Source organism: Myxocyprinus asiaticus, chromosome 33 (assembly GCF_019703515.2).
Source record: "Myxocyprinus asiaticus isolate MX2 ecotype Aquarium Trade chromosome 33, UBuf_Myxa_2, whole genome shotgun sequence".
In the NCBI taxonomy this organism is placed as follows: Eukaryota; Metazoa; Chordata; class Actinopteri; order Cypriniformes; family Catostomidae; genus Myxocyprinus; species Myxocyprinus asiaticus.
Window position 1 is genome coordinate 25,112,064 of NC_059376.1, and position 144,179 is coordinate 25,256,242.

At 38.5% G+C, this 144,179-nt stretch overlaps 4 protein-coding genes and 1 long non-coding RNA gene across 17 annotated transcripts; 2 read left to right on the plus strand and 3 right to left on the minus strand.

Moving 5' to 3' along the window:
• Nucleotides 1-2,354: 2,354 nt before the first annotated feature.
• Nucleotides 2,355-9,690, minus strand: LOC127424417 (PR domain zinc finger protein 2-like). 3 transcript variants are annotated; one of them, XM_051669608.1, is made up of 3 exons: nt 9,629-9,690; nt 8,168-8,245; nt 2,355-7,964 (listed from the first exon to the last, which is right to left on the minus strand). In XM_051669608.1, exons 2-3 carry the CDS (start codon nt 8,184-8,186, stop codon nt 3,469-3,471), a joined length of 4,515 nt encoding a protein of 1,504 aa, XP_051525568.1. In that variant the 5' UTR covers nt 8,187-8,245; nt 9,629-9,690; the 3' UTR covers nt 2,355-3,468. The 3 variants fall into 3 exon arrangements, with proteins under 3 accessions (XP_051525568.1, XP_051525566.1, XP_051525567.1); XM_051669606.1 differs by having other exon boundaries at nt 2,355-7,983; nt 9,629-9,689; XM_051669607.1 differs by having other exon boundaries at nt 2,355-7,983; nt 9,614-9,664.
• A 7,810-nt stretch (nt 9,691-17,500) lies between these two features.
• LOC127424418 (prophage side tail fiber protein homolog StfR-like) lies at nt 17,501-30,874 on the minus strand. Of its 2 annotated transcripts, XM_051669609.1 has the most exons (5): nt 30,621-30,874; nt 23,249-23,668; nt 20,495-20,600; nt 20,263-20,311; nt 17,501-18,989 (listed from the first exon to the last, which is right to left on the minus strand). In XM_051669609.1, exons 1-5 carry the CDS (start codon nt 30,685-30,687, stop codon nt 18,930-18,932), a joined length of 702 nt encoding a protein of 233 aa, XP_051525569.1. In that variant the 5' UTR covers nt 30,688-30,874; the 3' UTR covers nt 17,501-18,929. The 2 variants fall into 2 exon arrangements, with proteins under 2 accessions (XP_051525569.1, XP_051525570.1); XM_051669610.1 differs by lacking the exon at nt 20,263-20,311.
• Nucleotides 30,875-49,965: 19,091 nt separating this feature from the next.
• LOC127424404 (kazrin-A) lies at nt 49,966-97,582 on the plus strand. Of its 10 annotated transcripts, none has more exons than XM_051669581.1 (16): nt 49,966-50,451; nt 64,439-64,522; nt 80,192-80,383; nt 83,942-84,078; nt 84,196-84,366; nt 84,455-84,538; nt 85,590-85,764; nt 85,944-86,128; nt 86,729-86,852; nt 89,443-89,648; nt 89,900-90,018; nt 94,040-94,271; nt 94,717-94,818; nt 95,736-95,902; nt 96,068-96,206; nt 96,689-97,582. In XM_051669581.1, exons 1-16 carry the CDS (start codon nt 50,262-50,264, stop codon nt 96,842-96,844), a joined length of 2,463 nt encoding a protein of 820 aa, XP_051525541.1. In that variant the 5' UTR covers nt 49,966-50,261; the 3' UTR covers nt 96,845-97,582. The 10 variants fall into 10 exon arrangements, 9 of the variants coding, with proteins under 9 accessions (XP_051525541.1, XP_051525542.1, XP_051525543.1 ...); XM_051669582.1 differs by having other exon boundaries at nt 96,068-96,200; nt 96,686-97,582; XM_051669583.1 differs by having other exon boundaries at nt 96,068-96,200.
• Nucleotides 97,583-101,641: 4,059 nt separating this feature from the next.
• On the plus strand, nt 101,642-108,349 carry LOC127424405 (transmembrane protein 51-like). Its single transcript, XM_051669590.1, has 3 exons — nt 101,642-101,816; nt 104,029-104,502; nt 106,320-108,349. Exons 2-3 carry the CDS (start codon nt 104,165-104,167, stop codon nt 106,720-106,722), a joined length of 741 nt encoding a protein of 246 aa, XP_051525550.1. The 5' UTR covers nt 101,642-101,816; nt 104,029-104,164; the 3' UTR covers nt 106,723-108,349.
• A 3,016-nt stretch (nt 108,350-111,365) lies between these two features.
• Nucleotides 111,366-119,379, minus strand: LOC127424493 (uncharacterized). The gene is made up of 2 exons (XR_007894482.1): nt 119,154-119,379; nt 111,366-118,386 (listed from the first exon to the last, which is right to left on the minus strand). It is a non-coding gene; the product is annotated as an uncharacterized LOC127424493 (long non-coding RNA).
• Nucleotides 119,380-144,179: the final 24,800 nt, after the last annotated feature.

Below are 144,179 nucleotides of genomic sequence, written 5' to 3' on the forward strand. Positions count from 1 at the left end.
AACGTGTTCATGTTAAGTTTAATTCACGTTCATGTTTGTTTCATTCATGTTTATAGTTAGGGTTTATTGGATTTCACTTTTGTAAATAAATTGCACTTGTGATCTTCACTCCATCATCTCTTCGTTTACCTCATTGCCAGCCTCGTTACAGCATTGTGTTCATGGAGACCTTCTTTCAATTAAACTTACATTTTCAATAAACTAGGTATAGGGGTTCATTTAATTGTCTTTGTTTTGTAATTTTACTGATTTCATTAACTGGACCTGTGCTGTACCAAACTTTGCAAAGCTCTTGTGCAGGCAGTAGAAGCAGAGATGGGATGAGGTGGACAGAAAGAAGTATAGCATGGGAACTGTTTGGAAAAAGTTAGCCTACATGCTATTGCAATTTTTTTATTTTTTATTGAGAGGGGTGGGCGGAATTGAGCTGGTGTTATTCTGTAAAAACTGCTGTGAATATGCAAAAGAGAAGAGGAACATATATGAGTGCTGTGTTCAGTGAAGCATCTCATGCTGCCCTTGAGACTGTTGTTTATGTCTGCCCTTAAATGGACTGGCCTGACGATGTCAGAAATTTCTGTCCCTTTAAAATCTTTTAATCTTTAAAGGGGTCATAACATGAGGAATAACATTTTCCTTGATCTTTTGACATATAAGAGGTCATTGTACTATAAAAACATACTGTAAGTTTCAGAACTCGTATCTTCCTCACTGCGAAAAGAGCATTTGTTGAAACCAAACTGCAAAAATGACTCGTTCTCTACTTCCTCCACATTGTGATGTCACACTGTGGAAGACATTTGCATCTGACCACCACATCAAAGAACAACAACACATCAAAGCCTACTTTACCTTGTCACTTCCGTAGCCCGCCCAGTAGTGGTAAGCAGTGAGATGGCAAGGAGAGAGCAGGTCAGTCAAGAGTAGAGAGCCAATCATAACAGTGGGCGTTTACTGTCAAGTCTTAAAGAAGAAGCAGATTGAAACTGAGCATTTCTGACAGGGTCAGAATGAGTGTGGAAAATGATTGTTTTATAAAAAAAAAACAACAACAAAAAAAAAAAACATTATATATAATAGTAATGAGCTATATGATTGTTTTTTGTGGAAAAAAAAAACCTTTACTACTATTATAATAGAACCTCAACCATGTTTCGATAGCTGTCCTATAATTCAGCCTACTCACCGGGAAAAGATCCGGTGCTCCATGTGGCCTGCCATCTGTCAATATGACACAAACACTTACGTTAGAAAATTAAACTAGTGCCTGTTGCATTTTTGTCATGCAGTGGTCTCTAGCCTTGACCTTAAAAATCTGAAATTCTGATAGCGGACTGAATCAGTAACTGAGAGATTTCTGAGGTCACAGTTCTGCTTTACCCCCATTTTGCATTTCAGCATGACACCAGTATCCACATCAGGCCATTATGAGTAAAATGGTCACAATATTCAGTTTGCATGTTTTGTACATGTTCAGTTTGTGGGCTTGTGTGTGGTGCTCTGCAAGCATCTGAATGTGCCACTGACATCCTTGACTCTTGGAATGCATGATTATTTGGGTACAATATAAATACTGACTTGGATCTTTACTTTCATACAAATATTTGTAAATATTTATGATACATTTTATGTAGTTTAGCTGATTTGGCATGTACTGTCATGCAGCTTCATGCAACAATGCAATTAGGCAGAAAAGTACAAACTGTTCCAATGAACTTTCAAACTATTTATTCAGTCGTTCATGAGGAAACTCTTATTGTACCATTTACAAGGCCATACACATTTCACATTAAAGAAGGCCCTTCTGAAGCCCCTTTAAGGAAACCTGTAAACCAAGCTTATCCAGGTCTAGAATATGAATGCCCCTAAAGCAACCTCTTTGGCAGGAGATAATCATACGAATAAATATGTGAACATTGTGACAGTTTTGGTAATTTCAAAATTTAAGAAAAAAGATTTGACAGTAAGCCTATAATCATTTAAAGATTAACTCTTTATCTGTTCAAAGAATGTGACAAGTATTACATAACACATTTATAAAGGTATATTGAAACTGCAATGTAGCTGTTATAGAGCAGCAGGTCAGACAAGTATTACTAACTCATCATGATAGAAGCTCTATGAGTGTGACGTTTAATGTCTACATAGTGTCCAGATTTCTCTCCATTAGCATTAGCATTTTTTGCTAATATGAAAAATAACTTTGGTAACATTTTAATTTAGATAATAACAATCAATCATATTGTAAACATTTCACTGTGTTTCTATTATTCCTCAAGCCTTAATAAACCTTAATATACATTGTATTACCAGTTCTAAACCCTGATTCTGAATGTAATCATAGAACACATGTCTCGTGGTGACAAAATATAACTATAATTACATTTGTCACAAACAAGGCATTTCTGCATTTTAAGGCTTTAGTCTGATACCATGTTTACCATCAACAGAGCTCAACAGAACACTCATTTGTGCAAACAATTGTCTTAAGCACCATAAAATGTAAAATCCCAGACCTGGTGGCTCATGGTTTCTGTCTTTTCATTTCACAAATAAATATACTCCCAGTACTAAACATGTCTATCAACTTTCTTTGAAAATAAATCAGACTCATGAAATGATATGACTCATTTGAACATGAACCAAATATTTCTACATTTAGGAGGATAGCACAAAAAGAAAGAGAAGGGAGAGAGACACGGAGAGAAACTTTGGACACTGAACATATATTCAGAAATGTTCTTTGTGACCACAATATAAATGTCTTCTACCACTTGAGCATAGTTGTTTTCAAGTATACAATATATTCTAATCCTTCTCTTAACTCCTGCTGCATGTCTGCTGCAGTGCTGAGTTTGATACATTAACACTCACACTATCACTCATACATTAAATCTCTGGCATGCATGAAGAGTCCAAACTGCACATATACAACAATTAAACACTAACTAACACAATCTACAAAAATGGAAGCCAGCTACATCACAATAATAACAGCTCAAATTAACCTCATTAAATAGGACATACCTCAGTCTTCACTTTAACACTGAATAATTACATTAATAAATAATTAGCAGTAATTGTTTCATTGTATTGCAATGCATTTCACACAAATGAATATGATATACAGTGTAAAGTGCATGAGACCCCAACTCTCCCAGCTATTATAACAACACAGTGTGGTATCTCAACAGTATTTCATAATGCTTAGAAATTAGATGCTATAGCCTGCTGTATTTGAGCCAGTAATAATGAAAAATAAAATTAAAAAAGATCAGAAAAATGATTGGCTTATTTCAGCCTGTCAATATTTTACTTAAAAAGTATGGTGTCCAAAAAAAAGTGTTTTGGCTACAAGCAATCTAATATCTGCAGTCACTTGACTATGTATGAATCATAATTACATATAAATTATGCACTAAGGAGACATTTAAGAAAACAGATCTGACATCGATATTCATTTTCTGTTCATTTCTTGACTTGAAGCAGGACAGGACGCATGATGATGTTGTGACTGTCTGGCTGTTTAAGGGGTGTTATTGTGGTGCTGGCCTGCTGCACACTGCGAGTAATGGGCCCTCCTTCTCTTTCTCTCAACCTCAGAGAGTTAACCTGAGCAACAGAGGAGAGGACTATCTGCTTTGAGGCCAGCTGCGGCATAAAGATACCTTTTGAAATAGGCTTGCCTTTTTTACTAGATTGAACCACAGATGTTGACAGAATGGTAGATCTTTTAAGCCTAATATCCTGAGTTGTATCAGCTGCTGTGTTTGGCTTGTTGATCTGACTCTTTATTATTGTTTTTGCCCCTTGGTTTGAGCCTTGCGATGTTGGACTAATATTTGCTATTTGTCTGCGAAGGCTCTCGTTGTTCTCTTGGGCTAAAACAATGTCACGTTTTCTGTTCATGGATTTCCTACTGGCAGGCCTCATTGGGCAGCTAAAAGCTACATGCTTCTTTAAGCTGGCATTGTATGTAAACTTCCTGCTACAGTGAGGACATGCATAAATCCCCAGGTTATCCTGAGCAAAGGCCTTTCTCACCCCAGCAGATCTGCCCTTTTGCACCAGCTGAGATTTCTTCTTATTCATGATACTCATTTTTATCTTAACTGGTGATTCATGAAAGTTCAGTTTTTTCAGGTGTCCGGGCTTTTGAGAGAGATTCTGCCTACTATTAACAATCATTGCAGGTGATAATACTCCATTTTGCGCTTTAGCAAACTGCTTAAGTGGTATAGGGTTCTTTTTAGGAGTGTAGCGCTTTTTGTCGCTAGCACTAGCACAGGATAGGATGTGCTTGTGCAGTTCGGGCATGTTGTCAAAGCTCTTACCGCACTTGGTGCAACGAATAGCTGTGCTGAAGGTTTGAGGGATATTGGGGGTGGTAAAGTTGGTGGCTGATGCCGCTGTTGTCCCAGTTGGCGTCCGATTGTGGTATGGGAAAGGAGGTGGTTTAAAACTAGGGTAATGCTGGTTAATGCCTAGACGTACATCTGGGCCTTTTGGTTTGACCCCTTCAGATGCCATGATTTTTATTGTTGTATACAGTTCTTCAGTAGTGTTTTCTGAGTCATCCTCCTCTGCTTTTAAGGTTGTGTTGTCAGATTCTTTCTTAAATTCTGTGATGGGAATGTCTGGTTGGATCAGATCAGTTTTGGGACTGTTATGATTTTCAGGTCTTAATTTGCCATGCACCACTTCTGTGTGTGAGCATTCTTGACTGGGATGGAGATCTCGCTGATGCTGCTCTAAGTTGCAGAGGAAAGCAAATTCTTTAGAACATGTTTTGCAGACATAGATTTTACCAATGCCATGATAACTGGAACGGTGTTCCAGCAAACCCGTGTCACTCTCAAACAACTGCACACAGAATTCACATTTATAGGGCCACTCTTTGGAGTGTTCACCTACATGTTGACTGAGACTTTTCATGGATTGGAAGGGCTGGTCACAAACATTGCACATGAAATTCTTGCAAAAGGAGTGCAGGGGAGATGATTCATCTTCAACTTTGTTGTCATGTTTAGAGTTATCATAGGTCTGGACATTAGCACTGGCAGGGCAGACCAAGTTGTCCTGTCCCCCTTCATTGCTCTCTGCTTTCAAAGCATTGGTGGAAGCAGTGAGGGTTGGCATAACATCTGTAGAGCCTGATGACTGCTCTGTAGGTGATGACTGTGTGAAGATTTCAGGAGTTGGGGTGGTGTCAGGGCTAACAGGCTGTGGTTGAGCTGGGACATGAGGTTCTTGCTGTAGTGTTGTATCTAAAGAAGCTTTGTCAGGGAGACAATGAACAGAATTAGCTTGGAGAGCTGGGAGAATATTTTCAGTAGACTGCAGTGCAACTGTGTATTCAATAACAACTGTGTTTGGTGGAAAAGTCAAGGATGTGATGTTTGGCTGGTTAACAGGCAGAGAGGGAGAAAATATCTGCTCATCAGAGGCTAATACAGAGTCTACAACCAATGTTCTTTGGGCTAGTTCACATACAGTGTGATCTGCGACCCAATGAGAGCTTTGTAAACTCAATAAAGGGGCTGTGGGTATAAGGGTGTGGGCCACACCTTCAGTAGCAGAGGTCATCCTGTCAGGGATTGTCAGCTTCAAATCACCCTGTAAGGGATATACAGGATTATCAATGTAGTCTTCTACAGTGCTAGGGGGTGGCACATTGTCCGATACCAGGAGAGTGGAATGGAGAGTTTGAATTTCCTGACTGGGCTCCATTGCGGGAGTGGATAAATAGGATACATAAGATTCAGTTGAAGAAGGTGAACCTTGAGATGAAGGGATTAGGGCAGCAGGATGGACACTGAAAGGAGCAAGTACAGGAGGCATTGGATGGTGTGAGGCAGGAGGAACAGAAATTTCAAACAAAAGCTTTTCAGGGTTTTGTGGGCCTGAATCAGACAGCGCCACAACTGCAAGTTTTGTTATTTCAGGAGCGCTGAAGATGCCTGCAGCCATTTGAACTTCATCAGATGGAATATCTACACCACCATACTCATTCATAAGAACCTTCTGAAGCATACTGGAGTTGGGTTTACTCTTCTTAACTGCAGGCTGAGTGAGGTAACCTCCTGCTGAGTCAGAGTCCAAGTTCTTTCCACCAATACTTAAGTCCAAAATGGACTCTTCTAAAGCTTCACTGCTGTCTTGCTTACTCACAGAGTTAGAGAGGTCTAATGGTTGTTGGTTACAGGAGTTTCCACCAGTCCTCGATACAGAGCAGTCTAATGGCAAAATCTGTTGCTGCATCTGAGCTGCATCAGAGGTGGGTGGATTCAAATGTTCAATTTCATCATTGCCTGAGAGGCTCAACTCAGGAGATGTACCGCGGCTCTCCAAATCTAACACCTTAACTTTTACGGAATCATCATCATGCAGTACAGTTTCAACACTTAGATCGGGGCTTTGCTGCAGAGAGCTGGGAGGAGATGTTGTTCTCCTCTTAAACCTTGTGGTTGTTGCAGGTAATGCAGTCAGAGACAAAGGAGAGCCAAGTTTTTGGCCATCAGCAATGAATGCAAATGCTGATTTACTGCCATCCTGATTGTGCAGGAGCTGCTTGAGTTTTGGAGACAGATAGACTATTTTTTCCCCGTGGAAGGCAACTGTCTCAATAGACTGGGGCGGATGAGCGGTGACCAGTCCAGTTCCTGAAGTAGGGGACAGCGACAAAGAAGAAAGGGAAGATGAAGAGGTGGTTAAGATGGATTCAGATTCCAATTGTGTTTTTATTTGTGGAAGTAAAGGTGGGGTAGAAGTCCTTCGTCTGATGGAGGATTGCTCAGACAGGTCAGGGGTCAAATTGCAAGTATTGGTTTCTAATTTAAGAGCTTGTGTAATTTGAGCTGGACTGATGATAACAGCATTCAGCCCAATAAAAGCAGAGCCCCCAGAGTTCATCTCAATCAACTCACAGTTGCTTACAGCACTTGTTGAGACAATTTTTCCGTCTATGTAGAAGCTGAGGTTCTCTGAAATGTTACTAGAGATGTCAACCATGAACTCCCTTTCCTGATCGATGTCCTCCATACACTGTGGGATAACAGTCTGAGAGTCCTGTGCCATCTCAATAAGCTGCTGTCCTTCAGATGCTCGTGTGACTGTGGCCTTCTTACAAACACCTCTAGGAAAGAGTTGGCGCTCATGGATACTGCGCTGATGTCTCTTTAGACTGGTACAAGTTCTAAATGCTTTTTTGCAGTACTTGCAGATGTGTAAGGCTTTGACATAACTGATTTTATCAGAGCCATCCTTTTGTTCACTGTCAGCTGCATTAAAGTACTTAATTGGGTCTGGGTTTTGTGATGCCTTGTCTCCTTTAAGCAAACTGACAGCATTCAGAGGTTTACCACTGCCTGGCACATTCTGACTGGCAGTGCAGGTTTCTGTGCGATAACCTGGCTTTCTGTTTCTGTTATCATGTCTTCTCTCATGCCGCCGCTGACTAAATTGTGTACTGAAGGTCCTTCTGCAGCAACTGCATTTAAATTGCTTTGTGTGGCTGGCAGCTAAAGCATGTGCTTTTATGTGACGTTCCAGGCCTTGTCTACTTGTAAACCGTCTCTCGCAATGAGGACAGGGCAATTCACTAAAACATTGGAGATTACTATCAGGGTTATGGTCAGGGTCAACATTAGTGTCATTTAAAGGCATATCAGTCCTGTAATCTTGTTTTATTGTTTCAGGATTCTCAGTCTCACAGGCTTGACTTTGATTAGCTAGAATTTGAGACATTATGGATACAGGGTGGCTGGCGTTCTGCAACAATGGGATGTTCTGTTTGTCTTTGCAATCCATCTTCTCATTTGTTCCACCCTCTATCCCTTCTTCTATCTTTTCCCCCTCTTTCTCCAAGATGCTTGATGTTGCTGCTTCGTAAGAGGTATTATGTTGAACTGCGGGTTGCTGGAGAAAATATTCTGATGACACCCTAGGTCTCTCCTCCTCCACAGCTGAAACATATGAACATGCCTGTAACACAATGAAGAATTTTTACATTCAATGTTTAAATGTAATAAATATGTGTATCAAAGGCAGATATGTTATTAAGCCATTGAACAGGAGCTGCTTGATATATATTGGGCAGTCTTGTGCAAAATGTTTCATCTACATTTCTAACAATACATAAAATCAAGAAGAAAAAAGTTTAACTCACTGTCATTTGATCTCAACATCTCTGTTTAACTGTCCTCTAATGTTTCTTGTTGTGTTTTTAGGAGAGGCTACCCATTGGCTGAGGGAAAATGAATACATTAATAGCTCTTTGCAATCTCTTTGATGTAATTTGAGAATGAAGTAATCAGAGACAATACTTTCAAATATAACATAAATAACATAAAACAGCATACACTTTATTCATCTGAGTTTCTGTTTGTGAGTGTGACAGATACATACTGTATACTCTAAGGAAATTTTCAGCATGTCTTAAAATGTGTAAACAAAAGCCATGTATATGTATTATTATTTACTTTTATAATAATATTAATGATAACAATACTTATAATTGCACTAACAATTATTATCCAAATGTAGCAAAAATGGGCAGTTGATATAGTTAATAAATTGCTATTTAAAAGCATCTACAGATTTGACATTTGCAGAATATCCATAGATCAAAATAACAAAGAAACCAGATGCATCAACAGAGACAACCTAACTCCCAACAGCTCAGACAGGGCTAAGAGCTAAAACATTAATTTTCCCATTCTGCCAATGAAAAGGCCAATAAAAGACTAACGCAAAAGAGAACAATTTACATTACATAGTGAATGATACACTTGTTGTTCTAGCTGTTACAAAATCTATATGTGGAAAAACGACCTGAGGTTAATATTTTGTACAGCAGTAGTCTACCTGTAAGACTGTAGAGGTGTGGGTGGGGTCATATAACCTAGTATGAAATAATCTCATTTTACAGACGCGTCACTAGGTCACAGGGCATCCTAATGCAATAAACAGGGAAATTATTTACACCATGGAACACACACCAGACAAACTGACTGCTCTGTGCTATGAGTCATTGTCTGCGATACTGAAGAAATAACGTAATGCCGCATTCTCTTTGTATGCGGTGTATCGATTTACTGTACAGTGGATGTTTTTAATTTCATACTGGCCTATTCTTATTAATGTATGTGAGCAAAGATCAACGCAATTCACAATGTACAACACAAATATATGGTACCAGAAAATGGCTTAAACAAGTATTAGTGTTTAAACAGAAGTGCTCATGTCATCATCATATTGTGTACTCAGGCCGCACATGTTGCGGACGTCTGACAGCCTCTTTAAATTTGACAAGCACCATTTGGCACTGCCGCTGGGTGCAATCCAGAAGGTCACGGTCAGAGAGACACACTTTACGTTAAAGTTAATCGACAGTCATGTGCTGCGTAACGGTAGTTAGTTCATATATACATTGCTGTGATTTTTAAGGCGTAATTGCGTGCATATATTAGAAACATGCACACAAAACGTTAGTCTCAGCATTAACTCTTAGACAAAAGAAACAATATTTCGGTCATAAACGGTTCGGAAAGCTTTTATATGCCAAATATTTTTATTAGTTAAGCCGTTTGGTGTTGTATTAAATTGGCTTTACCTGTGTATTTCTTACCAGCTTTGTTGTGACGCCTCGCGGACTGACTGTGGTGGGCACGCGCAGGTCTGTCGGTGCGCGCGACTCGATGGCCTCACGAGCTTTCGCCGCAGACTGCACTAATGAGAGGGCGCATGTGCGAGATTTCATGCACATGTATATTTACATCTGCACGATGAAAAATCCTTTATGTGCACATTCATAAAATTAGACAACGCCCACGGTTTGCTGTTGTATTTTCGCCATTCAGTGGCAGATGACAATTAACCCTGTCGTACACATTGGAGAGTAGCAGACAACAGATTAATACACAAACAAAGCAAAATTATATCTACAAACTAAAACCTACAGTGCGTTATCATTACAACTGTATAATGTTTTTATAATAATACAATTATTACAAATATAAATTTTACTGAATGCTTTCACTAAAATAATTTTATTTAAAAAAGAACAAGACTAAAGGCACAGGGTGTTTTATTCCAAGCATGTTTATTTACGTGTGGATATGTGCTAAAATATTGAAGACATAAAAAATTCATATGTATACCAAACATTAATCAAATAAAATATTAAAATATAAGGATATTTAAGGTTATGTATATTCAGTGTTCGTTAAATATTAGACTGGTATTGCTGTAGTTATTATGAGTGACCACTAGAGGCCTCTGTGCTCCAGTGTGTACGGATATGATGTGTCCTGCTCGTAAATGAGAGCTTGTCGTAGTTGTCTCCACAATAAGGGATGCTCTCGAACATGTCTGAGAAGTCATGGGGGGGGGGTTCAAAACAGTGTTACTATGAATGCAAATTTTAATACAGTGAAAAAGACACTCTATTAGCATAACATAAATATATAAATAAATACAAACATCCAACATTCTTTTGAATGTCCATGTACTAAAATAAAATATCTGATGCCATGAGTGTACCTTCATTTACTATTACTATTATTTTGAATGGCCATGGAAAATGAAGCAATGTGATAATTTTACCTGGTCGCAAAAAGTAGTCCGTTAATTTACCTGATGAACTTTCACCATTTGCTGACCCTTTATGCTTCGCAGAGCTAATGTGTGCTTCTAAATCACTTGCACCTTTATTAGCAACTGACACATAAGTGCCAGCTTTACATTTTCTGCTACCCACGGATCTCGACCTGAACGAAAGCACGGGAATTGTTTGTGCAAATCTTCTGTAAATTTGCACTTTCGTTTGGGCATTGTTTCCACTCAGCTGTTGTTTGCTGCTACTGTCAAGCAACTGTTTGATGCTGAACATGACAGCGCTTCGCACATTCACGGAGAGATTGACAGGCAGGAATTTGGCCAACAGTTGCTGCAAGCCTCTTATAACCGACCAATTGGTGTGCGAGAAGGCGGGACTTACAAAGAGGGGTTAAAGCGATGCAAATATGCGCGCACACACAGTGAAGTATTAGACCAGATGCACATCATAATCCAACTAAAGCTGAATCCCGAACATTTTCGCAAATTTAGAAATCCTGGCCGGACGCTTTTTTAAGGTCTTAAAAAGAGGACAAGTCCGAGAAAAAGAGGACGTATGGTCACCCTAAGTTACTCTGTGACCTTGCGTGATGCATCTGATCTGTGTGTGTTGGTGTTAGTCTGCGCATGCGCATCTGTGTATGCGTTTCTGTGGCTACATGTAGTGAAAAGGTCGGGGTCGCATTTTTGTCTGAAGAGGAGTGGGTACCGTCGCTGCGCAATAGCCTGTTTATTCTGAAATCACAGGTCTGAAGGAAGCATATGGATTGTTAGAGGAATGTATACATTGCTGTTTCTGGTTAGCAGGCTTCTGTTCTGTCCAACAATCACCCATTATAGAACTGTCACATTATTCTGTATTAATCTTCACCTACTCTCCCTTCATTTGCGGGTCCTCCCACTCTCATTCAGTCATCTGCTCTTCCGCCTTCACACTCTCACCATCATACTGAACATTCTTTCAGATTAGAATGTGAATGTTTATGTGAGCGTGAGACACCAGCATGTGCTAAGCGTGTTCCTCACGTATGTTAATGAGTGAGATCATGCATTGCCACAGTGTCCTGGATCTGCAGATTATATGGCTACTCTCGTATCTTCGGTCTTTTGAATTTATCCTATTTTTTTTTATTTATTTTTTTATTTTTTTTACTGATGTGTGAACTTAATCCCAAACCTAATCACCCAAATTCAGTTTTAATACCCTTAACCTATTTTTTAATCTCATCTAAATAAAGATGTTTCAAAGAATAATAATAAAAAAAAGCACCATAAAAGTACTCCATACAGATTCATGAACTATATTCCAAGTCTTCTGAAGCCATGCAGATTTATGTGAGGAACATACTGAAATATTAGTAGTTATTTGCTAAAAATCTTTCTTTACACTAAGTTATTGTAGCCTATGTCTTTAGAAGAGATTACTTGAAATATACTGCACAAGCTTTATGGACTATTTTTAAGGTACTTTTATGATGCTTTTTTTCTCATATTCATAGCTCGACTGTGTCCGTCCTCATTCACTGTCACTATATATAGAAAAGAGCAGCATGAACATTCTGCCTAACATCTTCTTTTGTGTTCCGTAGAAGCAAAGTCATACTTGTTTGGAACAACATAAGCATAAGTGAATTTTGACAGAATTTAGATTTTTGAGTGAACTATTCCTTTTACTTAACTTCAGAGTGCACAATCCTCTCTTGATCATTCATAAGCCTATGCTTTGTATGTGTTTTTTTAAACTTAGTAGACAGAAGTCCTTGGGACCACATAAAAGGGCCAAGGCTTTTAGATCATCTTCACATAAACTAAACAGAGTTTCTTAATTTAGAATAGAGTTATTTGGAGTAAAATGGATTTTAATCTTGATTCTGCTCATTTAAATACAATTTAAGAATTGCTTCAAAGTCACACTCTGTGTGTGTGTGTGTGTGTGTGTGTCACACATGCAAACACAATAAAAGTTCAATTATTTATACTTCAGTCAAATAACAGGAAAATGTTCAAAACAATTTCACAAGGGAGAGCATCTGAGAACTGAGTTCTCACCATTTCACTGTAGCCCATAAAGCCACAATTTACTCAGTGAAAGGGTGTCTCAATCTGATCCTTGGTTCAGTACTAAGTAAAGTACACTGTCCAAGGAGTTTCTAGAGCTGTCCAATTGTCAAAGTCATTCAAGTGCACTGAAACATTTGTTCCATTGAAATTGCCAGAATTCATAATCAAAACCAGTGAGGAATGACTGTTCACTATATTCACTTACCAGAAATATTGTCATGTCTTCTTTAGTCTCTCAAGGTGTCAGAAATGGAGGTTGAGCAGCTACAATAAACATGCACAAAAAAAAAAAAAAAAAGAAAAAAGATTCCAGAAGGGTATCATTCATGGTATGTTGTACAGCAACTTTGTTGACCTCATAATCCTGTCACAGGTAATTGTGTCATCAGTGTCCAAATGTTAGAGAATGAAGGCCCTTGTGAGTGTCCAAATTTATATTCACAGTATACTGATACACATCGTAGGGAACTAGGGAGTGGAATAATTGCAATAAACTGAAGGCTTCATGAAACCTCATAATAATTCATCAATCCTCAACATGATCACATGCGAAATGGACGTTACTCCAAAAGATCATGTACCCAGAAATCGACCCCATTCAGCCGAATTACTGACAGGCACCATCCCCCATCAGACATTTTTGCATCAATTTATGTGTGAAAATGTTACCTTTGAGCAGTACTGATTGCATGTTGTACAAGCAACATGCAGCAGGTTCTATTCCAGGTTCTAAACGATGGTGAGTGTGATACAGAAAAGAGGTTGCATTTTTGCTTTTAATACACATTACTATACTTCATCATTTACCACTAAATATACAATTTGCTTTTGGGGCCACTCTGTGGACATTTCACTTGGAAACTGGAGCTCACACATGCCCATCTGTTCAACAATACTTCTAGCTTCAGCCACAGGGGGCAGTAATTAGAATTTCTGTAAGCAATTTCAAAAGCAAAACTTTCAACCCTAATGTTACCGAATTCACAGTAGCTGGAAATGTTTCACATTCTTTATGTGCATTTCAAACCACGTCATGTGCATTATCTTGAGGGAGCTGCCTTGACAAGATGGAGCAGATGAATGACCTCTTTGATTCGGGTATAGTATTATTTGCAGGAATGGAGCAATTGTACCTCATTTTACAAAATGCTGCCAGGAGAAAGCTTCATATCTGATATAATGCGGGCTGTAATGGTTCCGATGCTCATACACCACCAGCCTTCGTATACAAGCGTCCGCGCACAAAACTGTTCTGGTGGAGTCCATTCAAGATTCAAAATGCATATAAAAATAATTAGATGGAAACCCAGATAGTGGGATCAGTCTGCAATCCTTACGGGTACCGATTAAAAGCTTGATCTTTTAATGATCTTTAAAGTCTCAAACCCCCATCATTACTCATAGCCACCCTCAAAGTCACCGATATAATTTATTCTCATGCTGAGAGTGAACATCACAGCACAGGACTTCAATTTACATGACACAGAATGTGGCAGATGCATGTTTGTGCCAACAACTCAAGGATGTATGGAAGGGAACTGACCATTACCACACACATACATACAACCTTCCAGAACAATAGGCCCTTATGAGCTGCAATTAGTGTCACACATACACAATGCATGTTCCATCCGCATGGCACAAAGGACTGCTTAACAAAACAGAGAGATAAAGAAAAACACATACATATCACAGAACACCAGATGTGAACTCAACAGGCTCCACCCTGATCACCCCCCACCTCCCACCCACACACATGCACACAATACTCAGCTGTCTCATATGTCAGCCTGACTTATGACATAATTATCTCATGTACTATATGCTTAGGTGACTTTTAACATGAATATATAACAAGCAAAATCTTTGAAAGTGACATTTATTTTATGCATGTAACTTACATGCACATACAGTATTCAAACATGTAGATCATTGTTCCTTGTGCCTTAGGATACATTTACAGCTTCCAAAGCTTCCATATTCGCTCATTTATTTTGCATTAACACATGGCTGTATATATGTGAGAGATGACATTTTGACCCTAGTGTGTGAGTGTGAGCTGTGAATTGTTTGTGTGCAAAAAACGGACAGGTGTAAAATAGATGTTCATCAAAATTTTGACCATTGGTAAAGATATGTGTAACTGAGATTTTGACTATATCCAGTTTTATCACTTGCATTTGTTTTGTAATCTTTATTAAAAAGAACTTATGAGAGTCTCATAATAACCATCAAACAAATATTTACACCACAACTGTAAACTCAATTTAAAAATCTAATACACCTGATAAATGAATAAAATACATGACTGTCATTGAGTGTTAAGTGAAATGCAGGCAGAGTGTTTAAAGCTCAGCAGATCAAATCAGTCTTGTCTCTGGTACTATGTAGGCCTGCACACCCTCCCCTGAACTGTATTTCATACTGAGTGGGCAGCACTGAGAGTGAGTGTTTCTCTAGGCTCTGCTGTCTGGCTATATCAGCCCTCCTCCTCTTAAAACACACTCTCCAACACTCATGTTCCTCTATCTATGGTACATGTATGGTTCACATGGTGCCTGTACAGAGGGAAGGGTGACAGCTTATATGGTAACACTTTATAATGATGTTCCATAGTTAATACATAACTATGTAGGAACTAATGCAGGACAAATGAAGAGTACAGCATTAACTGTTCAGTCACTACTACTAACTAATATGGAAGAGTAATTAATTAGTTTGTAGTTAATGGCAAATTAATGACTGCATTACTGAATATTTTATACATACTGAAGAATGACTATACATACTAAATTGTTACCTATCGCAAAATTAATACTTCAAAAATGTTGTTTTGTTGGTAGCATACTACAAGCTAACTGGCAAAGACAAATCTATGCCTAATGAGACATGCCCTCTTGAGGTCTTTTTCTTTAAAGAAGAAGAAAAAAAACAAGTCAGCACTTGGATTTGATGCAGCCGAAGCAGAACCTACTGTAGCCTAATGGCCCAAAGAACTCACAACACAACTGCTATAATCTCCTTAGAAGTTGTACAGTTATTTATTTTGATTATTCTTTAACCTAAGGGACTTGATATGACTCTTTATGATACAAATATAAACAAAATTATTCTGCTAAAGAAAGTGGTAACACTTGAGTTATTACTGATGGGTTAACAACATTTTCATTTTATAATAATGGTCCTGATACTAAGTAATTCCCTGAGAAGAAAGTGGTAACACTTGAATTATTACTGATGGGTTAACAACCTTTTCACTAGTAATGATTAAAGTACATTTTCCACTAAGAAGATTCATTAGTCATGATTAGAAGAGAAATCCTGAAGTCAGAGGACACATACTGTAATATCATTCTGTGAGGTAAGCTGACACTTGAAGATATTCTACCAGGTAATGTTGTGATTTAGAGGGAAAATCTTTCTATAAATTGTTTTTGTGGTTGAAGAACACAGTAGACGGGATGTATATAACTGATTATTGTACAGTAGGCTGCATCAAATCCAAGTGCTGACTTAGTCTGTATGACCTTTTTTTTTTTCAAGAAAAAGTCCTCAAGAGGGCATGACTCATTAGGCATTGATTTGTCTATGCCAGTTGGCGTGTAGTACGCTACCAACACAACAAAATTCTGAGGTGTTCATTTTGTGATAGGTAAAAATTTTGTAGTTATTTTAAGTGATCAGTTGGTTGTTCTTCAGTATGTATAAAACATTCAGTAATTATTGATTATCTAATAATGAACTACCCCAGTCATCAATTTGCCATTAATTACAAACTAATTAATTACTCTTCCATATTAGTTAGTAGTAGTGACTGAACAGTTAATGCTGTACTCTTCATTTGTCCTGCATTAGTTCCTACATAGTTATGTATTAACTATGGAACATTATTATAAAGTGTTAAAACAGCATAAATGTGTGCTATGTGAGCAATAATTTGTAGGAAATTGTATATATATATATATATATATATTTGTATTTCTGTGTATGCCAAGTCCAAACATTGATTTGAGATTTTTTGGTGCTTATGGCATGTTCCTCTATTCATGTGAGTGTACGTGTGAGTGTACATGTAGGCTTTTTCTGGTCAGAAAATATGCCTCTCACTAGGAATGTACAGGATTCATTGTATCACAAACACAAACATAAACACACTCACACACAATAGTGTTATAGAGCTCAGACTGTGAACAGGATGTCAGAGTGGGTCTCCCACTAAAAGAGTCCATTGTTCACAGCTAGAGAGAGAGAAAGAGAGAGAGTGGCTGGGCTACTGCCTAAAACCACATTCAACCACACACACACACACACACACACACACACACACACACACACACACACACACACACACACACACACACACACACACACACACACACACACACACAAGAGCTAGCACTAAGTGTCTTTCATTATTTACCTGCTTTTTGCTCTCTTCCCAGTTTAATATGGAAAGAAATTGATGAAAGAAGATTTATCTTTTAATTCAGTAAAAAAAGATTTTTTGGGGTGGTTTACGAGGACATTTTTTTAGTTTACAAACTGATAATTACAAGGGTATTATGCTATAAATGTGGTTTATAAGGGAATTTCTAGTGTCCCCATAATTAAAATAGCTTAAAAAACATATTAAATGATAGTTTGTACAGTACACAAATGTTGGTGCGGATATCCGCACCAACATGTGTATGTGCGTGTGTGTGTGTGTGTGTGTGTGTGTGTGTGTGTGAAGAGCTGGAATGCCGAGTGAAAAGGGTTGAAAAGTAAACACAGATAAGCATAAACAATGTTATCTGAAATCCACTGTAACAATACAGCAATACTTCATACATTTTAACTTTATTATTGAGAAACAGAATGAACAATCATCACCAAAATTACCCTAACACAGACAAACACTCTGTTTTAAGAGGACTCTGACATTGAATGGAAAAGTGAAAACATGGAGTGATGTATTATAAAGAGAAAACAATGAAAATAAAGTTGCAGTGTCCAAAGCCTCTTCTCAATATTAAAATGTGTTTTTCATCATTCAGTGCATTTATTGCCAATCTCTTAAAGCAAAGCCCAGGGTAGCCATGCTCTAGAACGTCAGAAAGAAACACAATAAACTTCAGTGTGAAGAGGATGTGAAACCACATCACTGACACAAAGAAATGCAAATAACTATACCATGCAAGATGTATAAGGCTTATTGATACAGAATGTCTGTATGCTGTTAAAATAATGTACTCCAGGGTGAAAAACAACAGGATTTTATTGATACATGCCAATAGCAGCTGTGTGCTGGAGCAAAGCTGATTGGAACACTCAGTGATGTGTCCCTGAGGAAGTGATGTCACTTTTGGAATTGGTGACAGATAAGAATAACGCAGTCAAGTCACTTCATATTAATGCACTTCAATTAAAAACCTATATGAGAGCCCTTATTGTGTTGCTCCACTTAACTATATTTAAAAACTATGTATTAGATTTTAGGCATCAGTTTTAAGGCTGCTCAACTAGCAAATTAGACATTTTTAGAAAGGACTGAGTCTCTAGAGCGTGTCCTGAGCACGTTTCCTGAGCATCTGGAGTGGGCTAAAGCACAGAACTGGTAAGTAGAAGGTTGCTGGTTCGACCCCCACAGCCACCACCATTGTGTCCTTGAGCAAGGCGCTTAACTCCAGGTTGTCCTTGTAATAAGTGCACTGTAAGTCGCTTTGGATAAAAGCGTCTTCCAAATACATAAATGTAAATCTGCTTATAACAGTTTATAAACTGCACATAACATGTAATACTTCTAAAGGACAACTCTATAGGGAAAAACGATGTAAAATCTGATCCATAATTAAATGATGTGACAGATGAAGACACTGTGGAGTTTTTTGGTATGATATTTACACTGAGTGGGATTTATATAAAAATATATTAGCTTTTGCTTGCATGTGCTGTTTGTGTTTGTATTTGTTTATTAGGTCTTTCACAAACTCAGAGTTAGTGAGACCACATTCACTCATCCCGTTTACATGGTTAAAAACGTAGATATTGTAACTTCCTGTGGCCTCTCTCTGTTCGGGGATCAATGGGGTTTCGCAAGCTAAATTAGGGGAGTTGCGGGTGGGGTAGATGGAGGTGAATGGGAAGGCTGAGAGGGTTGGGCAGGGCATCCTTTTCAATTGGAAAGTGAATGGGACCTCTCTCCTGCTTCCCTTATAGTCCTGGATGGTTAGAGTACAGCTAGCATTGTTTTTTAACATCAGAACAATAGTTCAGAACTTCCAGAATGTCTTCTTCTTTTGTTCCTGTCGTGCTGGTTTTCTTCTCAGGGGCTGATGGAAAGATAGATAGATAGATAGATAGAAAGAAAGAGAGAGAGAGAGAGAGAGAACGATCGAAAGAAAGAAAGAAAGAAAGAACAAGGTAGTTTAGTACAAATATGGTACATCAGCAACAGACACAAGATTGTTTCTAACACAAGAAAGGAAATACATGTATAACTGTATAATTGAAGAAACAATTGACATGTTAATACATTTAAAAAATAAAATTTGCATTTACGAGTTAAATTAAAAATGTATTTCACACAGCACAATATAATTTTCTTACTGAGTATTTGTTTTTTTGTTTTTTTATATATATTTTGAATTCAAATGATAGAATGGAAGAACATGGAATTAACAGAAAAATACATTTCTCCTACTGAATATTTGTCTTGTTTTCTCTAGTAAAAATATCTAAACATACTTAAAACAAGAAAAGTTTACTTGAGAAGCAAAATTATATAACACATTTAGTCTTTTTTTTAAGAGAAATCATATTAAATTTAACATTTGTTTGCAAATTCTAAATGTAAAGCTTAAAAAAACTATTTTGGGGTAATAAAAAATAAACTTGTTTTCCCTTTGAATCAAGTTTTTTTTTCTTACCCTATTGACAAATAGCTTTCTTGTTATAAGCATAACCATTACAAAATTGTATTACCTACGTCTTGTTTTCTTATGCTAAAATCTTTTTTAAGAATGTTTAGATATTTCTACTGGAAAACAAGACAAAAAAATACACAGGAAGAAAATAATTTTTTGCAGTTTATTACCAAATTATAAACCTGGAATAATTTTTAGATCATTTGAATTCCATGGGTTATTTTTGGCCATATTATTTTGTTTTTTGGGAGACACCATATTAGTACCATGGAAACAACTAATTAGTATCACATGAACAGCACTGTGTTGCCATACCATTTTAAAACTGTCAGTACAGTTGTAAAGTTTTTACAGAAATTCAGATTGTAAATTTTGAATTTCTCAGCTGGTCAGGATGGAGACATTGAATAGGAGATTTCTGGTAACCATAGTGACTGTATCACTTGTTGATTCTAGAGCTAAATATTCTGTTCTGCTGTTAAAGGATTCCATTATGATATAATTTATCTGTTTAAAATTCTGATCCTAGATACAGTTCAGCAGTGGTTTGTCTCCAATACTGCCAGAGAATGGAGGAGCAACATAGGGTTGTCATGTTACAATACATTTAAACAATGAATATTAGCAATTGGGTTACACCAATTAATAGGGATTATCAATGCATCAATAAGATGATTACAGAGATCATGATGCCCTCTTGTTTTTGAGGCTTTCGTTTCTTTGCAGTCCTACAACATAGAAAACCATTTACTATTAAAATGCAAATCTCATTTCACCCCAGACATTCATTCAGAGAACACATTCCAAAAGCAGGCACCCTCAAGCAGCATAGTGTCACACTCAAAATTATAAATGAGGAAACTGTTCTTTGACTGCTCATAATTGCACAGAAAGAGACAAATAGTACTTACGAGTACTGTCCCATTCTCCTGACCACCAAGATGATTACGGCAATGACCACAATCACTGTGGTCAACACACCGATTACAATCCCCACCAGTTGTCCCGTGCCCATAACTAGAGAGAGGAAGAACACAAGCTATCATGTCCAAAACTGCTCATTGTCACACACATGCTCGCTTATGTTTACAGTAATTAGGGTCTGTTCACACAGGATGTGTCCTTGTATTCTAAATCAGTTAGATGCAGCACAGAGAAATGGAACAGAACACAGGGGTCTATATAAAACCAGTAAATAAAAAGAAATTAATTAATTAAAATAAAAATTCAAAATCATTTACTCACCCTCATTTTGTTCCAAACCTGTATGACTTTCTTTTGTGGACCACAAAATGGAATTATAGCCTCAGTGATTATTCACATTCACTGTATGGAAAAACGATATAATGAATGGTGACTGAGGCAAAAATTCTGCTTAACATCTTCCTATGTGTTCCATGGAAGAAAGAAATACGGTAGCCCAGACACAACAAAATTAGCTAAGCTAATTTTGAAATTAGGACACAACACAGCAAAATCAAGCCACAACACACAAAGAAAAGGCTTAATTTTGTTGTGTTGTGGCTGTTCCATTGTGTCGTGGCTTAATTTCATTGTGTTGTGTCTTACTTCCAATGTGGTTTGCCCTTTCTGTTGTGCTCTGGCTTAATTTTGTTTTGTTGTGGCTTCATATCATTGTGCTGTGGCTTTTTTGTTGTGCTGTGGCCCAATTTCATTGTATTGTGGCTTAATTTTTTTTGTGTTTTGTCTTTTCCGTTTTGTTGTGGCTTAATTACATTGTGCTGTGGCTTAATCTCATTGTGTTGTGGCTTATTTCCAATGTGCTGTGGCCTTTCTGTTGTGCTCTGGCTTAATTTAGTTGTGTTGTGGCTTTTCCGCTATGTTGTAGTGATGTCCGATTCTTGAACGATTCGTTCTTTTGAGACGATTCTCAGCAAGAAACTGGTTGAGCCGATTCACAAAATCGAACTTTAGTTCCGGGTTGATGACACAAGATGCACAGCTGAAATACTTGTACTGGCTACACAGCACGTCGAACTGTCCACTTCAAAAATAACTGAATGAGCGGGTCCCACTAACTGTCGAAGTTTTTCAAGGATTACAGAGGACTTGCAATGTATTGAGACGTTAATTGCAGTAGCCAAAGATAACATTTATAAACCTACAGATGTTTGTTTCTGTTATATTTGGATTATTTAAAAAATATTTGTAAATGAAGGTCTCGAGAATTAAGTAGGCATTTTTACTCGATGATGTTACTAATATAAATTATTAAAAATATATTTGTTTTCTAGATGTGTTTGTATGTGATGGACATTTTCAAGAAATCTATATTAACTTATGTACCTATCAGCAACAGCATACTAAAACGACACCAAATGCAGACAACCAGTAGCTTGAGTCCTGAGACCAAGTTTGAAATGAAGGAGATGGACTCATACAGGATAGATGGCTCTTACAAGTAACTAGACCGACAATTGAACCAAAGAACCTTTTTCGAAATGAACGAATCACACCTACAGGCAGAATCGAAAGTCAGCTTTTCGGTTGTGTCTGACTCAAAAAGAACCGAATGAGCCGGTCCAAATAACTGCCGAAATTTGCAGAGGATTACCGAGGAGTCTGATGAGTGAGCTGCTGATACGATGAGTATGCGTGTATCAAGCACTTGAACGAGCCTGGGGCAAAATAAAATTTTCTTTAATGACAAAACATACTGAAAAGATGCTTTTGACTTGCAAAAACTTTAAGTCGAGAGATGCAAATGAATTTTACTATTGTTTATTATGCATGAAGATTATAGATTAAGTTGTCGTAAGCTAAATCATAGTTTCTGGTGAGTCGAGTGAGACTAGTTTATTCTTTATATGCTTTAGACATGTAGAACATATCCACATTTGTACATCAGAGTCTGTATTGGGTGCTTTAAGTGTAAAACTTTAATGTAGGAAACTTATCCAGCAAGATGTAAACAATACAGTATTTGTTAGTTATAGGCAATTCGACATGTAGGATCACAGAATGAAACACTGATGACAATAAACACCCTTATTATAACTTATTTGAATAAAAGGTAATAATCAGCAATGTGCATTCACATATGGCTTTATTTGAATGTTTCAGGGTGAATACCTTGACACCAGGATGTTAGAATTACGTACTAGTGATGCCAATGCGTGATAACGTAAAAGAACTACTGAATCTTTCATTTGAACCGGTTTATTGAAACAAACCATCCGAAATACCGGTTTGTGGAAATGAACCAGACTTCACATTACTATTGTGTTGTGGCTTAATTTCATTGTGTTGAGGTTTAATATGGTTGTGCTGTGGCTTTTTCGTTGTGTTGTGGCTTAATTTCATTGTGCTGTGGTTTATTTCCGGTGTGTTTTCAGCTTTTATTTGCATTGCTAATTTTGTTGTGCTGTGCACCCCTGGGCCCACCGTAAGAAAGTCAAATGTGTTTGGAACAACATGAGGGTGAGTATATGATGACAAAATTTTAAGCGTTGTTTTAAAAACGTGACGCTTATGGAGCGAGGTGCTAAAAAACAGCAAGACGTGCCACAATGGTCAAAGATTTCATGTTGCACATGTTTATATAAAAAACTGAGTGAAAAAAAACCCCCAGTGCAGATGGATGCTGGAATGCGTGTGAACAGTCCCTTACACTGTGGGTTTGTCTGTGAAAGTGTGTATCTAACCTTCTTGCTCCTCCATCTCCACCTCATTCCGTTGTGTTTCTGGACTTTCTGCTCCTGTTTCACCAGGTTCCTGCGTTTCTGCTTCTGGTTTTGCAACATATGTGGAGGCTACATTGTTGGCTGACTCTGTGGTTCCTGTTTCTGTTGCTGCTTCTGTTGCTGCTTCTGTTGCTGCATATGTTGCTGCAACTGCTTGTGTTAGTGCTGCTGACTGTATTGTTGGTGTTTCTGTGGAAACTGATGGCTCACCGGCATCGGATGTGGTGGCAGCCGCCACCGTTGCCTCTTGAGCATGAGGAGCAGCTGCTGTTGAAACTACTTCTTGAGGAGCTGCTTCTTCTGCTTTCTCTGTGACTGCAGGAGACTGTTCTGATGCAGCTACTGGATATACAGCCACAGAAGCTGTTGACACTAGAGTACCTGGCACACATTCAAGCAGAAGTTAATTAAAGGGATAGTTTACCCAAAAATGAAGATTGTGTCATTATTTACTCACCCTCACACGAATGATGACATAATTGTAATTTTTTGAGTAAACTATCCCTTTCAGCAATATCACACTATCACTACCAAAATTAGCTCTAAAATAAGCTAAATAGGATCAAGGGTTGTGTGTTACATTAGAACAATACCCAGACTGGCAGCCTGTCTGGAAAACTGCAAACAGGGGTGGACTGGGAAGAGAAATCGGCCTTGGGTTCAAATTAAAAACTGAGGTGGGGGGTTTCATGGCCAGCCTAACAGGAAAAGTCCCAGTTCTCCCTATGGCCATTCCGCCCCTGGCAGCAAACTCAGACAAGCAGAGTGATACAAACAAAGCATCCCTGTGCTGTTATACTAAATCTCAGTACTACTGCCCAGTGATATTAGAGGACCAGTGTCACGCAATATCGAGTCGCCCCCATAAAGTCCTGTCCTCCTAGAACCTCAAAGCCATTTTTTTGCCTAAAAATTTGTTTTGGGAATTCTGTTCAGTGCCTAATCAAAAAATACAACAATATTGCTTGAAAATGTATGTAGTTTCAAGCATGGAAATAAATAAATGAATGTCATGCAAGCTATATATGACATTGTAACAGTTCAAAGGTGGGCAAGGAGGAGGCGGGAACTGGCTGAACAATAAACATAAACTTTAATATCAAACTCATTATGAAACAAACATAAACATAAGGACACACATGCAACGCGGCTGCATGCGTCTCTCTCTCTCCCAAACTGGCGCCTCGGCTCCCCTTTATCTCGCTCTCCCGCTGATCAGCTGATTTAGCGCCGGCTGTGCACCATCACGGCCTGGCCACGCCCTCCTCCTCATCACAGACATATCACATGACATAACCAAAGCAGTTTCAGAAATTAACTTTTTCTTTAAGGGGCAATATTTGTTGCCTTAAAGTGAATTTCTTGATTTGAAAAGGGCTATTTTTTATTTTTATGAGTGCATGTGTTTTTTAAACATATCTGTAACAAAATACTGTGCGTCAACCTTTTATTTAAAACAATACAATTTAATTAATTTACTAACATAATTTACTAACATAATAATTATCAATCTGAATAATCAAATCTTATAATAAATGCAATAGTATAGGCTACAGTATATATTTGAATAGATTAGAATATTAAGAAATAAATGAGATACTGCAAATAAAACAGAGGAATTCATTATTTTGCTCCCATATTTTGATTTTCTGGGAAATTTTTGTCTCATTTGGTGGCATTTTTGCCCCGAGCCCCGTGAATTTCTGACCCTGAACCAAAGCAACAGATGGTCACAGTAAATGTTTTTTTCTTTTGGTGCATCCCAAACTGCATACTTCTGTGCTACTGTATGTCATTTTGTAGTGTAAGTAGTGCGAGTTGAATGTTCACACTAAAAATGCAACAACAAAAAGTGTACTATGAGTGTACACGGATGATGCACTTCCTCAGCCATCTAAACTAAGTGTGAAATGATGGCTTTTCGTACGTAGCGAAAGGGGCAGAGGTAACAGGTTTGGATGAGAGCAGAGAAATTCCAGAGACACTGACGCTGTTTGCTCTGTGTTTTGGTTCTCTGGTGACTGTATCACATGGCTGAGCCAGACATTTGTCATGGCCTGTATTTAATAGTAAGAACATTCCGGCCTCTCCAACGGCCCGACAAAAATGCACTTACACATATACTCATACATTTCGTCCAAAGATATCCAACCACACCCACCCAGAAAATCACACCCTTCTACTCAGCACTAAACTAATAAGATCACTTCCTGTCTACGTCATGCTCTCTTTCAGACTAATTGTCTCACTTCCTGGGTAGAGTCGACTTTAACTACTCAAAAGGAAATGATGCATGGGAGAATGTGCAAAAATGTCTCACTGTTCAAAAAAGGGCAAAAATGGCATTGTTTTCCTCTGGGGCTGATGATGGATGTTTCTGCATCACTCTTTAAGACCTCAGGAACCATTAGAAGCACTAAAAAACTGTGCTCAGATCAGTGCTGTGTGCTGGTGTCTAAGCCAGATGGACTCCATATGAGTGGCTTTTTCTTGGCGATTTGAAGGAAACCTCCCTCTACAATCACACCACCTCAGCTACTGAACTACACAGTTTAAAATATCAAATTCAGCATAAGTTAAACAGATCAGACTAAGCACATTGCGTGCTATGCTACACTGCAAAGGCTAACTATGTGAACACTGAAACTGTGAAAAATGACTTGATTGTCTACTCTAGACAAATGTGTTGTACACATGTGTTAATGCACTGTTTAGGTATGTAGATCAGTCTGAGCATAGTTGAGCCAAACCCGTCTGTCACAGTACAGATCATAGTCTTATGGCCACCCAATACTTCATTTTGACAATTTTGACATGTGTAGTTACTGTGTTTTGCCTTTGCACATTTGTATGGATCATTAATTACAGTAATTGCCCATTTTGCCTCTAGGCATCAAACCCATTTTCTTCATTTTGCAAGCACATTATGCATATATATATATATATATATATAATGGCAAGAAATTGGTTAATAATGAAGGGATGACTTTAAAATAAACAACAAAAAGCTTTTCCTTGGTCAAAAATATGTCAGTGAGTAAAACATTTAAAGTCATACTTATTATGTGGAGTATGAGGAATTGCTTAACCCTCCTGTTCTGATAAAGAAGGGACATTTACTTTACTGTTTGCTGTAAAATCTTGTACTGCTCAGATAAAGGAAATCAAGTATGGCACTCTTCATCTCCAACCACTACCACACACACACACATTCACATACATACACATGATGTGTTGATAGGAGCAGAGTATGGAAAAAGAGCGAACTGTTCTCTTGCTCTCTTCCTCTGTGTTCTACAGACTGGCATGACTGTTGTACATAACTGTACATTATGAGGGAGGGAGGGGGAAATAGTGTGAGAAAGTGCCTTTCTGCTAGTATAGGCAATAATGAGTCAAAACCCACTAAAATAGAGCAGGTATGTGAGTATGTCAGTAAAAATCTCACATTAGATTATCCAATTCATGTCTATGACCAAGCCTGAACCATTTCCCTGAGAAAACAAAATCCATAAAAGGGAAAGAGAAAAACAGGGCAAGACAAATACAAAGAGTAGAGACGGAGGGAAATAGAGAAAATGAGGCCAATATTGGGTGTCTGTTAAACAGGGAACAAAACCTTTTCCAGGGTTACACAAAGGAAAGACAGAGAACCCCCTTCAGCCCAATCCATCACCATCACAATCTACTGCTTCAGCATGTGTGTATATGTGTTGTGAGGGAGTATGAAGCTGGAATGTTTTTAGTACTGGGGAAAAAGAGTGAAGAACATCTCATAAAGAGGCACACATTCACGTTGCATGGCATGTCATGAGTGGGCAGCAGAGGACATAGCAAGTGGAAAATCACTCTTATCACTAGAACAGACACAGAACAGACACACACACACACACACACACACACACACACACAGTTGTTCTCTCTCAGACTCACACTCTCCAGACAACATATCACAGATTAACATTCACAGCCTGATCTAAATACAGCACATAATACTCCAGAGTAAGGGAGTCAAAACTCTGAATAGGCTGTATATCTGCCAGAACGCTGCAGTTCCAAACAAATCTTAATTCCTTACTTACTTGTGGTGTTTACACCTGGTTTTAAGATGTGTTTCTGGTGAGCTGATCCAAAGTGGTCAGCCTTAAATACAGGTTTAAACGGGGTCTAAAACATTTGTGATCAGATCACGAAAGCCACATACGATGGTTGTTCAAAAACAAATGAGACCACCTCACATTTGAGGTGTAAATGCTAATCCGTCCTGAAGGCGTCTCGGACAGCAGTGAAGCTCCAACCCTCAATCCTGTCAATCAACAGCTAAAACAAAAGTTTAAACTTTGCCGTTTACGAGCAGCTTTAACAGGAATTAACCGTCCGATCAGAAAATTTAAAAAGCAGATACATATACACGCACGATAGCTTCACAGATCGTCTTCAGTATGTCTGATATCAACATACAGGGACACAGATGACAAGCATCTGTAGCTCAGGTTAATACAAGAAATTCACTAAAATAACAGTTAATTCTGTTTGAAATGTTGCGTTTGTGCTTAGATTAAATTTCAGCTTCATCTGAAAGAAAAAATCATGCCGTTTCTTTGTCTTTTCTGACTTGCGATTTAATATCATGCAGTAGCAAAGTGATTGATGTATGTCGTCATGAAATCAGAGATCCTCCCCTCCAAATCCGATCACAAGATGCATCTTAATACCAAGTGTAAATAGTGTCAAAAGAACTGATTCTGAAGAGTTAGTCTGCATTTAGGAATGAGACATTAATTCAGATTGAGGGGTGTATTCAGATTCAGATTTTCTATGCAGCTCATTTAGAGTCACTCTATCAGAGCTCTGAGGAGTAGATTCTGATTGAGGAGTGGATTCAGATTGACAAGTGGATTCAGATTATGAGGTTCATTTAAATTGTATGGACTTAATTCGGCACAATATGTTGAATTCTATTCTGTCAGATCTCATAGGAGTTGATTCAGATTGAGGAATGAATTCATACAATGGAGTTCATTCAAACTTAGCACTATGAAGTTAATTCAGATTCAGCTTTGTCAGACAGCACTGTGAGAAGCTGATTCAGACTGAGGGGCGGATTCAGATTTTTGAGTAAAATTACATTTTTTATGGAGTTTATTACGATTGATCACCTTGAATTAATGCAGATTCAGCTGTGCGAAGATCTGATTGAGATTAAGTTCTGAGATTCAGATTGAGTAATGTGAAGTTGATTCAGACTGAGCTCAATAAAGAGGTTGGGGTGAGCCTGTGGTTGCATTTAGGAGGCCATGTGAGAGGCTCAGGGTTTATATAGCTAAATTATCTCCCAGTACACCCAATAACTAGACGTACTCTCAAATGTCAGTGTGCCATTACTGTATTCATAACACACACTACAACGTAATAGATTGAGTCATGTAGTTATAGCTGTACACAGATAAGGATATACAATATATGGATATAGATATATACAGTAAACAGTATATCCATGCTTTTCCCCCTTTCCTTAGATAATTTAGTGTTATAGTAATTTCTACATCAGCAAGGCATTAGTATTTACATTATAGCAAGAAGATATACAGTATAAGACATATATTGTATATTATAGACAGTACTGTGCAATTCTGTAGGCAGTTGTGAAAAATGTTAAATAGTGAGGATATATATATATTATATATATATATATATATATATATATATATATATATATATATATATATATATATGCCATGAATAATTTTTATTTGCCAATTAACTTTATACAAAGTGCAGTATACATAAAAGGTTAATATATCAATATTTGGTATGACCACCCTGTGCCTTTAAAACAGCACCAGTTCTCCTAGGTACATTTGTGCACAATTTTTCATGGTTGTTCTAAGCATCTTGGAAAATTGCCACAGTTCTTCTATCTATTTAGATCTTCTATCTACCTTAATTGCTTCATGTAATACCAGACTGACTCAGTGATGTTGAGATCTGGGCTCTGTGGGGGCCATACCATCTGTTGTAGGACTCCTTGTACTACTTCTATTCTGCTTGCAAAAGGAATGTTTGGAAAATGTATATTTCCTATTGACACACTAAAACAGAAGATAAAATAACCATCTTAAGACAAATGTTTTTGTGAAACATATAATGTGCCTAAAGACTTGTGCACAGAACTGTATATATGGAGGATTATGGAGAAGAAACGTTCAACCGTTAGCACTTCACTTTTAAAACAGGGAGTGATACCACAAAACTGGTAAGATAGGGAGATTAATGGCAACAGGAGAAAGAATAAGAGAGACCGAAGGAGAGACAGAGGAAGTCTGGAGAGGAAGAGTGTGCGCTGATACCACTCCTCTGATTGCTGGGAGTGAAGTTTTCCAAAGTTTCAAACTTGCTGAACGTCTTAATGTGATGTTTAGACTAGAGAGTTGTAACCGACACCGGGCAATGAGTCAGAGGCACTGCAGTTTAATAATAACCTCCATGCCCCCTCTATCCCACCTCTGAAGGATTGAAGGCTTGAAACCCTGCCAAAGATGGTTACAAGGGGTGTCTCTCTCGCTTTCTCTCCGGAGCCTGCTCTGCGCTCAGATGTAACCAGCCTGTATACTAAGTGCTCAAATGCTACCCTTAAATATAGACTCAGATCTATTAATATACATGTGTAACCCAGCCCAGATTAAGAGAAGAGGGAGAAACAGAGACAGAGAGATGGCGAGAGATAGATCAATGCTGGTCAACTCAAGACCGATGTTTAATGGCACAAGAGTCGATGCACCATTACATCATTTTCCCAGAACATTGTCCAAATGAGAGAAACACTTATCAGCACATGCTTAGATGTCTGGGTAGATTTTTTCATGACCAGAACACATTGAAACCTTTTAAAAATCATCTTGCTTATGTAATAATGACTAAAAAACCAAATAGTCACAGAATATATTTTCCCATATATATATATATATATATATATATATATATATATATATATATAGATAGATATATATATATATATATATATATATGTATATATAGCATGATGCATGTATAATAAAACATGAGGACAAACAAAGTTATTTACTGTCTGTAATCAAAATAGAATTAGTACGAAAAGAGTGCACTGAATGAATGAAAGAAATGGTCATTAAGTGAAGTAGAAACAAACAGAGTATGGTAATTAAGGGATAACATCAGAATGGAGAGAAATGGACAGAGATTATGACAGAATATGTAATAGCTGTACCTAGTGTGTGTGTGTGTGTGTGTGTGAGTGTGTGTGTGTGTGTGTGTGTGTGTGTGTGTGTGTGTGTGTGTGTGTGTGTTGACTTACTTGCTCGGGTAAATGTAAAGAAAGGCCCTGCCAAGGCGACCAGTAGCAGCAGTATGATCCTCATCATGGTAACTGTTCTGTCGTCCAACTGAAACTTTTACAAACTCAGAGGCTCCTAAAAATGCACAGCAAGCTCTGGATGAAATGCTTGCTCACACTCTCAAATGTGTGGCTTAAAGTTGGTTTGAATGGAAAGGGGCGGTGAGGTCTGGAGCAGCAGTCTGGACAGAGGAACTGAGAGCCAGAGTGATAGAGTGTTAATGTGTACTGTGTGTAAGTATGTGTCTTTACAGGGTAGGGGGTTGGACATTGGTGTTAGGTGGTCCTACCCCTTATCCCTTAAAGTAACTCTCTGTCTATCTGTCCAGTGCTCTCTCTTTTTGGCCCTAGAAATGTGCTCAAACTTTTTTATTATGAAGTTTAATATATATTAATATTACTGAGGTAATACAAATTATTAATAATTATTATAATTGTTTTTATGTACTCTGGTGGCCAAAAGTTTGGAATAATGTACAGATCTATGTACATATCTACTGGTGTATGTCTCATCACTGTCACGACTGCTATATTGATCGGAACTGCACCCAAGAATTTCACACACCATTGCACTTGTGTATATGGCTGTGTGTCAAGAAATGTGATTTGATTTGATTTGATCTTGCTGTTTTGGAAGGAAATTGGTATTTTAATTCACTGAAGTGGCATTCAACTGATCACAAAGTACAGTCAGGACATTACTAATATAAAAAAAACCAGCACCATCATTTTTGATCAAATCTAGACAGGCCCCGTTTCCAACAACCATCACTCCAACACCTTATCCTTGAGTAATCATGCTAAATTGCTAATTTGATACTAGAAGATCACTTGCCATTATATCAAACACAGTTGAAAGCTATTTGGTTCGTTAAACGAAGCTTAACATTGTCTTTGTGTTTGTTTTTTAGTTGCCACAGTATGCAATAGACTAGCATGTCTTAAGTTCAATATTGGATCAAAAATGGCAAAAAAGAAACAGCTTTCTCTAGAAACTCATCAGTCAATCATTGTTTTGAGGAATGAAGGCTATACAATGCTTGAAATTGCCAAAAAACTGAAGATTTCATTCAAAGGTGTACACTACAGTCTTCAAAGACAAAGGACAACTGGCTCTAACAAGGACAGAAAGAGATGTGGAAGGCCCAGATATAACTAAGTACAACAGAGTCTCTAGTTTGAGAAATAGACGCCTTACATGTCCTCAGCTGACAGCTTCATTGAATTCTACCCGCTCAACACCAGTTTCATGTACAACAGTAAAGATAAGACTCAGGGGTGCAGGCCTTATGGGAAGAATTGCAAAGAAAAAGCCACTTTTGAAACAGAAAAACAAAAAGAAAAGGTTAGAGTGGGCAAAGAAACACAGACATTGGACAACAGATAATTGGAAAAAAGTGTCATGGATCTTAACCCCATTGAGCTTTTGTGGGATCAGCTAAACTGTAAGGTGCGTTAGAAGTGCCCGACAAGACAGCCACATCTATGGCAAGTGCTACAGGAAGCGTGGGGTGAAATGTCACTTGAGTATCTGGACAAACTGACAGCTAGAATGTCAAGGATCTGCAAAGATGTCATTGCTGCATGTGGAGGATTTTTTGATGAGAATTCTTTGAAGTAGTTTGAAATTGTAATAGTAATTTTTCACGTTATTAATGTCCTGACTATACATTGTGATCAGTTGAATGCCACTTTGGTGAATAAAAGTACCAATTTCTTTCCATAAGAGCAAAATCTGTACATTATTCCAAACTTTTGGCCGCCAGTGTATATTAACCTAAAACCAGCAATACATACTGCATATAACCTTTTGTTAGCATTTTTCTTTCTTTTTGGCAGTTTTGCCAGTTTATTGCCATTGATCAGTGCAATTAATTACATCTAATGCAGGTATTCTCAAATATTTTTTGCACCTATTATTGTTTTCAAAATGTTATATGAGCTTGTGTGGCACTTCAAGTTGAAAAGAATCAATAAAATCCTTGACACAGAACTCTTTTCCACCGTTACAAGTCAGAGGTTTGAGACTCTGGGAGGGCCTCTTTGACTTGCATTGGGTGTGAATGCTACCATTTTTTGCTGACATCTAGTGGTCACATAGTGTAATTAGAGGAGCACAATGTTTCTTTTGTCTGAAAGCAGCTAAATCCAAATCCAACAAGCCCACACAGAAAGATTTATAGACTTACATTTCTGTAAGACTGGGGGTGGATATGGCAGTTTTACTTTAATAGCTCTGCCATAATTGCAGTAAGTGGCTTCATCAGGAATAGACTGGATCTTACTTAAATTATGTGGAGCCTCTTTGCTCATCTTAAATTTAAATGACCAAAGAAGAGAGACAACAGAGTGGCCCCATAGTTCAGAAAAACCTAAATATCTTATGCAGTGTTGTTTCTAAAACAAGATAAATCAAATTGGTCTTGTTTTAAGGATTTTTAGATATTTTTACAGGAAAACAATAAAAAAATTATTATCTAATAAGATTTATGTGTATAGTATATTATATATACTATAGAGAGAGAGAGAGAGAGAGAGAGAGAGAGAGAGAGAGAGAGAGAGAGAGATAGAGAGAGACCAAGGAAGAAGGAAAGAGAGTGATAAGAAAAGAGAGAGAGTCATTCACACGCTCATACAGTCACTTATACACACACAGGATGGCAGATGCTCCACAAACCCTCTGTCAGGTGATGGGCCATCAAAGACAGCCAAGAGAAACCAGTAAGTATATGTATTCTTTTGACAAAATGTATCACTATAATCTATTTAGATCAAACTGTATTTCATGCTTTAATGTGATTGTTTGTGCTACTCTTGTTAATATCTGTGAATACTTGAAATGAAATTCTGTTATAATCTTTATTTTTTATTTATACTTTATTTGCTGTGATGGCAAAAACTGTCTGTTCTACAGTTGTACTATAATTCTATTTATATTTAAGTATTAAGTATATATATTTCTATTTCAGTATATGTAATTTATAATCCAATGGTACGGCGGTTCTAAAAATTACTATAACACTTCTGTTTATTTATTTATTGTTAATTTATACTAAGAAATCCTTATTCTCAACTCTACATCCTATCTCTAGGATCCTATCTTATCTTAGCTGTAACAATGGTGATTTCAGTTAGGATCTACATGTCCAATTTAACTTGTCAGATCTTAACTTAAGACATAAAAAGATAGTTCACCCAAAAATGAATTCACTCACCCTCATGCTGTTACCAACCCATCTGACCTTGTGCCTTCTGTGGATCACAAATGGATATGTTAGGAAGAATATTAGCCTCAGTCACCATTCCTTTTCAATTTATGGAAAAAAGATGCAAGATGAAAGGTGAATTAGGTTTACTTTCAGGCTAACATCTCCATTAACACGAGAGTGAATAAATTAGGAGATCATTTTTATTTTTGTGTGAACTATCCCTTTAAGAGGGGAAGTTTCTGTAATATGGCCCTAGGAATTCTAAACTAATTTAGCTCAGAGATACACATATTATATGATCACAGTTTTGAGGTTAAAATGCTATTTAAAGGCTTTGATAACACTTTACAACAAGGTTCCATTTGTTAACATTAGTTTACAACATTAGTTAACACAAAATAACAATTAACAATACTTTTACAGCATTTGTTTTTCTTAGTTAATGTTGTATTTGTTAACAATAGTTAATGCACTATGCACTAACATGAACTAACAATGAACAATTGAATTTGTATTAACTAACATCAACAAAGATTCATAAATGCTGTATAAAAATATATATTGTTCATGATACCTAATGCATTAACTAATGTTAATGAATGGAACCTTATTGCAAAGTGTTACCAAGGTTTTTGACCTTTATGTTATATTTGTTCCCATGATTGAGATGCAGCCTGGACATGCATATTGAAATGAGTTGTGATTCTTTTGAGCATGACCTTAAACCTTCAAATTAGTTGTCAAATTAGTTTGAGAGAAAGAAAGAAATGGAAACAGAGTGAGAAAGAGAGAGACAATGTAACAGAAGCTGTTGTTACGAATTGGATTGTGTTCATGCAAAGAAGGTCCACATCAACCTGACTGTTCTGGCTGATACAAAAGAAAAACTGCAGAAATGTTCATTTCTAATAATTTTAAAACTTTCGAATTTTTCTGATGAACATCTTCGACTTTTGTGTTAACAAATCATGAGGCAGATTATTCCTTACAGACACACAAACACACACACACACACACACACACACACACACACACACACACACACACACACACACACACACACACACACACACACAGTCTTTCCAAGGCTGCTGTTTCTGTACTTTCTTTAGATACTGGATGTCAGCACACTCATTCACCTCGCTGCATTCACTCCACCTGTTTACCCTGCAGGGATTTACCCCCAAGCGCTGTAGTAACAGTTCAGCAGAAGTATCCTGGATACATTTTCACTGCAATGACAGTCCAGATATCCTGTCCAGATCCACTTGTGTGCCCTGAAAGTTAAACCCAACCCAACAGTCAAACATGTGGAGTGAGTCACATGACTTATCATAAGGACCCTTACTTCACTTTATAACCATTTAAATGCAGCAAAAGGTCAGTTTTGACATCAATACATTACAATATTTATGGATCTTAATTAGATAGCTAAATAAATGTGTATGTGATGTTTATATCTTTCACTCTCTATTGTAAGAGATCTCAAAGGTTGAAAATCTTTTTAGTGCTGTTTGGATTTCTGCAGTAAATCCACAACTCTTGAACTCTTATTTTGAGAGTAAACAATTGTTAACTGAGAAAGACAGATAAAGCTACTGTATATTATGTTGATAGCTGTTTCTGCAGGCAGGATTTAACATAATGAGAGATAATATAGATAGTTATCATGCTGCTTAAAAACCTTGTATAAGGGATAATGTATAAGCAAAATAAACCCAGACATGGTGGTCAAGGGGTTTTGTATCACCTTGATGGGGTTCATTTTGACTGGCTGAATGTATATAACCCCAAATACTACATGGCTTCTTAACAAATAAATAAGTAGCCTGGTGTATACTTTGCGAAAATGACCGTCTGGTTGCTTATATTTATAAAACCACTTGCTTACTACTTGCAATAAATAAATAAATGGACATGACATACCGATTTGACTTATTTGACTTCTTGGCAATACCCGTAAGAATGCACTGGATGGCGCAATTGACCAAACAAAATCAACTATTATTATTTATTACTATTATTATTATTATTATTATTATTATTATTATAAAAATAATACATTAAATAACAATTTAATAAATTATGCCAGGTTGCCCAAGATGACTAGATGGCCCTTCTTAAGATTTCATCATTCAGTCCTCTTATTAAATGTTGATTTGGATCCCAAAGGGTAATGGAAGAAGCTATGAACATACAACAGAACTACCTTCCTCTTTCTGCAGGGACTGCCTATACTATCTTGTACTATTATATAAATGTACCTTGTACAAACAAATACAATTAGATGGTTTATTATATGAATGACAACACTGATAGGCAGAATATTATAAATATAAATATATAATTTTATTGTCAGCAGTATTGTCTTCTTTATCAGTGACATTTGACCATTAGATGGTGTCAAAGATTCTGTTAAACCTACAGACTCACAAATGTGACCAGTAATGTGCAAGTTGAAGAATATCAAAACACCATATTAAATGTGAAGAATGTCATAGGGCCAAGTCATTTTAACACTTACAATATCACACACAAACACTACATAATTGAATTTAAGGTTAATGGAGTAGAGTTGATTGTGTTTATAATTGATTGTGCAATCAAGGCAAAGCATTTCCACATTAGCCCAGATTCACTTTCCCTCATCAGCTATTAGCACTGCCAGACTGATTTTTATCAGGACCATATATGTGTGCTTGTGTATGTAGCCAGTGGGTTGTAAATAATCACCACGGATACAAAAATATATTTTGGGGTTTTATTCTGACGGCTGCTTTAAAAAATAAATAAATAAATAATAATAATAATAATAATAATAATAATAATAATATATATATATATATATATATATATATATATATATATATATATATATATATATATATATATATATATATAAAGGAAACTACAAAAAATGAAATATGGTTCAATGAAATACTAAAATGAAATACGGTAGAGGCTAACATACTTAATACATGCTTATATCGTTCACAGCATTCTATGCATTGAAGTACTTGCTTAAATCACTCAAAGCATCTTATGCATTTAACACATGCCTAACCACTCAAAGCATCTTATGCATTTAACACATGCTTAAATCACTCAAAGCATCTTATGCATTTAACACATGCCTAACCACTCAAAGCATCTTATGCATTTAACACATGCTTAACCACTCAAAGCATTTTATGCATTTAACACATGCTTAACCACTCAAAACATTTTATGCATTTCTAACCAGGCTTTAAGGACATGTATAGCAGTTTAAACAATAAAATTATCATTACACATATTTTCACATATAAAACGTATTGCACTTATTCATTAAACTGGAAAACACTCTGGGCTAGAAATCATTAAATAAGATATGATTAATCCTAAATTTACATACCCTGTCCTTGTATGTGCACCAAAATGTGGTCAAACTCCACACATGCAATCCATATGCATCCCCCAAAAATTATCCACAACAAACACTCAATTTGAACATACGACTCCTGTGAACACATATTTAATGCAATCTAACAACATTATGAGTAGATTTCTATATTTACCCAAAGAATTCTCAACCGATGAACAAAACCGGGAGCTCTCCTGCACGATGCGTGTTCTCACGTATCTAATACAAGAGAGTGCCGGAAAGCAGTTGTTGCAAAACTCCGGTGTTGCAAAACTCAGGTCTTAATGGGGCGGTGTCCAATTTATGACTAGAATTAAATTACATGAAATTTCTTCACTTGGCTACATGTCATTTTATGTTCTTTATGGTATGCAGTGGGTGGTGTATCATGATGAATTAAATAAATAAATAAAAGTGATTGATGGCTTATAATGGCAGTATTTGAACTGTTTTTGGTGGTGGTGAAGAAACACACACACACACACATTCCTTTTGGTGTAGCTGAAAATGAGAGATGTGGTTTAGGATTACGACTGACAGAAAAGGTTTAACATCAGTCCTGGCCGTCAAGTGTGTCTATTTCACTTCAGAGGCAGAGTCACTCATCTGATATCAGAAAGAAACTTGGTCTGAACCAAATAGGCTTCATAGAGATGGCTGACGCTGATGTTGCTAGCACTTAATGGAATTCATGTACTTCTCCCCCTTGCCACCATTGTTTGGATTAATTAACGCACATCTTTTAAAGCACTCCAAAGATAAGTGGTGTATCTTCACTCAAGCATCTGTCATTAGCTTATGAACTGACCAGAGCTGCAGTGTTCTGCAAAAAAATGAGACTCTCTGAAAAAAAAAATACATCCTTTCAGAATGAAGCATTGTCTTTCAAATTGGTTTTGAAAGAGAAATGGTCTGTATTTATAGCTGATAGTAGAGAGCAAATCCAATATAAAACTAGAAAAGAGCATGAGAGAATGAGAGTGAGGGGCTGTTGTAGAGAAAGAATTTCTACAGTAGATTCTAAAGGCAATAATTATTTTTATGTATTTTTGTGAACTTATCGATGAGATATTCAGTAAATGTTATTTCAGGGCGTCAAATACTGAGCTCAAAGATTTGATTAAAATTTTGATTTATATTTTATTTATTAGCATACTGGGAAATTTTTGTATTCTGTAAGCTCTTCTTGGGTTAGGAGAATGTTTAGTTTTCTTCCCTGTGTTGTTGTATGAAAAGCCAATAGTCTTTTATTATGCCATAGCAATGAACCATGATTTGCTACGTTCTAGTCGATTGCAGGTGATGTTACAGGGAGGGACATTTTCATTCTAGAGAGCATTGGACAGAAATCCATGTGAGTCATTAATATTTTATTAATATCTTCCAGTTTCCCCTGGAGGAGAGAGATGCTCTAACTTTTAAATTCATATATATGCTAAAAGGGCATTGTTTAGGAGCACACTAGCATATTGATCTTTTTCATGTGACGTCAGTGTACGACCACGCCGCCATGTTTTTGACCAATAGTCCATAAACTTTCATTGTGCTGTGCTGTGATCTGCGACAAAAACCTTCTTAAGGATTTAAAAGAATTCATTCATACAGACGAGATCATCACAGATGTTTTTAATACTGTGAATAAATCAGACCAGAAAACAACACAAAAACATTTGTAACTTCTGAATAAGAGATGTTTACGTTGATGTAACAGTGGGCGTGTGTACTCGCCGGTCACACATCAGACTCGCTGCCGAACAGAGATGAATAGTGTATAAAATATATTTAAATTACCGCAAAAGTTCAATTTGGCAAAATTTGTGCTGTCATCAGACCTGTATGAACTTTTCCTGGGACTTGACAAGGATCAAAAGCAATTTTTGATGTTTTTCTTGATATCGTTTTTCAGGTGTTTTTCCATTCACTGCTATTGTTTCCTCCCGCTGATGGTCACAAATATGGCAGCTGAGGGGAAAAGTGACATCACTGAAACAGGTCAATAGATGGCCTCAAAGCCAACAGACATTGGCTGAAAGTCACAAAATTCTAATTTTGATTTCAAGGGGTCTTTAATATGAGCCGCCCACGTGGAATCAGCAGCCAAATAAATCCTCATATTTATACAGAATTGGAATACCTATGATTCACAAAGTTCTAGAAATTTGTCATGTTCGTTTATTAAATATTTTTGATCATGTGATTATTGGTTTCACTGCCAATAAGACTGAGTAGGCTACTCTCAGCTACATTTAACACGTTTTTGCATGTTTGAATCCATTCAGCAGATTTTCCTCCAAAAATCAGAACAGAAAATATACAAGAATAAAGTTAGCAGATTCCGTCTGGGCCAAATTATGAGTTCCTGACCTAAGAATCCCAAATATCCTTGTGATAGGACCTTCTGCTGCTCATTTAAGCATTAACTTAATTTAAAACTCATTAAATAAAACAGAAATTAAATCCTAATTAACTTGAACACAGTCTAAATGGAAAACGGTGATCACCCAGGGACTCTCACCTATAGCTTCCTGACTGCCTTTCATTCTGATAAGGTTTCTCTTCACCAGCTGCATGCTAGTGCTTTTTGTGTGTATGTCGGTGTATACTTGTGTGCTTGTATTTTGTTCTGCAGAGGGTCATTCTCTGTGCAGTTGGAATGAGAATGTTGCTCCAGTTACATTGTGTGAGTGGGGGAAGACTCTGGATGATGAAGAGCGGGCGTCACTGCTTCTCAAAAGAGAAGCACTCCAGAGAGCCATAACAGTCATAACACAACTTCAGCTCAACACACAGGTATGAGTGAATGATACTCATCGCACATCACGCATGTAGATGTTCTTTTTGTAGTTATGGCCTTTTTGTCACTTTATGGGGACAGTGAGACAGTAGACAGGAAATGAGAATGAGAAGAGAGGGGAAAAGGGCTCAAACTGGACTAAAACTTGTATTGCCCATATTAGCAGCACCATCTCATACCTGTAGCATGTAGGAGACCACTGGAAATGTGCACAGACTGCTAGGTCATGGCTTCGAGTCGACCACTGATGTTCTTTTAGCAGCATTTCAAAAGTGCAACAAATGTATAAATAATTTTCAACAACAAACATATTCTTACTCTGTATTTTTATATTGCTTTCCCATAAAAATATCTTAACATCCTTAAAACAAGATACATTTGCTTGAGAAAAAATAAATTAAATATAATAAGACTTTTTTGATTTAATGTGAATTATGCTTAAAACAAGAAAAAACAAACTTTTCCCCCTGTTACAAGCAGGAAACCTCATACATTTTTAGATTTCTCTAAAAACAAGTTTAAATACCTTATGTCATTTAGCTTTCTTGTTTCAAATAGAGTTTTACTGTTAAACATGACAAAACTACTGAGTAAGAAAATTATTTTGGTTATTATTTTGTTGGCAGAGGCTATTTGCACTAAGTGCATATAGCAATAGATGCTTTTTAGTGTTAGTTGCTATTTGCACTCTGGTGAGAACAGTGGCAGATACTATTTGCACCCCTATTTAAATACTAACAAACAGAATAGGGGCATCCCACAGACAGACACCCTACAAAGTATAGTGGAGCACACAGATGTAAACCATCCCCTAACCCTAACCTTCCCTTACAAAAATGAACCATAATATTATCCACATATTTTGTAGTAAAATCATAGTAGCCACAAAATTATACATGATTACTATATTAACACCATATTACAGTAGTACCACCATGGCTAACTGCATCAAAACAGATTTTTCCGTCCCAAAAAAAACAACCTTAAAACAATATTGTTACTACAATATATTACTATAGTGAAAGCATGGTTAATTTTCACATGGGTTAACCTCCCAAGACTTTTGCAAAAAAAAAAAAAAAGAAACCAATAGCCGTGCTGTGTGGCATGTGCAAAATATTCACTCTGTTTTTTTGTTTATGCTGGCAAACATGGCAGTCATCTTGGACTTATAGTGACAGCTAGTGGCATGGATGCATCATCATGCAAAAGCATTCGTTTTCAAATAGCGATGTCTTTTTTTAAAAAAAAGCACTATTTGCAGTCAGCCGTGATTAATTTATTCAATGGTAGAAAATGACTATTAGTCAGGGGGATGGGGGTTGGGGGGTTACAGAGATAAAGTGAGTAGCATTCGGCTGGGCATGTGATCTCAACATAGCGACCACCATTATACAGCTCAGCTCCATGTAAAATAAATCTGCTTTTATTTGGCTACTGATATGAATGGAGTCTTCATTTTATGTGAGTGTATGTGATTTTAAAATCTATTTTTCAGAAGTACTGTTAATTTATGTGTAAAATTGTGGGGGGAAACTCCTTAGAGGATAATTATTGTGACTCATATTCAATGTCTATCCTTGGCTTGCAAAATTTGTTATAATCCATAATTTTTATTATTATTATTATTATTATTATTTTTAATTTTTTTTGGAAGAACAGTTTTTCTGTTGGTTTGTAAAAGTGAGTGTTCTGATATAGATGTATGTGTTTAGTGTGTCTGGTTGTACAGACAATTTCCCTAGTCCATCTGCTCCTCCTGGCTGGATCAAACTCTGATGAGCTGAAATCTCCTCCCTTCCCCAGACCAGAGATCCATCAGCCAACCTGCCACTCAGGGCCTCGAGGGTCTAGAAATGATAATAATGTTGCTGCCATCCTCCTGTCCTATGCATTTTTCAGTAACACAAAGCACTCTCACTCTGTTCACTCACACAAACACATTTATTTTAAGTGAGCTTTTTATATGGAGACAATGCTTATCTTGACTTCATGATTTAAAAACCTTGCCATTTCAACCTTCACAGTGCACATTAATGACACTCAGTATGACTCCAGGTCCAGACTAATCTCACACAGTCTCTTGCCGGTGAGTCCCAGGAGAGTGGGCACGGTCTGATAAGGTCCGTTAGTCAATTTACTATTCCTCATCAACACACACACACATGCATACACCCACTCTGGTCAGTGTGCAAAGGCCCAGCTGGTTCTCAGAGGGCACTTGTCACAAATGACTAACGTATCCCATAATGCCATCTGCTTCCGCTATCCCAGAAGGCCTCCAACAAATCAGACAAATGGTCACTAAAGAAACACCTGACTGACATTAGAAGGCCGGCTGTTACCATGGTAATGAGACCAACTAGAATGTGTGGGGCTCCTGAGGGTTAAAACTCATCAACACATTGTTTTAGAGGTTGCGTTTGTTTGTGTCATTGGCTGTAATCAGGGTTTAAAGGCATGTCAAAGGTCCAAGAGTCAGTTTGGCAGGGGTTAACATGCTTCGTAACTTTGTCTCGATAGGTGTATACGTGTGTGGGTCCATCTGGTCTATTATCTCTGGCTGTGCAAGGGCTACATTAATTGTCTCTCCTCTCCTCATTTTCCTGCTCAACAGAGCGGAGAGAGAAAGGAAGAGAGAGAGAGTGGATAGGACAAGGGAGAAAAATATTCATACGAGCATTTTCAGAAGAAGATAAAGGAAGAGTGAGAAAGATTAAATAAGGAAAAGGATGTTTATGTGATCCTATCCTTTCTCTTAAATCACATTAAAGCTAATCAAATCTCTCAACAGGAAAGCAGTAATTAAAATCAGCAGTAATGAAAAAGTCTCTGCCACTGAAATAGTGAGGATCCATTACATCGAATCTAAAAAAAACAGCTGCTGGATGAGAGATTCTGAATGCCGGGCTGTGACATTTGAAATTATTTAAAGGGAAGGTTTACCCAAAAATGAAAATTCTGTCATTATTTATTCACTCCCATGGTGTTCCAAACCCATATGACTTTCTTTCCTCTGTGGAACACAAATTATGTGAATGCACCTTAGTCACCACTCACTTTCTTTGTATTACAAAAAAGAAAAGTGTCAACATTCTTCAAAACATCTCTTGTGTTCCACAGAACACAGAAAGTCATAAAAGTTTGGAACGACATGAGGGTGAGTAAATAATGACAGAATGTTAATATTTGGGTAAACTAAAGGTGCATCACAAATCACACACTTCTGCACTATTCTACGTCATTTTGTAGTGTAAGTAGTGCGAGTAGTATGTTTACACTGAAAATACAACAAAAAGAAGATTTTCAACCTTCAAAACCGGGTGTGGAATGTTGGACACTTCGTGCACTCAGAGCTATCGGCTTGCTGTACACAGCGGAAGGTGCGGAGGTACCTGGCTGCGCTGCTGGTCTGACAAACCAGTTGAAAATAATGAAGAATATAGCAGCTAGCAAAACTTCAGTGGATGCAGCACCTTACAAATGTGAGTTAAATGCTTTACCATCACCCCAAGCTGTGTGAATATGTCAGCACTGGTGCCCCCCTCTACACCAATGACTGCATCGCCAAGGACCCCTCTGTCAAGCTCCTGAAGTTTGCAGATGACACCACTGTCATCAGCCTCATCCGATATGATGATGAGTCTGCATACAGAAGGGAGGTTTAACAGCTGGCTGTCTGGTGCAGTCAAAACAACCTTGAGCTGAACATGCTCAAAACGGTGGAAATGATTGTGGACTTTAGGAGGAACACCCCAACACTGACCCCCCTCACCATTCTAAACAGCACTGTGGCAGCAGTGGAGTCATTCAGGTTCCTGGGCACTACCATCTCACAGGACCTGAAGTGGGAGACACACATTGACTCCATTGCGAAAAAGGCCCAGCAGAGGTTGTACTTCCTTCGCCAGTTGAGGAAGTTCAATCTGCCACAGGCGCTGCTGATACAGTTCTACTCAGTGGTCATCGAGTCTGTCCTCTGCACTTCAATAACTATCTGGTTTGGTTCAGCTACAAAATCAGACATCAGAAGACTACAAAGGACAGTTCGGACTGCTGAGAGGATTATTGGTTGCCCCCCCCCCCAAGAACTATACACTTCCAGAGTGAGGAAAAAGGCTGGAAAAATCACTCTGGACCCCACTCACCCTGCCCACTACCTTTTTGAACTGTTGCCTTCTGGCCGACGCTTCAGAGCTCTGAGCACCAGAACCGTCAGGCACAGGAACAGTTTTTTCCCTCAGGCTATCCATCTCATGAACAGTTAAAACTGCCCCTTTGAGCAATAATTAATGTGCCATACACAGCTTAGTCTTTTTATATTATCCAACACATCCTACCTCTTCTGCCATTACATTCCCTTGCACTGTACATAACCGATTTGTATTTAGATTTGCACTACATATGTTTATGTGTGTGTGTATGTACTGTATGTATATGTATGTATATATATTCATATATGTGTATATGTGTATATATGTGTATATGTATGTATATGTATGTATGTGTGTATGTATGTATGTATATATATATACACACACACACATATATATATATATATATATATTGTCTATTGTGCATTCTATATATACTTTTTTCTTTTCAATATTTATCTATTTTTTATTCAATTTTAATTATTTTTTAAAAGTCTTGTTGCTGTTTTTGTATTGTTGTGTACTGGAAGCTCCTGTTACCAAGACAAATTCCTTGTATGTGTAAGCATACTTGGCAATAAAGCTCATTCACATGCGCTTGAAATGTCACTTCCGTCAGCTGTTAAACGCCGAATGCTTCTGTTTAGTAAAAACCTTTAAGTGTTCCATTTGGGACAACACTACACTTTGAAAATTCATACACTGCATGGCTGAGTGCATAGTATATTTTGTAAGTGCATTGTTTGGGACACAGATTAACCCTTTAAGAGTTTTAGTTAGTTGTTCAAGTAATGACGAGGTCAGTAGAAAACAGTCCTCCACAAGGGATTTTAACGCCGTTTGTCACTGACAGATAACACATTGAAAGAGACATTGAATGTCACCCTCACACCCTGGAGGAAGTGATATCATACACAACAGAGAGAGGCTCTTTCCAGAATATCATTTAAATACATGTGCCATGTTTCACAGGGCATACTGCTCACCTGCAGTAACATGTTACCATTCTGGCAATGGGTTATGCTTTTAACAGTTTTTTTTTCTGCTTGATTTATGAATTCATCCATGTGAACAGCAATTACTTCCAGCTGGTGTTCACCATCTAGCATCCTGAGAGGGGTGTGGTCAGTGAAGGCCAAAGTCAGTGAGGGATGTGGGGCTAAAGTAACATGGAAAAATGGACTCACAGTGGCTATGTTTGGAATAGAATACTAGCTTACTGCTTCCTGACTACTTCACATATAGTGTACATGCTGTCGACTGTGTTTTGTGAAACATAATGCATTATTCAACAATCAAGTCAAGTGAGGGGCCTGGGTAGCTCAGCGAGTATTGACGCTGACTATAACCCCTGGAGTAATGAGTTCGAATCCAGGGTGTGCTGAGTGACTCCAACCAGGTCTCCTAAGCAACCAAATTGGCCCGGTTGCTAGGGAGGGAAGAGTCACATGGGGTAACCTCCTCATGGTCGCGGATTGCAGAGAGTAGCATGAATCTCCACATGCTATGAGTCTCCGCAGTGTCATGCACAGTGAGCCACGTGATAAGAGGCATGGATTGACTGTATCAGAAGCAGAGGCAACTGAGACTTCTCTCCACCACCCAGATTGAGGTGAGTAACCTTGCCACCATGAGGATGTAGTAAGTAGTGGGAATTGGGCATGCCAAAATTGGGGGGGGGGGAAAGGGAGGGGGAAAAAAAGTCAAGTCATTTTTATTTGTATAGCACTTTTCACAGCACACATAGTTTCGAAGCAGCTTTACAGAAAATCAAGCTTTAACAGAAAATTAAGCTGTAATATCTGTAGTGTCTTAAAATAAACATTTCAAACAGCAGTAGTCCTATGCTACATGCTTGTAGGCCTATAGACCTTATTCACAGTAGCACCATCTTTGATTTTTAATGGGAATGACAACAAGGCTGTGAGGGATAGACTTGCCATCTCTTCAATTGGCTGTACTGTAGTTTAAAGTGTTTTGGATCATTCTGCGGACAAAACATTGATAAAATATCTGTCCAAGAACATTCAATATACAAAGAACTCCAGACAACATGAGTTGTGGAAAATCAGATGTGATCTACAATCTTTATATAGCTTTATATCGTTTGTGCCATTGAAGAGATGGTAGTCTTTTCCTCACAGCCTTGTTGTCATTCCCATTAAAAATCAAAGATGGCGCTAGTGTGGATAAGGTCTATTGTTGTCATATGAGCGAGTGACTTCAGGCTGTCATGGTATTATATCTCTGCAGGATTAGCTATAAATAACAAAAAAGTAAATTACAATTACAAGGAAATTGGTACTTTAATTCACCAAAGTAGCATTCAACTGATCACAAAGTATAGTCAGTACATTACTGATGTAAAAAACAGCACCATCATTATTTGAAAAAAATCAATTTTGATCAAATCTAGACAGGCCCCATTTCCAGCAGCCATCACTCCAACACCTTATCCTTGAGTAATCATGCTAAATTGCTAATTTGGTACTAGAAAATCACTTGCCATTATATCAAACACAGCTGAAAGCTATTTGGTTCATTAAATGAAGCTTAGCATTGTCTTTGTATTTGTTTTTGAGTTGCCACAGTATGCAATAGACTGGCATGTCTTAAGGTCAATATTAGGTCAAAAATGGCAAAAAAGAAACAGCTTTCTCTAGAAACTCATCAGTCAATCATTGTTCTGAGGAATGAAGGCTATATAATGCTTGAAATTGGCAAAATAAATAAATAAATAAAGGTGTACACTACAGTCTTCAGAGACAAAGGACAACTGGCTCTAACAAGGACAGAAAGAGATGTGGAAGGCCCAGATATAACTAAGTACAACAGAGTCTCTAGTTTGAGAAATAGACGCCTCACATGTCCTCAGCTGACAGCTTCATTGAATTCTACCAGCTCAACACCAGTTTCATGTACAACAGTAAAGAGAAGACTCAGGGGTGCAGGCCTTATGGGAAGAATAGCAAAGAAAAGGCAACTTTTGAAACAGAAAAACAAAAAGAAAAGGTTAGAGTGGGCAAAGAAACACAGACGTTGGACAACAGATAATTGGAAGAGAGTGTTATGGATCTTAACCCCATTGAGCTTTTGTGGGATCAGCTAGACTGTAAGGTGTGTGAGAAGTGCCCGACAAGACAGCCACATCTATGGCAAGTGCTACAGGAAGTGTAGGGTGAAATGTCACCTGAGTATCTGGACAAACTGACAGCTAGAATGCCAAGGATCTGCAAAAATGTCATTGCTGCACGTGGAGGATTTTTTGATGAGAACTCTTTGAAGTAGTTTAAGAAGTTCTGAAAAATGTATTCAAATTGTAATAGTACTTTTTCACGTTATTAATGTCCTGACTATATATTGTGATCAGTTGAATGCCACTGAATAAAAGTACCAATTTCTTTCAATAAGAGCAAAATCTGTGCATTATTCCAAACTTTTGGCCACCAAAAAATATATATATATATATATACAGCTTTGGAAAAAATTAAGAGACCATTGCAAAATTATCAGTTTCTCTGGATTTACTATTTATAGGTATGTGTTTGAATTTGTGTTCAAATTAATATTAATATATGTTCAATTAATTTTAAAATATGTCTATTATACAGTATATATATATATATATAGAGAGAGAGAGAGAGAGAGAGAGAGAGAGAGAGAGAGAGAGAGAGAGAGAGAGAGAGAGAGCGCTCTGGAAAAAGTTAAGAGACCACTGCAAAATTATCAGTTTCTTGGATTTACTATTTATAGGTATGTGTTTGAGTAAAATGAACATTTCTGTTTTATTCTATAAAGTACTAACAACATTTACTTTACAATAATAAAAATATTGTCATTTAGAGCATTTATTTGCAGAAAATTGCATCTGGACAAAGTAACAAAAAAGATGCAGTGTTTTCAAACCTCGAATGATGCAAAGAAAACAAGTTCATATACATTTTTTTAATGAATACCAGTCTTTCACATTGCTGTTGTGACTTTATGCCACTCCTGGCGCGGAAATTCATGCAGCTTGGCTTGGTTTGATGGCTTGTGGTTGGGAGGATTACTTTTGAAATGTATTCCACTACAGATTACAGAATACAAGCTGTAAAATGTAATTTGTAACGTATTCCGTTAGATTACTCAAGGTCAGTAACGAATTCTAAATACTTTGGATTACTTCTTCAGCACTGGTAGATTTTTTCACTTGTTTTGACTATACTGCCAGTACAGTAAGACAAAATAAACATATTAAAAATACATTCTCTGAAAAACCAAAATATCTTATGCTGTGTTGTTTCTAAAACAAGATTAATCAAATTGTTCTTGTTTTAAGGATTTTTAGATATTTTTACATTAAAACAATATGAAAATTATTATCAAGAATAAGATTTTTGCTCTAGTATCAAAGGTCTTACTAGAAAAAAGAAATTATGATCTAACGTGAATTTTCTTGATAACAAAATATGATCGTGCCTGGTAACGTGCATGTAAAATGGCTAGAAATAGCATTTTAGCTTACCGTAAAGCTGACAATTTACACAAGGTTTATTTCTATTTCTTCTGCTCCAAAATTACTTCAAACGTACTTCTCTGTCTGCTCGTATGAATGTAACACTTCATAAGAAAGTGTCTCACTGCTGTTCAAATGCACTTTGGATCGTATCATTTATATGTATACATTATTCCATCTGAAAGGACTAAATATTAAATGAAACAAATGACAATAAAATAATTAGTAAACAGTAATCTGTTCAGTAATCTAAATACTTTTTGAATGTATCTGTATTCTAACTACCAATAATTAAAATTGTAACTGTAGTGGAATACAGTTACTTATACTTTGTATTTTAAATACGTATTCCCATTACATGTATTTTGTTACTCCCCAACCCTGCTTGTGGCCACCCATCTTCCTCTTGATCACATTCAAGAGGTTTTCAAAGGGGTTCTGGTCTAGAGATTGGGCTGGCCATGACAGGGTCTTGATCCGGTGGTCCTCCATCCACACCTTGATTGACCTGGCTGTGTGGCATCGAGCATTATCCTGCTAGAAAAACCAATCCTCAGAGTTGGGGAACATTGTCAGAGCAGAAAGAAGCACGTTTTCTTTCAGGATAACCTTGTATGTGGCTTGATTCATGCGTCCTTCACAAAGACGAATCTGCCCAATTCCAGCCTTGCTGAAACACCCCCAGATCATCACTCAAACCAGTCCGTCTGGCACTAACAATCATCCATGCTATTATCTAATCAGCCAGTCATGTGGCAGAAGTGCAGTGCATAAAATCATGTAGATACAGGTCAGGAGCTTCAGTTAATGTTCACATCAACCATCAGAATGGGGAAAAAAAATGTGATCTCAGTGATTTGGAGCGTGGCATGATTGTTGGTGCTAGATGGGCTGGTTTGAGTATTTCTGTAACTGTTGATCTCCTGGGATTTTCACGCACAACAGTCTCTAGAATTTACTCTGAATGGTGCCAAAAACACAAAACATCCGGTGAGGGGCAATTCTGCAGATGGAAACGCCTTGTTGATGAGAGAGGTCAACAGAGAATATATATATATATATATATATATATATATATATATATATATATATATATATATATATACATATATTTATATATATATACATATATATCTGTGTGTGTTTAAATAATAAGTTTGAGATGCAAATGGAACGATCCTTTGATAGGTTTCCTCCTGTGATTTTCGTCAGATGGTATAGTCCGTTTAAAGAGCCGCTCAGAGTCTCTGCATGCTCTGAATTCCCTCCACGAGAACGCGCGGCGGAAAGGACCAGTGAAGCACGCCGTGTTTGTTTTGTCAGAGAGAAAAATAAACCGAGAGAGAGAGAGAGAGACTTTGGAGGTCACTCATACCCTTAGTCAGTATGGGACTCTAAACAGTCATACTCGCCTGGTGGGTTTCTGTGCTTATAAAAGAAAGGAAAATAGACAGAATGTGGTTTTAGTGTCCTTATGATGCAGCTGCCAGTATGACACACTCCGTGGGTTCCGTGGGTTCTCCCCGCAGGCGAAGATCCGGAGAATGATGGACGAGAATAATCAGCTCGCGCAGCGGACCGATGGCGCGATCCAGTGCGCGAGTCAGGAGGTTGCGAACCAGCGCGCGGAGCTGACAGCCACCGGTCACAGACTGGCGGAACTTTGCGAGCTGGAAGAACCGGGCGAACCGCAGGAACATCATCAGCAGCTGCAGCAACAACAAAACAACCACGGTAAAGAACCGCACCTGTGACCGCTCACAACATTTACCTGTGTGACCTTCGAGTGAATGGACATAACACAAGCTCTCTCTCTCTCTCTCTCTCTCTCTCCACACACACACACACACACACACACACAGTTTTGGTTTTAAGGTGCGTTAGCATGACAAATATTTGTACATTTGTATTGCCAAAGCATATACAGTTTAGATGAGAATGATACAAGGGTAGAGCAAAAGTACAATTGGACATATTATGTTTAGTGAAGGAGACAGACACTCTCTCTGTCTTTCATTGAGAGAAAGGGAGTATGAATGGACCTGGTGTGGGTCTCTTCTGTCAAACTCTCTCTGTCTCATACCCTCTGTGTCCTCTGGTTTCCTTCATATTTCAGAACTGTTTCAATACAGTTTTTCCAAGTGTGTTTTTGTGTTAAAGTGTGTCTGTTTCACAACAGAATGCTGTTTGAGTGTTTATTTCATTATGAGAGAAAGAGGGTGTTTTGTGTTTCTATTCATCAGCATATGTTTTAGAACTTTTCCTTGTTTAAACAGAAATCCACAATAGAAACTGTTACTGAGAACAGAGTAATGCAACCGAACAGAGGTCATGTTTCAGGAAACGACCTTTCATTTAATTTTCCATTAGTACTGTCAGACTAAGTATACTGCACTAGAAGAATATGCCCTGTTCTCCTGCTGTAGGCATTGATTGTTTGGTCAGTGTTCTGATTGTCTCAAAGCTGTTTGGTGTAGCCTGGGATGCAGTTTTTCAGGCTTGGTTTTGAATCTCTTGGGTTTTCAGAGGGAATCAATGTTTCAGATGCACTGCCCCTCCCTTAAGCATAATCCACCTGCACTCTCGTGGTGGAGTGGACAACCTGGGCCAATTTGGGCCATACCATTTAAAGCTTTTTATCCAGAGCAACCTACTATACACCAATCCATTGGTTGTTGATTTGATTGTGAAAATATGGGCATTGCAGTGGAATGGAGGCAGATCTGAATGCGAGTTTTCGGTGGACACACACACACCCCTACCACTGTGCTGCTCGAGTCAGAGCCGATTACCGGTGAAATTGAGCAGGGATCTCAACACATTTATGATCAAACTGACAAGTGAGGAAAAGATAACCATATTTTAACGTTTTGAATCACAATACACTGAATATAAAACAATTACTCGTGCTGTGCATCTTAAGATAATGGCATTCAAAAATATAAACAAACTCCAGAGGCATCTGAAGCGTATTCATTAGTGATCACCTCAGCAATTCAGGCGTGAAATGTCTCGAACACATTCGTGAATTCGCCTCATTCAAAATGTCAATTCATGTCAGCTGACACATAACCAAGGAAGTTTGGGTTAAGGAACGATAGTTTTGAAGGATGAACAGATGAAAATACACCTTGCCATCTTCACCAACATGCAGTTGATGATTCGTTCAACTCAATGCAAGGTTGTGGTATTTATAAGAAAGTGGCAGGGTTTAAGCGGACTAAATGATTGGAGAAGTCCTGCATACGTCACCAGAGAAAAGTCTGTGGTTTCACCAGAAGATCAAGATATTACATTTTGATTAAAGATTACGAGGTCAATAAATAAATAAATAAAACATATGCATGCATGGATGAATCGTTCACAATAAGATCAATAACATGCATTTAAAAAAAAGATAGGGTGAATTTTCATTTCATGCTGACTTTAAGGGCACAATGGTGATGAATAAGGAATGTGTTTTTAATAATTGCTCAGTTTCAGATAACTGCTGAAGCATTGGATGTGCCCTCAAGTAAAAATGAAGTTTTGTTACACCACACATTCATACACACATGCACCCATTAATTTACACTTTTGTTCTTACATAATTACATACAGAATGGGTTGGTCTGTTTGTGTATATATGGATGAAGAACCCTCTCTGTTGTTTGAATGTGAAGTGTCTAACTTTTGCACCACTACTGTCACCAGACACAATTGCATAGATAATGACTGTTTTCAATTTCAAACAGGTTTTCTGAATAATAATCTGTCATTTATTGGTTGGACAAACAGATAGTCCTGCCACTGTTGCTGAATGTTTAGCCAATGTTGGTGTTTTGGGATTAGGGTTGGGAACCATTCATATTTTGAAATGTTAATTTAAAAAAAAAATAATTCCGGAATCGTATGATTTTCATGACTTTCGGTTCCATTAATGGTTCTTGAACGTTCATTTTCCCAATGATGCGGATGGAACACCGTACTAAAATACTCTAGCAGAATTTCCTTCCACGCTATTCAGCGACAGTGCTGAATCTTTGCTAAATCTACTCCGTGAAACTACTGTCGTACTACTGTCTCCCTAAGATGAATCTTTTATGTTGTATTCTTCCTCTTTTTGTATGTCACTTTGGATAAAAGGGTCTGCCAAATGAATAAATTTAAATGTAAATGACTCTAATGAGCCGGTTCTTTAGCATCTACAGCATGACCAGTGTAGTGTGTTTCCTGAACAAATGACTCTTATGAGCCTGTTCTTTTTAGTGAATCGGGCAGTGCAGTTAGTGACTGGTTGTTCATATGACAATGTGTAGTTGAAGATAGGCTTACGCATTACGAATTTTGTTGTAATGTGTGGAACTTTATATAAAAAATGTTTTTTCAATGAAATATGTTAGCACGTTTTGTTTGGTCAGTGGGACCGTTAAAGAATCGGAATTGTTAAGTAGAATGGGAACCGGGATAAAAAAAACAGAACAAAGTTGAAAGCACCACAAAGCCACAGTCTTTACACTTTCTGGTGTAAGCCAAGCCACACAAATGGCTTGGTAATTTTTGCAAATTGTACTTGGATAGGGGAAGGTATTTTTACATTGAAAACATTACACAATTCACGTTTAACTTAGACACACACACTTAACCATACATAAAGCAATTATTCAACAAAATGTGTGAACAGAAGGCACTAATCTTTCTATTCTTCATCATTTCACAGTAGAAATTTGCCTCATGACTACAGAGCTCAGATGAATTCTGACAGTCACTGTGATGCTCATGCCCGCAGCGCTCTCTCTCATTTCATTTAGCACTCACAGAGCTCAGCAGATTGTGATCTTGTGTTTAACATCCCACACCCACTTCACCTCTCATTGCGCTGCCTTGGGCTTGAGTTGCCATGTCACTGAATGCAATCTCCCCTTTCATATTGTCTTTTTATTGTAATTTTTCAGACTGACCAAGCTGTTCTATCAGCTAATCAGGGGCTTTGTTAACACTTGTGTAATTTAGCAACATGTCAAAATGCAGCAAGTGTGGATTCACAAAGTAAAAACTAATCAAGATGGAAACTCACAGACACATAAACACTCTCTGTCAGTGTAGATGTGAACAGTGCTAATTTATCTCTTAGAAGAGAGAGCAGCAGTGCAGATGGCGTTACCAAGACATGCTGCTAATGAATGAGACACTAAATGCATACAAATAAATGCAAACATGCAGTTTTGTCTGCTCATAGTATCATTGCCCACTAATGGCATGTCTCTGTATTAATTAGGGCTTGCTAGGTGACAAGAAAAATTCTAAATGAGACAGAATTATGTGGAAGTATTTTACAGTATTTTGATGAAAGACGATTAAATGTTTAAAAAGATGATTTATGTTTATAGTGAGTTTATAGAAGGTTTTTCCCACTATGTGTAATCTACCTTAACCGACATTTGCTTGCAGGCAAATATGATGTTGATGTTTCTAAATTGCCTCTGTGGCTTGGCTAGGTAATTGTAAGCTGTTGGCTGCCATGCACGTACAAGAGATCAGTTATTTCTGTTTATGAGAATTACTGTATATTTATGCATATAGATTTGAGAACAATGAACATGAGGTCATTAGTTTTGATGCATATAGTCATACAAACACCTGACCTTCCCCACTAAAATCTTTACCAAATAAGCTATTGCTCGAGTAATTATTGTTTTCGTTCCAGTGTTTTGAGGCAGGATACAAACAGACAATTTGCTCTATACAGGTGAGTTTGTGTTAAGCTTAGATTATGTCATTGGGGCTGTTCAAGTTCGAATTCCCAATCTGTCTGTATCTAGGAAGCAGAGTGCATTGCTAGGCAATCTTCTCTCATTATGACATCATAAAGGAGAGGACTGATAATGCAGCTAAAAGCTTTTCTCCCTCTCTCCACATACTCTCACACACATACTCCAGTTGATCAATGCTTTTAGTTTATCCCAGTGACATTAATGAGCTATTAAGGGGGTCATTAACTTTTTAGATTTCGATTATGTTGCCTTGTATAAACTTAGTTATATGTTCATAAGTGTGTTTGTTCATGTGCTGGTGTTTATCTATTATTAAAATGTACAATGTATCTAGCTGTTTATTTCACAGCGGGAGTGCATTAAAAAGACAGGTGTTATGTGTGTGTTAGCAGTAGCAAACCAAGATGGTGCTGTAAGCTGTCCTGATCCTGATCCCTGAGAAGTGTAAACTGCCTCATTTAAATGCAAGGTAGAAGATGAAATTTTTGACATTTATCCAGATCAAGCAGCTGGACTGAAGCAGTCAAGTGTAGCCACACACAGCTCTGTTCACTTATAAAACCATTTCCACACTCTGATCAAAGAGATCACCATAATTTAAGATGTAAGGCTTTTAATGGCACTAAAACAGCATTAAACATCAGGCTAAATCACTATCATCAAGTTAGAGACTGTTCCTTTATTAGTTTAAATGTAATATTCATCAGACATCATATGAGCATGATGTGCTCTCAACTAATCCATGCTACCTCTTAAGTTCTTATCCTGTATTATTCTCTCACTTTATTTTATTCGTCTTGATTTGCTTTACGTCCCGATTGTGCTGACTGACTGTTTTACCTGACCCATGATTCTGGCTCCCTCATATCTTTCAGATGATGCCGACTAACTTTTTTACTTCCCTATTAATACTGACATGTGCTGTATTCTTTTAAATAAAGCTGATTCTTTTGAATGGCCGATAAACTTAAGTGGCCATTCCACTTAGTATAAATTCCAAACTCTACTTACGGCCTTGCCAATGTATAGTGCACATTTTCTGTCTTCAAATATTCAGTTGTAAACTTGACTAAAGTTGGCCGTTTAAAGAACTACTCATTATTCTTTGCTACAGGTGCAATGTCAAAATGACCACACCGGAAGCCAACATATTGCTACTGAATGTTTCAGTACCCTGACATCGACCCCATTTTGCAGAGTTACTGACCAGCGGCATCTCCCCTCAGACATATTTGGGTCAATTCAAATGTGTTTACCTATTCCTGTGGTGTAACTGATAGTGTGTTGCATCAGCAGCCACCAGAAACCAGGAAGTAATCGCGCTTGCATAATCAATGATGAGTGCGATTTGGAGCTTCGCTTTCACTTCACTAAGATACATTTTTTTACTCCACTGACGGTTATGATTAGGGTTGGGGTATGTGTTTGAGGGTAGAGTTAATAAAATATGCATTCTTCTTCACTGTATTACATTATTTACAAGTAAAAACTCGCTTTTGGCACCACTTAGTGGACACTACATGCGGAACTACACCCACACATGCCCACACAGTCAAAAACACTTTCTGCTGCAGTCACTGGGGGCAGTGGTTAATTTTGGTAAGCACAGGCCAAGCTTAGCAGAAGAAATTTCAACCTATAGCCTTCTACATAGCGAGTAAATCACACGCATACGTGACCAAATTTCACATTATGTGACTAAAATATGAATTTTATTAGCCAATGGTGAGTAAAAATTCAGGTTTTATTCCTCAGAGCTTGAGTTGTGTAGTAGCGAAGAAGAACTTGAGCACCGCAGTCATTTTACTGAATAAGAAGGCGGCGATTAGAAAGCTGAATATCGTCTTTTACGCGTGTTGTGTCTCGTGAGTGCGCCCTGAAGGAAATTGACCTTATTTGGCTGCAGTGGGTCCGGATCTGTCATGATCGTGCTCGCGCTGTCTTCATCACTTTCGTTGAGACTCGGAATGTCACTGACATTGTATTTAGTGACGTCAACTGTGATTTTGGTTAAACTGTTCCACGGATTGTTCATTCTCAAAATTCTCAGTTTTAAAGCAAGCATACAGGCCAGTTACATGCCTGTTGGAAAAAGGTAAAAAGAAGCTTGTAGATTTGATTTGAGAATGTGTTCAATAAATATTTCTACAAACTAGTCAATACACAATATACAAGTAAAAGTTTCCTTTTGCTTCGTTCAGTGTATTTTGTAAACAAAGACGAGACCCAGGCACCCCATTTGAATTTCATGTCTCTTTTAATATCCTTTCTGTTATATATAGTCAGATGGTGATCAAAAAGATAAAAATAAACATTATTTCTAATCATACGTTGCACGGATGAGGGAAAAACGGCCATGCATTTCTTTCTCTTTAATGTGCTCTGTACTCACTCAACCATAGTCTTGCTGACGGAGCTTATCTCTTAAAAAGACAGTACCAATTTACCGCTTGTTATACATGTCAATGTAAACTCAATGTAAATCGTCTACCTGTTTTGTCCAGCATCTTCACAAGGTCCTTTGCTGTTGTTCTGGGATTGATCTGCACTTTTTGCACCAAACTACGCTCATCTCTAGGAGACAGAATGTGTCTCCTTACTGAGCAGTATGATGGCTGTTGCTCCCAGTGATGAACCAGATTTGTGGAGGTCCAGAATTTGTTTTTCTGAGGTCTTGGCTGATTTCTTTTGATTTTCCCATGATGTCAAGCAAAGAGGCACTGAGTTTGAAGATAGGCCTTAAAATACATCCACAGATACACCTCCAGTTCAGTACACCTCCTATCAGAAGCTAATTGTCTTATGGCTTGACATCATTTTCTGGAATTTTCCAAGCTGCTTAAAAGCACAGTTAACATAGTGTATGTAAAATTCTGACCCACTGGAATTGTGATCAAGTCAATTAACAGTGAAACAATCTGTCTGTAAACAATTGTTGGAAAAAGTACTGCACACAGTAGATGTCCTAAATGACTTGCCAAATATTTTGCTAATATTAAATCTGTGGAGTGGTTAAAAAATGAGTTTTAATGACTTCAACCTAAGTGTATGTAAACTTCTAACTTCAACTGTGTGTATATATATATATATATATATATATATATATATATATATATATATATATATATTTTTAGGGATGCACCGATACCACTTTTTCTTTTCCGATACCAGTGTTGTTGTTTTTTTGCATAATCAGTTTAGAATATCTTTACATTATTGTGTGGAACTAATTGGGAGTACTCTTTAATATGTAAAGAAACACAAACCTCTAACTACACATTATTTCAATATAAATGTATAGCTTATTAAAAATTTATTAATTTATTTTTTTGGAACCCATTCAACTTAAATATTATTATAATTTGTAAACAAATGATAATAGTAATATATCTCAATCGTGCACCTTTTCACAGATGTCTCTCTCTCTCTTTCTTCCTCACTGCAGTCACAGTGCTCACTCTCCCCTGTATTCTGATTACACGCACCTGCATATCATTAGTGGCTAATCAAGGACTGCATATATATTCCGCTTTCACACACACTCTTTGTCTGTTTCTCATCGATAGTATCTCTGAGATTTTACACCATTTGACTATGTCAGACGTACCTGTGTCTTCATTATTGCCTGCAAGTATCATAAGACTGTTGTGAGTTATCTGTTCATCATGTCTATATCCTGTTTGTATATTACTCACATGCAGTTTGCTACTCTGCTCAACTGGATTTACTCACAATGTTTACATCACTGTTTCAATCATCTGTTCAATAAACCCTGCCCTGCATATATCTCTGCCTCCGTGACGCCTTTAACTTATAAACCCTCATGCTTTTATTTTGACATTCTGAACTCTCCAGGAATTCCTGTATGTGTCTGTTTATAGGAAAGTTCACAGTAGTTTAATTCGTTTCTTATTCAAATTCTGGTAAAAATGCACCTCTGGTGCCATTCTAAATATATATTATAAGTGAACCAAACTATTGAGCATCTGCATCTGAGATGTTGTTCGTGAGTAGTGCTCAAATATTGTGCATTGCTGTGAAAGCTAAAAATAGGCGTGTGTGTGTGTGTGTGTGTGTGTGTGTGTGTGTAAACAGAGCAACGCCATTCAATAACGTGCTGGAGCTGCGCGTGCATTTTATATATTTACTTATAAAACACAGTCTTTTGTGATTCACAGAGCTATTGCACGTCTTCAAGTGGCTTTGAATAAAACGCACGAGTCATATGAACTACTTGTGTTTTAATGGTTCTTTTATGTCAATTTTTGATCTTAACAGTAATGAATATGACCAACAAACAGTATCAGATTTGGATCAGGCTCATCGGACTGATACCCGATCTGTTTAAAAACGTCAGTATCGGAGCCGATACCGATCCAGGTATCAGATCGGTGCATCCCTAATATATATGTATATATTCAACAAGTAGGTCAACCCTCTACGGACACGTTGGAGAATTAATCTCCATCAGCTAGTAAATTTTTTTTTTACTCGCCAGATTCTGACAAGATGTAAGTGTAATGCAACTGAAAACTAAAAAGATATGAAGAAAACCGAGAAGGGGGTTATATATTGATTATATATATATATATATATATATGATGATGCCCCCTCAACGTGTCCGTAGAGGGTTGACCTACTCTTACAGATTTCTCTGTGTGGCGATGTTTAAGATTCAGAATTAGGGCGCTTACACATTAGAGTTTACAGTGTGTTTGAGAACGCTGCGAATCCTTTGATTTCAATGGTGACGTTGTATTGCAAGAACATAGAAAGTGTCACTGCTTCATGCAACCAAAAGTTGAGAAAATTTCAACTTTCACTGCAATGCACTCTGACGTAGGCATCTTTTGACCAACAAGAATTTCAGACCGATGGGTCCAGTTGTATTTAATCTAATCTAAATCTAATTGACCTGGCTCTTTTCACACACTCAAAACAGATCTTAAACATTTCGATCTGTCAAATGGTCTGTCAGAGCTTTCCTTAGTGTGTAAGCACCCTTATTCTACTGAGATGAAGTAAAGTACAGCTTTTGAGTACTTTTGTCAGTGTGTTTAGTACCACATTTCTCTCTTTCTTGACCTCTTTTTATTTCTTTCCTTTCTCTCTCAAACCTCAGTATACTCTTTCCCAGTCTCTTTCTCTCTTTCTTTTTCACAAATACACTCAACTAGTGTTCGACCAATATGTTTTTTTTAATGGCCGATACCAATATCCAGAGAGCAGTGTGGCCGATAGGCTGATATAATATCACAAAATTTAATATAGTAAATAACATACATAAAAAAAGGTAATAAACTCTGATTTAGCACTATATTTACAAAAAAATTTTACTTTGTAAATAAGAATCTTTAAAAAAAGATTATATTTTAAGTGGCAGATTGCAGATTCTTCTGATTTCTGTTCAGTCATCCAATTTTATAAATTTATTTGCACAAAGAAATTGCTAATATATTAGGAAGAAGGAAATAATGTGCACATTAGCAATCACATTTTCTCACAAAAGACTGAATCAAATCATTTGTACATTCAACGCACAGTGAATATGACATTTACTCATAGCGCACATTAAGCATTTTTACTACGATGTTGCTCTCAAGCGCTCGTGCAGGTCCAGCAAGCAGAAAATTGTTTACATGCCCCAGATCACTTGCTTGGATTGTCACAGACTGACCATCATGGAACATTCATAAATCAGAGGAACTGAGTTTTCTGATATAGACTGATAGATGCTTCAGTTCAGAGGAAGATATTATATAAGTGCTCGACAGGATGGAAACGCTGGATTTTCATGAGGTCCGTAAATTACATCTGTTTAGCAAGATATCCGTGTGTTTGCAGACGGTATATGACAGAAGTTTTATTGATATTTGCCTTTTTATCTAGTCTGATAGAATACCTGCTTAGAGGAAGATTTGTGAGCACTCCACTGGATTCACTTAAGTTTTGAGGTTCGAGAATTACATCTTTTCAAATGAGATTTCCCTCATATTTGCAGACAGTATATTATAGAGGTTTTGTTGATATTTGCCTTTTTATCATTAGACAAGACATTAAAACTTACAGGGAACTGTTGAGGAGCACTTAAACATTAAGAGTCTGTCGAGGCTCTGATGTGCGGGCCGTTTAAATGAGACTGTATCTGTTATTGTAGTAACATAATGGCATGTAACAACAATATGAACTGTGATTGGTTGTTTATATATCTCAGACGGCTCCTTCACGTGCAAGCGGGTGATTCTCTGCACGGCCTTTAGAAACAAATCAGCCAAATGGGAAAATGTATCGGCCGATGCCGATAATTCAAAAAAATTAAGAATATTGGCCGATTTATCGGCCTCTGCGATAAATCGGTCGACCACTTCTCTCAGCCACATCTGTCTGATCTCTGCCTGTGGTCTCAGTCTGGATGAGTGAGCATGTGTTAATGTGTGAGTGACTGTGTTCAGATCATAATAAATGGTTGTGAAGGGGCAGTCTGTACAACCTTTGCACTGCATAGCTTAAAAATTCTCAATGAACTCACTTCACTCATGTGCCACACACACACACACACACACACACACTTCAGGGAGTGCCACCAGCTCTGTTAGTGTGGAAGATCTAGAGGAGCTGACAGGATAGTTTTTTCCACTGACACTCACTCGCTTTTTTTAATTCTGTTGGGTGATAAAAATGAAAAAGTGAGTAGCTAATTTTGTCAAAGATAATAGATTTGTTGTCATGCATGCTGTCACAGTTTCTGACCCGCTGAGTATGCAAGCTTTCCTTTTCGTCATATGATCTGATCAGCCAAATTTGAACATGCTGCATTTTCTGCCATATTTAACCATTGTGGCTCCAGAATCAAACAGCAGTCTGTGATTGGATATTCAACACTTATCAGTTACACTATTATCACAGAGTATACAGTTGAGAATGTTTGTTGCATATTAATATATGTAGCATAGGAAGTTAGGCTTAGTTTGGTTTTGTGAGTCTGTGCATTGAATATGGATTTTCTCTGTGAAATTTAGAGATTCTAGATTTCTCAAGAATACCATCAAATGGATGGATCCTTTTAAACATTTTTTGTGTTTAGGATTTAAGTTTGTGTGTGCTTGCCAGTAGTCACCATAATGTTAAACACAGATGGCGAGAGCGAGCTTATATCTGTTTACCGTTTGGCATCAAAATGACTGGATGGGGTTACCAGCCAAGGAGAGAGGGAGAGCGTGTGTATTTTGCTATTTACAGCACCCAGAGATGATAAGCCACTCTGAAATAAGCCCTCCTTACCAGTGAGGTGTAAAAGGTTAGTCTATAGGCAAAGAGGACATTTTTGGAAAGGGTTTTATATGTGCTTTGGATAACAGACTTTATACTCTGCAGTGACTGAGAAGTGATTAAACAATTAGGCTTTAATTAAAGCCAGTTTTGACTTGTATTTTCCAATATTCAGGCTGGTAATCAGAAGGGCATTTATCATTGCTGTACCATCTGGTCATTAATTTGTTTAGGATTCAAAACGGATAACGCTCTGCACATACATACTTTCTGATCAAGGAGAATACCTGGGCTGGCATGATTGTGACATTAAAAGCTGGGAGTAGGGTAAAAAATAGGATAAAGATAAAGGCTTCATTAAAATGACTGGTGGTCTTTCTGCACTTCAAAATCAGCAAAGCATTCAAATTCAAAGCATAGCAGAATATTTCAGCAGCATGTTCAAGGTCTGAAGACACTGTGAGAGCAACATTGATCGTTTGTCATTCAGGGAATGTACAAGGCCACATGACAGCTTTTAACAGATCTCTCTATAACTGTTATTACCTTGTTTGTGTTCCTTGAACATCTCCTTCAGTGGGATTAATTGGTTGCTTATGGCATTGCCAATCTTTTCTTATTATTTTGCATTAAAACTCAAAGTTTCGAGAGTCTCTTGAGCAGTGCACTCTGATTTAACCATCACACATATGGTTAGAAATGAATTTGTTTTCCCTTACTTATTGCAGTTACTGCATTACTGCATTCATTTGTCCCAGGCTAAAGTTATTTTGTTCAAGTGCCTCTCAACTTTCAATGTTCATCTGTGTTGTTGTTCTGTTCAAGTAGATACAGAAATAACAAAATTATTTTTACTGAAGAATTCACGTAAATTTCAGCTTTTAAACCCTCTGGTACAAGAGCCTTTTTCTACATAAATTTAGGGCAGTTTGATGCCCCTCTCACTAAAAGAGGCAAGTTTGGGCACCGTTGCCTGTCTTTAAAGCCACAATGATGTTCTGGTGAGGGCTAAACCATTATGTGTGTCATGGTGGGCAAACTGTTAATGGAAAAACCTCACTACAGTCAAACTAATTGGTTCCCGTGGCGACGGGATGCTCTTGAGTTACCAGTAATCTGAATTTATGTGCTTAATATGATGCCTTTTCTACAACAAGAATGCTAGAAAAATCTTCAAAGGAAGTCGTATTCTCTATTTAAATTTTGTTGTGTTTGACAGACTCCCTGAAGTTTTGGCAAAGACATTTTCCACCACTGCTGCATTTTCTTTTTCTTGGTTTGACATGTCCCTCCCCCTCAATATCTTTTATCTTGCTTCTGTCTGTCTGCATGGGAAACTACACTTTTCATGCATCCATTTATCACCAATCTGTTAAACTAAAAGTGTGTGTGTGTGTGTGTGTGTGTGTGTGTGTGTGTGTGTGTGTGTGTGTGTGTGTGTGTGTGTGTGTGTGTGTGTGAGAGAGAGAGAGAGAGAGAGAGAGAGCAAGAATGAGACAAAGAGAAAGACAGGGTGATAGATCTGTTTCAGTTTAAATGAGTGCATCTTATTTGAGACATATCCTCTCAGACACCTGTGTCACCTCACCGTCTGACACCTGTGTCACCTCACTCTCTGTTTGTGTTTTAGGTAATTACTTTGTAGATGCTAGATAGAATATAGATGAACAATGTTTATATTGCTCAACAATCGTTTCTACTGTTCCAGCGAAAGGATGGGGAAGGGCAGAAGAAGGAACGAGAAAAGAGGAAACTAAATGTCTTGGCACTTAGCACTTTAGTGATTTTATGTCACACATGATCATGAAATCAATATTCTTCAAGTGCATCTGTGTGTACATGTGTGTATTTGTGAGTGTTTTGAGTCACTGACAGCTGTAGTATCTTATCCTACTCATCAGAAGGATTTTGCTCTTTGACACTTGGCAGTCAGTCACTGCTAAAAATAAAATTATGAGTGACGTGAATAGAGAACAAAACTGAAAACTTCTTACATCTCTTAGAGATGCTTTGATTGTTTTGATATTTATTTTAAACTTGACCTTTTAATTTAGATTTTTTTCCCATTAGTTTTCACCCATGACTGTTAGTTTTGTCAGTGTTTTCTTGTTTTAGTTTTTCAGTATAATACATTTTTGTTTTAGTTTTGTTTAATTTAATAGATTTACAGATATTATTCAAATCTTTTTTACACTGTTAAATTTCTTAGGGCTGTCTAGTGTTATCATTATCTGGTGGCATTTTCATGTTTAATTAATGTAGATTGAAAAGGTTTTTTGACTGTGCCAAAAGCTAAAAAAAAAAAAAAAAAAAAAAAAAAAAAAATCTATTTTAGATAGACTCATTGTAATAACACTGCTTGGAGAGCAACTGGTGAGTGACAGAAAGTGTATTTCCCCCTACAGAACAAATCTGTTAAATTGTTCTTAAAGATTATGCAGATTTTAATTAGTTAGAGAGATTTTCTAAGCATTGAAATCTATCCTGAAGGCGTTATAACAAGCATCCAGTGGCTGAGCCTCTGTGCTGTGTGTTAAATGCTTCCAGCTCATTCTGCAGAAAGTGGTATGATATTTCAGCCGGATCTGAGTTACAATTCACTGCTGCTTATACCAGAGGTCATGATTTGAGCTATAGACATTTGTTTGTGTTGTTATTGTTCACTAATATAATGACGTGTATGTGTTTTTCTCTTTCAGATGCACCAGTGCAAAGGCAGAAAGCTTTGACTGAGCTTAGTCAAAAAGGTGACATTGTTATCCAGGATACTTCATTAGATAAAGGTAAGAATATTGCACACACCAAAAAAGCATGTAAAGAAGCCTGGATAGACACGGGCAGGCTCAAGCGCACTCTCGCACACATAAAACACACCACTGACTAGTGGAATGAAAATGAGTGTGTGCACGTCAGATTGAAACTCAGAGTGATCTATGAGGCTTCGCCTGAGAGATGGAGAGGGGGGAATTTTCCTAAGCTGGGAGATAAAACAATAAAACAACACACACTCTGTTCTCAGCCTCAAACAGCACCCCCGTTGATTATTCACAGACCGTCTGGTGCAAGTCTTGCTCAAAAAAAGGGCAAGAGCTTTCTTAAAAAAATAAGCATTGATGGGTTTACATGATTCATGTAAATTCTGGAAGGTGCACATGTTTTTATATGTGAGTCCATTCACATAAACCACAACCACCAATTGCGTAGGGCCCCGGACATCAGGGTGGCCCCGGTCGGAAAGCTGTGCAAAATGCTCAAGGGGTGACGCGTTGTTCTGTGCTCAAACGCGGATACACTGTTTTCAGCTGTCTCAGAGCGGTTCATGTGCATTGTAAAGACAAAGTGCTACAGGTGCACCCATGCATGCAATTCCAAACATTTGAAGCCGCTTAAAATCTAAAAACGCGACACAGTATCACAGAAATAGAAGTGGTGTCAGCGTTTCAACAGATTTTGTAATGAGGAACATGATGAACAATATACACTGACACTGCAGTACATTTTCAGCTGTCAAAATACTGTATAAGCTTCAGTTGAAGCACAACAGAAATATATTACTGTTGTATAAAACAAATTATCAAAATAATAATAATAATAGTAATAATTCAGTGTTATAATAATAAACTGAACTGGACAACAATAAATTAATAAATAAACATACATAAATGTTAGGTTATTAAAATAGCACTAACAACTTGGTTCCTAAATACAGTAAGTGAAGTTGTTGTTTTTGCACACCCTATTCACAAAAAACTAAATTGATAGTATATTTTGTAAATATTGCTTTTTTACTACTGTATTGGTACATGTAAATTATATTTATTTTAGTATAAATTACATACCATTCTTCCTTGCGTTCAATTTGTGGAAAAACTGTGGAAAACATGCATTCATTATCTTTTTTTTATTTTGTTTTGTTTTTTCTCCTCTTTTCTCCCCAATTTGGAATGCCCAATTCCCAACGCACCTCATGGTGGCGTAGTGACATCAGTCCTCGCATCTTATCACGTGGCTTGTTGTACGCATTACTGCGGAGACGTAGCGCGTGTTGAGGCTTCACGCTGTTCTCTGCGGCATCCACGCACAACTCACCACGCGCCCCACCGAGAGCGAGAACCACACATTATAGCGACCACGAGGAGCTTACCCCATGTAACTTTACCCTCCCTTGCAACCTGGCCAATTTGGTTGCTTAGGAGACCTGGCTGGAGTCACTCAGCATGCCCTGGATTCGAACTTGCGACTCCAGGGGTGGTAGTCAGCGTCAATGCTCGCTGAGCTACCCAGGCCCTCTGCATTCATTATCCTTAAGTAAATGTTTATATCGTTAAACATTTTGAATGCACTTGGCTGTTAGGATAAATTTAAAATTAGGATTTAAAATAACATTTACTTCTGAGCAAATGGCACAAATAATTATCAACATGAAACAAACTGTGTGTGTGTGTGTGTGTGTGTATATATATATGACAATTAGTAATAAAATTACAAATTAATATACAGTGTATAACAGTATAATTTTTGGAGCTATGTTACATCCAGCGCCATTGTATGGGGAAAGAGAAGCCCCTAGTTGGACGGTTGCTTGGGGCCTTGAAAATCGTAACCTTGCCCCTGAATTCACTGGGAATCAAAGTCATATTTAGGTAACAGTTTGCTACAATAAGTGCTTTGAGGAAGAACTAGTCACTGGATTTGCCCAAGTTTTGTGAGATTTTCTTGTAATTTCTTCATTATTGTTCACATTTGCCATTATTTGTATGACCTGCCAGTTTCTTGAGTGTCTGCCTTTTATTGTGAAATCAGCAATATCTAATTTACCCTCACCTATATATCACCCCTCCACATTGCTTTAAATGTTAGTCAGATGTCCTTTTCTGTCTAAAAATGTATTTACACAGAAATTACACATACAGGAATAATGTATTAATAGGGCTGTCAATCAGTTCAGGGCTCCAGACTGCGACTAAATTGGTTGAAATTGCGACAATCATTTAAAATGTAGTTGTCATTGGCAACAGTCGGGTTGTGTACTTTCATATGCGGTTTTGCTCAGATATAATTTTGTGAGTTTAATACATCTTTGTGTGAAAAGCACCACGAGACACCCTATTCTGTTGAGATGAGCTCGCTGCGTGCAACAATAAACACAGTGCAACCCATGATGTCCGATTCGTGAACAAATTACCGTGAACTGGGTCTTTTAAACGAATCACCCGAAAGGACTCTGGTTTGTACTCAGGAGCTCAGGTGAGCAGTTTGAATCGGTCACTTTCTCCATGAATCAGCCGTCAGTGGGATTGGTGTAGCACAATAAACTGCATGTTTCATTCAGTATGCACTCTTGTAGTCTCTGTGTCTGGGCCATCCGGTCACCATGAAAAAAAACTGGGATTTAAAAAAAAAAAAACATTAAATAAGGGGTGGGTAAAAATATCGATTTTCCATTGCATTGTGATCTTCAGTTGAACGCTCTCAGTATCGATTTGTAAATCCCAAGATCAATCTTTTACTCAATGCGCAACCCTCCACTACAATGAGAGAAAATCACTCACATTTGCAACCAAAGATACTTGTAAATATTACAAATTATGCAATTAAACAGTAAACATTTAACAAAACATTATATTTAATATATTATGTTTTTTTATTGATTTAATACATGGTTTTGTTCATTTAGTTCATCAAATCCAATCGAGAGCTTGTGAATTAGAATCAATTTGAATTGGGAAAGATACATTGTGTATATATATATATATATATTTATACACTACTGGTCAAAAGTTTTGAAACACTTAAATGTTTCTCATGATCTTAAAAATCTTTTGATCTGGCGTATGCTTAAATGTTTGAAATTAGTTTTGTAGACAAAAATATAATTGTGCCACCATATTAATTTATTTCATTATAAAACTAAAATTTAATAAAAAAATAAAATTAAAAAAAACATTTTTGAAATTGATGACTTGGACCAAATAATAAAGAAAAGCAGCCAATAAGTGCCCAACATAGATGGGAACTCCTTCAATACTGTTTAAAAAGCATCCCAGGGTGATACCTCAAGAAGTTGGTTGAGAAAATGTCTGCAGATTCTAGGCAAATGGTGACTACTTTGAAGATGCTAAAATATAACACAGTTTTGATTTATTTTGAATTTTGTTTAGTCACAACATAATTCCCATAATTCCATTTATGTTATTCCATAGTTTTGATGACTATACTATTATTCTAAAATGTGAAAAAAATTATAATAAAGAATAAGTGTTTCAAAGCTTTTGACCGGTAGAGTGTGTGTGTGTGTGTGTGTGTGTGTGTGTGTGTGTGTATATACAGTGCCTTGAAAAAGTATTCAGACCCCTGACCAATTATCTCATATTACTGAATTACAAATGGTGCAATGAAATTTCATTCTGTTTGATATTTTATTTTAAAACATTGGAACTCAAAATCAATTATTGTTAGGTGAGATTGGTTTTATGTTGGGAAATATTTCAAAACAAAAACTGAAATATCTTGCTTGCATAAGTATTCAACCCCTGTGCTGTTGAAGCTGCCAGATTACACAGATGAAAGAAATTGCAGAGGACACAATTACTTTACCATTGCATCCACCAGTGAATCATTAAAGTTGCAATCACATTTTCTGGATAAAAAAACCCATTGTTGAAGGATCATTGGTCAGGCTGTGAATCTGAAGGGAAAATTAAGACCAAAGAGCATTCCACAGAAGTTAGAAATAAAGTAATAAAAATGCATAGATTAGGGAAAGGGTACAAAATAATATCCAAATGTTTGGATATCCCAGTGAGCTCAGTTGGATCAATAATCAGGAAGTGGAAGCTGCACCACATCACCCAGGCACTGCCAAGAAAAGGCCGTCCCTCAAAACTCGGTGCTCTAACAAAAAGGAGACTTGTGAGAGAAGCCACAGAGAGGCCAACAATCACTTTGAAGGAGCTACAGAGTTCAGTGGCTGGGAGTGGAGTAATGGTGCACCAGTCAACCATATCAAGAGCACTGCATAACATAATAATAATAATTGTATTTATTTATCACACATTATACATTTGCACATATACAGTGAAATTCTTTTTTTTCACATATCCCAGCTAAGCTGTGGTCAGAGTGCAGGGTCAGCCATGATACGGCACCCCTGGAGCAGATAGGGTCAAGGGCCTTGCTCAAGGGCCCAACAGTGGCATCTTGGCGGTGCTGGGACTTGAACCCTGAACACCTGACCTTCTGATCAAGTAACCCAGAGCCTTAACCGCTGAGCCACCACTGCCCTGAAAGCACATCTGGAGTTTGCCAGAAAGCATGTGAGTGACCCAGCTGCGACGTGGGAGAAGGTTTTGTGGTCAGATGAGACCAAGATGGCGCTTTGAGATTTGGCCAAAAACCTCTATGTGTGGCGCAAACCTAACACTTCCTATGCCTCAAGACACACCATCCCTACAGTGAAGTATGGTTGTGGCAGCATCATGCTGTGGGGATGCTTCTCATCAGCAGGGACTGGGCATCTTGTTAGAATTGAAGGAAGAATGGATGGAGCAAAATATAGGGAAATACTGCAAGAGAACCTGCTTCAGTCCGCTAAAAAAACTGTGTTCACAGGTGTAATGTGTGTGTGTGTTGACAAACCATCCAGAGGGATCTGTAAAATTTAGACTGGTGATGAAAAGCAACACCGCTGCAAACAGGCGCATAGGTTTTGTATGTGTGTACATCAGTTTTGGTTTGTGTATGAACCTGTGATAAAATCCTCTTTGTGCAGGTTATGTTTTAAGCCCTCAAATAAAAATGCATTTCAAAACTTGGTGAACTGCCTACCTAAACTGCTTTCTAAGTATAGGCAGCTCACAAATACGAGCAGAACAAATTTGTGCGTACAGGGCTTGACATTAAGCATTGTCATGTGCTTGTGCTCCGAACAAGTAAATTGGTCATTCACTTGTCTGAGTAAAAAAGTTACTTATCCGGAGAGAAAAAAGGACATTTAAGTTACATGCTCAAGTAACATGTCAAAGTTTATGTTGTATATTTTTGTAAAATTACGACCGATGCCCAACCTAATAGTGTACCTATTCAATCAACTCAATTCTCTGCGACAGAAATGTAAACTTCACTGGGTAGGGGAGGAGACTATTGTCATATGATAATTGTTTTATGTCACGTATGGTAGTCAAATAAAGGAAAGCCTCCATTGCCACCATTAACAGCAGGGATGCTCATAGTTCTATGGAATGAGATCTACTTTTTCATCATGTTATTGCAGCAAGATCTACCATGTACAATTTAGGCTATACCTTATCACAATACCAAAATTTCAGTAGTTGGTAGTGAAATTTGACGATTCTCAATACCAGATTTAAAACTACAACAAATAATAACACTAACTAATTTGTTAATTATGGAAGAATGGTTTCAAGTTCTTGAATAATTATTCAAGACTAGTAAACAGTCAGTAATAAAATAACAATAAAAAACAGCAATGAATAGAAATACATTAAAAATAATAGAACAGCAGTTTCAAGTATTCAAGCAAACATTCAGAATGAAATGCAACATGAAACTTCTACTGGTCTTTACTGTATGATTATAAAACATTAATACTTTTTAAAGCTACTAAAGTTACACAGTCAAGAGCAGTGAGTGTTTTCTCGTTTTCTTGCTATGGTTGTTTGATTATTATAATGTCACACTAGACAACAGCAGGTCTATTAGCTTACATTTATACTTACAAGTCCGACATTTTAATACAAATCCGCTTTTTTCTCCACTGTTTACGTTCACTTTAGACATCACTCTCTGTGTTTACATGAATACCTCACCAAGAATTTTGAAATGTATACACCGTTCAGGTGTGCATTAGAGTGAGCATTTTCACACACACGCGCGCATGTTCAGCACACACACATACGCTGCCTGTCAGTCAAACAGGGCGCAGCTGTTTATAAAATTACATGCTCTTGATTACTTTCAACAGCAGAATAAGAATATGAACTTTCTAATAAGTGACACAGGCCTAGGCTATCGCAAATATAGCTGATTAATTTTTTGTTTTTGACGATTTAATTAATCTGCTTGTCCGGTCGGGCAAGTAAAATTCTCTTTCACTTGCCCCTTCATAAATCCACTTGTCCCGGACAAGCATTAATATCAAGCCCTGGTGTAAATCACTAATGGATCCATTCAGGTTTCCTTGCAATTTACACAAATTTGTTCTGCTAGTATTTCATGAATAATTCCCATTAACAATAATATTACAATAGACACAATATATGTGCACTTATATCCACAGCTATATGTGCACAAACTGAGATAATATAAAGTAAATTGAAAGAGATACCAGTACGAGGGGGATCCTGTAGCTTATTCTGTGTGTTTGGTTGTTGATTGTGTTTGAATGCATGTGTGGATGGTTTCCTCTTACCGGAATCTGGTAAGCGAGAGTGCAATGTGTGTGTATGGATGTGTTTGAAAAGAGAGTCATTACCTGATTAAAATTCTGCAGCTTGACCTTAGATCCTTCCTTTCATTTACCACTGTGTGTTTTGAACAGTGGTGTCAGTTGAAACTCCTCCTATTTAAGCAGAGAATAAGAGGGAGGGGTGAGGAGAGTTAATATCTGCAAACCTGTGGGAGTCGCTCCTGGCAGGTGAAGAGGGAGTTTGAGATTTTGAATTTTTATTCCTGTTGGATTCAGTGCAAGAGATGATAGTTGAAGTTTTTTTCTGACCATTTGACTGAGTTGCTGTGGTGACAACACTGAAGACAAGAGCGAGGGATGAGAGGTGAATGGGGGTGAGTAGACAAATGATCATGAGTGTTTCTGGAGAGAAACAGAATTGAAAATTTCTGCAGAGCTGCATGACTTGTTTCACCTGGAGTGTTTGTGTATGTCCTGTATGTGTGTGTGTGTGTTGAGTGGATGTATCGGTTGGAGTGATTCAGGTGGTTTTTACTGTTTTTTTTTTTTCTAAATGCAATGAGAAGACCGAATGGACCGTTAGATCATCAGGCGTGTTTACATTCAGACAGACACAGTAATGCGCACACTCCTGCACATGCAGGCGTACACACACACAGATGCCTAGCTATCTAAATGAGGACATACCGTAGACTTCTATTGTTTTTTTGTTTTTTTAATTTTATTTAAAGCTAACTTTAATACATATTAACACCCCTACCCCTTAAAGAACACTTTTTTAATTTTTAGGATAAAAAAAATAATAATTATGATAATTATGAATAATTTTTAAATGACTCTTTTTTTTGTCATGTTTAGCTAACTTGTGGGGATATTTCTCTTTCAGATGAAATGCCCCCCCCCCCCCCCCTTTACGTGACTGGCCATTTTTTTTTCAAAATTATATGAATAGGCTCACTACATGTATCATGGCAGTTCCGAGGTGTCCACTGTGGGTCACTTAAGGCATGTTCAGTTTAGTTCCTAATGAGTCAATTAAGCTACCGTGCAATTTGATCACACTTAAACAAACTTGTAAATGTAGTTGGTCATGTAATGCAAACACTTAAAATGTATTGCCTTTTAAGTCATGCATGAAAGCATTGTGTGAGGAACTGGGCGAAAGTGCCTAAGTGCATAAGTGTTTATGAATGATAATCTGCCGTTTTTCCTATGATTTGTGTGAATGGAAATAAAAGTCATTGTCGTAGTGCCTCAAGAGTATTTTGTCACCATGAAAGTGCCATGATACGTATAAAGAGCCATCTATAATCATTTTGCAAAAATGTAATTTTAATAATGTGATTCTGTGAGACAAGTTTGTGATTAAAAAAAAAAAGTGAAAAGCTTTAAAAAATCATAACTATTTACAGCACCTAAACAATATACTTTCCCTTGAAGTTTAACCTGAACCTTGATGCTTGAAAGATTTTTAAGGACATGTTATTTGTCAACTACCCGTGGATAATATTTTGTTGTGCGTTTTATCTAATTTCTTCAATAATTGACCATTGGAGTCAAGTTGTGGCCCCCACAGTGAACCTGGTTTCTCCCAAGTGTATTTTTCTCCATTAACCAACATCTTATGGAGTTTTGCCACAGTCGCTTTCGGCTTGCTCACTGGGGTACTAAATACAATTATTATTTAATTACTTATTTTTAAACACAATTCACAATCATATTTTATCAAACTACACAATGATGACTCTAAGACATTATAGATATTAATTTCATTTTCTGTTAAGCTGCTTTGAAAGGCGCTATATGAATAAAAATGACATGACTTGTGTAACATTGATGAATATATCCCTGTATATTTATCTGCTGTTAGAGTTCTGCTGTATTTTATTGTAAAGTCAATGATCAGTCCTTCTTTAAGCCTTCTCCCCAAGTCTCTCAGAATCATTTTGTGGTTGACTGCACTAACAGAATTAATCGTAGCCTTCGGAATGTGGAGGGTTCAGATCTTTGCCCTTTTCTGCAATGTCCTCAAAGGGCAAGACACTCAAGATTTTTTAAAGGGATAGTTCATACAAAAATAAAAATTCTCTAATCATTTACTTACCCTCATGCCATCCAATATGTGTATGACTTTCTTTCTTCTGCAGAACACATATGAAAATTTTTAGAAGAATATAACAGTTCTGTAGGCCCTCACAATGCAAGTGAATGGTGGCCAGAACTCTGTAGGTCCATAATAAAAGCTGCATAAAAGGAGTCCATAAGACTCAAGTGGTTTAATAAATGTCTTCTGAAGTGATCCAATCAGTTTTGGGTGAGAACAGACCATAATTTTATTTCCATTTTCACTATAAATCTTGACAGCAGTCTCCTTGGCGATCTTCCTATATTGCCATCTAGCACTTTGCACATGTGTCAAGCACTTGGAAGTGTAATTGAGCTTGAAATCATGATCATGTCTAGAGACTGCAATGGCAAGATGTACAGTGAAAAAGGAGTTATATATTTGTTTTGTTCTCATCCATAACCAATTGGATCGCTTCAGAAGACATTGATTAAACCACTGGAGACTTATGGATTACTTTTATGATGACTTTATGTGATATTTGGACCTTCAGTCCTGGCCACCTTTTACTTACATTGTGAGGAACAACAAAGCTGAGATAATTTGTGCTCTGCAGAAAAGAGAAAGTCATACACATTAGGGATGTGCTGAACGACTAATTTCACTGACGTTTAAACGGAAATTTTGAAGTCGACTAGTTGACAAGTCTAAAAAGAAACCAACCTTCAGAAAACAGTAAAAAAAAAAAATTATATGCAACACATTTAATATACTTAATCTATTCCAAATCCGAAGCAATATTCCACTGAAAAGGGGCATTTATCTGCGACGTGCTCAACTTGCATTATGATCATTGTACATTAAATATAGAACATGACACGCATTCACTGAATCAACGTTAGCGAATATTTAACAGACATATTTATTGAAAACAAATGAATGAATAGTGCAGGATCAATGGAACAACCATTAAAAGCCTGTTCTAAACGGAATTCACCATGTAAAAGTTACTTAACATATTAAAACAGTCAGGACCAGTGGTGGCCCATGCATTTTAAGTCTAGGCCTTCAGTGCAATTCATGCCATTAAGAAAACACCATTTCACAAAGAATAATACACCGTATGCCTATCATATATTATGTGGCAGTCAACTAATAATACAAATTGACATTTTAAAAACACATCCACGAGCCAGAACTAAGGAGGTATAATACGAAGAAAAATATATCTAATATTTGCGATTTAAATGTTGCTTGCAATAAATTTTGTTCGTAAGGGTACACGGTTACTTTTCAAAACTTGATCTGACACTGAATGCTCAAGCAACCTAATTTACACTTAGAAAACTCCTGATGTTGCTATAACAATGCAAAAAGCACTTACCAATTTACTTGAAGTGAAAATCAGCCCTCCTTTGCTGTTTAATTAATCAATCGCACAATCATGCAGAACATCTCAGGTTTTTAAATCCATAAGGATCTCTTTCTCAATGGTGATGTGGCAGTGACAGCCGACTTGTCAGCATCTCGCGCTCTTTGCTTTCAAATTTCGGTGAAAGATGGGACTTGACCCACCTGAGGCTGCTATCCTGCGCTTGAAAAAGCCTACTCAGCGGAAAAATAACGTACAAGCATGCACAGATGTAAAGAAGACTCAAATGTGGAAACATCCATAGGGACTTTCGAACGTTTGGAAATCCGATTCCCGCAACACCATCAAAGTGATTTCATAACTACTTTGCTGAGTTTGCTTGTCTAGAGAGAGGACGTTTTCCTGCGCGCAACGCGAGTGAGAGAAGGAAGAAGCATGCACAGCATGAGGTGAAATGAAATTTTGTATCTGCTCCAGATATCCTCTTTTTAAAATAATATTTGTATTATTAATTCTGTTTAAAATATGTAACGTTAATATGACAGTAATTTAAGTGCATCCTCTGTAAAAATATAAAACCAAACATAAATGTGTAAAAATGATGATCAGTTTAATGGGAGGAAATATTTACTGACTAGTAATTCCAGTGTCATCTAGCAGCATCAGAACCGTTTAGTGGACTAGTCTCGCACATCCCTAATACACATCTGGGATTGCATGAGAATGGGTAAATAATATAATTTTCATTTTTGGATAAACTCTCTCTTTAAATGGGTTAAAAAGCCCACACGTGCCTCTTTCTGTTTCTCTCTCTGTCCTTTCCTTTTTTTCTTTTTATTTGTCACAACATACATGCATGCCCAGCACGCATATTGGATCTGCTTTTGTTGGACGATCTGTCTTGCTTGTTTAAGGGAGCACACCAGCCCTGATATCCTGGTTTTAAAAGCAAAAAATAGCAAGGCATATAAGGAGGAAAAAACTCCAGTTAAAAACTCAAACCACACTGTTATGAACAATAAAACAATTCCTGTCTTGACAAGAAACTCAGGTATAGAGCAAACACTAACCCTTCTCTGAACCCAGCAAATCTACAGTCTCATCTGCATTCTAGAGCTCCATTTTTGTATTAGTCAAGACTGAGGTCTTACAGCTCTAATCCATATAATGCAGCATGCCAAATCTGCAGGGCTGTCTTAAAGTGAACTTAGGCCGATTTTAGAGGTGCGTCAGATGCCTGTGTCTCAGGACACCAGCCTGTTCTGACAAGGAGGAATGCCAAGTGTTTAGAATTCCTCGTTGTTTTCCAACCTCACATTCAGAGTGAACTGTGGTGTGAATATTTATTACATTTTTCAACTTTTTATGTAGATTTGCGACAAGTTTAAAAAAAAAAATTTTTTTAAGGTAGCTGTTTTGAAGAGAGGCAAAAAAAAAAAAAAAATCCATTCACATGTGGAACTGAAGATGCAGTAACCCAGAATCAAATGTGAGATAATATTTCTTAAAACATGAAATAATTACAGGATAATGGAATACATTTTGCTTGAATGGCTTTAATAATAAGTTTTAGTGTTAGCAGTCTGATCTTTACATTAGCAGATCAAGATAATGTGGTTTGGTAATCTTATTTTCCTCTTAACGAACACACAAACACACACACATACACATAGATATCGTAAAAGGACATGAGCCAGGCAGACACAGGTCAAAGCTCATTAAGAATGCCGCCATCAAAACACACACACACAGACACACACACACTATGTTTATGTGGACACCAGAAAGCCATTTATATAAAAATAAATAAATAAATAAAATTCTATATATTCCAGAGTTGCTGTGTTTGTTTCCTTCACTTTCTGTTGTGACCTGCAGTGGAATTGCACTGCAATAATGCGGTTTCCCCTCTTACGTAAAACTCCGGGTTTCCCCCACTGTATTTCCAGAAATGTTGAATTCTTTCCGCTGTGTTGACATGTTGTTGGGCTTCATCTGATGTTTGTTATCCGGACTGTTATATGCACATGCGCCCTTGGTTAGAAGGCTGCTTATGCGTTTACATTACCACAATAAGCCATGTTCTTTTGGAAAAACCTGGGTGTATTAAACCACTTTGTCTGAATCCCTTAAACGGTGTAAAGAAATCAGAGTTCTTATGACGTTTCAGAATGTCGCTTTCTGCAAAAACCCAGGAATAAACCGTTTTCTTAAAGGTGCAGTATGTAAGATTCAGAAACCCTTGTTATTAATGACACCTGTGGCCGTTAAGTGAACTGTAGCCAGCTACCTGTTGCTCGTGCTTGCGCTCCTGCACACACTCCATAGGGATGCGAGCGAGCATCGGCCAAAACAATGACGTAACGTACAAAGAGACCGAACGTGATTCACCAGCATCATGCTGACAGATGAGGTAGCATAATTAAAATTACACAATTATGATTGTTTTACTAAAACTTTGAGACTAAACTAAAACTACTTATCAGCTAACACACATACAGCTACATACTACCAAATTATACCAGACAGTTTACTGTTGCACTGCACTGTTATGTTGAACTATTGTATGTTTTGTATGTCATATGTTGTACTACGAATAAGAAACCAGCATATTTGCTTAAATTTATCCTGTATAACTGACTTTTAGTATAAAGAGAAGATCGTTGAAATTATTTGAAAGTTACGAAGCAAGGTAGCTTGCAATTCATCAGCGTTAGCAGGCAAGATCAAGTTAACTAAAATTACATAGATCAATCCTTATGGCACTATATTTCACATGCTTTGCAGTTATGTAAGCTTACCTGTCCAATAAGAAGAATGCCAATTCAGGGTCAGTTTTGATCCCCAAAACCGAATGAAGGTCCCTCCAGGAATCAAATGCCCTGCCGACGTTCATTCTAGTTTTCACTCAACCACGATCACGTTCCCGCTTAGCCAGATGGGATTCAGTAGATACATTTTATTAATTTTTTTTATTGTTTTTTTTTTGGCTTACTCTGAGATTGTGTAGGAGTCGGTGTTGTGCTGGGAGCCGGATGTTTGTTGGATTCCATCTCTAAGATAACATTACCTAGTGTTGCAGTTTGTTGTCGTTGTTTAATAGCGAAAGAGAACCTATTACTGTCTGAGGCAAGGCTCTCGGGAGCATGCATAAACGTCACATCAGTTGGACTTTCCCGGCAAAAGCGACCCGCTCTCTTCACATGAAAATCAGTCTACAGGCTTTAAGAGGCAACCTAGAAAGTCTGGGAGGGGCTAATTTTTTAAGTTGCGTTACAAGTCGTTCACACATTGGCAAAAAAAGGCGAATATTACATGAAAATTGTTACATATTGCACCTTAAATGCTTGTAAACCAGTGGCGGGCCATGCATTAAAAGTCTAGGCCTTCAGTGTGATTCATGCCATTAAGAAAACACAGTTTCACAATGAATAAGACACCCTATGCCTTTGGGCATCATACATTATATCGCAGCTAACTAATAATACCAATTGACATTTTAAAAACACGCACGAAAGCCAAAACTTGAAACAACTCTTAATGCTCAAGCAAGCCTAATTTTAACTGCAGCATGACTGTTTTGTGAAATGAACATCTCCCGAACAGACATTCAAAAATCATAATTTTTCATATGAATCTACCAAGGAGGTCTAATAATACCTGGAAAAATCTGTCTAATAATATTTGCGATTTAAATGTTGCTTGCAATAAATTTCGTTTCGTCAGGGTACACGGTTATGCTGCGTTCCATTCAAGTTGGATGTGGGATATTCCTACTTAATATCTCCGACCATAAATGCATTCCATTCCCCGATATTCGGAAGATGACATTTAAGGAAACAAAACTGCAATGCTCCCGTTAGCTTAGCAGGGGTTTGACTCTCATCAGAGATGTCTCCTAGCAACCCAACTGATAAACAATGCTGCAGCGCTAGCATTTGTGCTTCAGGTGTATGATTATCAAAAGAGATTATAATTTACCATGTTTTATACACCTGTTTCTGCAGGCGTTTGTTAAACAAGCTTTAATATCATGTAATGTGGAAACTAACTTATTTATCGATATTACTTAATAAAGTGAATGTTTATCACTTACTTAGCATATCTCTCTGAGTATCGACATGTTTGTGTGACATCATGCCCCTGCATCTCGGCGAATTCGGAGTTGAGAATTTCTGCACGAGCCTACATGTTGTAATTCTGACTTCGATGCATTCCATTGCACTTTTCCTAGAAAGAAGTTGTAAAATCCATCTTTCTGAGTTGAATGGGAAGCAGCACTACTTTTCAAAACTGACACTGAATGCTCAAGCAGCCTAATTTACACTTGAAGTGAAAATCAGTCCTCCCTTCCTGATTAATAAATTAAGCAATCATATGGTCATGCAGAACATCTTGTGTTTTTAAACCCATAAGGATCCCTTTCTCAATGGCGATAGCGGCAGTAATGAAAGTCGACTCGTCAGCAATATTTTGCGCTCTTTGCTTTCAAATTACGTCACTTAAAGCGTGATTGTGTCACTCAAGGCCAGCTAGAAGGCCTCCACTGGGACATATCCTAAAGATCACACCGACCAAGAACAAATAAATCAATCTGATTGGCTGATGAATATGACAATCTGACATTAGATGCACATTCATTTGCACTGTTGAGGGATTCTGTGGAAATTCTGAAGGCCTGATGGGGTGGAGCTCAAACTCACGTGCTGCTTCGGGCATGCAATTTGTGAAACAGTTGTTACGCTTCGCTTGTAAGCATCAAGGAATAAATTCTGACTGGATAAACCTTTCGTTTTTCTCTATTTGTTTGTAGATTAATAAAAAGTGGAAAGCGATTACAAATACATAGGCAAAAAGGTGATTGAGAATGAAAGGATGAAAAATATTTATTTATTTGGCATGTTATGCCAGCAGAGAAGGCTTTGCTGGCCCTGATAAATCGCCACTGGTGTAAATGTGGACACTGTGTGATTGATTGAGTTGTATTTGTAGGGTCAGTGCATGACTGCTGTAGATACATTATTACTGAAGCCTTCTAAGCATTTTACCTCACATTCCAACACACCCTTTACCTATGCACAGTTTTCTCTTTTGCTCTCTGCATGCAGAAATGACAGGATTTCTATTTTGAATACGTCCCAAGTTAACACCTGTTGAGGTGGATTTTTTTTCAGAGCTGTGGGGATATATCGAGTGTGTTGGAGTAAAATTTGCATATTCTGCATGAAGTTGAAATGGTGTAATACCTAGAAAAAGGTTTTTTTTTATTTCATACAGTGATACTAATAATTCTATTTAGCCTACTCACTGAAGATTTCTGTGTCACATAGTTACAGTGTACTCTATCGGCATAAGCATAAACAGTACAACAAACACTGTTTAATGGCAAAACAGCAGCAGATAAACTACTGACAGTTGTTAAAAAAGTAAATAATTCAAAAATAATATTTATAATGTAATAATTTTAGCAGTAAGGCACAGAGCAAAGTAAATCAGGAAAATATGAAAAATTATAAATTTTGTTATTTGAAATTTAGAATGAATTTCTCTCAATCTCTGTCAATTTGAATGTCTCTCTCACTCTGTAGTACTGTTGCATGAGGAGGTGGTGCGTCTGCAGGAGGAAGTGTCTGTGTTAAAGCAGGTGAGGGAGATGTTGAACCGTGAGCTGGAGGAGACGGGAGGAGGCTGCTCTGTGGAGCTGCTGTCTGTCTCACAGCTGCGAGTGCAGCTGACGCAGAAAGAGCAGGAGCTCGACAGAGCCAAAGAGGCATTACAAGGTGAGTTCAGATTAGTTAATGAATACAATTAACCTGACCTTTCACCCCAACTCTGTCTATTCTGAACCTGTCATCCTGAAATGAACAAAGAGTTGGCAGAACAGACCTACAACCCCAAAGCCTGACTGCTAACTTGCTCAGTGAAAAGAAAGACTAATTACAATTAATTAAATGTTGGAGGTCAGTAAGTCTGTAGGTGTTCCTGCTGCTGAATGCCTTAATGTTACTGGTGACATTCATTGCTGGTAAAAATAAGATGTCATTCTATTTTGACAAGGTACCAGTTATCTTGCTGCTAAAAATTAACATTCTGCAGGGGAAGTGTTTGTATGTAAGTTGCAATAGGGCATAATACGTCATGTCATTAACAAGATGAAACGTGGGCAGAGACAATTAATACAGAACAGTAAAGTCACTCACAAAAACATGAACTTCTCTATTTTGCCTACACTTGAATACAGTGTCTCACAGCAGGCGAATTACATGAGCTCCAGTGTCTTTACACCTATTGGTAATTGCCACATTGTGCAGCTGCTCATTTGCATAACGTTAACAGTTTCTTAACTTTGCCACATTGCTGGACATGCCCACATCACATTGTCAGTGGCCATTGTCATTCATGTCACAGGAAATCACCAAATCTCTTTGAAAATGAAAGACTTTCAGTAAGGTCAATTTTCACTAAAATTGCTGTATAGTTGAGTGCCCTTTTAAAGGGATAGTTCACCCAAAATTGAAAATTCAGTCATTTACTCAACCTCATATCATTGTGCATCTCTTGTGTTATTCTTCCTTCCATTGAACAAAAAAGAGATGTTTAGTAGAATGTCCAAGCTCCTGTGTCCCTGCTCGCAATTCACTTTCTTTGACATTTTTTTCCATACAGTGTAAGCGAATGGTGACTGAGGCTGTCACTCTACCTAACATCTCTTTTTGTGGTCCACACAAAAAACAAAGTCATATGTGTATGGAACAACATGAGGATGAGTAAATGATGACATAATATTCCTTTTTCGGTAAACTATTCCTTTAAAGCTTTGCTTGGAATAAAAACTGTGAAAAGAGTGAAAATTAGATTAGTTTTTTAATTAATTGATTGATTTCATTGACATTTGTAATTTATAATGTTTTATGAAGTCATTTTTGGCTAACTTTGTCAGTTTTAATATCTCACTTCCAACAAGATTGTATTAGTCCTGTGGAAAGGCATCAGCTGTCTTTTTTTTTGTTTTGTTTTTTTTTGTTTTTTTTATTTGAGGTGTCTAAAATTGGCCACAGATTTTGAAGTCTCTGAGAGGACTTTGAGTCCCAGACAAGTAGATTGACCCACTATTATGAATGCGTTTGAGGAGCATAATGGTTTTGATTGTACCATTTCTTTAATCTGCAGAGAATGGTGCAGTACCTTAAAAGGATTTGGGCCTCCTCTTACACTGAGATCTTCTTTATTTTGTTTTGCGGCTCATGTTTCAGTTCTTTTACTGTGAAATGCAAAGTAATCAGAACAGCACTGACCACAAAACTGGTATAAAATCCTCAGTCTTTAGTTATCAAGGGATTCTTCTCTCTTTGCTCTGATATTGTCTCTAAATCTACTTTCTCGATTGAACTTCAAACCCAAACTGAGAGAGCAATGCAGGAATAACCGGTTTTGTGTTTCACATGCTAAGTGGGCAGCTAAAGTGCAATCCTGACCATTAATTGCACCTAAACAGCTTTGTATTGTGGCTACTGTCTTGTGTGCTCATCTGTACCCCAGTGCTGTCTGTGTGCCTTTCCACAAACAGAAGCCTGCTCATATCATTTTCAGGAAAAAAATCAAAATAATCAAAATAATCAAAATCGTAATTTTGAAACAGTCACTTGTCCTTTTTTTTTATTTTTTTTTATTTCCTGTAGTAGTCCATGTCAGCAAGAGATGGATGGATAAAGAAAACTGAAAAAAACAATGTTCTATGTTCAGTGTGTGAGTTCTCATAATACAAAGTCTTATCTCTGTTTCAATTTGTGTCTGTTTATGAGCTGAAGGAAAAGGAGCATCCATTGTTTAATTAAACACACATTTAGGAGGGAATTGGAGAGCTTTGCCTTTTAGAGGATCCACTGATCTGAACATTCTCTGCTATTCCGATTCACTCTCCACCTCCTACCAGGTGTTCTTGTGTGTGTGCATGAGTGTGAAAAAGGCTTTTTTGTGTGCCGTTTGGCTCCTGTATAATGAGTCTTTAAGTGGGGGCTGAATAGACTCAATGTCCTTGGATAAGATGGGCTGCAATTTGCAAGTCAGAGCAGAAGCTACAAGCAACCTAAAACAGTCAATTACTGCCTCTGTTATCACACACTGTTAACCACAGCCAGCTGGAGAAAGAGAGAAAGACTCTGGAAAAGGAAAAAGAGGGAGAGCGAGAGGGATTAGACTGTTAAAAAGTGACATCTTGGAGTTCAAGAGAATGATAACAATGTGTAAATGGGAATGTTTACATGCAAATTTAATTGGATTATGTATTTAAATTAATCAGATAATTAAATCAGAGACCAGAATCCAAATAGCACATTATCTCAGAAATTATTTCAAATGCCTGAGCATCTTTTATTAAATGATTAATCTTTAAGATTATATAATATAACTATACTGTATATGTAAGGTAACTGCATTGACAGATGAATCCACAGCAACAGCATTTAATCAACATACATTCAATATTCATCAACATCAAAATTCAGTGCACCCATAATAATGGGAAGATAAATAAATCTCTAAAAGTAAATCTCTCTTTCTTTTAGTTATAGAAGATATCTTGGTTTCATGCTTTTACTTCTCTGTTTCTCTCTCTGTTAAATCTTTAGAAATTTGATTTTTCATTTGTGCTTTAACCAGACCAGAATATTGTCATGGCTGTGAAGCACTTTTCATGGGTCAAGGCAAGGCAAAGTGGAGCACAGATTTTGATACAAAGAGGTTAAAAAGACTTGATTTAATGAAAGCATGCATTGCACCTTTTTATAAGTTTTTAAAATATCCTTTGATTTAACAAGAGAATAAATAAGAGTAGTTGTGATTAGGTACTTTTGGGCAGTTCAGATGTCCTTTAATGTGATATGAGACACTCCATCTTAAACTATTTTAGCCTTTTGTTAAGTTTTTTATATTATGCAGGCCACTTTAGTAACTTGATATTATTTGAAAGACTACATGGAACAATTGATGCATTTTTCACACCACAAGACTATTTAAAATGAACTAGTAAAGGGAAATTACTGGTAACCCCCCTACCCCCCCAAACAAATGGTGACCAGTATTAGGACCTAAGATACACTCTTTCCACATTCATATAAATCTTATCCTAAAACCTTGATGTTGATCAAGGACACATTAAGCATCAACTACCCATATTGTTTTTAGCTTTTTCTTTCTTTCTAGTTTTTATTTTTCCTTCACAAAGTAGGTGTAAAGACACCTTAAGTAGGTTTCTGAATTTGGTGTCTGAAATGTAGGATACCGAATTTCTTTTTAAAATGTCAAAATATTTTACACGTCTTTCTCTCTGTCTTCCTCAGCAATGAAGGCAGACCGGAAGCGTTTGAGGTTGGAGAGGACTGATCTCATAAATCAGATGCAGCAACTATACACAACACTGGAGAGCCGTGAGGAGCAGCTACGAGACTTTATACGCAACTATGAACAACACCGAAAAGTATATCTCACAAACACCAGCACATACACAACAAGCTCTTATGCATTTGCACTTACTTGCACAACATCATCAAACATGTACACATTTCCACAAGCTTATCGTTTATGTGTGATTTAGGAGAGTGAGGATGCGGTGAGAGTCTTAGCCAGAGAAAAGGATCTGTTAGAGCGGGAAAAATGGGATTTACGTCGGCAAACCAAAGAGGCCACTGAACACGCCGGTGAGCTCCGCTCTGCACTGGACCTGAAAGAGAACAGGATCAAGGAGCTGGAGGCTGAACTAACTATGGTGAGAGACATGCCAAAGGCAAACACACACATGTAGCTCAGAAACATAAGTGTTGAGAAGTGTGTGTGTGTGTGTGTTTCTTTAACAGATGAGTAACTTTATGGCTCAGAAACTAGAGAGCCGCGTTTTCGTTCGCTCTCCAGAAAGACCAGCCTCTCCTAAAAACAAGTTGGTAAGATCAGCCAGGCCTGCCACTCAGCCTCTTTGACTGTGCTGACTCCCCCTCTGAAATGCACAATTTAGACAATGTGATTTGTTGCATGTCCATTTTTGCAGTCAGCCAATGAGAATGAGAACTCACTGTGTATATACAATGGAAAAGCATGTACAGTTCTGTTCCCTCACAGTGAGTTTGAATGTGTTTGTGTGTTCCCTTTTGCATGTTAGTTTATTAGAATGTTTAGGAGCTTGATAAGAGAAACCATTCTAACCTAATGATATCAGACATGATGGTGGTGGACTTTTTCTTTTGGCTTGATTTATGGCATGACTGTGGTGTAAAATGATTTATATCTAGGCCCACATTGAATCTGTAAAGTTTTTCCATATTTTCTTTACCAACTGTGAGGCAAAATATGCAGAATTCTGCAGAAATGGATTTAAATATAGTATTAAGCAGAGCTGAGAGTATTACACTCTTATTGGTAGCTCAGAGATGCTTACACTACCAGTCAAAAGTTTGGACAATACTCAATCATTACTATTGCTACTTTTCACATTTTTGAATAATAGTGAAGTCATCACAACTATAAAATAACAATGTAAAATAAGCCCACAAGGGTTTCTAACCTCTCCTTTATAATCTTTTTTTTTTCTTTCTATTTTGTATTCTTGCTTTGTTATTTTATCATTAAGATGCCAAATATATATATTTTTTTTAATAAATAAAAACTAAAACTTTTATTTTAACTTATTAAATTAATAAAAATAAGTAAAAAAGAAAAAAAAAAGAAAACACAAGTGGTAATAGAATCTTGTGAATGAGTTGTGTTCAAATTCAGACATCAGTGAAGCTTTCTGCTAAATTCTGCTGGCACAGATTCTGTATGGGCCTATTTATAACTTAACTTTAGCTCCACACAAACTCTCTGACACTGTGAAATGTTTGGAGCAGTTATTCTGGGCAGTACTACCCTTTTTTTCACATTTAACATTTGATTACAAAAACACTCTTGTGGGAAAAAAGCAGACCTGATTGAATTATATCTGTTTGTGTGTTCCAGGCAAAACAGTCTTTGGCTACGCTCACTAAGGATGCTCCTAAGCGACACTCGCTGGCCATGCCTTCGGAGACTGTCGTCAACGGCAACCAAGAGTGGGCGATGCATGCAGAGCTTCCTCTGACTGCAGCGATACGACAGAGTCAACAAAACCTTTACCACTCGATGGACAGACAGGGTACACACACATTACACATATACAGTAGATGACATGTCTGTATAGAAAGATGTGTACCATGAAGCTGAAAATTGTTACTTTCATTAAATTTGGAAAAATTAACATGCACAATCAGCCTTCCAATTCTACAAATCTAACATTATTACTAAAACAGTTGTGTGTGTGTTTATGTCTGTCAGTGTTGAAAGTATCGCCGTGTGTGTGTGATGCTGATGGTGTCAGTATGATGTCATCGTCTGCAGCCAGGATCAGTCCCTGTCACTCCAAACAAGCGTCAGTCATCTCGGATGCCTCTGTAATGGAGGGAGAGAGGTCGTTAACAACATCAGACTCACCACGTCATAGAACACATTCTCTCTGCAATGTAAGACACACACACATTTACTTAGCTTTCTAAATGGCTTCTATTGTTTTATATAGAGTTGATTATTATAATAGACTTTACTATAGACTGCTATAGTAAGTATAAATATGGTAAGTATAATAATTACTACAGACTGACCCTAACCCACACCCTAATCTGCTGAAAATTTTAATACATTTCTACATTTTTTGAAGAAAAAAACAGTATTTGCTTTATTTATGAATGCATTTTCCAATTGAGGATGTCCTTAATGTGCCCAAAGGGTGTTTTTCAGGGTTCTCATGGTTATGGGAAAACTGGAAATATCAGGGAATTTTCAAGGCCTGGTTAAGGCATGGAAATTAATACAATCTCAAAAGTCATGGAAAAGTCAAAAATTTCTATAATGAATATGCATATACATTATATATTACTTTTTATCAAACTATGTGCAGACACCGCATTCAACGCACTGCGACACTCTTTCCATTCCAAAACATAAACGTACACACATGTGAACATTGCGCCATGATACAGAACACAGTTGCTCCGCATACACATTTTTGATGTATCACCTTTTCTTCTATTGCTCATTATTTCTTTCTTTCCCCCTCTCTTTAGTCTCTGGAGGATCTCGAGGAGCAGAGACGCCGGAAGAAAAAGGAGAGGATGGGGCTGGGCTCTCTGTCACGGGTGTTTGGTCGAGGAAAGCAAAGGAAGTCCCTGGACCCCACTCTGTTTGATGGTACTAACACACCCGACTACTACATAGAGGAGGATGGTGACTGGTGACACAGCTGAGAGCCCCTCTTCTCATGTGTGTGTGCATATGTGTGGATGTGCACGTGTGTTAGTCTCTCTATGGCTGCCATCCTTATGAGCACAAGCCGACTGTACAAGGATTCCGAACTGTGCTGCAGTGTGTGTGTGTGTGTGTGTGTGTGTGTGTGTGTGTGTGTGTGTGTGTGTGTGTGTGTGTTTATTCTTCCCTTCATTTTATACCCACTTTAGCATCCCACTGGAAACTTGAAGGCCTGCTGAATGTGTAAATAATGGTCATTGTGCACCACTCAGTGCTTGTAAATGTCTTTTTGGATTCCAGATGCCTTTTATATCATTTAACTCTCACACCATGTCCTAACAAGACGTAATGTGATAAAAGCGATCTCTTCCATGTAAATCTGAGTTTTTGTCCTAAACAGGTGCAACTGCGAACATTGACAATCGTCAAAGCATTTTCTCGATTAATTGGTTTGGGTTAGCTTGGGGTAGCCCCGCACACAGTAAAATCTCATTGGTCCGAGATCCCACTCATCATAGCTGTATATTAAACATCAAACATGTTCTGATTGGCTGTGACTGTTGCTGTGACTCAGTGTGGACGGGCAAAATTTGCATTGCATCTATTTAGGACTTAGTGTCATTGTCTTGCTGTTTATAAACCTGTGTCAAACATATTGATCGAGCTCTCCTGTAGGAAGCCAGCAGGCTAAAGACCTCAATGTGTATGTAAACTAAAGAAAAAGTGTTCCATTTCACACTATGATCTAAAATATCTTAATTCATCTAAGCACAAACTGCTCTGTGTTCTGATATTTGGACACCATTTGATGTAGTCAAGTGACTTTAGTGAACAGTGGTTCATATTGCCTTTCCCGCAGGAGAGTTTCTAACCACCATTACACACACTAACAATAACAACTGCCTTCACAATAACGCTCTAACCAGGAGGCAAAAACTGATCTGAGAGCAGCAGTCTTACTGTAGGAAGTTTTAGACCTGTGACACCAGGACTACTGTGTGGAAACACAAAACAGCTCTCTGTTCATTGGTTATGAAAACCCCAGCCCACTATCCTCTTAGGATAGTCGTCATAGTTATTATTGTCATTGAAATTATAACTGTAACCTTTAATAAAGCAGGGTGTGACATAGTGCTTCACCGTAGTTTCCCATACTGCTTCACAATTGGGAACTGGATTACCTTTACTCTACAGGGCCTTTCTCTTTCACCATTACACTTTGTAATTATAGTCTCTTTTTGATTTTATTTTTCTGAAATCAAAGCTAGCTATCGTTCAATGACAGATTCTTACCATTGTGTACATTTCAATATTGCACTGATATGAAATGAAGAAATAAATGAGTTTTTCAGAGAATGTAGTGTCTTTTTCATCAGCTGGAGATGGAGAGATTGTGTTCTGTCGACGCTCTCTCTTTCCCTGCTGTGTTGGCTCAGGCTGGTGCTGAATAGCATGGAAATGAAAATGGTAATAAATTATATAACTAGACTATTTTGAAATAAATTCAAAAACACTGAATGGTGTGTGGCTGAGTTCTTCGCTCTTTGCCTCCCAGAGCTGTTGATATTGATCTCATCTGTCTGTTGGTGCTCTGGTAGTAGTGTGTGTAATCATAATTAACTAACTCATTTCTAAATATCCTTAACTGCATGGGGCATTTATCTGTGTGTGGCCGATCTTTAAAGTCTTTATTGGGGCTCTCAAAAGCAGTCACTTTATTGTAGGTTTATGAATCCCATGTATATAACAGTACATTGTCTCTGCAATACCTTATTGGCTCTTGATAATGTGCAAACTCCACACTCCTGCTAATAAAGCACTGCAAGGAAATAGAAAAGCCAAAAAACGAAAAAAAAAAAAAAAAAAAACCTTGTGTTGTTGAAAACAGTAGTAATGTACAGGCAGTCTCAAGCCAGAGATTGTCCAGACAAGCTTGTTATTTCTTTGCCAACAACATTTACACTTTTAAAAGCACTTAAAGCAATCTTTTTGTTAGTCTGTTTAGCTAATCTCAGTCTTGAATTTATAATGTCTGGACCCGGACAGATCTGACTGATTTTGAGAAAGGTGAAGTCTGTCCAATATTGCCAAGAGCTTTTTTGGGTCCCCCAAAGCGTTCCGATTATGCACGAATTATGGACGCATGGTTGATTATAGTTCTTGAAAACAAATAAAACAGGTAAGTGCTGCCATCCACTGGTGGAATTATTGTGTGCACAAAGTATCCAAGTTAGGCAGAAATGAAGAGTTTAAAACGTGGGTGGGATGGCATTTGGCTTGCCTTGTGCAGATCTAAAAAAATTATAAATAAATAATTTAGAAGAAAAATTAGGAAATCATTTGTGTTACAGAACATGTATCTGCTAATATAACTGTAATTATCTATTTTCTCAGTATAAGTACGCAGTTTCTACTGATGATGCAACACACGCCAAACATTTTCTGAGAGAATGCCTCAATAATACTGAGTGATAAAGCGATACATTATAAATGTATTTATGTCGCGCTCCTCTCCCATAATCAACCAATCTAGACTCTGACAGTTTATCAAGCCCCACCCGCCTCAGTGTGAGCCTATCGGAATGCGAGGAGAAGCTGGACCGGCTTCAGCAGGTGGAGCTCGCGCGGACGGTGCCCATGTCCCGCTGGCGTGCTGGAACTGTGCAGGCGTGGCTGGAGGTGATCATGACCATGCCAATGTACATCCGTGCCTGTGCAGATAACGTTAAGAGTGGCAAGGTACATATCACCTTGTCATTGTGCAGAAATACATACACAGAAAATGTAGACAACAAATTAATATTGTATGTATTGTGTTGATAACCGTTATACCATAATAAAACTGTGCCAGCAATATTATTTTACCATTGTGGCAGTGAGCTCAAGCACACAGAACAACCATGATACTTCTGGGTATTAAAACAAGTGTCTGTATAAGTGTTGAAATTGAACTGTGTGTGTGTGTGTGTGTGTGTGTGTGTGTGTGTTAGGTCTTGTTAGTTCTTACTGATGATGACCTGGAGTCTGTTTTGGGTATCAGTAATTCAATGCACCGCAGGAAACTCCGTCTGGCCATCGAGGACTACAGGGATGCAGAATTAGGACATGGGTGAGACAGAACCACAAATAGACTTTAGAAGCTAGTGAGGACCTCTCAAACACAATGGTTGTCATATTGCAACCCTAAACCTAACCCTTATAAAAACTGTTGACATTATTAGATGAGGTAAAACATGATTTGGTTGATTTATGACCATTTCAAATATTGAGGTCCACTTAAAATGTCCTGACAAGTTGTTTTGTCACGTTTCACTTTATTTAAGAGGACGTTTCCAAAGAAAATTAGCAATACACAATTTTTCAAGTTTTAGAACACTAAAACATTTTGAATTTATATCATAATTTGTAATACTTAATATTTGTAAAATTAAAAAAATTATGCATTTATGAGTATGTTGAAGTTTTATGGTTGTATTTTATAGTAAACTCAGCAAAAAAAGAAACGTCCTCTCACTTTCAGCTGCTTTTATTTTCAGCAGATTTAACGTGTAAATATTTGTATGAACATAAAAAGATTCAACAACTAAGACATAAACTGAACAAGTTTCACAGACATGTGACTAACAGAAATGGAATAATGTGTCCCTGAACAAAGGGGGGGAGTAACAGTCAGAATCTGGTGTGGCCACCAGCTGTATTAAGTACTGCAGTACATCACCTCTTCATGGACTGCACCAGATTTGCCAGTTCTTGCTGTGAGATGTTACCCCACTCTTCCACCAAGGCACTTGCAAGTTCCCGGACATTTCTGGATCCAACAGGTCCCAGACGTGCTCAATGGGATTGAGATCCAGGCTCTTCGCTGGCCATGGCAGAACACTGACATTCCTGTCAGTATGGCTGGTGGCATTGTCATGCTTGAGGGTCATATCAGGATGAGCTTGCAGGAAGGGTACCACATGAGGGAGGAGGATGTCTTCCCTGTAACGCACAGCGTTGAGATTGCCTGCAATGACAACAAGCTCAGTCTAATGATGCTGTGACACACCGCCCCAGACCATGACGGACCCTCCACCTCCAAATCGATCCCGCTCCAGAGTACAGGCCTCGGTGTAACGCTCATTCCTTCGACGATAAACGCGAGTCCGACCATCACCCCTGGTGAGACAAAACCGCGACTCGTCAGTGAAGAGCACTTTTTGCCAGTCCTGTCTGGTCCAGCGAAGGTGGGTTTGTGCCCATAGGCGACGTTGTTGCTGGTGATATCTGGTAAGGACCTGCCTTACAACAGGCCTACAAGCCCTCAGTCCAGCCTCTCTCAGCCAATTGCGGACAGTCTGAGCACTGATGGAGGGATTGGGCATTCCTGGTGTAACTCGGGCATTTATTGTTGCCATCCTGTACCTGTGCAGGTGTTGTTACATGTGGTCTGCCACTGCGAGGACGATCAGCTGTCCTTCCTGTCTCACTGTAGCACTGTCTTAGGCGTCTCACAGTACGGACATTGCAATTTATTGCCCTTGCCACATCTGCAGTCCTCATGCCTCCATGCAGCATGCCAAAGCCACGTTCACGCAGATGAGCAGGGACCCTGGGCATCTTTCTTTTGGAGTTTTTCAAAGTCAGTAGAAAGGTCTCTTTAGTGTCCTAAATTTTTATAACTGTGACCTTAATTGCCTACCGTCTGTAAGCTGTTAGTGTCTTAATGACCGTTCCACAGGTGCATGTTCATTAATTGTTTATGGTTCAATGAACATGCATGGAAAACATTGTTTAAACCCTTTACAATAAAGATCTGTAAAGTTATTTGGATTTTTACAAATTATCTTTAATATACAGTGTCCTGAAAAAGGTTTGCTGAGTTTATGTATAAAATGTACAGTATGTTGCAGGAAATGTATAACATTCATGCACAGTGTAATCATATAAATTAACTTTGTCTTGCCTATTTGGTTGTAAAAAGGATTAGGCTCTTATCCTGCTGACCTTCTTTACAATGACTGGTTTACTGACACACTGTACATAAAAGAGAAAGAACAAGACATTTAATCAATTTTATCATTGCCACTGCATACAGCAACAGCCTAACCTACCTCAATTTCCTCACTGCTCTTTGACCCTGAGAAAGTTCTGGGGTATTTCTGGCACTGCCCCCTTCCTAATGCTCCATCCTTTCCTGGCATTTTTCTGTTGGACTGGCTATTTCAGCATTGCAGATCTACCTCCAAGTATTATTAAAGAAATTCTTCACCCAAATAATTAATTTAGGAAAAGGTTCTTGTAACATAGTACAAATGCTTATAGCTTTTGACCAGTAAGTAGAGCTAAAAGCAAACTGATGTGGTATTGTCAGGACAGTGTTGCAATGACAAAGTTTGATGTCAATACAGATCCTTTTTGGCTTCTTGCAAATTCAAAAAGCTGACACCCAAAATTGCCTCCATAACATTGGATTAACATAGTAACATCACTCAACTCTGTGTGCCACAAGGATAATTAATTGGTATAATAAACAAAATTATGTATATAACAAATTAGAAATAATTTATAGCATCCCATCTTTTATAGGTCAGTGATTCCAACCTAGATCTTTTAGATCACATACTGTAGTTCACAATAGGACTTTTTAATGATTATCAATAGGATAAAATGCCCCTATAGCACTCAGTAAGAATATAAAGAAAATCCTTTATGATTTTAAAACTCCAATAGCAACATTTGCAATTTTCTTATAAATGTCCATTAGCTTTACATTATTCCATTACAATATGAGTAGGGTCTGTTACAAATTTCACAATGTCCAATAGGATTCTAAAAATCAAATAAGATCCTACAGGATAATCCAATTGTAACACGGTTAAAATGGGCAAGGAGGAGGCGTGAACCGGACGAAGCATCAAAGTAATATTTTAATGAAAACTTAAACAAAAAACACAAACATAAACACACACACACGGCAGCTGCGTGTGGCTCTCTCTCTCATGAACTGCCGCATCCGGCTTGGCTTTATCCCTCTCCTCGGCTGATTAGCCCGATTGGGGGCCGGCCGTGCGCACTCACGGCCCGGCCCCGCCCTCCTCCTCATCACACTCCTCCCTCCTTTGCCTCAGGCTGGGGACCCAAGATCGAGACAAGGGGAGGGAAAAGAGGAGAGGGAAAGGGCAAGGCAGAGCGACAATGAGAGAGAAAGAGAAAAAATATTGCTTGCCGGTTCCCAGACACGCCGTCGCCTGGTCCTCGACCACTCCTCCACCCTCTGGTGGATGACAGCCGCCTAATAATCCCCATCCCTGAACTGGCTACATCACTTTACTCTCTTCACCACCAATAGCTGGTGTGTGGTGAGCGTTGTGACACACTATGGCTGCCGTCGCATCATCCGGGTGGATGCTGCACACTGGCGGTGCTAGAGGAGGTTCCCCCTATAATATGTAAAGCGCTTTGAGTGCCTAGAAAAGCGCAATATAAATTTAAGGAATTATTATTAATTAATTAATTTATTAATTATTACTTATGTCTTTTTCTGTTGCTGGAACATTGAGTACTCTTGCATTTCTGAAAAGTAACTTAACACTTGGAAGATACAATATTTAAAAAGGGTCAAAAAGAAACACATTTCTCCTGAAATTCATCATTTTTTTTAAGAGATTTGTTTTTAAAGACTATTCCATAAAGTACTGTTTTAAAAGAAGAAAATGACCTTGATCTCACCAGGACAGAGAGAAAAGAAGACTGCCCAGAGGCACAACAACAAGGAGACAAGTACATCAGTGTCTCTAGTTTAAGAAACAGACCCCCTCACAGGTTCTAAACTGCCAGCTTTAATGAACAGTACATGCCAACACTGGCTTGCAAGTAGAGGATACTTGGATAAACAGAAAGTTTGAAGAATACAGCATTTATTTAAATAGAAATAATCAGTTTAAATGTAACATTATAAAAGTCTGTATTGTAATTGTTGATCAATTTAATGCATTCTTGGTGAATAGAAGCATCAGTTTCTTTCACGAACAAAAATGTCTTGTTCTAAAGCTTTTGTATGATAGTGAAAAATCACAGATTTTAATCTTCAAGACCAAAAACAGCCGAGACATATTCCTATTAATTTGTGTTGTGTTTGTGTGTGTCAGGCTTTCTAAAGCAGCAGATATGGATCATCACTGGGTTGCTCAGGCATGGCTGACTGATGTGGGTCTCCCTCAATACTCTCAGTTTTTTCACACTCACCTAGTGGACGGGCGTCTCCTGAGTACACTCACACGCACAGACTTAGAAAAACATATGCATGTGTCTAAAAAAGCCCATCAGAACAGCCTGCTTCTGGGAATACAGCTGCTACACACTCTCAACTTTGACAAAGAGGTAAACACACACACACACACACGCACACTGTTAATCCTGGTACACACGTTTGCTCAGCTATCTAGACTTCTATTGTTTTTATATAAAGCTAACTTTAATCACTAAACTAACCCTAACCCACACCCTAAACCTAATACTAACAGAAAACTACTAATGGATTGTTTTTCAAAATGAGAACATCCTAAAATGATCCCAAACAGGTTTTGTCTGATTTTGCTCACTTATGGGTACAGATCTGTCCCCAAACTATAGCAAAGTCAGTCCAGTAAGTCCAGTAAAACACTACACTTTACCAAAAAGGAACAACAACACTCACACTCACATCAGAAACTGTGGTTTCAGCATTTTAAATTTGAGCAATAAGGATAAAATACAGTATGTGGTACTGGAGTAGAGCCATTTCTAAATGAAAATACTGCAATACTGAAATAATTTTCTGTTGCAGATTCTGCAGTCCAGGCGAGCAGAGTGTGAAAATCTAAATGCAGATCCTGTGGTGTGGACTTGTCATCGCATCATCAAATGGATTAAAGAGATTGATTTAAAGGTGACAGGCGGGGGGGGGGGGGGGGGGGGGACAACAACTGTGTTAACAGAAAAAGTATAGGAATAGTTCAACCGAAAATTTAAATTCACTATTAAAAGTCATTATTTACTAACCATCATGTATGGCTTTCTTTCTTCCATGAAACTCAAAAAGTGCATTTTTAAGAATATTCTGGCCACTCTGTTACATGTAATAAACATGAATGAGGAGTGGTGCTCCAAAGCTCCATAAAGGGAGCATAAAAGGATCATAAAAATGCTCCATGACTCATGCTTTGTTTTGCAAGTTTTCTAAAGTGATATGATAGCAATTATAATGAGTATACCAAAATGTATTTTGTTATTCACTGAAAATCTTGCCATTCTAGAGTTCATGAAAGAAGTAGCGATGTCCAATTTGCGAACAAATCTCTCTTGAGTTGGCTCTTTTAAAGAATCATTTGAACTAGTTAAAAAAAAACCAGCCTGAATGATCTGGTTGCAGTGGTTAACAGCTTACTGAAGGGAAAGATTTTCAGTGAATAACTAAATACATTTTGGTCTGTTCCTAACTGAAAGCTATCATATGGCTTCAGAAGACTTCAAAAGACTATTACATGGCTTTAGAGGAATATAGCACAAAAAGGACATAGGAATAAAGTCATTCTGTACACTTTTGTGGTGCTTTTATTTATTTTATTTTTTTTTGTCATTTTAGAGCATGTCAGACTCAGTCCCCATTACTTTCAATGTATGAAAAAGTGTGGCCAGGATATTCTTCAAAAATTTTCCACAGAATAATTAAAGTATTTTGGATTTGCATCATCATGAGGGTGAGTAAATAATGGCAGTATTTTAATGTCTGGATGAACCACTTATTTAAGTGTTGGTATATTGTTCAACACAGAAATGAAAAAGTGTGTTTGTATGTTCATTAAGGAGTTTGCTGACAGCCTTCAAAATAGTGGGATTCATGGTGCAGTCATGGTGTTGGATCCCTCCTTCAGCTCTGATACCATGGCAATGGCTTTATGTATTCCAAGCAACAAGCAAATGGTGCGCCATCACCTGAATGAAGAGATGAAGGCCCTTGTCAGTGCAGCCAGGTAAGAGAGAGTAGGAGAGAGGCATAGAAAGAGAGAAGTGCTATTGTTAATGGTTAGTATAACAGTATGTGTTTAACAACACTGCACATCTCTATAAAATTATGTTTCTGTGAATGTATTGTCACACAAGATAGAGACAGCTCAGTGGAGCAAATGTCTCAACAGATGTCTGTATCAAATCAGGGCAGGACTCGATCAGGATGTTGAACCTTTGGGGACCCCACCAACACTACACCAGCAAAGTTCTCTAAGCAGCTCATCACCCAGTTGCCATGACGATCAACAGTCTTTAAGCAGGGTAAAGGTAAAATATTAAACCTAAATTGTACATTTTTAAACCTGACCCTCACATAAACACCACCATAAAGTGTAAATCTCACAAAACCTGTCAAGTACTGTATATTGCCTGGGTTATTTTTCACACAGACATCAAAAATTGTATTTTGCATTACTGTCAAGCAAAATTGGTAGTATCTGTTGTACTATTTTACTTTAAACTCAATCCTAAATTCTAAAGTCCCAAAAATCCCTCAAAGCTTATCATAAAAGCTTGTGTAAATGGCTTAGATTTGATCCATCCTCAAATGTTTTTACACAAACATTCTCTGTGTCCTCTTTTCAAGATCTATGCGCTTTATTTCCTTTAAGTAATGTTCTCAGGAACAATGTGCCTACAGAGAGCGAGGATTTGTGTTATTGCTTGAAAAAATTCTTAAAAGTCAAATTCAAAAAGTTCAGTGAACCAATGAATCAGGAATCTGATGGATCCATTTCTTCCTACAGCAGCAGCTTGGTCTCAGCCCAAAGAATTTCACTGGATGGAAGATCAGACACCTGAACAGGTCTGGGTCATTTCCAAGGAATGGACTTCAAGAAGCCTTTCTACAAAGAGAGTGTTGCCCAGTTCGACATTTTTCGGCTGCTGAGCTCACAAATGTCTGAGCCTTTCAATCAAAAACACTGCCGAAAAACAGGACACTTTCTTATTGTTCCCAAATGGGGAGATGTTGTTTTATGTTTTAACTCAATACAAGTTCACTTTTTTTCAGAAAACACTCTTGGACTCTCTATTTACCAGTGGAGGTCTTGGCAACATGTTGTAGGCCTAATGTCATTGTTAGTATGGACTCTCAAAGTGAGACAGTTTAAAGATCATGGAATCAATTTGAAATAGCAAATACAAATAAACAATATATTAATCAGTTTAGATCTTGGGAACTTCTCAGTGAAAATTGTCTACATTAGAACTTTTTATTTTTTATTTAATGCATTTATTTTAGAAAATAAAATCGTGAGAACATTAGATTTACAATGTAAATTGTAGTGTATAATGTAATTGAATATACACAAATTTTGTGAATTTACATATCAACCTAGTACTAATATCAGAGTTTAATTAATCCTGTGGTTAATATTTAAGTATCGATCAAGGTCATCTTGTCATTTAACAAATATGTTATCCAAAGCAGTATAGAGTTCACTCACAACACCAAACTGTAAGGTGCTTTAAAACCAACCAAGGGTTAATTCCCATTGCACAAGAACACAATGATAATAGAGTATTTTACCCAATCACATTGCATTATTTTGTATAATATAACGTGTCTTTAAATTTGACAATAGTCCCACATGTTACTTTTTGGTAGCAAATATCATGTATAAATTTCATGTTATTCCAAACCTATTTGGGTTTCTTTCTTCCATGGAACACAAAAGATGATGTTAGGCAGAATGTTAGCCTCAGTCACCATTCACATTTATTGAATATTTTTTTCCAGACAAAAGAATGGTGACTGAGAGGCCATGTTCACACAGCAGCAGAATACGGTTGTCAGTCCTGTTCTGAGTGCTTAATAAGGTTACATTCACACACAGGATGGTTATTTACGGGTTTGACAACCACATTCTATAACCGAACTGACACCCGCAATTTTTCAGGTTTCACTACTGCATTCTCTGCAAACCTGTGCTGTGTGAACGGAACTGCGCTGGACAACTAGTTGTTAGTTACGTCATGTACAGTGAGAGACATGCTGCAGTGTACACGCGTGTGTCTTGTGTGTTTCATGTGGGTTTCGTTAACTCACGGAGACGGAGAAATGAGCTGTGTCATCCGAAGATTCAGCCACTGTTTTCCACCGGAGCTACTCGGGGACAAAGTCCACGTGACACAAAAGCTGCGCTCTGCACACGGTTAAGTATGATCTGATGGACCACTGTCGGTTAAGTACGATCTGATGGATGAACTCATGCTTTGATTGGACTCATTTATTTAATTATGCGTTGGCAATTGTGATAGGACACGCTGATGTTCTGTTGAAGTCTGTTCCCCCTAAGTTTCCCCTTTGTCGAAGTCTGTTCCCCCTATGTTTCCCCTTAGATTAGTGTCGAAGTCTGTTCCCCCTATGTTTCCCCTTAGGTTAGTGTCGAAGTCTGTCCCCCTATGTTTTCTCTTAATGTTAGTGTCGAAGTCTGTCCCCCTATGTTTCCCCTTAGGTTAGTGTCGAAGTCTGTCCCCCATGTTTCCCCTTACGTTAGTGTCGAAGTCTGTCCCCCTATGTTTCCCCTTAGGTTAGTGTCGAAGTCTACCCCCCTATGTTTTCCCCTTATGTTAGCGTCGAAGTCTGGCCCTCTATGTTTCCCCTTAAGGTTAGTCTCAAAGTCTGTTCTCCCTATGTTTCCCCTTAAAGTTAGTGTCGAAGTCTGTCCCCCAATGTTTCCCTTTAGGTTAGTGTCAAAGTCTGTCCCCCTATGTTTCCCCTTATGTTAGTGTCGAAGTCTGTCCCCCTATGTTTCCACTTAAGGTCAGTGTCAAAGTCTGTCCCCCTATATTTCCCCTTAAGGTTAGTGTTGAAATCTGTCCCCCTATGTTTCCCCTTAAGGTTCATGTCGAAGTCTGTCCCCCTATGTTTCCCCTTAAGGTTAATGTTGAAGTCTGTCCCCCTATGTTTACCCTTAAGGTTAGTGTCGAAGTCTGTCCCCCTATGTTTCCCCTTAGGTTAGTGTCGAAGTCTGTCCCCCTATGTTTCCCCTTAAGGCTAGTGTCGAAGTCTGTTCCCGCTATGATTCCCCTTAAGGTCAGTGTCGAAGTTTGTTCCCCCTATGATTCCCCTTAAGGTCAGTGTCGAAGTTTGTTCCCCCTATGTTTCCCTGTAAGGTTAGTGTCGAAGTCTGTTCCCCCTATGTTTCAGCTGAGGTTAGTGTCGAAGTCTGTTCCCCCTATAATTCCCCTTAAGGTTAGTGTCGAAGTCTGTTCCTCCTATGATTCCCCTTAAGGTTAGTGTCGAAGTCTGTTCCCCCTATGATTCCCCTTAAGGTTAGTGTCGAAGTCTGTTCCCCCTATGATTCCCCTTAAGGTTAGTGTCGAAGTCTGTTCCCCCTAAGTTTCCCCTTTGGTTAGTGTCGAAGTCTGATCCCACTATGTTTCCCCTAAGGTTAGTGTTGAAGTCTGTTCCCCCTATGTTTAATGTTTAACGGCGCTGTCGAAGTCTGTTCCCCCTACAGACTTCTTTTAGTCACTGTCACTATGGTTACAGCGGTTAGAATATTGTTGTCACTTCGGTTGTTCGTTCATACAGACAGCATTCAAACTGCTACTGTACCCTGTTGTATGAACGGGACATTTCACAAATGACACCTGTAAGTAAATACAGTTGACAATCCCAAACACTGACTGTGAGAACGTAGCCAGACATTCTGCATAACATCTCCTTTTTTGTTCCATAAAAAAAGGCCATACATTTTTGGAACAACATGAGGGTGAGTAAGTGATGACAGAATTTTCATTTTTTAGTGAAATTTCTTCATTTTTGCCCCATTTATCCCAGCACAATAAGACAAAAACAATTCTTTCAGGCGGTGCTTTCATTTATCTGTTTCTTGTCCATTGTCATTAAGTCTTTGTTCTCATTCCAGATGTTTCTAGAACACTTTATTACAGGTCATATGTGCAATTCCTGCAATTTCACACACAGGATTAGTAAAGAACTTTATCATACTGAGAAAACTACGTAATACATATCAGAGCACTCCCTGTTCTGTGTAGCCTATTATAAAAAGTTGCATGCCATATCTTAACTTGAACAACACAGTAATGAGGAAGCACCTTGCCTATAGCATGGACCTTTGTCCGTCATCATTAACACTGCCAAATTCACAACTGCCCATAAAGTAGTTAAATATTGCCGAGAGTTTGTTCCACTCTAGGAATTTATGTGTTTGAGTGAATAATGATTGACATACTGTATTTATGTGGGTGCCGTGGACTACCCCGAGTCCCGACTCTGTACAGTGCTGTGGTTTATTAGGCTGATTGTGATGAGGAGGAAGGCGTGGCAGGGCCGTAAGGATGGACGCCTGGCGCTGAGTTGCCTCAATCAGCCGTCAGAGGGATAAAGAGGAGCCTGAGACGGCAGTTCAAGAGAGGAGAGAGGGAAGAGGGGAGAGGGGAAGGGGGGAAGGGTGCAAAAGTGTGAGTTTGGAGCTGTGTGTTGTGTGCGCTGGCAATTCTGTGCTGGAAAGCACTTTTATGTTGTGTTTCAGTTGGAAGTGTGTGTTTATTAAAGTCTTCATAATTGTTCACCCGGTTCCCACTTCATCCTTCGATAGGGAAGGCAGTGATCTGCCACACTGATATTTATGAGATTACAAACTCTCTGAGAGTCCTGCAGGGATGTACATTTTTATCAGCATGCAAACAGATCTAAAGTCATCCTAAAGGTTACCAATTCTATAAATCTCGTCCAGTATATGAACAAACAAACAGAAATACAATATGGAAGATTAATGACAAGTATAGATAGGTCTCGCAGGGCTTACAAATAGATTCCTCCTAGTTCTAGATTCCGGGTTCAATACAAGTTAAACTCAAACGACAGCATTTGTGGCATGATGTTGATTACCACAAACAATAATTGCATCTTGTCCCTCTATTTCCTTCTTTTTTTTAAAAGCAAAAATCAAGGTTACAGTGAAGTTACAATAGAAGTGAATGTGGTCCATTTTTGGAGGGTTTAAAAGCAGAAATTTGAAGCTTATAATTTTATAAAAGCACTTCATCTGTTAAAACTTGTGTATTATTTGAGCTGTAAAGTTGTTTAAATTGAAATTTTAGTCATTTTAAGGTTTTAGGTTTTGTTGACATTACATCGTCATGGCAACGAAGTTGTAAAATTGGCTATAACTTTACACGGAAAAGGTTAGTAAGTGATTTTATCACACAGAAATCATGTTTACACGCATATTGTTTATGTCTTGTGGCTATACTTTTGAAAGAGTATTTTAACGTTAAAAAATTGGCCCCCATTCACTTCCATTGTAAGTGCCTCACTGGAACAGATTTGTTTTACATTTTTTTTATGAGAGGCAAATCAAAATAAATGTATGTGGTAATCAACATTTTTCCGATTGAGCTTAACTTAAATTGAATATTCCTTTAATCAATAATGAAACTGATAATGAAATGAAAACGAATCCCTGATTTTAAATTACTGTGTTTATGTTTTAATGTAAAATAGAATTTCATCTGAATTATCTATGGATGCTTCCTGTGGATCTTTATTCATACTGGAATAACTGACCAATGTGTACTGCATTTAAAACTATTAAAATTTCCAAATGTGATCTCTATAGTTTTATTGCTTTAAGTCAATGTCAAGGCAAAGTACCCCTCAGAACACATGGGCGGGGCAGTTAAGAGCACCAATGGGGCCGTTAGAGAGTTAATTCTGAACTGAAGGGACAGGAAGATGTGGAGACTGTCTCTGATTCACAGTAAGGGCCGTAGTAACGGCTTAATGAAGTTCAAGTTCACCTCGTTGATGAATGTATGTAAATACTATTGAATTTTTTTCAAAATACAACTTTTAAACGGACTGGGTCTCCAAAACACGGATCCTGCGAGGAAGTTTTCATGGTAAGGCTCACGACCGTCTCGGGGAATCTGAAGTTTGACTCGTTTTCTTGGAGTTTCTCGCGTAGTTTCGTTTTCTTAGCCGCAAATTGTGTGCGCGTGCTTTCTGGTTTAAATGTTTTTCCTGTGTCCCAAACTTGTAATCTTTTCTCCAAGAAAATTAGTCACCGTTTTTAGATGTGATGATTGTTTACCTTTACCGCTGCTCTGTCATTGATTTTTTTTGAAAATGTCATTATGTAGTGTACACACTAGTCTAGCGTGTGCAATAGATTAAGGAAAAAAGCATTTCAGCGTATATTTTGTTATGTTTCCATTGATATTCAGTAAGCAAATAGATATTTTTCAGTCGTTAGTGCTCAAGGTTCACTGATGCTGTGTGTGTTTGAACAGTTCACTCTATGATCCAATAACCATCTGAAATTCTGTAAGTATGCGCTGTAATTTTATGCGGCACTATTTTGCCTTCTCTAATCTTGCTTCAGTGAGTTTTGGGAGAGGGGAGGAAATTTCTACCATTCCCAGCACGTCTCCATGATCTTTTGATCTGTCTGCTTGCTTAGACATGCTCAATAAATTCTATGTTTTGGATCTATTTGGTCACACATACTTACTGAAGGAAATTACATTCAACAAGTCCTATTTGAAGAAACTGTAAAATTCCAGTCCTGAAGGTCAAGAACTTTCACCTACCTGAAATTTGGTCTGTGCATGGAGAACTTACTGACCCTGTTATGACGGGAATCATGAGTAACTGACCACTATTTTCCATACACATCTTAACTTATAAGTCACTGATATTAGTCCTGACTTTTGAGAAGGAAATACAGTACTGTGCAAAAGTCTTACATAAGATGTTTCACAAAAGCATTTGTCTTAAGATGGTTATTTATATCTTCAGCTTTAGTGTGTCAATAGGAAATATAAATGTTAGACTCCCAAACATTACTTTTGCAAAGAATAGAAGAACAGAGAGCTCTGCAACAGATGTCATGGCCCCCACAAAGCCCTCCACTGAACGTCGAGTCAGTCTGGGATTACATAAAGAGACAGAAGCAACTGAGACAGCCTAAACAAATAGAAGAACTGTGGCGAATTCTCCAAGAAGCTTGGTACATCCTGTCTGCCAACAACCAAGAAAAACTGTGTCCAGGTGTACCTAGGAGAATTGGTGCTGTTTTAAAGGCAAAGGTGGTCACACCGAATATTGATTTAGCTTTTTTTTATGTTTACTGGACTTTGTATGATGTTAATTGATAAATTAAAAATATATATGTCATTATTTTTGAAGACATCCTCACTATGCAACATTTTTCACAAGTGCCTAAAACGTTGGCACAGTACTACTATGATGCCATAATAAAGCACCTGGCTTTACATGTGCTATTTGAGCGGGATGTAAAATTGCTTTCTTGCTGAGAAATTATTTTGGGTGTGGTAAAAACGCCAGACCGGCCTGTACAGATAGCCAATACCAGGAGCTGTGTAGGCATGACAGCACAGTGTGATTTTTTTTTTTTTTTTTTTTGTCCCTGCAGAAAAAAAAAAAACCTTAGCTTGATCAACTAGCTTGTAATGCTTTTGGGAAATGCAGCCCTGGTCAGTTGGCTTGTTGTCAGGCTGGGAGACCGTCTTAAACAAGCTAAAACCAGTTATTTTCAACAGGAGTGTGTGAACATTAAACAATAATACATTGTCAGAAAACACCCTTCAAAAAAATTTTTAACTGGCTTCCTGGCCTTCACACTAATGTAAACCCCCTCAGAGAAGGCAGATGAAATTTCATTAAAGACTGTGTTCAAGAAAGCAGTGAACTCCATCACTTCACTCTTGAATTAAACTCTTTCTTCCATTTTCATGCACCTGTAACCAAAGCTCAGCTGGAGGTACACCTGCTTAATCTCAAGGCAGGAAGTTGAGCAATTCCAACATGCCTAGTGGTGTGTGTGTAGGCAGGCAGTAAATATGCTTTGATAAAAACCTTATCACTGTTTAAGCAAAGATCTGGTGACTGTTACACTATTTTCACACAGGTGTTGGGAAAGGCAGTGGCTTTATGGATGGACAGGGGATGGATTGCTGACATTTATTGCTAGATTTGTGGGGTTTTGTATGATATTTAAAGACACTGGAACACCTTAACGACAGCCTGTCTGATTGTTCGCTCTCTTTTTGATGTGCGCTAAGTTGGCTTTATTCGATTTTCTGTTCACAGACTTGGGAGAGTGAGACATTCCTTTACAGAAAGAAGAAATCTATGCAGGAAAGAAAATGAGAAGTTAAGACTGAGGGATTATTGACAGCCACAGAAAAAAAGATTCAAGCCTTGATCCCTGGTGAGGTTTGGAATTATGTCCTACAGCGACCAGACCCCACCCAGTCCCAGCAGAGCCAGCGGCAGTAACTCTGGGGCGCAGTATGCTACTGCCGCGCTGGGCGTGGGCCTTATAGCCCTGGGGATCGTCATGATTGTGTGGAGCGTGGTGCCATCAGGGTCAGCTGGGAATAGCTCCAGACCAGGCATGGAGACTAGTCAAGTCCGGGACACCTCGTCCGTGGCTTTCGTGCTGGTCGGAGGAGGTGTCGCCCTGCTGTTGCTTTCTCTGTGTCTGAGTATACGGAACAAACAGCGAGCAACCAGGGGACAGGAAGCCAGCAACACACCCGCAAACACACAGGAGGGGGCTACGTGAGTAAACTTACTTAAATACACACTCGCATGTAGTTGCTTATGTGCATCCACAGACAATGCAACTGTTAAAGGGATAGTTCACCCATTAATGATTATTCTCTCATTATTTACTCACCCTCATGCTGTCTCAAACTCGTATGACTTTCTTCTGTTGATACCAAACAACGATTTTTTAAAGAATGTATGTTGTGTTTTTGTCTGCACAATGTAAGTCAATGTGGTCCAAATCTTTCAAGCACCGCAAAAGACTTAAAGGCATTATAAAAGTAATCCATACGACTCGAGTGGTTTAATCCAAGTCATCTGAAGGGATACGATTGGTACATAACCAAAATCTTGACTTCAGGCTGGATTGGAACACAGTGCAGGCTTCAAGACGGTGGATGCGGTTGCCGCGTCCTCAATCCCGTTAAAATTATACATCAATAAGATGTTACATTTTAACATTTTAGTGTTTATCATAAACCTTTCAGTGATCAGCCCAACTGTGCGTGAAATCCACAAACCTGGAAACGCTGTGTCTTGTTTGTATACAGCGCCCTTCGCATGCGTCAAGCATGTGGAAGCGTGCGCATAAGCTTCTCTCATAAATGCGCTAAGGAGACTGTGGATTTAATTATTGTGAATAAGGAGTTTTAGTCTGTCTCTCAGCCAAAGCAACCCAATCATTTCAGATGACATGGATTAAACCACATGAGTTTTATGGAGTACTTTTGCCTTTATGTCCTTTTTGGATCTTGAAAGTTTTGGATCCCATTGACAACTCACCACGCGCCCCACCAAGAGCAAACCACATTATAGCGACCCCCAGGAGGTTACCCCATGTGACTCTACCCTCCCTAGTTACCGGGCCAATTTGGTTGCTTAGGAGACCTGGCTGGAGTCACTCAGCACACCCTGGATTCAAACTCACGACTCCAGGGGTGGTAGTGAGCGTCAATACTCGCTGAGCTACCCAGGCCCCCTCGATATCGATTCTTAAATCCAAAAACAATCTTTCACTCAATGCACAACCCTCTACTACAATGAAAGGAAATCACTCGCATTTGCAACCAAATTTCGCGCTATGTGACTAAAGTGAATATATTTGGCAACTGGCTGGTAAATGTTTACATTTCACTCACCAGTAATTGTGTCGTTTATTCGTGAAGTGTTCAGCAGCGAGATCATTGAGAGTAAAAGTTGTTCCGTGTAATGTGAGTTCAAGGACGAGATCCATTCAACCCATTTGTCAGTGAATACTCTTTTAATACCTTTCTGTTCTTTACAGTCAGTGGTTGATCAAAAACCACTACAAAAAAAACATTTGATTCTAATCATGCATCGCACAGATGAGGTAAAGCCATTCGAGTCATCTCTATTAAACATGCGCTCATTTAAAATGATGAAAAAGTTATCAAATATAATTGGTAAAATTAATATTTTCCTAATGTACTTAGTTAAAAGGTCCCCTGTATAATTAACAGCATTAGCTGGGAGATAATTTATTTTATATGTAAGCAAAAGGGACATAATAACTGAAACCAATATAAATAGATATTAAATCGAATCTAATCATAATCGAATCGATCCGAGAGCTTGTGGATTAGAATCGAATTGAATCGGGAAATCTGTATCAATACCCAGCCCTGTGCCTAACATTTCCTTTTAAGTTCCTCGCAACAAAGTCACATGGATTTTGGATCAACATGAGGGTGAGTAAATGATGACAAAATATAAATTTTGGGTAAAGTATCCCTGTAATGACATCAATATGAATGTAAATGTTGCATATGGTTGTGTACGTGTATTTATTTTTGCATCTGTGTGCGTAGGGCAGAGCAGTTAGCTCAGGGTTACATGGTCCCCAGTTACGAGGAGGTGGTAGAAAGTGGTCAATACCCCATCAGTCAGTCCTCTGTGCAGAATAACAGCATCACTCATCTGCCAGCCTATGAGGAGCTAGTGAAAAATCAACACACCATGGAAGGTGGTTCGAACCAGGCACGCAGACACTCTTCCCAAACCGATCCCAGTACTGGAGTGGATGGCCGCAGAAAGAGCCGTCCTGGTAGCAAGCTGATACCCCTCAAAATTCGTCGCATCAAGTCGGAGAATATGAGAAGGAAGAGCTTAAGCGATACCCCGCAGAGCTATGTGTTCACCATCGAACCCCTCACACCACCACCACTGTATGACGATAAACCTCCTCCACTACCTCTGGACATGCCACAGTAAGGAGAAGAGTGCCTACCTCCGTCATGAAACACAAATGCAGAATTGCAGATTCCTACTACATGTTACTTCTCTCACTGTCTGAGGATTATGGTAGTACCGTAGTAGTGTGTGAATGTAATGGTTGTCTTTGGTTGGTCTATATCACATTCCTATAGAAAGGAGAGTCTTCATGATGTCTTCCTTTCTTTGCTGTACATGTCTTGTTTAGCAAACTCAGTTGTCAGATGACAGAGCATACAATGGAAAAAAAACTGTCAAACAGCAGCTAAAGATGATCCTACAATTGGATTGAAACTGAACTGGATTTTTGACACATTTACTGAACAACTGCTGGTATTGTTATAGGAAACTTTACAGCCCACAGACCTGCAATGTTATTGGTGATAAACTTGAAATTCAGCATTTGAGCTGTCCAGATCTTTCATATGGCATCCAAAAGAATTTTCAAAGAGATGTGAAACTGTAAACTTTGAGTCACATTAGCACTGTTGCTTTTTTTGCACTAGAGTGTGTGTGTGTATGTGTGTGTGTGCGTGTTCATTCTGGGGCTGTCGGGTGCAAGTGCATATGATGTTTTTGTATTTCCATTAATTCAGTTGTAGTTTGTGTGTTTGCCATAAAGGGTTAGTTCACTAAAAAAATTAATGAATGAATCATCTAAAATGGATGACTTTTTTCTGTGCAAAAACAAGTGCTGACGCCATTCAATGAAAGTGAATGGTCCCTGTGGCTGTCAGTACCTTACATTCTATCAAACATCTCTGATTGTGTTCCACAGAAGGAAGTCAAAGTGAAGTGAAAAGTGGAAAGTTGAGTGAATGATGTTGAAACATTCTTTTTTGGGTGAAAAATACCTTTAATGTGCTGAGTTTGTGTGTGTACGACTGCTCTTAATATTGGCCTTGTTGCTAGACTGTCAGACTGTGAGGTCATCATATATCTGTCCATGGCTTACGACATAGAGAGGCTCTTTGACCCTGCAGCTGCCTGTTATATCACTCTCTCACAAACACACATACACAGACACAGAATTTCTTGTCTACCTATTTGCACAAACACTCGATCTTTTCATCCCTTTATTTTTTGTTGAGTAGATTTGTGTGAGAAGAACTGTGTTTCTCACAGGGCTGCTGTGGCATCTCCCTCCAGTGAGTTTAAGCTCCTTGTCATCTCTCTTCACTTACATTAGCTGCTTTAAACACTCCAGAATTTTCACATCATCATTCAGACTTATCTATAGTTGGTTATTACTCAAAACAGTGTTTCCTTTTTTGGATTTTTTTTTTTTGTTTTTTTTTTTTTTTTGCGCTGATGAAAATGCAGTTTAATAGAGAAGTATGGATGGACAAATGTTGCTGAATCTCACTGTGAAATTTAATGATCTGTCTAATGTTTTTGTGTTGATTTATTCTACTTTGCAATACATTATATTTTGTATTGTAATCTATTATGGTATAAGAAATAAAAAAGGTTTGGTATTTACATCTATTTTATCTAAAATATATATATATAAAATTGCCATCACACTGAAAAATAATGTGTGTGTGTGTGTGTGTGGGAAAGTTAATTCCATCCTTCAAAGAATTTCATAATGTTAATACGAATAATTGTAATAATAAAATGACTGATTGGGTCTTGTGGAATTCTTTTTATACCATTTATGTCACCCACAACAGAAAAAGAATGATATAGAATTGTAAATTGAAACATTTGTACTTTTAAAGGTGCACTCAGTAATTTTTTCCTCATTATGATTATTATTTTACCTTTAAAGAATTGAATTGCAGTTTGAAATGTAAGTTTAAGACTTCAGTCATATCAGTAACTATTTTAAAGCTGTTTTATTCTACATTGAGAGGGTCCCCTCATGGGGGCTGCCATGTTAGGATCACATGACCAGCTGAATACTTCTTTACTACCTAATCACAATAACCACCCTGTAATTGGACATTTTAAGTAATGGATTGAATGGTGAATTTCTGCTATGGCATCAGTAACTGAGTATCAGTATTGCTTTTGAATGATACTGCATTCATATTAATAAGTGTCAGTGTTAATACAAGATGACATTCATAAAAAATTGCAGAGTGCAACTTGAATTCACCCTGATCTTTGGAGAGTGTGAGTGACTCGGGTGCTCCATCTAGTGGTACAGTTGCGTGAAAACTAACTTCAATAGGAAAGTGCACAGCAACCCCTTCATTAGTCATCAGCTATATGTACAGACTGGGTGAGTACAGTAAACGTTAGTGCACTTTGATTCAGTAGCAAATAAAACGACAATACTTAATCGATCAAAAAACGTTTGAAAATATTGCATACGTTTGTAAAAAGGTGCTTTTCAAAACAAAGCAACTGCATTTGCATTATTGAATTTTGGCTACACAACGCACTCCCTCAAATCACCAACTCTTGTAAATGAACTTTTTAACCTACCAACTAACCTACATTTTAACCTACTAACTTCCAATCGAATTCGATATCCAGTGCATGAATTAGTCATGTATGAATTGTGGTGGAGACAGCTTGTTCACTGCTTTGAGATTTTCTTGTTACCTACATTTTCACCCTGTCATGTCTGTCTCAACGTAGCCTACATATCAGCATAACTAAACTGCCTTTCCAAGAAGCTGATAAGAGTTTATTTGAATAGCATGAATTGACAAAAAATTAGCATTGACTGATTTCACAACTAGTGATTTTAAAAGACAAGTAGCTTGCAGGTGCCATATGTGTGCAGCAGATAGTATAGGCCTTTATAAGCAGTGTTGCGAATTTCCTCCATCAAAAAAGCTCCAAAATAACCATCAAAAGTCTCAATATATTTCACCAAAAGTCTCAATATTTCACTAAAAGTATTTAGAAGCCTATGTATGTGTGTGTAAATCATAAAAAGCATTAAAGGGGCATAAAATCATTGACCACTTGCAATCTGGCTTCTTATCACTTAGTATGACTTAAAGGAATAGTTCACCCAAAAATTTAAATTCTTTCATCATTTACTCACCCTTATGCCATCCCAGATGTGTATGACTTTGTGACGAGGAGTAGAGCGGGGCCGGGACGGGGGAGGAGGGGCACACTGCCAGGCGCCAGGAGCGGTGAAGCCGCTGCCAGGGACGGAAGGGCTCGCTACCGGCCACCAGAACGTGGAGGGGCGTTCCATCTGCCAGGGGTCGGAGGACTCGCTCCTGTCCGCCTGGGGAGGAGGAGTGGATGAGGACCAGGCGACGGCGTGTCTGGGAACCGGCAAGCCATTTTTTTCTCTCTCTCCTCTCTCTCTCTCAATGTCACTCCGCCTCGCTCTTTGCCTCCCCCTCCCCCCCCCCCCCTCGGAGCTGCCGTGTTTGTTTATGTTTGTGTCTTTTTAAGTTTTCATTAAACATTATTTTAATGCTTCATCCGGTTCCTGCCTCCTCCTTGCCCATTTTAAACCGTGTTACAGACTTTCTTTCATCTGCTGAACTCAAATTACGATTTTTTGGAAGAATTTATCAGCTCTTTTGGTCCATACAATGCAAGTGAATGGGTGCCAAAATTTTGAAGTTCCAAAAATCACATAAAGCAGCATAAAAGTAATCCATAAGACTCCAGTGGTTAAATCAATCTCTTCAGAAGCGATATGATAGGTGTGGGTGAGAAACAGATAAATATTTAAGTCCTTTATTATTGTAAATTCTCCCCCCTGCTCAGCCAGTCTCCACTTTAACACTAGGCTTGTTCGAGATGAGCAAAATCTGCGAAGCACCAATCACCGCGAGGTGCATGCCGGTTAAAAATGTGTCAGTGTGGTCTGATTTGCTCTGATGTCATGCTGACATATACCAAAAAACAATCGTGACGGCGAACTTAAAAAGCACATCTGGGATGGCATGAGGGCGAGTAAATATGAGAGAATTTTCATTCTATCCCTTTTTTCTGTGTTTTGAGGGTCATTTTCTTTAACCATTGGGCACAGAGTTGTTCAAGACTTGTTTGAAATTATACGCATTACGCATTATTCAGAGCCGAAGGTTATTACAACTTATTCCCTTGTGTTTATTTTAATATAAAAGCCAATAACGGTGAAGCCAGCCTAAGGTAATGGAACCTAATAGTCACTAAATTGAAGCTGATATTTGAGTCACAGTTATTATAGACTCACAGAGATCAGTACAGAGGCTAATATGTAGAAATAGAGTTCCAGTGATATTAGCGTGATTTGGTTTAGCTCCAACAGAATCGTAAAATGAGGAACATATTTGCTGGACTTTTAGAATAATGACCCCTGCCTATTTCAGCATGTGGAGAACAATACTTAGTAACAACATCTGTCACGTGAATTGGGACAGGTAACATTTTAAATGGCTGATACTTAAGTACTACTTTAGGAGATTGTTATATTTTATAAAGAAACTAAGAAACTAAGCTGACATCATGACATTCGGTCATGAGATACACAAGAACCAATGCAATTCTTTGTTATTGATGTGTTGCTGTGTTTGATTTGTGCTCTGTTAACAGGAGTTGAGTAATGATTTGATTTGAGAGTTAATAACAACCTTTTTTGGTCCGTTCATCTTACAAAGTGATAAAATGCCTTCAGAAGTTTTGGAATATGAAGAATGAGTCACATGGACATACTTCATGTCACTTTTTTTGGGTGCTTTTTAAAGTCAAGAAAGTTTTATTTGTATAGCACTTTTCACAACACACATCATTTCAAAGCAGCTTTACAGAAAACCATGCATTAACAGAAAATGAAACTGTAATATCTATAAAGTCTTAGAGTGATCATTGTGTCATTTGATTAAATATTATTGTAAATTGAGTTTAATAATGCATAATTAAATAATAATTGTATTTAGAACCCCAGTGAGCAAGCCAAAGGCGATTGTGGTAAGGAACGCAAAACTCCATAAGATGTTGGTTAATGGAGAAAAATAACCTTGGGAGAAACCAGGTTTACTGTGGTGGCCAGTTTCCCTCTGGCTAACAGCATGAATATAATGCCAATATTAGTTATTTTTGTGCAGTGCAAGTCATGGTTTAAAATTGGTAAACTAAGTAAGAGTTAAGGGCCAGTGTTTAAACAAAGATTTTGTATGAACTGTAAGATTAATGACTAATGTCTTTGAAGTTCATCCTGGATTAGCTGCAGAAGTTCACATAGATGCATTGTACTTTGTTAGTTGGCTGATGAAGGCTTTTGTTGGCAATTAATTGATAGTCTATGTATTCCATTTTAAGAGTGTAGTCCATCAATAGACAAAGGTGATGCAGGTAGAGATCAATGAGGTGCATCGCAGTTCAACCGGCAGGTCATTTTGGTGAGGTTCGGTGGGGTCCATCCCAAGTCCAAGGTTTAGGCAGTGGCATATGAAGTATCTAATGTTTTACAGTTGGAGTTGGCATTAGTTCATCCTCTAAAGTCCATCATAAAAGACTGAAGTGATGTTTGGCTAGTACTGGCTGTAGTTTGTCATCATCACTCAACGACACGTAGCAGTGGAGTCCGACACCAAGCAGGAACGGAGCTGGATCTGGCCGGCTCTGGTAACCTCAGGATATGAATCCCAAGGTTGAGACAGGGAAACAAATAGAATAATATTAGCGTAGATGCCATTCAATTTATTGCAGAGTTATAGATTATGAAAAATGTTTCTGGTTCCAGCAGACCTAACTAAAGCAGCCTAATTGTGAGTTGATGAATAAATTAGGTGTATGCCTGGTTAAATAGATGAGTCTTTAGTCTAGACTTAAACTGAGTGAGTGTGTCTGCGTCCCGAACAGTGTTAGGGAGACTATTCCATAGTTTAAGAGACAAATAGTAAAAGGATTTACTTCCTTTTGTGGATTTTGATTAGTGCCCGACCGATTTATCGGTCGGCCGATATTAGCCTTTCACAGATATATCGGTATCGGTGTATATCTTTTCCGATATGCGCAGATATGAAAACTTTTTTTTCAGAACATATAATGCAGAAAAAATGCTTGGGGTGATTTAGAATTGGTGTCATAACATAGTTTGTCCAGTAGAGCGCGCTCTGACTCCATTGTTTACAGAGCTGAGCTGCCGGTGGTTCTGCTGACTGTGCGGAGTTAAGCGTTGTCTTACTGATAAGTTGCTTACTAGTTTGTGAATTACATACTGGAAAGTTAATAAACAATGACCCCATCATTTTCACTTTTCAATATAACTAATATAACGTTAAGCCTGTCCCTGACAACTATGTCACTCATGTTTATCACATCTGTTTGCTTTTAGCCAGCTATAGTTTGTCAGTGCAGTCAGTAATGTAGCAGATTGATCATCAGACAATGGTGCGGTGGTGGATTGTGTCTGTTAAGTGTTAATTTCACACTAGTTATTACCTAGTTGGTGAGACGCAATGCTGGAAAGCAAATAAACAACGTCCATCTTTTACTCTCTGTGACAATGAGCTTATAGTTAACTAGCTAACCACGTAGCTACTTCCATACCTTGTACATACATGTATTCACCAAACTGTTTTGTTCAGGATTTGCAGTTTGGTACCCCCTTCGACCGAACAATTCCAATCTTTGCATTTACACAATGTAATATTTAAAAGTCTGGTTTTCCACCGTCGAAAGTTTCCCCTAAACTTGTATAGCAGAATATGGCGTATGCCGCTGTTTATCTCTTGACTCGGCAGCAGGGAACCATGAGTTGTTGTTTGAGACTGTTTTGGCAGCATTAAAACAGTCAGCAATTGACTGATACTAAACAGTACTACTGATGTTTATTTAGCTATTTTTTTATTCTTTATTTAAATGATCAGCAATTGACTGATACTAAACAGTACTGATGTTTAATTAGCTATTTATTTTATTTGAATTTATTCTTTATTTAAATGGTCAGCCATTGACTGATACTAAACATACAGTACTGATTTTTATTTAGCTATAATTTTAATTGATTCTTTATTTAAATGGTCAGCAACTGACTGATACTGAACATACAGTACTGATGTTTATTTAGCTATTTATTGTATTTTTATTTATTTTTTTATTTTTTTTCCCCCCTCTAAAATTGGTATTGGTCTCAGAAATTCCATATCGGTCAGGCTCTAATTTTGATATCCTAGGAACTATTAACAGGCCCGAATTTTGTGATCATAAATAACATGATGGAATATAGCGTGACAGAAGGTCACTTAAGTACTGTGGAGCTAGACCATTCAAAGCTTTTGTATGTAGTTAACAGAATTTTAAAATTAATACAAAATTTAACAGGTAGCCAATGTAACGATGATAAAATGGGTTATTGAGTAGAAGGACCATTCTGGCCATCCAATCTTTGATTTTACTGATACACTCTGCTAATTTGGAGAATTGTGAAATTTCGTCGGGTTTAGAAGAAATAAAGTTGGGTATCGTTGGCATAACAATGGAAACTTATTCCACGATTCCATATAATATCTCCCAGGAGAAGCATATATAAGGAGAAAAGCAGAGGCCCTAAAACTGATCCCTGTGGTGCTCCATACTTTTTGTTTGATTTGACAATTCCATGTTTACACATAGAAAGTGGTAGCGGTCTGTTAAATAGCACGTAAACCATGCTATTGCAAGTCCACAAATGCCAACATAATTCTCCAGCCTATTCAAGAGAATGTTGTGATCTATGGTGTCGAAGGCAGCACTAAGGTCTAAAAGCACTAGAAGAGAAATGCAGCTGCGATCAGATGATCAGAGCAAGTCATTTGTAACTCTGATAAGTGCAGTCTCTGTACTGCGATGGGGCCTAAGTCCTGACTGAAAATGTTAATATATACAATTTCTCTGTAGAAATGAACATAGTTGGGAGGACACTACCTTTTCTAGTATTTTCAACATAAATGGGAGATTTGAAATCAGTCTATAATTAGCTAACTCTCCAGGTTTAAGCTGCGGCTTCTAATAAGCAGTTTAATAACTGCCATTTTAAAGTTTCTTGGGACATGTCCTAAGGATAGCAAGGAGTTATTAATATTAAGAAGATTTTCTGTTATTACGTCAAGTTCTTCTAGACTTTTTGGCTAACTGAGTATGTGAGACAATTCTGGAAGATTTTTAGTGAGGCTATATTTAGTGGTTGAAAGAAATGTTCTACCTGAATAATAGCGTGGTGTAGATTGAGTGACATTAGCAGATCGCAGAAAACAAGAGATGAGGTAATGATTTGGGATGTCATCGCTCTGCGGTAGAATTTAGTATCAACATCAACCCCATATGACAGATTTAAATCTAGCGTATGATTATGGTGATGAGTTGGTCCTGTCACATTTTGTCTGACTCCAAGAGAGTTGAGAAAATCGATAAATGCTAATGTGTCATTTTCATTATCTATGTGAATGTTGAAGCCACCAACAACAGTATGTGGAGGCGGAGGCGTGGCTGAGCGCCGTGCTGTGGAGAGTGAAGCAGGGGAGAGGAGTGGTGAATGATTTCCATCTGTGCTTAATACCTGTCTTGTGTTTCAGTGAGGAGTGATTGGGACTTTTAAGGAGAGGAGACAGTGGCAGTCGAGAGAGAGAGCCCAGCTGAGAAGCTGTTTGTGTGTTGGCCGCTGCCGTGTTGCAACTTTTGAGTGTGTGAATTGAAGCTTCACTGTTGCGCTATAAGCAAACATGTTTATTTTTGTGAATAAAAGAGTGACATTCCTGAGTTGGAATCACTGTCTCCCGCGTCCTCATTCCTGAACTTCATTACACAGTAACTATTAGATCAGATAGAAAATTTGCAAATTCACCAAGGAAATCAGAAAACGGCCTGGGTGATCTATATACTGTAGCAAAGGCAAAAGACGACAGAGATTTTTTATTTGTATCTGACGGTGTCACATTAAGCATTATTACTTCAAAAGACTTAAACTTATATCCTGTCCTCTGAGTAACACCAAAAACGTCACTGTAAATTGTAGCAACTCCTCCTCCTCGACCCTTCAGACGAGGCTCATGTTTATAACATTAACATGGGGGAGTAGATTTATTTAAACTAATATATTCATCCGGTTTAAGCCAGGTTTCAGTCAAGCAGAGCGCATCCAAACTATGATCTGTAATAATTTCATTTACAATTAGTGTTTCGGTAGAAAGAGATCTGATGTTTATTAGCCCTAACATTATATGATGTTCATCTTCAATATTTTTTTTAGTTTGACCTTAATACATTTTTTTCTAAATGATTTAGTGAGGGGTTTGTGTTTGGTAGTTCAGGGAACAGACACAGTCTCTATATCTTGGTGATACAGTCTCTATGTGTTGTAGTTTATGTAACCTGTTTGATGTCTCAAGGTGGCTAGCAGGTGTTCAGATTAACCAGTTTTTCTGCTTCCTGAACTGAGCCCCAGTTAGTCAAATACTATCACTATTAAGAACATGAGCCAAATTAATAGAGAGGAGAGCGGCACCTTCCCTAGAGGGATGGAGTCTGTCTCTCTTTAGCAGGTCAGGTCTATCCCAAAAACTCTTCCAATTGTCTATAAATCCTATGCTTTTCTCTGGACACCACTCAGACATCCAGCCGTTCAGTGACCCTAATCTACTATAAACCTCATCACCACGACAAGCAGGGAGGGGGCCATAGCATATTATGGTGTCTAACATCGTTTTTGCAAGTTCACACACCTCTTTAACTTTATTTCTAGTGATCTCCGACTGGCGAAGCCGGACAACATCGTTAGTGCCAATGTGAATAACAGTTTTAGAAAATCTACGTTTTAAAGCTTTAAAGTGAGTTACAATCAACTGCAATTGAATTGAAATCAACAAACGAAAAGTCCTTAAAAATATTTTCATTTGTGTTCCACAGAGGAAAGTCTTATGGGCTTAGAACAACATGAGGGTGAGTAAATAATTACAGCATTTTCATTTTTGGGTGAACTGTTCCTTTAAGTTCCAATAAAGGGACTTGTAATGGACATGCATTTTACAGATTAAAAACGAGCCAAGCAGCAACATTTTAGTGTTCAAGGGGATGTGTGGTAGTCTAGTTAGGGAGGAGTGACTTTAGCAGCCTTTAATTTTGAGACGTCCATAAGCCATGTAAAGGTGCTGTCTTAGATTGCAGATACACAGATAGGGGGAATGAGAGACACTGTATAGAATTGAATGTCATAAGCATAGCAGAGGTATTAGTAGTGTTCCCCTGATTTAAAGGTGAAGTGTGTCATTTTTCTTTAATGTTAAAACACTTTCTACTGTAAACACCATGCATCAGTGATAACCTATGAATGAACGTATGTGAACATTTGTGAAATGAACCTGCTTACTATATTAAGCTGGGATAGGAGAAAGTATTTTAACATCGTTTTTTTTTTTTTTTTTTTTTTTTTGGGGGTGAAGTAAACTCAAGAAGGCTGCAGTCTTCTGTAATGTGTTATTCATCCAGTAGGTGGCAGTGCATTGTCACCAGTGCAAGACGGAAAAAGAAATTGTTGTGTGGTGTGGCACCATGGTCACTTTTAATCCCTTTTCTTATGAGAAACAAACGCTATTGTATGCCTGTCTCTCAGTCCAGCAAAAACCCTTTTAAATGAAAAAGGAGAAAAAAAAAAAAAAAAGAATGGGGGAGGAAATGGAAGACAGTAGTGCATTGTGGCATGTTCAACACTGTGGGTAGAATGTTTTGACCCCTTTTCTTACTGTCTGCCATTCTTTTGAGTTAGCTCACTAGTTTAAGTGTGTGTCTGCGTGTATATATAAATGTGTGTATGTATGTGTGTGTAGGATGGTATGAGGTCATACTGTGTGAGATATGAGCTGCTGAGGGGAATTCAGGCACACTGACCAACACTGTGGGCAGTGGAAGACTCTCTCTCTCTCTCTCTCTCTCTCTCTCTCTCTCTCTCTCTCTCTCTCTCTCTCTCTGTGTGTGTGTGTGTGTGTGTGTGTGTGTGTGTGTGTGTGTAAGTCTCTAAGGAGCATAAAGAGCAGTTGTAAGTACTGTAATGTGCTCAGCATGATTGTTTGAGAGGAAAACCACACACATGCACAGAGAACATTACAGCTTTTATTTAATCAGAAGAAACTGAATTAGACTAGATATAAAAGTAAATGTTAAATCTGGATTCATAATTGCACTCACATATAATTCGCAGAACAATACGTTTGCTTGTGCTTTACATAAACAAGCAAACAAACAGACAGGTTCATATTGTATTTATTTAATATGGCAACAATCTATGGTGACATTGCGTTAAAAAGTTGTGGAAATAAACATCACTGACCCTGTTTGTGTGGCAATAAAAAAATTACATAAAGATAATCCACTTTCTCCACCTATACATCCTGCATATTTATTGTGTATCGTACATCCATTTTAATGTTGCCAATTCGCCAATTTGCAAACTTTCTTAGTCAAACAACTCCATTCTTATTGTCCTGATACAGCCCTAATTTCTTTCGTCTATTTGCTGCTCTCCGTCCGCTCTCTTTGTATCCTAAGCTTGAGAACAGAAAGATAGAGCATTCACACAGGCTTGAAGAGCAGTTAAGAGGGGAGGGCAGCTTTAAAAAGCCCTTTTCAGTTTGGACAACATCCTCTGTTTTATTTTGCTCATTTTGTGTGCACTTCACCTCTCCCATTCCCTCCATCCCTTTTCATCCTTTGATTTTGTTCTGCCTTTCTTCTCTCTATACGCAGGCTCTTTATCCTTTCTTTTTTCCACCAGGTGACACACTGCAAACACAATACAACAGAAGAGGAAGAAAGACAGTTGACTTTTGACTGCCTCCTCCTCTCTCTTCCTTTCTCCCAGTCACTGTGAATGGGCAGACAATCAGTGTGTGGTGCAGTGAGCTGGTGGGTGTTACTGAACTTTTGTGTGTGTGTGTGTGTGTGTGTGTGTGTGTGTGTGTGTGTGTGCAGTTGGAGATTATGTGTGTTTGACAGTGTTGCTGCAATGAATGGATTCAGTTGAAACAGGTGCACCTGTGGTCCTTCACTGAATGAGTGAAAGAATGTCTAAAAGAGAGAAACATTTAAATGAAGAACAGAGAAATAAGGGAAAAGGAGAGTTTTGTGAGGGCTGCCTATTAGGTTGGTTGAGTTTGTGAGTGTTGTTAATTTTCTAAATCAGTCATTTTGTACAGTTTTCCGGACAAAATTCCCTTAAAACAAGACACATTTACTTAAGAAGCAAAGCTGCATAAAATATTAAGACTTGGTTTCAAAATATACAAAACTAATCTTGAAGTTTATTTTTCTTACCACATTGGAAAATAATTTGTTTCTTACTTTAAATATAAATATAACACAACTTAGTGAGTGTTGTGCTTAAAACAAGAAAATAAAATTTGTAATTTGGTTAAGACAAGTAAACTTCAAAAACAATATGCTGTATATATATATATAATCAGAAAAAAGTCACAGCTTTGCTTCTCAAGTAAATGTTTCTAATTTTAAGTATGTTTCAATATTTACTGGAAAAGAAGTTGTGCCCTTACCCTGATCACCGTGTGAACCTTGTCCTGTGTGTTCCATTCCTCTGTTTATTTTCTTTCTCTTCTTTCTCACGCTTGTCACATTCTGCCAATTCGATATGGTGTTTTATTCCTTTCGTATACTCGTGTTCTCTCTTCTCTCACTGTGAGAATGTGTTTCAGGGTATGTATTTGGCAGTAAACAAAATTATTCTTGATTGTGCCCGTGGTTACCATGCCTGCTGTGTCATTGTGCTGGTTGGCACCAACAACAGGTTTTATTTTCATACAGTGTGCAAATATGTGTGCAGGATTATTGACCTTTCAGACTATGACCCCACTTGGGTTGAGTTAATAATAGAGCCATAAGCCTTGAGAGACAGTGAGTTTACCATTGGTAAGGGATGTTCTCAGGGCTGTACATCTAAAACATCCTTACACACGGTAAAATAACTGTAGAATATAGAGCTGCGACAGCATTATGATAAAAGACACCAAACTTCAAGAGTTAAATTTTTTATTAATGATTAGGGATATCAATTTTTACACGTTAATTTAATGTGATTAATTACATAAAAAATAATGTGTTAAAAAGATTATTACTTATGTCACTGACCTGTACATAAATTTCATGACAAGGAATGTGCCTACTTTTGGAGCAATTGTAGCTTGCGGTAGCACTTACAGTAGATGCAGTAGGTGGCAGTCAGTGCTCCAGCTGTACAGGCAGCACGCCTCGTCAGATCAACAAGTAGGCAGCTCAGCCTTCCACAGACTGGTGCGCATTAATGCACGGGCTTACACGGGCTGTAGCCCAGGGACCCACAACTCACAGGGGGCCCAGCTCACGGCATCCGCCACCCCATTTTCCCCTATCCGTGTTCACAGGAGGTTATGTATCTCTTGCTGAAAGCGTTTAGCTGCGTTTGTTTACACAGAGATGGTGCGCAACTGTGAAAGGCGTCCGTGTAGCGCATGTTCAACGCACAGCAGCAACGCAAGCTACTGGTAGCCTATATCTTCCAAAAAAATAAAAGAAATCTAACTACACGGACAAGATTAAACTATGCTTTTTTTCTTCAGACATTAGCATTTATTGCAATCACAAAATATTATTAATTTGGTGTTTTTTTTTCTGTTATGCACTAGCACTGTCCATTTGCTCTCTCCTTTTTTTTCAGTATGCACTTCTAAAAAGTTTATAGGTTAGCAATAAATACATTTTCTGTATCGTTAGGTTCTTGCCCTTTTTAGGGTTAAGAAAATAAATCTATGAACAAATAAGATTTGGTTGCAAGCACTGTGATGCTATATTGAGTCATTACAAAGCTTTAACAATGTACTTGGTTGTGTTTCTTATGTAAGGGGGTCTGTAATTTATTAGCCTAAACCTGCTGTATTTTCACTTAAGCACGATTTTGGCCACGATTCTGCCATCTGAGACAAATTTCAGGAATCCTAAAGGATTTCTATTGTCGTAGTGCAAAATCGGCAATCTTACGACGTTCGGTGTAACTTGTTCAACGATGGCCGATTAATAGCCTTTGCAATGATCTTCAGCCTCCGACGAAGTTCTGGCCGTGTCAGAAAATTTGTATTGCAGCTGTATAGTGTGACTGCTATTAGGACTGTCAGATGAGATATTCCGCTCCTCTCTCGCACCACCATTCGCTTGGAGAAATGTTTAATTTTACAGGCCACAAGTCTTTTTATTTCCACAATGAATATTTGCTTGTGGTAGCTACAGTGGCGGTTCTGGCTTACTTGATGCCCTAGGCGAGATCCAACATGGCGCCCCCCTTAATATCAACAACTACAACATGAGAAACAGATCAATATTTAAGTCCTTTTTATACTCTAAATCTCCAATTTCACATCTGAAAGTCACATTCGTCAGGTTCGTGACACTGTAAATGTAGCCGATTGTTTCTTAATTGAACAAATATTTGCAATTAAAACGTTAATTCCTTTTAAAAAAAACAAAAAAAATCCGATTTTTTATTCAAACAATACCGGGAATGGGAAAATGGCAGCAGTATGAGAGCCGTATTTGTCACATATTCCCTGTTTTTTGTATTGACTTTTAAGTTGAAATTCTTGTGGAGTTAATTTTAGAGACATTCGCTTCAGAGGAACCTCCTTTCTTAACCCCGGTTCCGGTTTCCGAGTCTTCCACGCCTCAGCCTGTTCCATGTCATGTCACAGCTACGCCTCAGCCTGCTCCATACCATGTCACAGCTACGCCTCAACCTGCTCCATACCATGTCACAGCCAAACCTCTGCCTGCTCCATGCCATGTCACAGCCAAACCTCGGCCTGCCCACGCCTGCCATGGCCAACGAGCCAATGCCCACGCCTGCCATGGCCAACGAGCTAGAAGCCTCGTCCATCCCAGAGCCTGTGTTGCCAGCCTCGTCTGTCCCAGAGCCTGCGTTGCCAGCCTCGTCCGTCCCAGAGCCAGCGTTGTCAACTTCAGCCATCCGGAGGAGGAGGAGGAGAAGAAAGGCTTCTGATCCCAAGTTTTTTCACCTTAATGACCACAAAGGTTGTTTCCCTGTCTCTGCCCATGTTCACGACCATGGAGGTCATTCCCGAGTCTCTGCCCATGCCCACGACTATGGAGGTCGTTCCCAAGTCTTTTCCCATGTACACGACCATAGAGGTCGTTCCTGAGTCTCTGCCCATGTCCACGACCACAGAGGTTATTCCCGAGTCTCTGCCCATGCTTATGACCACAGAGGTCATCTCCGAGTCTCAGCCAGTGTTTACGACCACAGAGGTCGTCTCCGAGTCTCTGCCAGTGTTCACGACCACAGAGGTCGTTCCCAAGTCTCTGCCAGTGTTCACGACCACAGAGGTCATTCCCGAGTCTCCGCCCATGCCCAAGACCACAGAGGTCGTTCCCGAGTCTCTGCCCATGCTCACAACCACAGAGGTCGTTCCCGAGTCTCTGCTAATGCCCACGACCACAGAGGTCGTTCCCGAGTCTCCGCTCATGCTCACGACCACAGAGGTCATTCCTGAGTCTCCGCTCATGCCCATGACCACAGAGGTCATTCCCAAGTCTCTGCCCATGCTCACGACCACAGAGATCATCTCTGAGTCTCAGCCAGTGATTATGACCACAGAGGTTGTTCCCGAGTCTCAGCTCATGCCCACGAACACAGAGGCCATTCCCGAGTCTCCACTCATGCCCACGACCACAGAGGTCGTTCCCGAGTCTCCGCTCATGCCCACAAACACAGAGGTCGTTCCCGAGTCTCTGCCCATGCTCATGACCACAGAGGTCATCTCCGAGTCTCAGCCAGTGTTTACGACCACAGAGGTCGTCTCCGAGTCTCTGCCAGTGTTCACGACCACAGAGGTCGTTCCCGAGTCTCTGCCAGTGTTCACGACCACAGAGGTCATTCCCGAGTCTCCGCCCATGCCCAAGACCACAGAGGTCGTTCCTGAGTCTCTGCCCATGCTCACAACCACAGAGGTCATTCCCGAGTCTCCGCTCATGCCCACGACCACAGAGGTCGTTCCCGAGTCTCCGCTTATGCCCACGACCACAGAGGTCATTCCCGAGTCTCCGCTCATGCCCACGACCACAGAGGTCATTCCTGGGTCTCCGCTCATGCCCACGACCACAAAGGTTGTTCCCGAGTCTCCGCTCATGCCCACGACCACAGAGGTCATTCCCGAGTCTCCGCTCATGCTCATGACCACAGAGGTCATTCCCGAGTCTCCACTCATGCCCACTACCACAGAGGTTGTTCCCAAGTCTCTGCCCATGCTCACGACCACAGAGATCATCTCTGAGTCTCAGCCAGTGTTTACGACCACAGAGGTCGTTCCAGAGTCTCTTCCCATGTTCGTGACCATGGAGGTCGTTTCCCAGTCATCCAGGACTCTTTGTCTCAAACCTACCATGGCTTCACCTTCCTTGGCTTCGCCCCTCAAGCCTCCCAAGGCTCCACATTCCATGGCTGCGCCCCACGAGCCTCTCCTGGCTCCGCCTCCAGAGACTATTCCCCCAGCGGCTCCACCTGCTTCTCCAGAGACTATTCCCCCAGCGGCTCTGCCCGCTTTACCAGTAACTCCTCCTACAGCGGCTCCAACGCCTGTCCTATGGCCACCTCCCAGGCCACCTCCCAGGCCTCCTGACCCTGTCTCGGCCCTGCGAATGCCTCCCTGGCCTCCTGACCCTGTCTCGGCCCTGCGGCCGCCTACCAGGACTCCTGATCCAGTCCCCACCTTGAGGTGGTCTCCTCAGTCTCCTGGCCGTCCACCTGATCTGCTCTGGTCTCCTTGGTCTCCTGGCCGTCTGCCTGATCTGCTCTGGTCTCCTCAGTCTCCTGGCCATCCGTCTGATCTGCTCTGATCTCCTCGGTCTCCTGGTCATCCTGGCTCTCCATACCTCTGGCTCCACCTTGGTTTCATGCCTCCCTGACTTTGCCTTGTTCCTTTGCGCCCCTTGTGCCCCCTTGAACTACCTGTTTTCCCCCACACCCCATGGACAATTTGTTTTGTTTTTTTTGTTTTTTTGGAGCATCTGGAATCCGCTCCTTAAAAGGGGGACTCTGTCACATATTCCCTGCTTTTTGTATTGACTTGAAATTGAAATTGAAATTCTTGTTTAGTTCCTGTTTCCTGTTAGTTTTTGTAGTCTTTTGTAGTCCTTTGTAGTTTCATTTTATGATTGGTTTTCCCCTGATTGTTTCCATAGGTGTTCCTTGTTCCCTTGTTTGCCCCTGTGTATTTAAGCCCTTGTTTTTCCTTGTTTCCTCTGTCAGTCTTTGCATGTATTATGCCTTACTCTGTACATTTGTTCCCCGTGTTTTGTTTCTTTGTTCTGTGTTATCTGGTTTTCTTTTGTTTATTAAAGATGCTGCATTTAGATCCTCCATTCTCTCCTGACTCATTACAGTATGTTTTTCTTTAAACAGCTGGTTGTGACATCATGAAATGTATGAATATTAATTAGGTTATGCACAGATAATTTCAATCCAGATAAATTTAATCCTGTACTGTTTGATAAATAGTCTTTTTTTGATTCAAGCACTACAATAAATATTTCACATCATTTATTTTAAAGCTTCATATTCACTATGGGCTCTATTTTTGTGAGAAGTTGGAGAGGGTACAATTTTTTTTATTTGGTCTTTTTTTTTTTTTTTTTTACCACTTCGTAATTTTGATTATATTTTAATTTAGTTTGAAGTGTAATAAGCAAAATATGTTTGTGAAATATGTTTTGGTAAAATGAAATGTGTGCCAATACAGTCACTGAGTTAATACTAGCCATGATTTGTGTGTCAGTAGATGAAAATTATTAATAATACTAACATTCTTTATAATTTATTGGAGCACACATCCAAATCCTGATGAGAATCACTTTTTCCATGTGTGTAAAAGGAGCGTGTCACTGTCATAGAAATATGCCTGACATTCAACAAGGAGGTAGTTAATGCACAAACAAACATAGGTCCATATTTCTATTCTTATAATTAATTGCATATAGTCCATTTACACTAACAACTTCTTATGAATGTGCTGTCTTTGTATCGGGGTGTAAAAAGTCATTATACTTACGTGAAAATATGGGTACTAAGTGAAACATTTACTCAATTAAAAGTCAAAGTATCTAGCCAAAAACAAACTTGAGTGAAAGTAAAAACTATTCACATTCAATTGTACTTAACTATTAAAAAAGTAAAAAGTAACTTAGCAAGAGTGAAATCAAGAGAGATTGTGTGAGAGAGGATATTGTTAAATTAGACTGGTTTGATAAGTCGCCATATTACAGTCTCTGACGACTGTCATACAGTATTTCTCCCCCAGTGGCATTCGCAACCTGGTCATAGAATCATATTACAATAACTACATTTTTGCTAAATGGTTTTTATGTGGCCTGTTGTATGTAACACAGAAATTTCCTGGTGGAATGAACACTAGAGGCACTAAAACAACAATGACTTTTATCCCTTTTCACTCAAATCATGAGCAAAACCGCACATTATCTGTTCATAAACACTTTTCACTCTGTTCCTCGCACAATGCTATCTTGTGACATACAAACACATTTACTATTGTTCATGACTCATTTTAACATTTGCATTACATAACCAACTACATTTTCAAGCCTGTTTAAGTTGAAATTGTGCGGTAGCTCAACAGATAGAGTGTTGCATATGCGTTACAAAGGACCAGGGTATGAGTCATAGAAGCACCACAAAATGACACTATTGGTTAGGTTTAGGTTTAAGGTTTAGGATAGGGAAGTAGGTTTTGTTGATTTAAATCTCGATAGAACATTAACCTTAAAAACCTTATCTCTTCGGGAGAACATTTCACTCGCTTTTAGCGCCACACAGTGGACATTTCACTTCGGAACTACCCTGAGACATGAACCACTTAATTTGATTTTGCAAAAATGTTGCCACAGTCACACAATGTTTGTTGCATGAGAGGAGGCACTCACGAATTGCGATGTCAAAGCACCCAGACCCTTAAGCAAACAATTTCAAAATAAGCTTTGAAGAAAGTTAGTTATGTTGGTTTTATGAAGTTTGCTACCAAACCTTGCTGTTGAGCGGATGGATGAATTCAATAAAATTAATAATTATTATTTACTCAGATTCCATTGTTTGTATTATTATTATTGCTGGTTTTATAGTTATTATTATAATGATTAGTTGCCTAACAACAACAATAATAACAAGAAATTCATTGATATGATTTAAATATTAAATATTAATTAAGTGCAAAATGACATGTACACATTTAATTACAAAAGACTTTTGCTTATATATATATATCTGCAATGTGTGATAATTTTTGAATTCATAACTGTCCAATCTGTAGAAGTAGCAGGCATAGAATAACATTTAGGACAAAAACCCTCAGTGTTTCTCACTTTGTGCTCATAGTTTTGAATGAATACATCACATTTAGTCAGGTGGTCACATACAGTCTGGTCGCACAAATATTTCAACATATCTGCAGTTCAAATCAGGTCTGAAATTCCGCCTCTGCAGATGGTTGGAACTCCACACAGCTGATGTGCGACACTCCATTTGAAATGACTGACCTCTGGTCTTACATCTGTCGTTTGTCGGATGCAGTAAAAAGGCAGCTTCAATCCAGTAAGATGAAATAAAATTATCTGCAAAAATGTAACGAGTACATTTCAAGTTTAAATAAAATTGTAAGGAGTAAAAAAGTACTATTTTTTTCTTTGGAAATGTAATTAAGTAAAAGTACAAGTATTCAATTTAAATTGCACTCGAGTAAAGTACAAATCCCAAAAAAATTATATTTAAGTAAAATACTTAAGTATTTTTTCTCAGTTACTTTACACCCCTGCTTTGTATATATGGGAATGCACTATATAGGACACAGGCGATGCAATTACCAGAAAAGAACCTCCAAAGTTTATATATTAAATAACCATATTGTAATGCCTATAAAAATCCAGTCATTGAATTAAATAAACTACTTCTTCTTATATCTTTTTCTCTTTATTCGGAACTTGAAAAATATAGTCAGAGTAAAAAAATAATCAATTGATGGTATTCAGAAATTGGTAATCAACCTTACCACAATGTTAAACTTCACATTTCAGTCTGATGTTGCTGACTATATTATTATTACAAAACACTTCATTAGGCTCTTAATGGTTTAAGTCATCTCTGTAGACAATATTTGAATATCTGAAAGCAAAGCTGGTTTGTTTTCAAATATCTAACATCATTCTAACTGAATTTTATTAAGGGTGATGATGTGTAGTTTAAAAAATCTGCATGACAGATGACACAATTGTTGGCGCATGACACATTGTTTTAGCTGTTTTCCTCGTCAGTGTTGGTTAGAATGTCAGGTTCTTTCGCCGTTAGAGACGTTTGACTTCCTCAATAGTGCTTTAAGGTAAAAAGAAAAAGAAAAAAATCAGTGGAATTCAAATGGGTCACGCAAGTTTTGAAGTTTGTTCCACGATAGAGAGAAACCGGATTGAGTTGCTCAAGTGTCTGTGGAGCCCAATCTGGAAGCCTGCTAGACTCGTGTGCACTCTCATGCTTCAGAGATAGCACGCACGAAAATCACGTGAAACACAGCTGTGTGACTGATGAGAAGCATGTTAAGAACGTAAGATTAATGTAATTGAATTTGCTCTGGCGGCCCGAAATTTAGCTTGGGCGGCCGCCGAAAAATGGTCCGTACCTGAAAAACCCTGCTTCTTAAATTCTCTCAGTCTCACATAAAGCCACTCCTTCCTCCATTTCTCAGACAGAATGTGTACTGCATACGTGTTACGTGAATAGAAGTGCACATTTCTTGTCACGCGGTGGCGGTTTTGCATAACAGTGATTCAGACGATAATCCAAAAATGTATACCGGTTGCCAAATTTATACCGGCTTATCATGTCTACCGGTATATCGCCCACCCCTAGCGCTGCGGCTACGCTTAGCACTTGCACTATTAAAATAGGGCCCTATATCTGCAACTGCTGGTCCTGGGATTTTGTTAGTTTGTGGCATGTGGATCAATATACAGTTGTGCTCAAAAGTTTGCATACCCTGGCAGAAATTGTGAAATTTTGCCATTGATTTTGAAAATATGACTGATCATGCAAAAAAACAAAACAAACAAAAAAAAATATTTTATTTAACGATAGTGATCATATGAAGCCATTTATTATCACATAGTTGTTTGGCTCCTTTTTAAATCATAATGATAACAGAAATCACCCAAATGGCCCTGATCAAAAGTTTACATACCCTTGAATGTTTGGCCTTGTTACAGACACACAAGGTGACACACACAGGTTTAAATGGCAATTAAATGTTAATTTCCCACACCTGTGGCTTTTTAAATTGCAATTAGTGTCTGTGTATAAATAGTCAATGAGTTTGTTAGCTCTCACGTGGATGCACTGAGCAGGCTAGATACTGAGCCATGGGGAGGAGAAAAGAACTGTCAAAAGACCTTCGTAACAAGGTAATGGAGCTTTATAAAGATGGAAAAGGATATAAAGCGTCACTTTTAACAGCCGCAACGAGCACTCAGCATAACATTCAAAATAATACATTACTGTGCTGAATCGCCACTTATTATAACACACATGAATGAAATGGAACTCCTCCTCAATAACTGGCAATATTTTTTCTGTAGTAAACACTTACCTGACGAAAGCTATTTCAAAAAGTGGTGGGGACAAAATTGGCCAAGGCAAAAAGTTGTAGGAAGTAGGGACATGTCCCACCCATAAATGACGTCTTTGTGCAGGGAGGAGTAGGTTAATATTAGGGTTATGTTCAATGAAATGGAAAATAAAACAAACAGTATTTTCACTTTTAAAGCCACTTTTTGTATTGTCTAAATGCTTTACTTGTCTGTTGCCACAATAATATGTAATGTATTAGAATTATCAGAATTGTAATATTTATTAGGCCTGTATATTATATTTTAAATTATTTTAAATTACCTTTATTTAGATGCCTTTCTCACTAAATACTGGTATGTGATTTAATTAATCGGCACATCATGCATTTAATTAGATTAAAAATTGTAACCCATTAACAGCCCTATTAATAATTAGAATAAACAAGTTGGCTGCCACCTAATATAGTTATTTTACTTACAGTAATTATCATAACATTAGGCTGTTTGTGGTCAACACAACATTGCAACTTTGTGCATTATTGTAGAATGTGAAGTCACAACTGTGCATTTAAAGTCATGGTACAATCATAATTTACAACTGTTTTATAATATGTAATATGTAATTTGCATCTATACATATTCTATAAGCATTATATGAAATCATAATTTATAACATTAAATATAATGATAAAAACTGAAAAGTTATAGTGAAATGCTATTAATAAGTGAATGGTTTTATTTTTTTAACTCCCACATACATTCACTTTAAAAAACACATACAAACCAAAGCACTGTGGCACTGTAGTTTAAAGAGTTTGTCTGGTACGAATGGGTGTGTCAGACTATGGTGGTGTGTGTTGTATTTGTGAGTGCTGCTGAAAGGGCATAGGTCATCTCCATGGAGACTTTAATGTGTAAGTGTATGTGGTGAGGTGAGATGATGTCTGGGGCATGCAGATTTACCCTGCCCACCTCAGTGACCTCAGCATTCATCTGCCAACCTGGCCAGTCTCCATTGTTACTTACAGCCCATAATAAATTGAGAGATGATTGAATAGCAGGTGGTAGGACACTGGGATTTTGGTATGTCACAGACACGAGCACCAAGAGCTCTCTCTCTCTCTCTCTCTCTCTCTCTCTGTATGGTTTGTATATTTTGAATACAGACAGATACAGAAAATATTGTAAGAGTAATTGAAAGATGAAAAAAAAGTTTTGAAGGACAGATTAAAAAAAAAAAAGATTAATGTTTTAGGTTTTGCCTACATGTGTGGGGACCAAACGCTCCGTACAAAGATAGTAAATCTTCAAATCTCCTTGTCCCCACAAGGAAAGTGGCTAAATAAACTTACTGAATAATGTCTTAATTAAAATCTAATTAAATAAAAATGCAAAAAGTTTTCTGTGAGGGTTAGGGTTTATAATATTTTTTGCTCAGTTTAAAACAATAGAAGTCATAGGAAAGTTCTTGTCATGATAGAAAAACAAATGTGTGTGTGTAATGAGTGTTGTGACTACATAATTTTATGATCTATTTGCAGTCTTTTATAATGGTGTTTTTTTAGAAAAGGCATAATTACTCACATCATTTCATTGTCCCACAAACACAAAGAACAGCCAACAGATCAACCGAATCCTTCTTAGTACACACAAACACAGACACACTTCTCTCCACATAGCGTTTGTCAATGTCTAATGCTTCTTGGTAGTTGTATGGGTGTGTGTGGACAGTACAAATTGTTGGTGTGTCCACAATAGCCGCTTTTCCACTATCGAGCCAGTGCAAGCCAGGGCCATAAACTGGTCGGGGTCAATAGCCTCGGACCAATGTAATGGCATGTCATGAACAGGTGCGTTTACTGGTGTTTTAAAATCCCAATGGTGGGAAAAAATTAACATGCACTCTAATGCTATATGATTTTGACAGAATTATCTTGCTTCTGACAGAAAACACGACAGAAGACGTCCATTGATTGTCACTGATCTTTCCCCCAGGCATTTCTGTCAAGTGTAGCGTCCGTGGAAAGCAACATCTGATATCTCACACAACTCATGTGAAAGGTGTATGTGTTCCAGGTCCATTTCTCTCGATTTGTGAAACATTCTCAGCAGTTTGGGTGTGACGCTAAAATACGGGACAAACGGCATCACGTATGGATTTCATACGGAACGCAATTTTTTTCCCTTAATTACGGGACGATTCCTTCTTTTACAGGACGTTTGGCATATTTTGTTAATTAATTTTACCTGATACTGCTTCAGTATGAGGGTGACTCTCTCCACTCACTGTCATAAATTCCCTCAGTCTGTGATGGCGGTGACAACGGTCGTCAGTGGAATGGAAGGATTCAAGTGATAATGCACCAATTACAATAAAGAATCTCCAGTTTCACAAAACAGCATCCAATACAGTTATAGTGAAACTAACACAACAGTAGATTATGGACTTCTGAAGCAGCAAAACAAGTAGGTATACCGGGGTATACGCAAATATTGATCCTTAGAATTCGTTATATGCAAAAGCCCTGGGAAAAAAGTAAGCATACGGCGTAAATGTGCGTATGGTCCCGACTGCACCACTGCTCGAGGGGATAAATACGCAATCATACACTTTTACAAGGTGTGTTACTTCATGGATCGCTTTCCAAATCACTCTTATACAATTGTTTATGTTCATGTGGTACTCCTGTTGTTATTTTGGCAATCTCCACATGACAGGGAATCAGAGAGAGTCGGTATGTTTGTCACCCCTTGACCATTCTGAATCAGCAAGTGTGTCAAATCTGCGACTGAAGAAAGTGTTTGTTGGCAATTGTGACACCCTTGGCCAAAATCGAGTTGTATTGAGTCTGCTAATGTGATGCCAGCTTTAGCAGCACAGGTTCATGAATCTGATCTCAAATTAGATCAGACCCTCATCAACAGTAAAAATGTACGAGTTTGATTTCAGATCAGACACCTTTGTTAGTAGCATAGATTCATTATGTCTTATTTCAGATCAGTTCAGATGAGACACCTTCATCAGTGGCACAAATTCATGAGTGTGATTACAGATCAATTCAGATCAGACACCTTCATCAGCAGCACAGATTCATGAATCTGATATGAGATCAGACACTAGCACAGATTTATGGGTAAAGGAGAGTAAAAGGGAATGAGAGAGCACAGAAAACAGTTCTAGTGTGTCCCGCAGTGCTGAGTACTTTCCAAAAGACCCTGGGTGTCAGAGTCAGCTGCTCCCTTCCCTCTTTCTCGATCCCTAACTGCTTATCTATCAACCACCCAGCTCCCAGTCATCCTGAGGGTACATGTAAAGACCTATCGTAAAAGAGGCCAGGGTTATGCAAACACTATCCTACATCAAAAAATGCCCTACGTCTTATGACATTAAACATTATTGTGTTGGCATATTTGCAGTAGTTTTTAGTATGTTATATATTGATACATTGATACAAATGAAGCCATTAGAACAATGAAATGGCATACATAGTTTTCTAATACACTGACATAAAAATCTTCCAAACACACTAGTATGCGTTTTAGTGTATAGCATGCATATACACAAAGCATGCAGGTCAAAACGTGTTTCTAAGGCCTTAGGTTGGTCATGAAGGTGTGGCTAACCTTAAACTGAGTTTGCAAGAAAAAATAATCGGCATGAACAATTTAATTTCACCACGGATCTTAGATGAACTTAGATCCCTTTCAAACAATTTGAAGTATTAATACAATAATCACAATCTTAAATTTCTTAGATTTCATTTTGGGTCTTTAGGGAGAGTCTAAAATAAAGCTTTGTAATTGTACAAAGTCACTATAGAAAAGCATGGTCTTAAGGTTGGTTATTTCTCTTTGTGCATTTGTTTTTCTTCAAAAAGCATTATTTTGATCATTATTAATCAATTATTAGGCTATGGTGCTTAACATGGAAATTTGTTTGTAGTGTTATTACAAAATCCTTAAATCTCTAACACAGGCTCTCTGTATCAATAAATTGATGAATGTTTGGAAATTTGCTTTTGTGGTATGGAGAGAAATGTCTTAAAGGAATATTCCGAGTTCAATACAAGTTAAGCTCAATCCACAACATCTGTGGCATGATACTGATTACCACAAAAATTGTTTTTAAGTGCCTCACTGTAAGCTTGATTTATTTATTTATTTTTTTTTAAGAAAAGGACGGACAAGTCAAAATATTTTTTGTGGTAATCAACCTTATGCCACAAATGCTGTTGATTGAGCTTAACTTGTACTTGAACCCGAAATATTCCTTTAACCCTCAATGTGAATGTGTGTGTTCATGTGAGATAATGAGAGAAAATGATTGTCTAATAAAAATGTCTGGTCTGTAGAAACACACACACACACACACACACACACACACACACACAAACACACACACACACACACACACACACACACACACACACACACAAACACACACACACACACACACACACACACACACAGTGTTGGCACTTTTAGCGACATTTTGACCCCCTTAGCGAGTAAAAGAGCTATCTACTAGCGACATTTGTAGTCTGCTTTAGCGACATTCGTCCACATCTGGCGACACAAAAGAACATCAGCTCTATCGTGAATGATGTCTAATTTTTCTCGGTGTTTTAGCACCCCCCTGTGTTTCCAGTAATATGACTGACCTGCATGCCATCAGTAGTTGGATATATGTGCATACGGATGTTCTATGTGACGAGCTTTCCTGTTGTTGGTATTTGTTGCGACAGTCTCAACCTCAATTCATGTTCATGCTGTCCGTTTAGAGAAGAAAAGTCAGCCTACAGCGATAGAAAAACATTGTGAAATTATATAGCAGGGCGAGAGAGAGAGAGAGAGAATGAAAATGAACCCCTGATCTATTTTAAAGTGTAGAGGTAAGTGATATGAACAGATGAGGTGTCACTGTCAAAAAGTCATTGTGACACAGTAACACTGGCACAAGTAATAAACACTGATGGTTCAGCATCACACACCAGATATGTTCAAAAGAAAGATATATATATATATATATATATATATATATATATATATATATATATATATATATATATATATATAAGATAAGATATTACATATTATATCCAAAACAGCTTCACGTGAGGCATTATTAGGCATATAGATCCATGCCTAAAAATAAATCATAAAAAACATCAACACTACACCCTGGTTGCTATTGCTAGGATAATTTTGGACTTTGTCATTGTTCAATAATGCAGTTTAATTACAAAACAAAATAAATAATAAAAATAAATAGAAATCCCCCACTGTCTGGATGTTTGAGAAGTTTAATTACTGATAGCTAAATGATTAGTAGTTAAATACTAATTGTTAAATCATTAGTTCAATTAAAAAACAACAACATATTGTTCTACACCTTTAAAGAATTGCCATAGCTCTTTACGGCAGTTCATTTACATATGTACATTTGACGTTTTATGTAATAAATGACATAATCACGTGATTTTAGCTACTTTTAGACATTTCTGTGAGCCTTTGGCAACTTCCCATGAGAAATAGTTGGCCACACACACACACACACACACACATTTCTCTTACTTTCGGTCCCTCTGTCTAACTTGCAACAGTTGACAGAGAACAGTGTTGTCAAGAGCCCTGCTGAAAAGATAAAACATCTTAAAACAGCTATTGGTGGTTCCCTATCTGTCACTCACTCGACATTGTGTCGATGTAGTGACACTAGGGGTCACTTTTGGGAGCCCCAAACACCTCTGCTTTTTTGAAAAAAGGCTAATGAGAATTGGCGAGTGGAATTTGCATGCCACTCCCCCGGACATACGGGTATAAAAGGAGCTGGTATGCAACCACTCATTCAGATTTTCTCTTCGGAGCCGAGCGGTTCTATTCATTGAAGCTGAATTCATCCACGAAGTTCATTCACCTCATCTGCTGGATTCTACAGCGCATTTCAGCGGCTTCTCCCCCTCTGCACCCATGGAGTGCAGAGAATGCCCCTGGGTGCTTCGGCAGAAACAACTAAAAGAGTATATTCTAAAAAGAGTATATTTTCTTTCTAAAAGAGCGGCACACACGGAACGTCTTTTTAAAGATGCCTTTCCGTCTGTGTGTTATTCCTGGTTGCGGTCGATATCTCTCCGCTTCTGACGGCCACAATCGCTGTCTTACGTGTCTGGGTGCAGCCCACGCGGCGCGGTGCTCTCCGGGCGACAAAGGTCACGGTGCAGTCTCTCGGGCAGGCAATGTCCACCCTGGTGGTCCAGGAGTGCCACCTTTGACTCAACTTGGTCAACATGCGCGAGGCTGACAAGGCACGGTTCCTTAACGTCCCCATCTCCCAGGTTGGCCTATTCGGCAACACCGTTGAGGACTTTGCCCAGCAGTTCTCGGCGGTGAAGCAGCAGACAGAGGCCATACAACACATCCTGCCCCGGCGCGGCTCAATACCCCGCACCCCGTCTGCTCGTCTCCAAGGGCGTCCTCCTGCAACTACAACACCGGCTCCGCCGCAGCCCGACCCATGGCCCGGCCCCGGCATGGAGCCCAGCGCAGGAAGCAGACGCCACCTGTCTCACAGCCGGCCGCCAAGAACCCGAGGAAGGCTTCGAAGCGCCCCTGAGATAGGTGACCCAGGGGCAAGGAGACCCGCTTCTCTGGAGCTGGTGAGCAGACCACTCCATCCCCCAGTGGAGGGCTGGGAGGAGAATCTTTTGTGTCATTTTCATTTAATTTCGCCGCATGTCCAAGAGGCTATGGTACCCAAAAATTCAACAAAAGAGCGGTTTTCTTGTTCCCTGGATCACATGTTTGGTGCGTACGGCCGTCGTCATGACCACCGCCCCTGTGCGCCAAGCTGTGGCACAAATACGCCCACATGGGATTGGGTCCGGTGGACTACGGGGACGAGACTCCTCCTCCCCCCTCCTCAGCCAATCTTATGGTGGGCGGCAGGAGCCAGGTAAGTGCTTCGATGTCCCTGGACTCAGCACAGCCACGGGGCTCGAATCCCCTCAACGTGGCACCTCAAGCTCCACCCCGCCGCGAGGCCCCACCTGCCGGTACATCCGACGTGATCACATCCTTGGTCCCCCTCACCCAGAGTTTGGACGTGTGGCTCGCGCTTTCCAACCCGTCGTGGTGGCTGACCCGGACCGTCCGACTCGGCTACGCGATTCAGTTTGCCAGGTGCCCACCCAGGTTCAGCTGCATCCGCTTCACCTTGGTGAAGGGCGAGACCGCCGCTACCTTGCGTGCAGAGATCGCTACCCTTCTGCACAAGGGCGCAATAGAGCCTGTCCCTCCAGCCGCGATGAAGAAAGGGTTCTACAGCCCTTACTTCATCGTACCGAAAAAAGGCGGTGGGTTGTGTCCAATCCTGGACCTGTGCAAGGTCAGGGAGGACGAGGAGCAGATCATCCTAGTAGCACCCTACTGGCCTACCCAGACGTGGTTCTCGGATTTCACGCTCCTCGCGATGCCCCCCCCCCACCGGTGAATTCCCCTGAGGAAGGACCTTCTTTCTCAGGGATGGGCCACCTGGCACCTGTGACCAGACCTCTGGAATCTCCACGTCTGGCCCCTGTACGGGACGTGGAAGACCTAAGTGGCCAACCAGGTAGACATGATCACTCAGGCTAGGGCTCCCTCTACAAGGCACCTGTATGCCTTGAAGTGGCGTCTGTTTGCTAAGGGGTGTTCTTCCCATCGGATCAGTGCTTTCCTTCCTGCAGGAGTGGCTGGAGGGGCGTCTGTCCCCCTCCACCCTGAAGGTGTATGTAGCCGCTATTTCGGCGCATCACAATGCAGTAGATGGTAAGTATTTGGGGAAGCACGACTTGATCATCAGGTTCCTGAGAGGTGCTAGGAGGTTTAATCCCTCCAGACCACACCTCATCCCCTCATGGGACCTCTCCGTAGTCCTTCAGGGTATACAGGGAGCTCCCTTTGAGCCCTTGGAGTCAGCTGAGCTTAAGGCACTCTCTTTAAAGACTGCCCTCCTGACTGCACTCATATTCATCAAAAGGGTAGGGGACCTGCAGGTGTTCTCTGTCAGCGAATCGTGCCTGGAGTTCGGTCCGGGTTACTCTCACGTGATCCTGAGACCCCGACCGGGCTATGTGCCCAAGGTTCCCATGACTCCTTTTAGGGATCAGGTGGTGAACCTGCAAGTGCTGCCCCAGGAGGAGGCAGACCCAGCCTTGGCGTTGCTGTGTCTGGTGCAAGCTTTACGCATCTATTTGGATCGCAAGCAGAGCCTTAGAAGCTCCAAGCAGCTCTTTGTTTGCTTTGGTGGACAGCGGAAAGGAAGCACTGTCTCCAAACAGAGGATTGGACACTGGATCATCGACGCAATCACGATGGTATATCAGGTTCAGGACATGCCACCCCCTGTGGTGTGGCAGCCTCCTGGGCCCTGGCCAGTGGCGCCTCTTTGGCAGTCATCTGCAGAGCAGCGGGCTGGGCAGCACCCAACACCTTTGTGAGGCTCTACAATCTCCGGGTTGAGCTGGTCTCGTCCTGTATATTGGCAGGCACGAGCAGGTAAGTTCCAGACAACTGGCCGGGTGTACCACTTGTGCATAGCGCCTTTCCCCTCCCTTGAGGTGAAGACGTGTGCTTTTGACTCCCAGTCGTGTTCACAGACTGTGATCCCTGGATGAATTTCCTCCTTAGCCCTCTGGCAGTTGAGTTTGTGGAGAAACTTGCTGACCGGCCCAGTACGTACGCTAATGAGCCCCTGTACTGAGGTAGGTGCCCCACATGTGCTGGTTCCCCAAAGGCGACCCCATGTGATATTTTCCACAAAATTGTTTCCCTGCCAGCAAACTGCGTCTTTCCCTTGGGAGGGACACCCCCCGATGCAGACACTTATGGATCCCAGTCAGATAACAAATTCCACTCTTTTTGGGGAGAAAAGAGAGGGAAAGAGGCCTCGGCTGGGCTAGCCTGTCCCTATAGTTGGGCAGTCGACTTGTTCCTGATGGACCGTTCGACGCTCATAAGAGTGTTGGGGGAGGTTATGTGATGGCCTGTTGTGCTGGCTACGAGGCACACAGCAGTCTGCCCATCACACACCGCCAGTTCATGCAACACAGTTCAGCTAGTTGTGGCATTTTTATAGGGACCCCTAGTGTCACTACATCGACACAATGTTGAGTGCGTGACAGATAGGGAACATCCTGGTTACTTTCGTAACCTCCGTTCCCTGATGGACGGAATGAGACGTTGTGTCCCTCTTACCACAATGCTGAACTACCTGCTGAAATGGCCGGGACCTGGTCTCGGCTCCTCAGCACAAAACCTGAATGAGTGGTTGCATACCAGCTCCTTTTATATCCATATGTCCGGGGGAGTGGCATGCAAATTCCACTCACCAGTTCTCATTGGCCTTTTTTCAAAAAAGTTTTTTTGAGGCTCCCAAGAGTGACCCCTAGTGTCACTACATTGGCACAATGTCTCGTTCCCTCCATCAGGGAACGGAGGTTATGAAAGTAACCAGGACTTTTGCTGGTCACCCAGCCTGGTCAGTGTAGTCTGGTTTGCTGGATTTGGATGGGTTTTGGGCACTAGTCAGGCTGGCAGACCAGCTGTCCAACTAGCTAAACCAGTTAAATGCTGGGCTTGGAGACCAGTTTAAACCAGCTAATACCAGAAGACTAGCTTGGGCTTAAGATATTTTTTTTTTCCAGCAGGGATTCCAACGGCCTTGTTTTCTTTCAATTTCCATGTCTCAGTTTTACTCTCACTCTCTGTCACATTTTATGAACACAGTCCCCTTAAATTCCTTTCTTAATTCACCCTGACATTGTAGTTCTTATATACAGTGCATTCATAAAGTATTCAGACCCCTTCATTTTTTCACATTTTGTTATGTTGCAACCTTATGCTAATGCTTTAATTTTTTTTTTTCACATCAATCTACACTCCATACCCCATAATGACAAAGCAAAAAAATTATTTTTGGTAACTTTGCAAATTTATTAAAAAGAAAAAACTGAAATATAACATTGACATAAGTATTCAGACCATTAACTCAGCATTTAGTTTAAGCACCTTTGGCAGCGATTACAGCCTCAAGTTTTTTGGGTACAATGCGACAAGCTTTGCACACCTGGATTTGTGGATTTTCTGCCATTCTTCTCTGCAGATCCTCTCAAGCTCTGTCAGGTTGGATGGGGACCGTCGGTGGACAGCAGTTTTCAAGACTCTCCAGAGATATTCGATTGGGTTCAAGTTCGGGCTATGGCTAGGCCACTCAAGGAAATTAACGGAGTTGTCCCTAAGCCACTCGTGCATTGTCTTGGCTGTGTCCTTAGGGTCATTGTCCTGTTGGAAGTAAGGTGAACCTTCGGCCCAGTCTGAGGTCCTGAGCACTCTAGACCAGGTTTTCATTAAGGATATCTTTGTATTTTGCTGCGTTCATTCAACCTTGACCAGTCCCCCAGTCCCTGCCACTGAAAAACACCCCCACAACATGATGCTACCAACACCATGCTTCACTGTTTGGGATGGTATTGTGCAGGTGATGACGATGCCTGGTTTCCTCCAGACATGATGCTTGGAATTGAGGCCAAACAGTTCAAGTTTCAATTCATCAGACCAGAGAATCTTATTTCTCACAGTCTGAGAGTCCTTTAGGTGCTTTTTTGCAAATTTCAAGCAGGCTTTCATGTGTCTTATACTGAGGAGAGACATCCGTCTGGCCACTCTGCCATAAAGCCCAGATCGGTGGAGTGTTGCAGTGATGGTTGTCCTTCTGCAAGTTTCTCCCATCTCCACACATGACCTCTGGAGCTCAACCAGAGTGACCATCGGGTTCTTGGTCACCTCTCTTACCAAGGCTCTTCTCCCCTGATTGCTCAGTTTGGCCAAGCAGCCAGTTCTAGGAAGAGTCCTGTTTTTTTCCACACTTTTTCCATTTAAGAATTATGGAGGCCACCGTACTTTTGGGAAACTTCAATGCAGCCAAAAAAAATGTGTAGCCTTCCCCTGATCTGTGCCTCGACACAATCCTGTCTCTGAGCTCTGCAGGCAGTTCCTTTGACATCATGGCTTGGTTTTTGCTCTGATATGCATTTTCAGCTGTGAGCCCTTATATAGACAGGTGTGTGCCTTTCCAAATCATGTCCAATCAACTGAATTTGCCACAGGTGGACTCTAGTCAAAGTGTAGAAACATCTCAAAGATGATCCAGAGAAATGGGATGCACCCGAGCTTAATTTCAGGTGTCATAGCAAAGGGTCTGAATACTTACACCAATCAGCCACAACATTAAAACCACCTGCCTAATATTGTGTAGGTTCCCTCATGCCACCAAAACAGCATCAAATAGCATCTCAGAATAGCATTCTGAGATCCTGTTCTTCTCACCACAATTGTACAGAGTGGTTATCTGAGTTACCGTAGACTTTCAGTTCGAACCAGTCTGGCCATTCTCTGTTGACCTCTCTCATCAACAAGGCATTTCCGTCTACAGAACTGCCACTCACTGGATGTTTTTTTGTTTTTGGCACCATTCTGAGTAAATTCTAGAGACTGTTGTGTGTGAAAATCCCAGGAGATCAGCAGTTACAGAAATACTCTGACCAGCCCATCTGGCACCAACAATCATGCCACGCTCCAAATCACTGAGATCACATTTGTTTCCCCATTCTGAAGGTTGATGTGAACATTAACTGAAGCTCCTGACCTGTATCTGCATGATTTTATGCACTGCACTGCTGCCACACCATTGGCTGGTTAGATAATCGCATGGATGATTGTTGGTGCCAGACGGGCTGGTTTGAGTATTTCTGTAACTTCTGATGTCCTGGGATTTTCTCGCACAACAGTCTCTAGAAGTTACTCAGAATGGTGCTAAAAACATGAAACATCCAGTGAGTGGCAGTTCTGTGAATGGAAATGCCTTGTTGATGAGAGAGGTCAACAGAGAATGGCCAGACTGGTTCGAACTGACAAAGTCTATGGTAACTCAGATAACCGCTCTGTACAATTGTGGTGAGAAGAATATATTCTCAGAATGCTATTGAGATGTGGGTTGGCGCTGTTTTGGCGGCACGAAGGGGATCTACACAATATTAGGAAGGTGGTTTTAATGTTGTGGCTGATCGGTGCTGGTCAATGTGATATTTCGTTTTTTTCTTTTTAATAAATTTGCAAAGTTATCAAAAATCTGGTTTTTGCTTTGTCAGTATGGGGTATGGATTGTAGATTGATGTCAAGTCATTTTTATTTGTATAGCGCTTTTCACAACACACATCGTTTCAAAGCAGCTTTACAGAAAATCATACATTAACAAAAAATTTGAAAATGTGATGTGAAAAAAATAATAATTCATAGCATTTTTGCATAAGGCTGCAACATAACAAAATGTGAAAAAATGAAGGGGTCTGAATACTTTATGAATGCACTGTATCTTGTGTGACTCATCATTGACATGTACAATATACTAGTATATGTGTACGTGGAGTGAGTGTATGGTAGACTGTGTTTGGTCTTGTCCCTCTCTCAGGAGCCGTGTTTGCACTCACTGGGCCGATGACAAGTGCAATATGCCTGAATCTGTGCGTGGATGTGTTTATGATACTTATTGATGTTTCAAGTATGCTTATTTGTTTGTCTTTGTGCTCATGTGTATAATCTCTTTGTCAGCTGTGTTGACACCTGTTGTGTGAACACCTGAAGGCCGTGCTAATAGCTGTTTTGTCTGCATTTATGTTCAGTAACTGTTGCATATCTTGCACACCTTATTTCCTGTGTATGTGAGTAAGCTATTGCAAATAGTTTTCCCTTGGATGTCACTAAGAGATCAAAAGCAAATTCCAAAATAAATAATGAATAGAGAAACAAAAACAATGAGGAAGTTTTAATATTGACCCAGATCTGCTCACTTGATCACTTTTTTCCTGGAACATTCTGAAAACTGAAACTGTGTATGTGTGTATGTACTTAGTTTGAGGACAAAAAATGACAAAACCTCCCTTTGGGGACATTCAGGGTCATTTTCATGTGGAGTATCGATTCAAAAAACAAATAATGTTCTAATGATCTAAGTTCCCACTTTATATTAGGGAATGGGAATCACAAGGTAACTGGCAATACGGTATCGATATTTAGATCACGATACTTATTTTTGTGATTCAAAACTAAAATATATTTCGATATTTCACTCAATGTTTCTCATTCGTCTTCATCGGACTTAAGAGAACTGTTTCCAAATCATCAAATGCATTGTTAAATTAATATAAAAGTGCCAGTTTACAAAACAAGGCCAGTTTATTTCCTAATATCTATGTACAATGCAAAGCCACAAGCATATAACACCGTAATGGCTCCCTATTACTGTGGTTAGGTCAATGTAGCTAGTCTTTCTAAAATTAAATTATAGTATTTATGAATACAGTAGTAGCCTAAACACTTTAAAAACAGTATTTATTACAACACAGTTTCAATACACAAAAGTATTATTGATTTCACTTAAAAGGTTAGCCTATTTTTTATGATACAAATTTTTTTGTCAAAATACCTCAATTAATGTTACTACTGTAAAATCGTAATACATTTTATTAAGGGAGGGTGATTATGTAAAGCATTATAACTGCACCTTCTAAGGGACTGTTGTTGAGTTCCTTGATTGGTTTGGCAAACACAATTTGTTTTCCCCCTGACCACAATATTAAATTGGAAAAATGTAAATAATAATATTGATATTTGGCATGCAAATATCGATACAATATCACAAGGAAAAATATCATGATACTTTAACACATCGATTTTTTTTTCTTTTTTCCCACCTCTACTTTATATTGGGTGTCTTTAACTTCTATGTGCTTAAGCTTTTGATACCATGTACTTATTATGTGCATACATGTTGTTGCATTGCACTTACATTTAATGTACCTGAATTTTATGACATTTGTAGTTACACTGTTAACCTTACCCCTAAACCTAACCCTGAAGGCCTGAGTGTACTTCGGTTGTCCATGTTGCTGATCGCTCCATGCACATTATGCGTGACGCAAATTTCATCATCAGCGCAGCCTGACCACGCGCAGATCAGATTTTCTTGTTGTCCTCGTGTGTGCTAATCAGCGGTGCATGTGCCGGCCACTGGCTGTACTAAAAGAATATCACAAAGCAGTTGTAGTGTACATGTGGTGAACAAGTTCGTATTCGCTCGCAGTCAGAAAAGTATACTTTAAAAGGCAACGTGGTCAGCCCCTAACATGGAAAAACAAAGTATACCCAGGCCTTAACCCAACATTTACCTTAAAACCTAACTGTAACCCCTAGCCCTACACTAGAAGTCTATCTCCACATTTAAATAGCTAAGTAGTGTTTAATGTTGAATTGAATCATGCATGTGAACTTTTGCTTTACAGAAATTCAACTACCTGTTTTAGTACACATTTGCAAAAATATATAAAAATGAAAGCTTTATTTTTACTTGCCTGAAGGCTTTTCACCTATAAATCACTTATAACATCAGGCACACACTCGGATTACAGACTCCAGTAAACATTTTTCATTTATAATGAAATGTTAATAACTCCTAGCAATTTACTAATTTTTAAGATAATTTAAGTCAGTAATATCAGAAATAGCACTGAAACTACAGGAATTAGTTTTGTAAACTTCAGACTGGACTTTGAAATCACTGTCACCATTGAAATATATTGTTTGGAGTTGTTGAGTTACCATATTGAGCTGCAATTTAGGAGCTTGTCTTTTTAGGTCATTTTATTTGGTAGCTGCTTTTTTAAAATTAAATTGCTTCTATTTAGAGGTCAGACTATTTGTACTACAGACATGGATAATATCTCAAATTGTGTGGCTTTTTGAGGGGGAGATGGGCTAATACTGTTCAGATCAGAGTACGATTACAGGCAATAATAATAATAATAATAATAATAATAATAATAATAATAATAATAATGCTATTAGACTTGGGTGCATGGACCCAAGCCATATCTGGACACCAGAATATCCTAGAAACTCTTTTGACTTGGGCCAGTAAGCAACCACCTATGTAGTAACCACCCAGCAAGCACCAATCACATTTTCTTCAGAAAATGTAAAAAACTAGTTTCAAATGTGGCTGTCTAGAATACAGTGATGAAGTGCAAAATATTCCTAAGGATAATCTCTTCAAACTTGCCTGTAAAAAATGCAAAATTTTTCCAACAAAGGCTCAAATCACCAGATATTTAATGCAGCCAAATGCCCAATAGTGCTCCCAATCAAGCCGATTATCCCATTTTGAGATAGTTATACATTTCTCCCTCTTTCTCTTATTGGATCAGCTGATGCTAGTGGCACTCCTTCAGTCAGTTAGGTAATGTAACCTTCTCGTAAATTCTAGCTTTCTCATTGTTTGACACTCATCTGCAATGGCCCCAATAAGTATTTGGACTCTTAATCCACACTTAAACATGAAGAAATGACATTGCATTAGATAACAAACTATAAAACCAAGTGAGTTCAGCAAATAAATGATACTCAGCTTTTTTCAGAACTAAATTCACATTTATAAGCCATTTTTGCAGTACTTTTTAAACAGCTGCTCCTGAGGTCATTTAGTAGATGTATCAGGTCAGTTCCCTTCAAGTTCACACTGGTGTCCTAGCAGAGTAACTACAGCATCATTACATGTTTCACTAATGTTTGACAACCAGAAAATGTTTAAACTTTTAAATGTTAAAATGTTAACATTTTTAAACTTAATTTAATTATCTGTATTGCTCTATAATTTAAAACCTAATAAACTTCTTTTTGTGAATCTCTCTTTAAAATAAATAAATAAAACAGTACATCCCTCTGTATATACCAGAAAGAGAGGTCTTACTGCAAGTTAGGCCAGTGGTTCTGAACTGGTACGTCACGACCCAGTAATGGGCAGTCAGTCTATT

Bases quoted from the DNA above. Each gene is read 5' to 3' on its own strand.
- LOC127424418 (XM_051669609.1), bottom strand. From the start codon at position 30,687: ATGATGAGGATCATACTGCTGCTACTGGTCGCCTTGGCAGGGCCTTTC. The intron at 20,312-20,494 runs GTAAGTACTATT...TCTATGTTGTAG, and splicing joins AGGAGAATGGGACAGTACTC to GACTGCAAAGAAACGAAAGC. The intron at 18,990-20,262 runs GTAATCATCTTA...TCTTTCCATCAG, and splicing joins AAGAGGGCATCATGATCTCT to CCCCTGAGAAGAAAACCAGC.
- LOC127424404 (XM_051669580.1), top strand. From the start codon at position 50,262: ATGATGGACGAGAATAATCAGCTCGCGCAGCGGACCGATGGCGCGATC. The intron at 84,539-85,589 runs GTAAGATCAGCC...TGTGTGTTCCAG, and splicing joins CCTCTCCTAAAAACAAGTTG to GCAAAACAGTCTTTGGCTAC. The intron at 96,207-96,685 runs GTAAAATATTAA...TTCTTCCTACAG, and splicing joins AGTCTTTAAGCAGGGTAAAG to CAGCAGCTTGGTCTCAGCCC.
- LOC127424405 (XM_051669590.1), top strand. From the start codon at position 104,165: ATGTCCTACAGCGACCAGACCCCACCCAGTCCCAGCAGAGCCAGCGGC. The intron at 104,503-106,319 runs GTGAGTAAACTT...CTGTGTGCGTAG, and splicing joins AACACACAGGAGGGGGCTAC to GGCAGAGCAGTTAGCTCAGG.